Source organism: Dryobates pubescens, chromosome 26 (assembly GCF_014839835.1).
Source record: "Dryobates pubescens isolate bDryPub1 chromosome 26, bDryPub1.pri, whole genome shotgun sequence".
In the NCBI taxonomy this organism is placed as follows: domain Eukaryota; kingdom Metazoa; phylum Chordata; class Aves; order Piciformes; family Picidae; genus Dryobates; species Dryobates pubescens.
Window position 1 is genome coordinate 8,274,722 of NC_071637.1, and position 144,179 is coordinate 8,418,900.

Genomic DNA, 144,179 nt, shown 5'->3' on the forward strand with positions numbered 1-144,179 from the left:
AAGGCCTTTTTATTTAATTTTTTTCCTCTTTTTTTTTTTTTTGGGCTTCACTGTTGGGGCTTTTTCCTATGAAGTAGCCTTTTGTAAAGGGATTCTATTTGTGAACATTAACAATTATTTTTGTAAGTGAAGAGTGATTTCTTTTTTTAAAATTATTTTACTTTTTCCTCACAAAATCAACCAACCAACTGAACAAACAAAAAACCCCAAACCCCCCAACACCTCTCAGAAAACAAAACTTCAAATAAAAGAAGGGGTATTTCTCTCCCCTAGAAAATGTTCTGTGAAGGAAAAATAAAAAATAAACCCCCAATGTCTTTCAACTCACTCACAGAACAATAGTGCCCTGTTCTCACTGCCTTTAGTGAGGCAGCTCTTGAATTAGAATAGAATAGAATAGACCAGAATAGACCAGACCAGGTTGGAAAAGACCTTTGAGATCATCGAGTCCAACCTATCATCCAACACTATCTAATCAACTAGTTAGTATTTTCTAATGTGACCAGGAGTATGTAATTAGTTCATCTGTCTTGGGGCCTATTCCTGTGTCTGTCTCCTAGAAATCTGTAGGATTGCAGACAGTGAAGCACATTTGCAAAGCAGTCACACAAGATCATGACCACTTGACATGGAGATGTTCCATACCCTCATGTCAGGTTGCATGTGAAAGAATTACCAGATCTGCAGCCGTAGAAAAAACTGTTCAGAGCCTCAGCCTCTAGAAAAACTCGGCTTCAGGTTTTTTATCCAGGGAAAAGCGAAACGGCTCCGCGGCAGCTGCTTGGGTTCTGCCCGGCCTCGCAGCATCCTCTAGCCCCGACGACATCCCAAGGCATTCCTCAACAGGCTCGCGTCCCACCATAACTCTCACCTCGTTTCTGGAACCCAGATCACCACACAGTTCTACCCTGGTCCCACAAGTTTGCCAAGAGCTCGAACTGATTCCCGGGTAGGGAATTTTGGAGGCACGAAAATTCATCTGCAAGAGAGAGAGGAAACGACGCAGGACAGCCCGTTAGACACGACAGTCTTCCCGGGAAGTTTGTGTCGCGCCCAGGCAGAAAACAAACGCGAACATTCCTCTGATAATCCGAGAGTTTACAGTCGCTCCCATATCCCCATGGGGAACGGGACGGCTAAGGCTGCGTTCTGCCCGCAGTCCGGAGGAGCGCAGGGCTGCGCAGCGCCGGGGGAGCGGCCGCGGGAGGGGCTGGTGGGAAGGGGGATGCGGAGAAGAGGGGAACAACCGGGGACAGGGAAGGTGCAGGTGGAGAGTTTACCTTGAACAGCAGGATTCAGACGTGGCCCCTCGAAATCAAAGGGTTTATTTGGTTGTAAGTGGTGCTAGATCTGTCCCAGACCTGACATTCGCTCCGTGCACACTGATGTGGCAAACCTGTGCATGATCTGTGCCTCAAACAGCATCGAACATTGTTTTCAGGGAACACTTAAACCATCCAGCTTGGCACTGACTTACAAAATACTACAATGACTAAGTTAGCAACTCCAAGTGAATACATTGTGCAAATGAGCACGTAGGATAAAACTGAACTACACTTTTTTTCTTTTTTTTTTAAGCAAGCCTAATTAAACAAACAAGAACTCTGGATGAGGCTGCAGAGATGTTTATTTCTTCCAAAGATAGTTTCCCTTTAAGATTATAAAAGCATAGGTGGGCTTTTTGTTTCGTTTTCCAAGATTTTAAGCCAAGGTTCAGAAAATAAGAGACAAATAGGACAATTACTCCCTGGAATAATTAGGAAGAACTTCAGTCACACTAGGAGTTAGAGAGGTGCTTCTCTGTGTGGGCAAGGCAAGTAAATATGTCAGCATTTACCTGTTTCTTGCAGAGCTTAAGTCACTGTAACTGCAGTCACCAGGCCACGCTTTGGGAAGAGATCTACAGCAAACAGCCATGCACAACAAACACCAATTTTACTTCCTAACTCTGGATATTTAGTCCCATCAAAAGTTGCTGCCTGGTAAATTCTCTTTATTGGTCATACCGGGATTAGGACTGGTTTGTGAATCTCCTTCCCTTTGTATAGTGCAGGGGAAAAGGGAGGGGAGGACACTGCTTGTCCTGCTCAGGTCCAGGCAGTATAGATTTACAGGCACCTGCCAACTCAGCCCACCACAGCCCCTAAGCTGCTCCATCCAGTGCCCTGCTGTGGAGCAGAGGAGCACTGGGAATCCTTTCCTGTCTGCTCTTTTTGGTGAAGGTGGATCCAACAGAGATCCTGTCCCCTAAATTATGGCTGTTACAACAGTACAAGGAAGCAGCTGGTCACCCTTGCAAACTGCTTCCAGCTCACTGAAGGGCTTGTGGAAAGGGAAAGTCATCATGTATTAATCATTATTCCCACCTATTAATTTCATCTTCCTATTTCAAAGAAGGGGAGAACCAAGGTAGGAATTTGAAAACATCCTTGTGATCACAAAGCGATTATGAGCATTTTGCTCCAGCTGTTTCTATAAAGGAAGAGCGTTCAACATCTCCTTGGTACACGTGTCCACGCACCAGTGGCTTCAGAATTCTCAGCACAGACCTTTGTCCAAGTCCCACACAGCAGCAAGTACCTCTCTAGTAGGGCTGCCTGGGTGTTTGCCAAGCTTTTGGAAAGGGAAAGCATTCATGGGTGAAAGCTAGTTCAGGAAGGACTTAGCAAACCTAGACCAAGACGGCAACTATGAAACCGACCACAATCACAGACAACTTGGACTCCACTACCCACCTCTATCGATTGAGCATAGATAATGAGAATACAGCCACACTGGTGGGTGGCTCCAAAACACACCAAATGAAATCATAATGCTTTTCTAACAATATAAAGCGATTCTTTCATACAGGGTCAGAGTGAATTGTAGTTTAGTGTGATATTCTTACATCTAAAGACAGACTACCACCCTTTATGAGGGCTCTGGCAAAACACATGTATGAACAGCTAGCATTATTTTCAGTTACATTAGGACATAAGCTGGTTTACTGATAACAACAATGAACTAATCCAATTAGACACCTGTACAGTAGAGGGTGAAAACGCTGATGCAGTCATTCACTATACCATATGATGACTAAACTAAATAGTGATAATAAAGAAAGGTTATGACTGTTTTGAAAAGGTGGTTTTATCCCTTTAATCACCAGGGCAAAGGAATTTGATATTACATCCTGAACACAACTTATGATTCATTACCGAGGCCCTGGCCACACCCGGCAGCTAATCTAGAATTTCACACATTTAATGAACTTCATACTTGAAATATGTGGTCTGTAAAATCTGATTTACACTGTTGTTAAAATAGTTGGTGTTTGAAAGAAAATGTATTTTAAAGTATGTATTTGTGCACCAAGTTTGTTGTGTGTTGTTTTTTTTTTCACTCTTAACCCCCAAACCCAGTCATTAATTTACCCCAAAGCATATAAAATGTTCCCCACAGCATACTTTCTAGAGCAGTATTTCTTTCAGCACCTCAGATTTACTCACCATGTTTCTTCAGGAGCAACTGCATTCAGTTATACAAAGGAGTAGAAAGCCCCTGCAATGTAGTTGTAGGTACTTCAGGCGGTAAGTTAACTTGACAAGTCAGTTCATGATGGAGTCCAGGATCTGTAATTAGTCCTTACCTGCCACCATCATAAAACCACAGCATTAGGTCAGTCCTTGCTTGGGCTGTGCAAGAGGTACCTTGCAATCCCAGTTCATTCAAGCGTGTTAGCTTTTTATTGGATGTTAACACCTGATATTTCCTCCAGGCTCTGGTTTTACTGAAGGCTTTGTGGCATTATATTCCTTGGAGCTGGAATGGCAGAAAGAGCTGAAAGAAAGAAGAGTGGGAACCCATATAAATCACTGCCCTGCATGGTATCCTGTTGGTGAGAGATCACAAAAGACACCGGGCTGCTGAAGGAAATAGCTGTTACTCACTTGTGAAATACAAGATGTTTCTTTCAGTTGAAGGCTATTATGATGAACACTGCACCTGTAAAAATTAGCTCTGCACTTCAGTAATAAGGACTCACAAGAATTCAACTCAGACTTGAGCAAAACCCAAAGACTGTGTGAGGGTGTGGATGAGCATGACCCATTTGTTCACACCAGCCACGAGTCTTCCAACGAGACACCAACACAATGCCCTTTTCTTCTTATGGGTTACTGCTGCAAATAGCAATTTTGCTTACAACATTTGTTTTCTGGCTCATTCCTTGTTGTATACAGCAAAGATCAGGCGTCAAAATCTGATCAGCAGGGGGCTTGAGACGTTCTAGAAACAAAACTGGGAAGCTTTGACTCAAACTTCAGTCTATAGACTGTTGCCTGAGAAATTCTGGCGCTAGCTTCAGCCTGAAATGTAAACTGTCATTTTTGCCTCATTTATCTGGATGCAGCTAAAAGGCAGAAATACATCTTGACAAATAAATAAAAAGATACCAAGGATTGGAAAGTGGCATATCTGGAGAAAGCAAGATAGATGAGGGGTTGGTAACATCTAGCCTCGGTCTTTTGTAACAGCCCAGCTGTCAAGCTGGAGAAGGTCCAAGTGCCTGTGCCACAGTGCAAGTAACAGTTGATAAATGCTTCTTTGGAGCAGCTCACAGCAGGCAATGATAGCGTAGATCCTGTTTAAAATTGGTTGGTCCCTTCTCCAGGTATTTTACTTACCTTGGACATAGAGGTAAGAGTGAGAACCAGTCAGTGTTAGTTTCCAGCTCACGCTTTAGGCACAAACCCCCTCTTAACTCTTGTTTTATTGTCTTTCAATATTAATTTTTTTTTTCTGTTTGTCATTGGGCTTAACATAATTGTTCCAGGCTAGAATGAAGCACACTGAATAATTGTGCTACATTAATAAACACTGAGATGTAACTGCTGCAGTTGTGTTTGAAAATTAAATGAAGAAAAGGATCTTACGTGCAAGCCAAATGATTTGTAACTACATCTCCATGCAAAAGCACATGGAAATCAAGCACAAGCACTGTGAGGGCTGACACCAGGATGCCACCCAGAGGGAATATAGAGGTGAGCTTCAGCTGGGCAGGGTAATCACCAGCACAGCTCCAACAGCAAGAACTCTCCTTGCTTGCATTGCAGGCTCATGCCAGGGAAGCCTTGGCAACAGAGTGGTTAAAATGCTGGCTGCTGTTCAGCAGGGCTCTGAAATTTTACAGCTCATGGTGTGCTGGTTGTCAAACATAAGGAGAACAAGATGGAGCCTAATAGAGTTGCAGCTGGAGAGCAATAAACATTTCCAGCAACATCTCCAGGGCAAAATAAGATCCTACCTCGTAGGGGCAGAGAGGAGTGCTGGCAGTGCCCCTGCCATTGCAGCAAGATAATGAGCTGCCTACCATCTGCTGCAGTCCGGAGGGCTCTCCTCAGAGGTCCTATCCTTTAATTTTTGGAACATGGTCAAAGCCAAAAGTAATAAAACATGGTAAGTGTGAGCCATTCAAGCTCCCAGTTCCAAATCAGCACCCTGGCTGGCCCAGGAGAGCAAATTCACACATAGGACCTTCCAGACCAGAGTGACAGCAATGGCACTGCCTGTGGTGGTCCAGAACAGCAATCACAAACAGCAGATGCAGGAAACAGCAATTCACTGGAAACCACTGGGTTAGACCAGAGATGTTGCCAATCCTTACAAAAGTGTCTTTTATTCAAAACTTTAATCTGAGACTGACACAGGGTGCAGAGGCTTTGCAGAATTCTGCCTCTGTGGGCAGCATCCCCTTCTCTGTTCTGTTGGCTCAACACCAAGCAGCGTTTCTTTCCATGGCAGTTACACCATTGCTGCTGGAGCAGGTAACGTGCTCCCTTGGGACCATTACACAGCATTTTAAACAATGGCCTCACTGAGAAATGGTTTGTTCTCCTTTTAAGTAGGAATCCTGATCAACAGCAATTCCTATCACTTTCTGACAAGCCACACGTTGCTGAAATCTGCCACTGCAGGAAACAAACCCAAAGTGACATGTCTTAAAAAACAGAGGAGCCAGCACAAGGCAGATCCTTGCCTAATGGCAGAGAAATAGAACGCCTACAGCAGAGCTACGACACAGCTTTTTTCAGAGCAGATGTGCAACAGCTGAGTAAATCCACTGTCTGATGAAATCTCAAGCACAGGAGACACTCACTTCCCAAGTGTCCCCCAAGGTGTGTGCTTCAGGAGTCCTTCTGAGCTGACTAAGCAGAATCTCAACACACAAATCAATTCACCTCTACTCATGCTCTTAATTTATGTTGCGGGTAATTCTACTTTTACCCTGGTAAGGAAGTTTCTGGATATGGTTAAGCTACCCAGAGTGTACATTTAGAATAAAATCTGTTTCACATAAAAGGACAAATGAGAATGACTATTACCCCCATCTTTAATGCGCTAAATTCTTTTGCACAGATTGTTCTTGTTACTACTTCTTTCTGTGAGAGAATCTGAACAGCACACAATATTCCTCCTTACGTGCACAGTTGCAGCAAGCCAAGAGAGGAAGGCTTTAAAGTGGGAATGCATTGGTTTTAAAGCCCTTTTTGTAACCCACTCACTTAATACTAGCTAGGTCTTAGGCCACAAAGGGAAGGAAGAGCAACAGAGGGAAGGGCATTCTTCTGAGGGCCAGACCCTGCAAGTTACTGATACTGAACTTCAATTACAAGCACCAAGTAATCTAGAGAGCCCCACACCACCCAGAGAGTTTTAGGGCCAGGAAATGCCAGTTTGTGGCCCAGGAAAACCAGAACATCAGGTTAGATACTGACGGGTGCTGGACCAGGATTAATTCCTGCTGGTAACTACTGTCACACTCAGTTTTTCCTTGCATTACCTTTTTGCAGTTGAAGCAAAGGTATTCCTGCAGCCAGTGGCTACTCACTCTCTGAAACTCACCTTTTCTCGCATGCAATTGCAAAACTTTTATCACAGATGTAATTTGCAGCTGCAGCTGTAGGTTTAAGAGAGAAGAACCTGGCAAAATGGTTTGATTTGGTTTAACCAATTCTCCATATAATAAGGACAGTATCTTTGAAGCCTGAAATCACACTCCTAATATTAAAAAAAAAAATAAATCTGAATACTCTGTGGAATAAGTAACTTTCCTATAGGATTGTGGTGCAAGAAAGTTCAAAAGTCAAACCAAGAACATTGTTCTGCACTCCATGCTCTGCCCTGGACTTGCAGCCTCAGGAGCGCAAGTTCTGCCTCCATCTCCTAGCTGTGAAATCCTCTAATGAGGATTCATCATAGTTAATGCCATGGAGTAGAGGTTGAGTGGGTGCCATGATGGGGGAGTTTGAAGGCAGATCCTCCCTTGCCTCCCACTGGGAGAGAAAAAAACCCCCGAGACTCATACAAATAGATTGCAGAAGTGATGGAAAGTTTAAAGGGAAAAGTGTTTTACAGAGAAACTACAAGCATAGTGACAAAAGAGATCCCAAAGCATACCCAGAAGCCTCCCAGCACTCCCCTCTTCCCACCTGAAGGTACACCCAAAACCCCCAGGGCTCCTTCTTTCCCCCCTCCACTGTTAGGCTAATCTCAGCTGGCCAGATCTGAGATTGCTCTTCCCCCTTCTCCTCCTGGCATTAGAACTAAGAGGCTTAAGAGGCCTTGAGATAACTCCCCCTCCATTACCAGATAGGGAACATCTCCGATGGGGGCAGCAAAGGAAGAAAGTGTAAGACCTTGCAGATGGATTTATAGGGAGCAGGACATTATGGGTATGAAATCTGCAGCTTCCTGTGTCCACCCGCTGGGCTTGACACTTGGGGCACCAGAGGTACACCCTGTATGGCAACAGCAGGAGGCACCCAGCCTAAACTGCCACACATGACTTGAGCCATCAAAAGGTAAAGACAGAGAGGATGCTGGCAAGGCTTTCTCCTCTCCAAATGGTTTAAGGTAGAGAAGATTCTGTACATCTTCATACAACACCTAAGGCTCAGGGCCACAGTAAGATACCAAATCACCAGCCAGCATCTAGTCTTTTTTTTTCCAGTATCATAGTATCAGTCAGGGTTGGAAGGGACCACAAGGATCATCTAGTTCTAACCCCCCGCCTTGGGCAGGGACACCCCACACTAGATCAGGCTGGCCAGAGCCTCATCCAGCCTGGTCTTAAACACCTCCAGGGACGGTGCCCCAACCACCTCCCTGGACAACCCATTCCAGGGCTTCACCACTCCCATGGTGAAGAACTTCCTCCTCATATCCAGCCTGAATCTCCCCACCTCCAGCTTCATTCCATTCCCCCTAGTCCTATCACTACCTGATATCCTGAGAAGTCCTTCCCCAGCCTTCCTGTAGGCTCCCTTCAGATACTGGAAGGCCACAATTAGGTCACCTCGGAGCCTTCTCTTCTCCAGACTGAACAGCCCCAACTCCTTCAGTCTGTCCTCACAGGAGAGGTGCTCCAGCCCTCTGATCATCCTCGTTTTTTTTCAGAAGAAAGGAGACACTAGTATATAATACAACCACAATTTAGAAAATAAGGCCACTGGCATTTTTTGGTAAAGCCAAGGCTGAAAACTTATCCCAGGATGCACGATCTTCCAAAAATCTGCCAACCCCTGCAGTGTTCAAACTTGTGTGACCACAGCCACATGAAGAATGACATTAAACCCCATGGAAATCTTTGACATTTCTACTATTATGCAATGTTTGGGTGAAAAAAAAAAATAATTGCAGAAATTCTCCTTTCCTTTTCAGTGTGAGTTCAGGAAAAAAAAACCCCAATTTCTAGCTTTTTTTTTTTTTTAATTACACATCTCACCATTAAAAAGAAACCATCCATAAATTAAAAGAACCACTAACGAAGGCTTATGTAACCCATTTGGAGTGGGAGATTGGTAACACTTGGGAGTGAAATCTGGTGCTGTAATTTCTGGAGCCTACAGCATTCATTTGATGTGTGCAAACATCACAAAAATTGGTTTATTCAATATATGCATTCACTATTTTATATTAATAAAAAAAGTAGTGTAAAACGTTAAGATGTTGGCATCTGGATCCTACTGAAGCTAAAAGCAAGCCTTTAATAAATATTTAATAATCTGGGGGTTAGTTTATCACTGCTGTAGTTAAATATTGTCTTCTAAGTTATGGATCTACTTTATCCAATTATATTATATTGGGGGGGGGGGGTGGTGTTGGGGTTTTTTTCCCCAGTGTTTATGGCCCTATTACACTTTTTTGGGAGGTAGAAATCTGTCATACTCTGTTCTTAATTACTGTTATTGAAGTTTCCCCCTGTGGAGAACATTCAGTGTTAATCTTCTGCCTCTCCCTCCCATTTCTGACCCAGAAATGGGGCAGCCAGCCCCAGCCCTGGGACTGCTGATGTGCAAAGCCAGTTACTTAATCTAACGTGCAAGTGATGAGCACATTGCAGAAACAGCTATTCCTAAAGCTGTTGCATCATTGCTCTTCCAGAAGCAGCATACATATATTTTAAACAAAAAGCTTTCTCCTAATTGACAGCAGTGAGTACCAGGAGGAGTGACCATCTTCTCCTTAGCTGGTGTTGCCCTACAATTTGCAGTGCTGGTTTGGCCAGAACCTGCCCAAATGAGCCAAATCTCTTTAAAGTGAATTTACAAATTGCAGGGCTTTTTAAAAATCCTCGGGACAGTTGGGTACTCTGGGACTACCTGGTTGTAAAGCAGGCAGCAGGCAAGTGGAAGCCTGGGGCTGAAGTTCCACCTGGTGGTCACAGCAGCCGGGTCCTCTCACTGGTGTGGGTAGCAGGACAGCAGTGGGACCAGCAGCCTGACTATAGCCAGCAGAAGCTTCTCTCTGTGCTCCACAAAGACTGAAGCCACACCATCAGACTACAATGAGGACTTGCAGAAAGCAGTCTTGAAGGAAGTCAGTAATGAAGGGCAGCAAAAGCTCTCACCAATACTTAAAAATAGTACTTAAAAAAAATATATAATTAACCATCCCACCACCCTTAAACCCCTTCCTGTTAAAACTGTTAGGAAACTGCTGAAAACAAAGAAATTCATGAAGCAGATCTACATGGATCAGCAGAAAGCACTGACCATTTCTCAGGTGTATGTTTCCCACACAGACAACTTAAGAGGGCCACAGTGTAACTTACAGCTCTGTCTAAACACACCTTGGACTGATCATGCCAGGACTAACTCAGGTGCATCATACAAGGTGTATGTGGATGGAGTAAAGAACTTGCATAAAATTTATTTTTTCCACCTTGTTTTACAACATTCCCTTTTAAGGTTTTACACATCTGCAACATGGAACTTCACAGAACAATAAATAGTTGGCATTCATATTTCTCTTGAACCAAGAGTATTTACACTTTTTTTTTTTTTTTAAACTAGATGACAAGTACAAAACATCGGCATCACAGTAAATATCACTTTGACACCAGAATCCATTTCCCCAAATAAAAACTGAATTAACTGAACATTTCTTTTTTAAACAATTTAAACAATTAAAAATGTTATCAAAGGCATAGAAGTACACAAGTTGTAGTAGGCAGTAGTAATGGACCATATTGGCAAAGCTGTAGAACCCAGGATTTCATGCAAATCAAAGAGTTCATTAAATATATGAAGTAACTAATAGTAAATAAAAATAAGAGCCCACCCAGCTCACACTGAGGATTTTAGTGGGCACTGGGCCGGAGATGAGTCAAACCTCATCTGAACAGTTGTGTTTAAAGATCTTGCAACAGCAAGCTGCATGCAGTAGTTGTTCACATATCTGTTTTAGAGCACTGCTTGTGCAAACCAAGGATTTATGATGCATCATATGGTGCAGCAGCTTCCTTCAAAGGACAAAGCCAAAAGATGAGCTTTAGGGATTCAAACATCTGACTCTGTGACTCCCTGACCACCTTAGCTCGACTACAGCAAAACTTTCCTCAGCAGTTGCAGAGGATCAGGAGGGGTTTTCACAGTGTCTAACTGTGACAGCTCAGACTACAGACAAACACCTTTGGTGCTCAGTTTGGTCCAGCTGCAGCTGTAGCTCTCAGCACATAGCTGTCAACACCAAGTGGACACCAAGGATGTCACTCATCACTCCTCAAGCCAATTCTGATAACACCCTGCCCAGATTTAAGCTGCTGCTGATGAATAAAGAATGTTGCATTTCAATTGCACTGTGAGCTGAGCAAAGCAAATGTTGGCAAAGATAAATGGGACAAGCTCTATGGAGAAAATAAAGCCAGAGGTAAAGAAAATGAAAACAGAAGACCAAACAGAAGACACACCTGGAATTACTGCAGAGATGCAAGAAGAGAACAGTGCAGGTCACAAAACTTCCACGTTAACTAACCACCACAGCAGCACGGCACAGAGTGTTGGCTTCCCCGAAGCAGCCACGGGAAGCAGGAGCACGCTGTGGGACGTACACCGCTCCCCTACGGCTTGCAGCACAGTCCCAAAGCACACAAGTTAGAGGAACTGCTACAGTACATAAACCAGAACAACAACAACAATTTAAAAAAAAAAAAAAAAAAGGAAGAGGGAGACCACTAAGGCTACAGGCAATATATTACATACAAGAAAACAATGCTTCACTCCCAAGCAGCACAAACTATGAACATACTACAGGAAAAGGATTAAATTAAACTTCCCTTTATTCAAATGTACAGTAAGTATGAGAATGGGTATTCAACTTTGCTTGTAAAAACCATTTTTAAAATAACTTAAGAGAAACTGATTGCAGACATAAAGTGCTAAACTTGCAAAATACAACCACCACTCCTCTTCTCCTGCTGTTGGTTAGATGGCAGTTTGAATTTTCTGATTGCTTGGAGAAAAAAAAAAAAATGCAGGGTATACCCAGACAGAAATTGCTTCCTGGATTTACAGCCTTGTGCAAAAACACTAGCTGCAAAGGAACATAATTCACCCCCCAAAACACAGCTAATGGATGACTACCAATTCCACTCAATATGGGTTCCTTAATAAAGTTATGAATCAATAAATATAACCCAAATGGTGAGTCACTCCCTTTCTTGGTGTAAGCTAATATTTTGCAAATATGGTCCACGCAGTGTAAACTGTATTGACTTGAGGAAACAGTGAATTCTACCCTATGTACGTCTCAAATATTTACATCCAGTAGCATGGCACTGTTATTCTTGCAGGACATTTGACTACTAATACACACGAGCCAGGGACAGGGCTTTACAAAGGTGGGTTCTGCGATGCGGTTGCCAACGGACAGGAGGGACCTGACTTCTCAGTCACGTAAAGTGGCCAAAAGACATTCTTGATTCTTCTAGTTACATCTACTTAAATCAAATGCTGGCCGGGGACTCCAGAACACCTGCATGGCAGACACTATCCAGGAGCTGCAGCGAGTCATGATAAAGATGCCGTTAAGTATCTTTTTGGCAAAGTGGCATCATTCGCACAAGGCTGTTAGGCCAGCTCCCCCCCACATGGGCAGTTCAGACACTGCTTTTCTTCTGCATGACAAATCACTAAGAAGGCTGGACTTCTAAGGCCTTTCCCAACAGGAACATACATGTCAAATAAGTAGGAATGTCCATTATTGTTCCTTTTAGCAAAAAAATTAAAAGGATGAAGGCAAATGTTTGAAGTAATATGAAAAGTTCAATCCTAAGAACTAGCTTTGCTTAGCCAGTTGGTTGTTTCTGAAGGTGGTTGCTATGTATCAGGACTTCAGACAAGAGCCTGATCAGAAGACTGGCACAAAAGAAAAAGCAGTGAGCTAGATTGAAGTGTTTGCTGTTCTTATTCCTGAAGGATTTTCTAAATTAAGAGGGTTTTCCCCCACATGAAATAACAAGGTCACAGGGGCTTGTATCTTCCTCTCTGAGCCACACGCATTATGAAGCGCATCCAATTTTACTCTAAATCTCCTGGAACTTGCTTCCCCTCCCCTTTGATATTTACTCTCAGTTCCTGAGAGCAAGGAAGGAAGGCAGGTCAGGTTGTGCAAAACATTCCCCAAGCAATTACCACACATCAACCACACAAGCCACTGCTATCCTAGATCTGAAAATTCAAGATGTACCACTATGTGTCAACACAGACTCCCAGTTCTTTGAAAACAGCGCTCACATTTTCTCCTGATTTTCACGCCAGATCTTTCAATGCAGCATTGTGCTGCTTGCAACAGTGGAACGCCTGTAGCAATGGCAACTGGAGATCACAGTCCATTAAAGTGGTTCAGCATGGCACAGAAACAACCAGGGAGCTTCTGCTCCTCACATCAGTGTGGCTACCCTGCCTTGAGACAGAAGGGAGCTCAGTGTCTGGGCTCTGCCATTCCTGGTCCCTCCGAGCAGCTGACCAATAACAGCACCAAGCAGTGCCAGCTCTAACTGTGGTTTTTATGATGTGGGAATGAGACAGCAAGCAACTGATTTAGCAAAGACTAAACAGTCATTAGATGAGGATAGCTGCCACTAAAAGCTCATCCATGGCTGATGCAGGGACCAAACCATAAAAGGTTCCTGTAACTCTCTGTCCTTCTGAGCAGCTTAAGCATATGCTGCTCTCCTGACAGTATTATAATGTCTAAGAAGAAAGAACTAATTGAGTTTAATTTTTGAAAATTCAAAATAAATGCATACAATTGGTTCTGCATGTGAGTCTAATGCCTTCATATGAACCCCACTCCTCTGATTCAAGTTTGGGTTTTAGAGCAAACCAAGTGCAAGGTTCTCAAAACATGCCTCTCCGCAGGGAGTGTGTCATGAACAACATCCACCTAGGAGTGCCTCAGCTTATTTGCAGCTCATCCTCACAGTTTCACCCTAACAGGAAACAGATTTTGTGTAGCTGTGAGGAGTAGCAGCTCTGTGACCTCTCCTTTCGGTCCCCAAGGACTAAAGACACGTCTGCCACATTTTGTACAGAACAGTACGAGTCTCTTCTCACGTTGTCAACACATTTCAAGTTTGATCAATTGCAAATTTCTTTTCCAAAGAGGATTTGCTTTACTTTCAATAACTTTCTCCTATACAAATAAATACAGAGTAAAGCCATTACATCACCAGTTCCTTTTGACAGGATGCACAAAAGCTAACCAAAACCAAATCTCTTCATTTTGGATTATTTCTCTCTATTTATCAATGACTGGATACCTCCAAATTCACTAGGGTGAGCACATTGCAACTGGAGGAAAATCTCAAACACGCTCAGATTCTCCAGTGTGTGTGGATCCGACAAGCTGGAGCCCCATTATGGAAACAGCATGCTATAAATCAGGAATCAGCTGTCAGCAGTATAGTGCATCACCTACATTAAGGGATTTCCAAGATGTAAAAATAATGTAACTACTTGAATCAAAAAGATAAATAACATAAACCAACATAACAATGCAAAGAACAGCACAGAGACTTTAAAAAGCAACTTAAATTTGTCACATGTAAATTCCAAGGTCAGTTAGCAGCTTTCAGATACTTTTAAGCATCGCAGTTGGGTGCATTTGACCCAAGTTGGGCAAAAATGACAGGAACTTGATGAAGTAACAAGTGCCTCCACCCACCAAAAAACTCCCTTTTATCATGAGGTTTCCATTCACGGCAGTTGTGAAGTCTTGTTCAATAAAGCAGCATGTAACAGAGATTACCACATGATCCCTATGCAAATATTGGACGTATTTGTTATAGTAACAACTACATGATTCTGTCTCTCGGCCACGTGCAATGTTTGTCACTGGTGTGCAAGGAGAGCAGCCCTACGATGTCAGCTTCGAATAGCTTGGGGGAGAAAACCTTCGTCTCAGGTACTTCAGGACGTAGAGGGGAAGGCAGCTCACCAGGGTGATGACGGTGACTTTCCACAAGAATGACAGAGTTGCGATGAAGTAAACATCTGTTACAAAGGAAAGAGAACAAAGTCAGTGAACATGGGAATTACCTTCTGGGAAAAGGTGCAGAAAAGCAAACTGATCTACCAACGCTTCTTAAACTGCCACACCACCTCCACCTTCAAGTTCAAAGCTCGTATGATACCTAGTTCCTCACTCTTCTGCCCTTCCTCTGAAGACGCAGCTTTCTGCACAGCACAGTAAGGCATGCAACACCCCAGAGGCAAGTGCCCATACAAATGCCATCAGAAACAGGGCAACACTAAGCTTTCTTTAAATGGACTCCATGTCCTCTGAATCTGGGAACCACCCTTGCTACTTTGCTGGCAGTCCAGCAAACACATCTCTTGACTGAGATATACTACTTCAAAATCTTTGCAAAAATAGTTGAAGCATGGTTCAAAATGGAGCTCATATGCCCATATGCAAAAGATACAGGTGTAGCCCATTGGGAAATATCCTCATTGTCTTCAGAGTTAGCAAAGAGCTTTACGGAAGAAGTAGTGACACCTTGTGGTTCCCGAACAAACCCTATGGATCTGATATTTACAACTAGACAGCTACTGAGGAAAAATCTGAGATTCCTCACCCTTTTTCCTTTATTCAGGAAAAAGGAATAGTTCTGCTTCAGACAACTGAAAAAAAACCCAACCAAATCAAACCCACACAGGAAGAACTCCAATGAAGCAGATAAAATAACCCAAGTTTTAGGAGGCAACTTCTTTACCCAGTTAAAAGATTAAATCTTTCAAACCAACAACAGGCTGAAATCTGTAGACTTAAGTTCAGTTCAGTTTCCATAAGGACATAAAGACCATTGTTACAGATCACAGTTGATATGGGGAGCTCTGAAAGTATGGATGAGACTCAGTGGGCAGCACACAGTCTGCTTACCATCTTTACCTCCTCTACTATTTTGTCATTGGAATGAACCACAAATATAATTCAAGTGCTTTCAAATCAAATGCAGCTTAATTTGGCCACTGTAATTATTCCTGGCTTCATCACCAGCCTTTCAGCTTAATTCAGCTTTTTAGAGTTCTGCTGCTATTCAGGTCATAAACTAACTAATTGGAGAACAGGTATTTAACCTTACCAATAAACTCATGTAAGAAGACCAGAGAAGCTATGTAGCAGGAGAGACTGAGCAGCTCAGCCACTATCATGAGCCAGTGCCACGTCTGGATCGTCAATGCCACCATCAGTAACTCGGTGAGAATCAAGGAGGTGAAGGAAATTGCAACAATGTGGACAAATTCAGATTCAAAGAGGAGGAGTGCTCCATACATGATGATACTACCTGCAAGGGAATGCAACATTTGGGTATTTTGTTCAAACACCAGTCTAAGCTCTATAACCCACTGCTAGGACTGGGAAAGGCTGAAACAGCCATGTCTTGAGACTTTTTTTCATGGAACCTGATGAATGTAGTGACAATGAATCAGTTACTATTTAGGAGACATAATTGATGAGAAGACAGGGAAAAGTTACAGCATAGATGCCCAGACTTTTATAACAGTCTATCATATTCACAGACACATGGAGATAGGAAATTAACACACACTGTTTTGGCAACTGGAGATTTATAACATCACAAAACATCCTCCCAGAAAAGCAGCTGGTCACTACTCAGAAGCTAGAAGACACCAAATACTTCTAAAACCTACTGTGTTGCCTCAGCACCCAGATGGAAGCAAGGTGCTGAAAAGCTCAGTGGATACAAGTTAACCTCTCTTTGATTATTTGGGCCATTCTACATCTTCCCCTAAAAGGAGTACCCATGAAAGCTCTGTTACTGATGCATTGTTTCGTGCTGCTATTGGGGCTGGCCAGAGAACGCTCACAACGCCCTGCACAGCCACCTGCACAAATAACTCATGTTAGCAGCATGACTAATCTGCCCCAACATCCATCACACTAGGCTAGCTTCAGAAGAGAAAACCTGCAAGTGGCTAGAGCTTGAGCCACAAGGTTCAAATCCAGCTGTGAACTTTCCAAAATTTAGGACTGCTCAAGTTTTCAGTCAGGCTCATCTCTGCTAGCAACTAGCCCCATTGTTTGGCCTGCTGTTTTCTAGTTATCTAGCACATAAGGAGTGAAGTCACTTTAACCAAATACTGTAACCAGATAACGGTCTTAGCTCAAGAAATCTTTCCCTCAATGCATCACTCTCTGGCTTTGGCTTTCCACCACTTGTGAGTTTTCTGCAAATGCCTTGGTTTTGCCATCATAGTTATCCAGCAGCAGACGACCATCATTTCTGTCACAGGGTTTTACCATGTTAGATTTCAGAAGATAATGCTAAGAGAGTTTTTAAATTCTTGCATTTACTTCCTTTAAAATTGGTTAGATCAGTAAGGTTTATCTGCTTCTTTTGGCACATTTATCCTGGCTCTTGTTGATAAAGGAAAATAACAAATTCTGTCACAGACTCATTTTGCCACTTTCGCTTTATAGCTTCTATGTCATTTTCATGTTTCCATGATTCCCTGATCAACACTTACAGGAGGTATTTGAGTTTGAGGTTACTTGGTAAAAAAGGGCAAAATGAAACAAAAGACCTTCTTAGACTTACACCCCAATTACTATATCCACTCTTGAGAAATAGCTGCACTGCAATTAAGGCATTTGCTTAACTGTTTTAGCAGCCTCATTAAAGTGGATGGGATATGATCAAGAACCTCAGCCCTACTCTAGTCCTTCGTTACAGATGGCTATGAAGTAACCAGAATTATTGGCACATCTAATAGGGTTTAGATAAAACACACAGAGGTATAAAGTCTATATTTTGCATGACAACTCAACCTGTATAATCTATAGGTTTGAGAACCTTTATCAAAAGAAAGGAAGGTCTGTTCTTCAGATGGAGCAATTAAACATCAAAATGAACTTGCACACAGTTACAGTTGCTGTCTACAACTACCTGAAGGGAGGTTGTAGCCAGGTGGGGGTTGGTCTCTTCTCCTGGGCAGTCAGCACCAGAACAAGAGGACACAGTCTCAAGCTGCACCAGGGGAGATTTAGGCTGGATGTTAGGAAGAAGTTCTTCACAGAAAGAGAGACTGGCCATTGGAATGGGCTGCCCAGGGAGGTGGTGGAGTCACCATCACTGGAGGTGTTTAGGAAGAGACTTGATGGGGCACTTGGTGCCATGGTTTAGTTGATTAGATGGTGGATGATAGGTTGGACTCTATGATCTCAAAGGTCTTTTCCAACCTGGTCTGGTCTAGTCTAGTGTGGTCTAGTCTAGTCTTCTACAAAGGATGGACCCAACAGGAAGAGGCATGATGCTCTGAAATTCTACATTGCTGCCCATGACAGGGTTGACCAGTGGCTGCCAATGGTTTGCTTTAGGTAATTTGTTCCACACATTTTCTGTGACAAAAAAAACCCATAAAAAATAATTCTCCATTATCCCAAGGAGGCATTGCTAAATTCCCTTCACACCATCCTTAACTTCCTGCAATACAAGAATTTAGCTGTTCTTCCTTCATTCAAACATCTAGAGGCACGAGCAGAAGCTGATTTCTTACCTTGATAGATGCTTATTAAGACCCATATTAAAAATGTTTTGTATGACAATGGTCGTCCCTAGGAGGGGGAAAAGAAAACGAAAAGATAAAATTCCACTGGGATATTCTTTCACGAACATTCACTTACAGATCAAGCCATCAATTAATAAAAGAGAGTCTGAGGGTGATTTGGAAAGAAAACAAAACAAATCAAGTAACCCTGAGGCACTGTCTCTTTATTCTCATTTTTCATGATCCATGAAGGAGGCTTGGGACTGTGGAAGCTCACTGCTTGCACAGCACCATATAGCCTCGTCCTTACTGCACACACAATTAATTCAGTGCGAAGATGTCTCCTGAGTTTACTCGTCATATGGTGAAATATAAGATGTGTGTATACACATACATTTGAATATATTAAGATTATATTTCTAGACACACACAAATCACCATCATATTGAAGGCAAATAGGTTTTTTTAAAAAAGCATCTCCAGCCAACACAGCTATACCAGTACAACCCCCCCACTATGTTTAGACCAGGCCTAAGGATGGTTGGAGAATTAGTGGTTTATGACATAAGAGACAACATACAAGTGAAACCAGATGGAGACTTATTCAGGCTGCTGGAAAAACAGGCTTTGCTTTTGAGAGTATCTGTTTAACAGAAATCCTTGAGGGAAAGGATCTGTTGAATAGTCAGTCCACCCTTTCCTTCAATTAAGAAAGATGTTCCCAGTCTGCACACACCAGTTATTCAAAAAATTATCCAGGGAAGAAAGAAAAAAAACCCAAACAACCAAAAAAAACCCACCCCAAGATGGAGACAAGATTTATCTTCCTGATATTTCTTTTTTTTCATAAAGAGAAGGACCTGACCTTCATGCTAAAGCTACAAAAACAGCATAGCAAGCAAATCTTTAGGTTCCTTTAGACCATCCTCAAGGCAAACTTCTATTCAAGAAACTATGCGATAACCTCCTCCCTCCATCAGAGGAGCACATTCCTCTTTCCCATCCCCTTTTTCTGGCTTCAAGGTAGTGCCAAATCCCCAACAATGTCTCCCTTTCCCCTCTCTTTCCCCTTTATTTTGGAACAGATCAGTAATATTAAATCCTTAGAATTTCCCACAGAATGGAACTTCTCTTTCCCCAGCCGTTTTTAATAAATTGCATCTCATGTAGCATTCAATAACAATCTGCCAGGAAATCTGCTTATATCTGTTACTTCAAATCTGCCTTTAAAACAATTTTGCTTGATAAAGTTCTGTATCTACTGATCATACATTGTATTTTATGCATGTAGAGAGTCTCACAGCGAGACAATGATCTTGCTTTTAAACCAAACCAGACAAACAAGAGTCTCCCACACCTTAAGAAGATCTTTGTAGAGCTCTGGGTATAACATTGCAACTTCAGATTTAACATCCTTGTCCAGGACTAGAGAAAACACGGGAAACATTGTGTAAATTGTGGAGTACCTAGAAGAAGGCAGAAGACCAATACATTATCTAAGGTGTAGATGAGAACACTAGTCTTCAAGAAGGAAATGCAGTATTCTTGAAGTACACATAACATACATATAGAACACAAATGGAACACAACAGTTTTGCATGTAAAAAAACCCCTGCAGAATCTGCTTTCTGAATGGCTTTTGATTAGAAATACTCATAAAAAGGTGTTCAAGTATTGCAGCTGGTGTTACAGGGTTATTAATGCAGCCAAGGACAGACCTGCCTCCTCTGCAAAGTTTGCTCTACAGTTCAGCTTTGATCCTGTTTGCTTCCGAAGGCAATGGAGATGAATTTGCTGTTCCTTTTGTTAATAGTGTATTAGAAAGTCTATAAAGTCACAGGATTGCAGGTGTAATTCCAGTATATTTCAGACAGGAACTGTCTGGGGGTTCCAGTTCCAAGCAGGGCTTGAAACTAGATAATCTTTAAGGTCCCTTCCAACCCAAACCATCCTATGATTCCTCCTAGAGAAGAGGTTTGGCTTGTCCTGCCTCCCTTGTCAGAAACTGGGCAGTAGCTCTCACTGCTGCACAGACACCAGAGCGTAACGACAGCTTTTTAATAGGGACACAGGAGCAGTTCCTGAAGGATGGCTTGCTTCTCATGCTCTAAAAGTGACAAACTGCCCTTTGGAAAGGTTTCTGGAAGTGTTGACACTGCCTCAGTGGCTTTGCTCAGTGCAAAGGAGCAGAAAGGGGACAAGGACAACATCCATCTTCTGAAGCAGTGTTGTAAAACACAGAGTTAAGACGACCATGCCTTGCATTTTAATTAGCCTACATCTATCCATTATGCACAGGCTTTACACACTGTTAGTAAAAAGTGAACTCTTACCCAATGATGAGGAAGCCTTGGTAGAGAGGAACTGAAGCAAAGTAAAATACTGATGAGAAAACAGCCTAGAAAAGGGGAGAAATAAGCTTTTCAGGCATTAAGATACTGCAGCAAAAGCAACACCTTAAAAATATACTCTGTTCAAACTGGAATGTACTTGTGGTGGGTTCACCAAATTCCTGAAATGAAGACAGAAGAATGTAATATCAATTCTTTTTATTCCTATGCAAACCTTGGATGAAAATTATATTTAATGGCAAACACTGGAGAGCTGGACTTGGAAAATTTCTTGTAATCCAATTCCACAGAAAATAACATAAATGGTTTCCTCCAAAGCCCACTGGTTTAATCAAAGCCATCCAGATATTGTGAAGGACAGGTGCATATTTATTTATGCCTGGATGATGCCCTCACAATGTAAAAAGAGTTAAGACTCACTAATGCAAACTTCAAAGAGTTCAAGATGAATTTTGGTGGGGATGTTTTGGTTCAAGGTTACAGGTTTGTTTTCTATTCTTGTTTTTAGCTGCAGAGTAAGACAGACTGTCCCCTCAGTTTGAACCTTTTGTCTCTACATAACCCTTCTGAAAAACATCAAGTATCTTACTCAAAAAATACTTAGTATTTTTTTGGGAATCTATGGCACAGAAATGCAGCTCCCAAAGAGCAACCTCTGTCCTTGACTGCAAATTTCACTCAAGTCACCTCTGCTAAGAAGGAAATTTGGCTTATGAACTAAAAAAAAAAATCACTTTCAACGCTCCGTGCCAACTGGCAGTTGCATTTTTGTTACACTGAGGCTCTGCACATGAGCAATGTAAATCCTGTGAATACCAAACCTGTTTCTAAGGTTCCCTTCGAAATGGAGAGGCACAAACCACCTCAACATTGCTGCAGCAAGTTGCTGAGTCAATACAGCACAGCTTCTGTGAACACTCCACAGCATGCCACACTGAGCTTTTGGTAACCCCACCAAGGTCTCAGCCAGGTCCTCTTCGGCTGATTAAGTGAGGCCTTCAAACAGCAAGACCAAAATTAAAACACATTTGAAAATTAGGGCACTTATTCAGCTGAAGCAATTTTCTCTGCTTCAGATTTTCAGTATTTCCTAACATTACTAAATGACAGCTATGACATGCTGCATGCCAGCAGTATTTTCTAGGGTAGAATACTGTTTGTCCATTTTGGAAGAAATTGCTGATGTTTGCTCAATAGCAGGAACTTCCTTATGTGTTTTCATCAAAGTAACAACCTCAAATTCCAACTCATGAACATTTTCAGGAGATGAAACAGCTGCATCTAATGGAACATAGAACCTTTACTTTTTGATTTGGCTTTTTCACCTCCCTCTCCACTGGATAAACCCTCTTGACAGTCCTTTTACCTGCATTGTACTGATGCACAGGCTCCGGTGGATCACGAACTGACTGAGGGCTGCAGACCTTTTGTAACTGTTCCTTCCATGCACCATTAGTAAACGACCCAGGTGCTTAAACTGAGTGATAGAGAAATCGGCTGCAAGTGATGCCTGTTTTCCTTCCTGTGTAAACAGCAAGTAAAAGCACAGTGAGATCACCTCACAATTGGAAACAAAGAAATATCCTGTTACTATGATTATTACTTAGTGATCACTGACAGAATTACCAAGAAAATTTACAGTGGCTTAGGTGGGGGAGAGGATTGCCTCAGCACTTTTGCCATCCACCATGGCTTTTAAGCAAAGAGCACAAATATGAGGAGAATTCCCGTTTGAACCCTGGCCTCCAGTACTAAGCAATCCTCTAGATTATGATTCACAACACACATGTTAACGTGACACTCCTATCAAGTCAGTTTTGAACACAAGTTTTCAGTCTCAAAAGTTCACTCAGTTTTAATGTTTTGGCTCACTGCAAGTGCGGTCTTCCCACTGCCGCCAAATCCACTCTTGCTGCTCCAAGCAGCTCCACATGCAGGAACCAGAGTTCCAACCCAGAATTTGCTTTCTAAACTAACATTAACAGTATTTCATTGAATGTGCAGGTATATATTATCAATTAAAACCCCAACATTTGGAGCACCTGCACATGATTAAAAACCCCCAAACTAACCACGATGATCCCAATTCTCAGTCCAGAACCAAATAATGAACCTTCACTCTGCTTCGCGGTAGTCCTTTCACAGCCAAATTACTTTTCATGACAAGGCAACTGCTCTGACAGTTATTCTTGTGAAAGCTTCCCTATTCCTTGAGAGAATCCTTCTTCTGAGGATTTACTTAAGAGTTACTTGCAAACTAGCTTTTGAATTACCATAGGAAGTCTCATTAAACATGAGGTAATCTCACCTTTCCTTCAACTCCAACACCACAGTCAGACTCCTGAATCATGCTAACATCATTCCCTCCATCACCTGCAGGTCAGAGCACAGATAAAATGACATTGGTAGATAAACAACCAAGACAAACCCACCAAAGATCTACACCAGACTAATGCTAGAGAAAACATTTAAGACTATCAATAAAAGCAGGGTTTTAAATAGAAACCATCAATTTAACATCTTAAGAAGTTTCCTTTTGTTTTTCATAGAATCATAGAACACTAAGGGTTGGAAAGGAGATCCAGAGATCACCAAGTCCAATCCCCTGTAAAGTAGTTTTTAGTAGACCCACGGGTCACTGACCACTTTATCTGACATGTAGATGGTGTACCTACAATGCTGAAATAAAGTTCACAGATTAACAAGGGCACCTCACCTGATGAAGATACCATCCCAAATATTTATGAGTAATTTGTCATTGAAGCTTCCACATGCAAAATGTCATCTCCTCTATCATCCCACAAAACCACTGTTCTCTAAACTCAGTATTCCAGCTGTTATGAGATAACATGGGAATGTTCACTTAGAAGAAGCAGTGGAGACACCACCCTACATGGTCACTAACTAGTCCCTTACCTACTGCACAGGTAAGTTTGCCAGTCCTCTCCTGGAGCAATCGCACGATCTGAGCTTTTTGGGTCGGAGCACATCTGCAGCACACGACAGCAGGGCACTGGCAAGCCAGCTCCATGAACTCATACTCATAGTATTTGAGACACACCTAATTCACAGAGATCAGAAGCGTCACCAATGTTTGTGCTATGAAAGTTTCTTTTACAAGAATCCAAATCTGGCCACAGCGTTCCTGAACAGCCCAAGGCATTTGGAGCCTACCTCCAGCGAGTCGCCAGAAATAACAAGAGCACAGTCGTGCTTCCGGCGGAAGGCGTTCAGCTCTAGATGAGCTTCTCCACGGTTAGTCACCTGGGGGAAAGATAGCAACTGAGGAAGGGTTTGCTTTTTGGGGGTGAGAAAAAAAAAAAACAAAAAAAAGAACCACCTCAGAGGGAGCAGAAGTCATACAGACAGGCAGCACACTGAGTTATTACGTACAGAACACAGTCAGAAAAACACAAACTCATGGGATAGAAAGCTGGGTCAAAAGAATACAAATATTCTGGGTGTGCTGATGGAAAGCAGTTGTGATCTCAGCAACTCTCCTTTCCCAGAATTTGGGGTCCCAAGCAAGTTTTGAGAGAGGGGTATGAGAGTGTTACTCACTAGTCTGAATATGTGGATGTCCTGTGTCCGTGTCACCAAATGTGCATTCTTGGCTGTACACGTGGCTGTCTCTAACTTATCCCCTGTCAGCATCCACACCTAAAATCCAAATACGTAATGTATCAAATGCAAAACTTAACAACCATGTCTGCAGGACATCCAGAAGTACCACCTGCCAGTTCAGGCATATAAAAGCACTGTTAGGAAAAAAAAAAAATTATATACACACACACAAATTAGGTGCGTGTTTTTTAAAGCCCTATTTTAAAATGCACAGGAATATTCTCACAGATGAAAGAAAGCAAAGCTTTTAAAGAGGCTGAGAAGTTAGAAACTATGTATAATATTTTTCCCCCACCTGCATTATTTCAAGAGTCTGCTGCTAAACCCACAAAAAGCAAGCTAAAGAATGCACATGCATGTGTTAATGTGTCCCACCCCAGCTATTTCTTGTATGCTGAAATAAGCGGGCCCTGCCACAGAAAGATCCCTCATGGCCCTGCCTGAAATGTGGATGATGCAACTGGGGTTAGCTCACTGCTGATGTGTGCGTCTGGAACAGACTAACTTGGTTGGACTTTTTTTTTTAGATTTAAAAAAAAAAAAACACAACACACTGCTCCTTTTATTTTGTGCTGGTGAGAGGGGGAGTTAGAAAGCAATGTCAGCAGCAATACCCTGTTACAATCTGGCAGGGAATTCCCTCAATACTCTAAATATATTGGAGTTTGTTGTTGGTTGGTTGGTGTTTTTTTTCTCCCACTGGTGATTTTATTCTTTCAAGATAGATACTGCCCAAGAATATTTAACTAAACTAAAAAAAACCCACCCCAGCACCAAAAAAAAACCCAACTCCAAACCAACCAACCAACCCCTCCCAAAAATATAAAACCCACCCCTGAACCAACCAAAAACTAAACCAAATCCCCAAACCACACAAAGACTCACTTATTTGTTTAATAATCTGAGACTGGGAACAGATTTGATCTTAACAAGATGGTCCCTGCAATGAATTACAAGACTGCCTTCACTCTTAATTTATGCCTTGCATGCAGCACCCTAAGGAACATACCATTGCAGGGAGTGCTCAGCAGTGCTGCACTCGCTCTGTGAGGACATGCTCCACACCCTGACACTGACTCCAGCCAAGGTGAAGAGAGAAAAAAAGAAACCACTCTGGAATAACTGGCAAGGACTACGTGGTATGGGGAGAAAGCCACAATGCTGCTAAGAAGCTCTGTCTGATTCTGCTGGCCTCACTTCTCAGCCGAAGTCCTTTCTCCAAACAAGGATGGCTCTGAGCAGAAAGCATTTTTGGAAGCTTGTCCCAAGCCTTGAATTCTAGTTCCTACCCAAATCCCAAAAACATATCCCCTCTTTAGATTCACAACATGGCTCAAGAATTTTTGTTCACTTGGCTATTTGAAGCAGAGAAACTACAATCAGAACCTCCTACATACTTTTCTTGCCTAAATCTGAATATTAATGTCTTCTCTTCCTCCTTTTCCAAGTTCAGGACCTGACTGACAAGTTTTCAGATAGAAAAACTAAGCAGGCATTACAGTGGTTCCCTCACCGCTGAGCACAGCTCAGGCTGTAGTCTCAGATGTCAGCTGGAAAAGTCCAGTCCGTGATTCTCTTGGCTCAGGCCCCCTCTAGTGGCCACTGGACACAGGGATGTGCACAACCTCAGCCCCAGCCCTGGAGTTCACTCACTGGAGACCAAACACATCCAAGCCAGTCTTGTTTCATGCAACTATCTGAAAGAAACAATTGCCCAGAAGTCTCCTGTAGCTACCCTCCTGCCTATGCACTCGGTTTCCCTCCAGAAGGAGCCAGAACACATCAGGGAAAGAAAAGCACCAAAGATGACATGATTTCATGCATTAACATTTACTACTTCCAGCATGTTCTGTTCCCGATGAGATGTTTAAAAATCACCAGCCACTCACAAAGAGCACCTGGTGAAACATTTCCCATGACAGGGCCCCCAGACTCTCTTAATTTACTGTCTGTAGGACATTGTCACATAGTCCAAAGGGTCTAAGTGTTCCTGCTAGGAGTAACAAGAGCTTAGGCAGACCTTAATACCAGCATTTCTCAGTGTCTCCAGAGTGGGTCTGACATCTGTCTGCAGCTGATCCTCCACGCCAGTGAGACACAGCAGCTCCATCTCCATCTCCAGGCTCTCAATGACTGTGGCTACCTTCAGGGAGCGGTCGTGCACACTCAGCTTTGCCTGGACATAGCGTGCCTGGGGACAGAGCAGACACAGCCACAGTCACTGGGGCAGCCAGCCCACATTTTTGTGGCATGCATGGTTGACCAGCACAACAGTGATCCAGTTAGCCTCCTTCTCTTGACTACCTTTCAGGGATGCCCCCAGTAACAGCTGGCAAACATGAGGCAAACATAGAATAAGGTGGAAAACATTTCAAGAAGTTGTTGCTGTTTTGTCCCTGTCCTGGTCCAGCAGGCAGCAGGATGCACAGCACCTCCTTGTGCACACAACTGCACAGCAGCTGCTGAAGTGACACTTGCAGAGTCTCCCTCGCACTGCAGGTCTGACCAAGGTTTCTGCAACTAACACATCTACAAACAATGGCAACAGAGAATCCCAAGTGTTTCCACTGTCTCATCTCTGTATTTAACTAAAGAGTTCTCCTTCACAGCTTGCCTGCCTGGGGTAAGCAAATGAGTGCTGTGTGTAGAGACCTGTCTAACAAACCCCAGGCATGAAGCCTGTGTTTCCATGGAGCCTGACTGGGTTATATTCTGGTTGTTTGTAGTTTCTCTGGGTGTCGGAATGCAACAATAAAAAAATTAAAGGCCAGCACACTTCCCCACACAAACACAACTTATCTAACAAATGATGAATATTTGCAGAATTTAAAACCACAAAAGATTGTGAGGCAGGATTCAGGAACTGGTTTTGGAGTGTCCTGGCTGAGATCCAGTTTCAGACATACCACTTAAAAAAGCAGCTCTGATTAAAAGAACAGCAAGACGTTGAAGAGCGACAATTCCAGCAGGCAGAGCAGGGAGATGAGAGGCAACATTATCATGAGAGTTCTGTGAGAATCACTTCAGCAACTGTTTGTTTAAAAACAAAGAGGGGGAAAAAAAAAACAAATAAGAACTTACTTCAAAGTCTTGATACTGCTCTTCTGTCAGAGACTTCTTGGCTACAACAAGAACCCTCAGGCCTTCGCGAGCCATGTTACCACACTGGAAAGAAGTATCACATTGTAAACCATAAACTGCATCTCAAGTAAGATGATTTATGCACAGCATTCAGAGATGGCAATGTAAGATAGCAGGTTAAGAAAATAACCGTCCCATTTGAGCAACCCCTGTGAGTCTCTAACATCTGATAAAGTGCATGATAAACCCAAGGTGGGGGGAGGGGGAAGATCTGCAATGGTTTGTAATCTATCCCAGTGATCAAAACCAAAAATGTCCCCTCTGTTAGACCAGTGTGGCAAAAACAACCCCAGTGACCTTATTTTCTCTGCCTCTAAAAGGACACAAGCCTTTGATTTGTAGGCATCCCATCTTCAGCCATCGACTCTTTAAAATAAGATCAAGGTAGAAACTAAAACCCCTTATACTATTAAACAGGCACAAGGAGAATTCATTCCTCAATCTTTATCATTGTGTTTCTTCAATAATACCAAAAATCAACATATTCTTTGGAACCTGTTACTAAAAATGTTGCAACTGAATACAGAATTAAGATGTACCAGAACAAGAGGACAGTCTCAGGCTGCGCCAGGGGAGGTTCAGGCTGGATGTTAGGAAAAAGTTCTATACAGAAAGAGTGATTGCCCATTGGAATGGGCTGCCTGGGGAGGTGGTGGAGTCGCCATCACTGGAGGTTTTCAGGAGAAGACTTGATGGGGTGGTTGGTGCCGTGGGTTAGTTGTTTGGGCGGTGTTGGATTGGTTGATGGGTTGGACGCGATGATCTTGAAGGTCTCTTCCAACCTGGTTTATTCTATGTATTCTATGTATTCTATGTATTCATTTGAACACCACGGTTTTGGGGTGGGGAGAGTCAGTTAACTGAAGCCACTGCTATGAACTCTGTTGACATTACTACTAGCCTGATGAACATGCTCTAGCACAAAGATGCTAAATGTAGCTTTGAAATTAGACCTTTCAGTCTAAAAAACACAGGATAAAGCCCAGGAGAAATTTGGTGATCTTGTGTGGCAATCAGTTTTGAGCAAAATCCATTTTATTGAGATGACTTATTCTGCAGGAAGTACGTTGAATTCTTCCTCTGACTTCCCTGTTTCTGCATATGTTTGGCTGAAGGCTAATCCAGTGAATTACCAAGATCAGTGACCTTCTGGCTCTCATATGTTTTAGCAGTTATGTCCACCCTGCCACACAGACAAGATTGGTCACGTGTTGCCCTATAAGAAGAAAAGCATCTGCATGAGGAACCCTCTGTATGTAGGAGAGATGGCCCCATACCTCTTCTTCTAGCCAGTCATTGTACTGCACGATCCCAGCCATCACCACATCAGCCCCCTTCATGTAGAAAGTGATCTCTCCTGTCGATTCATCCTGCAGATAAGAAACAGAAGAGTCTAAGCTGAGGCAGGAGCTTCAGAGTTGGGGTGGCCTCAGCAAGTTTAAGTGATGAATTTTCTGCACATCAGTCACAAAAATGTCTGCACTAGGTCAGGCTGAAGGTTCATCTGGCTTAGCATCATGAGGCCAAAAGGAGATGCTTACTCAGTTGCAATTTGGTAACTTCTAGCATGAGTTAATGCTTTAGAAAAGGATGATCAGCTTTTAAATCAGCAACATGTGAGTCCCATGCAGACACCTCTCAATCTTGACTGCATGTGCCTTTAGAATAACTTTTAGCCCTCACCTTGAACATTTATTTCACGCTTACCCAAAACAATAAAACAGATGCACTAATCTTAAGAGAGTAAAAATCACTCTACTTTAGCCTCTCTGTTACATTATATGCCATAAGAATAATTAAAGATTAGGCTTGCTGCAGAAAGGTTAGATTGCTACCTGCCTTATCTGATCGGAGTAATTTGTAGGCTGCAAGCAAAGCATATTTACATTACCACAAATTTAAAAATCCCTTCTAACCAGGCAGATACCTAAGGAGGTCACAGTTATTAGTATCACAAGCTAATGGAAGCCCTGGCAATTTCCTCAAAGGAGACAAAACAATGAGTAAGGAACAAACTGCTCTGTAAACCAAGATAGCCACCAGGGATAGGAAGAAAATAAACTTAACACGCAAAACCAAAAAGCCAAGGAAGGTCTGGAAATAGACAGCTGTGAATGAAGAGGGAAAAGAACCTAAGGGGGAAAAGAGAAATTAAAGATGAATACAGTGGATACTTTTTCATTCTCACACTATTTGATATATGTCAGTCTGTTCTGCCATGACAGAAACCAGTGGTGAAGGTTCCCACACAGAGTTTGAGTTGGAAAGTGAAAGATTAGTATCTGGTGGCACTGGCAAAAGAGTTTACATCTACAGAAAAAAAAAACAAAACCCACCAACCAACCAACCAAATAACCCCCCAAAACCTAATAAACAACAAAAAAACCCAACACCACCAAACCCAGCACCTGATGAGGATATTAAAAATGCAAAGAAGTAAGAGCATTTGCTAGAAAAATGAAGTAGCAGCCAAGGGTAACAAATCTCCTTTACTGAGCATTTTTGCTAAGCTTTTGGAGCTGCTCACAAAAAAGATTTTCATAATTAAGCTTAAGCATGGTTTCATGGTTTCAATGTCCTGAAATATCCAGCCTTTATACACTGATATCCACACATCCCATAACCCCAAAGCAAAAAACTTGTCACTTTACCAAAACAACTACAATCTGCTTAAATAAAACACAACACTTTCGATAGTAGCCAAAAGGTAAAGGTTTATCTATTAAATTATTTGATTTAAAAGTGTCTAACAACATCTCTGTAGGAAACTGAATAAAGACTCCACTTCCCGTGCTACAGAGCTGGCTTAAGATAGTTTAGACTTTTTGTCCAATATAAATACTGTATCAGCTATCTCCTTGCATTAGTCATTTCCTCTCACCGAGTTCAGTAGGAGGTTAGTGCGTTCTCATATTATGGTAAGATCACACTATAAATCTACACAGAGATTTGCCAGCTACATTGTTTTGGAGAGGCATCTTTTTCCACCGTGGTCTGAGCCTCTGGCCACAGTTCAAAGGCTTCTTTCAATTCCAGATATGACAATAGCACTATCTTTGCTTTACAACAAAGATCATTCCACATGGGTAAGGGGAAAAAAAAAACAAAAAACCAAAAAAAAAAACAAAAAACGGCGGGGGGGGGGGGAAAGAAGAATGGAAAATATTGTGGTCAAGCAAACAGGTCTTCTTTCAAGGAGAAGATAAGACAGTAAACAGTATGCTGATGAGTGGCTGCTTTGGTGGAAGAAGGCTTCTTAGAACTGAAATAATCAGCTACAGAAATGACAATTGGTCACCAGTAAACAAGTAGCTATTGCAAAAATAACCCAAACGAGGCAACATCTGCTACTTGTTTCCAATATTAACTACTACATTAGTTACTAAAAGTTGTGCGTTGAAGGAGATCTTTTTACAGGAGCCAGGACCAGCAGGGGACACGGGTGCCTCTGCCAAGGACTTCAGTAACAGCGTTACTGGGCTGGACACATGAATCACTTGCTGAAACTCAATACCCTGATTCTACAGGATGCATGGCAAGATGATCACAATGGCTCCTGCTAGCTGAAAAAAAATGCATTTATAAGAATGGGCAATAACTGTACAGTTAAGTTGAAAATACTACCATTTGAATTCTACTCACTGTAATCCTGAGTGCAGCTTCATTCTGCAGTTTCTCCCTCTCTCTCCACCCCATTCCTCCCCAAATGCTGTTATCTGTTGTCTTCTGAATACTTCAGGCTACTTTCTCACTCTTTATTGTTTTATTTTAAAACAAATAGCAGCACAGTTTTAGAAGATATACTGAAGAGGTCAACACCTTGCAAGTCGTGGATCAAACCCATATGGAGTGCCCACACATGCATACATATACGTTGAATAAAATAAAATGTTACTTGACAACTGCCTATTTATAAACTTTAAAAAACCAAACCAAACCAAAATTCCTGCTTGAAGATATTATTTTGGAGTACACAGGGACATGGTCTATTGATATCCAGGCAGCCAGCACCTGCTACTCAAACCCTACTTCTGCACAGGGTACAGAAGGAGCTGATTTCAGTGGCTGAGCAGCATCTCAGTGGCTGCAAAATAGAGACACTCAATTAACAAGCATAACAGAGAGGGGGACAATGCTTCTGTTAACATCATTTAGTCAGGATCTGGGCCTGATGTTGCTCCCACTGACCACAAGTGGGAGTGTTGCTGATTTTGGCAGCAGAAATGTTCTACGCACAGAAGTCTAAAATAGAAATCTTCTTCTTCCTTGATACGGGAGAATGTAGAAAATAGATAATCCAAAAGGAATAAGCTTCAAATCAAAGATGGGGAGTGGGGGTAGGGGGGAAGAACAACTCTTTTTCCAATTAGAGGAGAATATTTGAGGGCATCCACTTCTCTGCTGAGCACATAAACACAATTTAATGAAACATATCCTGGCTTCAATGCTTAGCCCCCTTCTTATACCTAATAAAACAGCATCATCAAAAGTCTGCACTTACAGTAAGGAATGGGGAGGGAAGTAATTCAGTCTTCCCTCTTTTATTGGCAATGTTTTTATTATCAAAGAATCATAGAATTGGTAGGGTTGGAAGGGACCTCAAGGATCATCTACTTCCAACCCCCCTGCCATGGGCAGGGACCTCTCACACTAGGATTAGGTTGCTCAGAGCCAGTATTCTAGGTCATGAAAAGGTTGCCTGAAGTCTCCACATCATTTTCACTGTAAATATACCTACTCTGAAGAATTCACACTTGCCTTGTTTACACAAACATGCACTATACTTGTTGCAGCTATCCCATGCACCCTGAGACATTTGTGGGACTGCACAACTGTGTGCTTCAATGGTATTGGGTCAGACCTCTAGATTCACAGAATTGACACTGACTTTGTATAAGCTCAGCCTAATTCAACAAACATTCCTGCCCCCAGGAATATTTTTTAATATCCCAAAGCCTGGAACAACTTGAAATGCAAATTTGTCTCCCCCTACACTTTACTGTGACATGTGATCCAGGACTTAAAAATAGTTCCTTGAGCAACAGGAGATCCAGGTCCAAAATACTCAGCTAGGATACAACAAATAGAGCCATTTTCATGAGCTTTGATGATTTTCAATCTGCATTAAACACAGCTTTTCCTTCTTGGGTTTGTAAAAATTATCTGCACATAATACAAATCCATCTTTATCACCAAATCTCTTGTTAACAGGAATACTGAAGTTCTTCAGGATATTTTTTTGCTGCTCATTATAGCCACTTCATTGCTCCATTTTACATTATCCTTTCAAGGTGCTGTTTCTGACAGGGGCTGTGCTCTTCCAGTGGTCCAGAGAAACTGAGAGTAGTGAAGTTACCAAATTAATCTGTTGTCAATGATGCCCACGTGTGCAATACTGATCCTGACTGCTTCTGACTCAAAACAAAGGCTGCTCCTCCTACTGTTGCAATTTAAAATACATAAGGCTGAAGATAGTTTTACACCCTATTTCCAGATACCCCAAAATAAGGATGCAGCAACCCAGTTTTACCACAAACAGAAGGTAAAAAAGAAGGAAAAAGTAAAAAGCAAGAGGAAACCCCCCCCCCCAGTCTTACTTATTCTCCCCCACCCTAAATTTCCAAGGCTGCAGATCCCATGGAATGACAAAACAGATCATATCTTGCACTGGATTGCATTACAAAATACTAATATTTTAGATTCCTGGTACCAAGTATCTGTCTCAGTAAAAAATAACAAGAATGTTTTAATTATCTCCCAAAGAAATATTCAGCCTGCTTCACAGGCAAATGGAAGCAACTTCCTATAGCTGGATTTGTTTATCATACTAACATTGATTTTTTTTTTTTAGCACTGTCTTGAAAACTAAGGGCAACAACTGCTCTCAACTGTTTTTAACAACCACACTTTTATCTCTCTCTTTTTTTTTTTTTTTTTTTTTTTTTTTGGGTGGGTTTGCTGTTGTTGTTTTTTTTTTTTCCTGAGAGTTCAATCTTATATTGTATTCATAGATAAACCCACAACATCATGGGTGCAATTTCAGCTTGGCACGTATTTAGCGTACGCAGTGCCTGCTGCTGCTGATAAAGGTACTTGCACAAATGCAGCCTTTCACCTTAACTCAGCTATTTTTAAAACCCTGCTCATGACACTGTTCTCAGCATGGCTGTGGGCTCTGTCAAAAAGGCTAAAAGAAGCACCAAACCAAACCAACTAACAAACCAACCTCCACAGTTCCAGGTAGCTACAAGTGCTGTAGGGCTGTCCATGGGGTCTGAGAAGACTTTCAAAGCCTGGCAGGCAGCTGGGAAGCACTTCCACAAAACCACTAACAACATCCTAAAGTTACTTGTTGTGGCAATTGGTCCAGGAGCCCCTTCCTCCTCTCCACTTGCTGCCATCTCAATTAGCCCCTGTTATACCACCACAACTACTTTGGAGATGCAGTGTAAGCTGAATCTGGGAATCTGCTCAGGTTCCTGCTCCTGGCAGACCACAAGGTAGGGAAAGCACTTGTGAGCTAGGTCAAGTCATAGCCTCAGTCAGTGACACAACCCCTCCAGCTCTGCCAGTATGACCATGGCATGGACATGACAGGAAGGACAGGACCTTTGGTCAGATGAAAATGCAACAGCAGCTTGGCTTCCCCAGGACACTGATGGTGTCTGCTGCCCTGAAGAGAGGAGTCCCAGGACTCCTGCCCTACCAAGCTCCTCTTCCTCCTTATGGTCAGCCACTGGGAAAAGGGACACAGAAAATGAGTCCATAGAAAATGTATCTGTTTCTTTTGCTGGCAGTGCTGGCTTTGAGACTTCCTGAAAGACAACACAACATCTGTGCTGATTATCAAAGCTGCTGAGCTTTGTTTCCACACACACATCCAAAGCACTCAAATTTTAGCTCTCAAATGTCTCACCAGTCACTCCTGTGTCTCCTTCCACCTGGCACACTCATAGCAAAAATCCTCTCCCAATGTTCTGGAGATTCCCCAGTGCCATTGGTTTCACAGAGGGAAGTGCTTGAGTTGTCTTTTCCAGCACCATCCTGGACACCCTGGTATATTATTGAGGAGTTACTTCACAGCTGGTGGCAGTGTTGGCTGATGGCCTGGCTGGACACTCATCCCAAACCTGACACAGTCCCCAGCGATGTGTGCACAACCTACACAGGGAGCTGCATGACAGAAACACAGCCCAGAGTACCGGGAGAATTGAAAATGTGAGCGGGAAGGAACAGCTGGAAGAAACTGAAGCTGCAGAGGACACACACATACCAACTGCTTGAAGCTTAGGCTCCATTATTTTGAGCAAGGAACCAACATCAATAAACTGACAATGTCTCAGGGCACTTACAGCCAAATATGGCCAAGAAAAAGGAAGTATCAGTAAACCAATGTGGCAGTGAGATGCTCTTAGCTCAAAACAGAACTAGCACATAGCCTGAGCTAGCAGAGTCTGCAGAACTGCGCTGGGAAGAGCAGCAGAACTGAGCAAGTGTTCTCTGTGATTCACGGTGCATTAGCAGGAGATTCCCAAAGACAGGACAGCTCACCCGAAGCAGCTTACCCGAACGATGATCCCCATGCGCTTGCTCTCGTAAGTGAAGGGGAAGATCTGCAGGATGGTGAAGTTCAGGATGTGGCCACCCGGTGTCCTCAGCTGCACGGAGGACTGGTCTCTGCCCACCAGCGTCAAGCCCACACTCTCGGTCCACTGCACCAGGGCCACCTGAGAGGAGAAAGCTATGATGAGGGCAGCCAGCCCACGCCACACCTGCCCTGAGGAAAAGCAGCAAGGAAGGGGCAGCGGGTGGGCCGCAAAGTAGTATTTAGTTGTTAATGATGCTATAGAATGGATCTGTTCATACATGCAGGTGCTCCTCTACGGCTCTTTCTAGTGAGCATTTCCTGAAGTCAGAAGCTCATGAACAGTATTTGCAGGGTTTGGGCAGACCTGCCAGGCTGTCCTGGACTCTCAGCAGGAGGAGGCTGGCTCCCTGCCTTCCACTGCCACACGCTTCTTCAACAAGGGCAGGCACAAGCACCTTCTGACCCAGCCTGCAGCGCCCAAACCTCCCTTGGGCACATCAGGTAAAACCCTTTACAAGCACTTTTTGAATGTGCTATTCCCCAGCTTCCTGTTTATGAAAACAAGAACTGAAAATGATGCATCCAGCCTGGATTTATAGTATCAGAGCCAGGAACACTGATGCAGAGCACATTAAAAATTCATATTGAAAAAAACCAAGAAAACAAAAGGAGCTTTCTGTTGTACTAACAGTTCATCACCAACTTCCAGCCTCTACTGATCAGCAAGACAGCTGAAGGCTGGCTCACAGACACCTCTTACCAGAGAACCTGTTATCATCAAACATTAAAAAACCAAACAAACCAACCAAAAATCCCCAACAAACTCAAGGTACACACTGGAACTCATTTAACTGAGCTTACACAGGTATCATTTTGATTGCAGCTTCTAGTATTTAAGGACCTGCAACACTCAATTCTTTATAAGCTTTCACTAGATCATAACCAGTCATGACAGAAGACCAAAGTCTTCATTTTGCTTCCCTGACAATCCCTCCACAATTCCCACCTCAGCTGACACATCCATCTAAGAATGAGCCTGCTGAGATATGGGAGTTTAATTCTAGAAACTGTCTTGGCAGTAATGGATGGGAGCAGCAGCTGACATGAGCCCATATATCACTGGCCTCCAGAAAGGATCAAGGGATACTTTCTCCAAACAGACATGAAATACTGGAAGTATTTTACAGTGACATTTTCAAAGGCACGAGAGTGCTGGGCACATGGTGGCTGCTGACTTGAAGGTTATTTATTTCTTGTGCCTTCCAGCTTTGCCTTTACTGCCTTAAGTGATCAAATACCTTAAACAAAAACAGACTATATTTTGAGAAATCACATACACAAGATACAGATAAAAAAAATGAAACCTATAAATACTTACATTGAGTCAAGATTTTACTAGATGATACAATAGGGTCTAACTGGAAGATCTTTTGTAAACCTGGCTCCCTTCCATCACAATGAGGCTTAAAAAACAGCTTAAAATAGAGTTTTCCTTTCATAAAGTAGTCTTAAGTCACCAGGTTAAAAAAAAAAAAGAAACACCAAACAAAACTTAGTGGAGTTGGCTTTACCTTGAAAGACCTTTATATCAATTGTATCAATATTTGGTTTAATATCAGCAAGTTTTTGCAGGCATAGTCACAGAGATTAGAGCAAATCAAAGGCTCTTTCAAGCTTATCTTTTTCAAAAGTTTCTTCAAGCCATCCTTGGTGCATTAAAGTGTGTGGTTAGATAATCCTCCTAACAGTCTCCCAGAGCAGAGACAGAGCTTGGGTTTCTAGTATTTGGTTAATCAATAATTCTTGAGACTTTTTCACAGAATGATGTTACATGATGGTCAGCCTGCGTAGCGCTGGCTGTTGATTTGCCCACATTGGAAAGCTGCAAATGTCAGAACATACAAATCTCTGCTCCCAGCTCAGCCCATTAAAGCGTCTCCTTCACTACTGTCCTTCTCAGACACCTCCTCCCTCCTTCCCTGTCAGCGTCTCATTTAAATCCAACGTCAGGAATCAGCTTCCCTAAAGAAAAGCCCTGGGCAGAGGAACAAATGGATGAGCAGCATGTCAGAGGTGCTACGTCAGGTACCTGACACGTTTCAGACCAACTGCATTGCACTGCACCACGCCAGTCATTTTGGATGGCCCCAAGACCAGAGAAAGGTACCTCAATGCAAAGGGAAGAATAATGAAAGAAATCCCCTTTTGCCACGCTGCTGCAAGCAGGCGTGGGTCCTGTCAGCCCTTAATGGCTCTCCAGGTGAACCACATTCAGCACCAGAGGGAAGTGCTGCTGACCCCTTTGAACATGCCACTTCCCAGCCTCTATAGTACTGAATGAATAATTACTGAGAGGGAAAGTGATATCATTTTGAAGGGTTCCTATCAGATGTACTAAAAGCATTGAAATGTCCATACCCATTCAGCAAGCAAGACATTGTCCCTGGCCTCTGGGAAGTGCTGTGGCACTAGTGGACAACACTGACGGCAATGAAAGCCTTGATGGCTCTTCTGGCAGGGTCTGGGCACCCCAGGACTGGGAGCACATTTTCAGCTCAGTGTGAGGCAGAAGAGGTTTAATCTGTGCTGTGCAAACAGGTAACTAGAGGTGCACCCAGTCACAGTGAAAAGATGAGAAACATTCAAGATACCCAGATACACTTACAGCTTAAACTGAGGAGATCTAAAAGCTAACTTGAAATCCTTCCAACACCTTCAAGACTGCCCACGCTCAGTGATAAGGGGAAATCAATAAAGTCCCTGACCACACTCCAGGAGTTTGCAGCTTTGTCCAGACCAAGTCAGATATGGATCTGAGCACTACAAAGCAGAGCAGCTACTGCAGCTCAGCACACTATCCCCCAAACTTTGCTCTTTCCAACAATTGAATTATTCAAGCCACAACTGAAGTGGATATCGACTAATAAATTTCATTCTAAAGAGACAAATTGATCCTTCTGTGCCATGAGTTGCTCTACAAATGTCCCATTTAGAGTTGCCTAGGCAGACAGACAAGAGGCAGAAGCCAATTGATCCGTGCACCCTTTCATGTCCTGGCAGCTGCAGAGGGTTGTCAGGGTTAAAGACTATTTGCCCAGGAATCCCAGGCACTCTTATCTCTGATCAGATTATATCTATTTCATTTCCCCTGTTAGTTACTGTATGGCTACAACTGACAACTGGCTTGCAGAGCCCCAAGGCTGTAACTGATATCTGAATAAAGATACTTCAAGACTTCTAAATGGCAGTGTGCACAGGAAACAAATTTAGGAAATCCTGCTTTCTGTTACAGGAAATGAATCCTATGCCAACTGGTAGAAATTACCCTTGCTGTTAAAGTAAAGAGAATACAAGTTTTTGTACTCATTTCATAAACTGACCTTCCCTGCCATGGCAATATTTTATTGATATAGGATTTCAAAGGCTAGCTTTAACAGGAGTCCAAAGCCATTCCCCTACAGGGAATGTTATTTAACAGCATCTCTCCCTTCTCAATGACTCAATTTATGCTGATCCTGCATTTTGTACCATCTAGTATGACATGCACAGAGCATGTCTAAATAATATTTGTACATCTAAGATTTACAGACAAGATTTCCTCAGTGCAGCAAAGCATATCTGATTTCTGAGCCTGCTGTAATTCTCTAGTTGAGACACCACAAGAAAGGAAAAAATAATTTAAACAATAATCTCAGAAAGATTACTTCTCATGCTATAGTAAAACAAACAAACAATAATCCCCTGGGTGTTTGAGACAAATTGTTGCATAAATATTTTAAAGACAAAACAGTATAGGGAGAAAAAGGAAAATCAGTGCCTTCACAAAACACCACAGAATCATGTAAATAAACAGAGGATCTGTGCAAACATAGCCCAGAAATGCTTTAGGAACAACCCAATAAAACATCTAGAAATTTTTCAGAATTAATTTCAATCCAAGACTTTCTGTAAGCTGTCTTTACAGGAGAGAGCAACACGTTAGAGGAGAAAAGCAGATAAGTAAAACATTGGCCTAGATTGTGCGGTAGAGAGGACACACATGCACACTGCTCACCAGCTCCAAAGCCAGGGAGGACTAAGTGTTGTCACTGTAGGCACATGAGTGGAGGCAAAGATGAAACTATTGTAAAGCAAAGACAAAAATACATGATATGAAATGAACGAATTGCCTACTTTGGCAGAAAACCGTGACAGGGAATATTTTGAATGTACAAGAAATGAGGAAGCTGACTCTGTGTGTCAATCAGTCACACGTGCACCACTCTCAAAATCCTCACATAGCTGCGCTTTTAATGAATACATTTATTGCTATGCAAGCAATTCCTCACCTCTAACCATAAGGAAATCCAGCTTCTCTTCTGATGTCAAAGCTGAAAAGGTTATTATCAGATGCAAATGGGTGCTAGGATTCCATACTGTTAGTAAGATCCTTATGGGTACTTTCGAACTTCAGTCTCTGTCCATGTCCCAGAGCAAGTGTACAAATTAATAGAAAACATTGGTTTGCCTTAGTTGCACTAAAGATGTACTCAAATGGCACAACCAATACATGGAACCATATTTTATTCCTCCTGTCTTCATCACAGAAGGGAACAAAACTCTAATTACAGATTTTTTCAAATTTTGCAGTGTGGCAAAGAGCACTTTAATTGTAAGCCCTGGACTGAACCCAATCTCTGGAGTGTCCAGCAAAAGTCTCCAGTAAGTCCCTGCAAACCTGTGAAGTTTCCCTCTGCTGAAGCACCTTGTGTAGCCCTGGCTGGACTGGGTGCCAGAAGAGAAGTGGCAGGGCACAGCTCTACTCAGAGACAAAGTCTAACGTGCTTCACTCGGCAAAATTAACTTGGGCTCCAGGTCTGTCTCATGCACATGGAGCAGGTGTCTGTCACCACTGATCACGATGGAGCTCTGTGGCCTCAGGCAGAGAGGCAGAAGTACATCAGCTGAGAGGGCACTTATGGTCTATTCTTGAGTTATTGGTGCAATAAAAGCATTACAATATTATCCCCTTCACTAGACTGGAATACTTTCAGCAAACAATTTTTTTCCAGCAAGAAGCAAGGGAGTTTCTGTCTGTTTGGTTTTGGGTGGTTTGTTGTGTTTTGGTTTTGCCTTTTGTCTGGTTGGGTTTTTTGGTGGTGGTGGATTTTTTGTTTGTTTGTTCAGGGAGTTTTTGGTGGGGGTTTTTGGTTGGTTGGTTGGTTTTGTTGTTTGTTTTTTTTACACAGAAATGGATACTGACCTCATCAGGACTGGAGGCCTGGTACACCCTGCAGGAGTCCTCATAGTGTCTCTCAGCTTCAGCCTGGTCTGTCACCCCGTTGGACTCGTACACTGGTGTCACGTTGTGGCAGAGCGCGATTGCCTTCACCGCCTCGTGCACGCGGCTGCTCATGGTTTTACGCACCTTGGTGGCTAAAGTAAGGCCCTTCACAGCAGGTGGGTCCTGAGATTGCTTATAAAAAAGGACAGCAGAGTAAAGTCTTATTGCAGGGGGGAAAAAAATATACTTCCGTTTTTACTTCAGTGAAGACCTTGTATGTAACAGCTGTGCTGTACAGCCTCTTACATCCCCAGGAATGAGATACACCCTAACTCAGACCACCACCAGGAACATACCCCAGTGTAATGCAACTTCTTGATCGTTGTTACAGGTGGGCTGAAGTGCCCCAAAAGATTAACCTAACTTTTTGGAACAGTACACTGAGAGAAAAGACTCTGTTCCAGATCCACCAAACAACAACTGGTGAAAGACCAAAGTCAGAGGACTTGTTGAAACCACTTTTTCCTTCATAGAAGTCACCAGCAACTCCAAAAATTTCGAGTCAATCTGGTTTCACGTGCAAGAGAATATAATTGCTGAAAACAGAAAACAGATGACTCATATGAACCTAGAAAATCTTAATTACATTCATTTAATTTTTAATACTATTTTTAGTATCAAAATGGGAGTCTTCAGATAATTGCACAATTACTAAATTATAGTGGTTGAAGAAGGGACACACAGTGATCTAGTTTCCTGCTCTGTTAACCTTTAGTGTCAAGAGGACAAAAGTTTCACTTCCAGGTCAAAGGCCACAACATGGTAAAAATAAAAGCAAGGAATAAGAACTACAGTTCAAAATGAATCACTGCCAGCAAATGCTTCTCATTATAAGGCATCTCACTTGGTAATTATAAACGTTTTATGAGACAACCTTTACCAGCATAATCCCACTTGCTATTTTCCACACTAATGATTAGGAAACATAAGACCTGCAAAATTTACTATTGCTGCTCATCAGCTCTGTAACGAGCTTTAACTAGCCACACACTGGACTTGCCAGTCACCCTCTTGACAGATATTGAATACTTTGGCAAATAATTAACCACTAGTCAAGTTTTCTCTGGAGATTGAGTACAAAATGAGGGCAAATAAATCTGAAATCTGATGGTTGTTTTAAGGGGGGGGGGGGGGAGGCGGAGTTTTGTGGTGTGTGAGAGATGTGTTTTCTTTGATTGTTGTTTTGGTTTGGGTTTTTTGGGGTTGTGGTGGGGCTTTTTGTTTGTTTTGGTTTGGTTTAAGTACAGTTGACTCGTTTAAGAGTCTCAACATCAAGAGAAGAACCAGGTGCTAAGAAGGCTGCAAAAGCAAAGGAGGGAAAGAGAGATGGCCAGATGAGATGCAAGGTACTTGGGACACATGCCAGTAAAAATGATAATTACTCAAAATATCAGGTATTTAACTATCACATGCTTAGTTAAAAATGCATTGTAGCCTGAGAGTCTGCCAAGGTAAGGGCTATGCCACCAAACAGATCTTTGAGGTCAAGCTGTGCATCTTTACTGCCATGAACAAAGTCCAGAAATAAAAATCCCATTGACAGCACATGGTGCCTTTTTCCAAGCAAGAATGCTGGCTTCGTTTATCACTTTGTGGGGGGATATGTAAGGTGCAGTTTAAAATTTCTAGAGCAAAGCAAAACCAATGTGATGTAAAAACCCCAGTTCACTGCATTGCATGTGCATGCTCCAGGGAAAACAGAGGCCCTTCGAAAATTACTTCTGTAGGAATGAAGCAATTCAACAGCTACTGAGAAATGAGAATGCTTGACATGAGACATGGGAGCAGTAGCCCATCACTAATGTTTGCAGACTGCATCTCTGGAATCACATTTTACAAATGAAAAAGAATCTATTTGTCAGTAAGTAACAACAAATTTTATTTCTAGCTGAGGGAATGGTCATTAAGAGAAAATGACACAAAATGCTTCTAAGATCACATAATTAATAGTGATTCCTACAATTTTTAAGTACCACTCACTGAGGTAGCTGGAACAATCAGCCACTGACAGCTGATTATTTTTTCCCCTAAAGGTAGCAATATTTTTCAGTAAAACCTCATCCCTTGTTTTACAAATTAAGTGAATGTATCTATAGGACGTTTCAATTCACTAGCATCTTGTCCAATGCAACATGCTAAGGAACACAGCTTGCTCACCCAGACAAGTCCCATGGCATTACCTGGTTATCTTAAAAAAACTGAAATAGAAGTGTAAGAAGTCTAGTTAGTCTAAGTTTTTATATCCTGGCTCATCCTGTGATACTGAAAGAGGAATGCAAAGTAGGGACTTCCTGAAACAGGATTTTCCTGTTCTATACTTGACATGTTGACTTAGCTGCCTTCTTTAGGTGTAGATAGCTCTCAAAGCAGACACCACACTGGTGCATTAGTGAAAGAATCCCACTTTTACCATTTTTCTTTTTAAACCACCAGGTTTAAAAGCAGTGATACTGGCAGATACTCTGTTACTGCTTACCAAATACTGATAGCTCTTCTCCCTTTATTATTGCCCTAGTACACAGCACTTCAAACAGCCACTTAATCCACTAAACATTACCCAGTGCCAATTTTTCAACAAAGCAAATGCTGTGGTTGCTGTAAGTGTTGAATATCTAAATGAAAGTAAGCTATTTTACAGCCAGCCCTCAGTAACTAGACACAGGCACCATACACTCACATTTGCAGATCTGTCTGTGTGCTGTGGCAGTTAAAGACTGGGGGATATGAAACAATCTATGAGTGCAATAAGCAATCATGATAATATTTATGTATTAAGCATTCAAAGACCTTCATATTTTTCTGAAAAGCATAAATTAACAAGCAGATCCCTGACGTAGTAATTCACCACTAGCCCAGTGACCTACAAAAATGTTTTGTGAACAGAGTTAAGTAATGCAATTTAATTCTACCTGTGTGTATATGCTGAATATGTGGCTTTGCACTTCATCCATGGAGTCCAGGCCGTAAGCTACTGTTCCCAGGTGAAGTCGCTTGAAGACCATCTCATTCTGTGTAAGAGTTCCTGTAACAGAAGCAGTACCAGAAACAGTGGGAACCAACACATCTATTCCTCAGCACACGTTTTTGTCCTTGTTGCACCCCAGTTCAAGAGAAACTGGGCCAGAAGCTGTCACTGCACAGGCTCAGGTCAGCAAAAAGACAGTATTAAACAAATCTGAGGGCTGATTCTCCTGGGAAGTAGTGGAGCATATCACTGCGCAACTAAGAAAGAATCAGATTTATCCCTAAGTCAATGCCAGCAAGAGCTGCGAGTGTAAGTCTGGTTCTTTTGGAACTAAAGAAAACTGGAAACAACTTCAATGGGAGCAGAATTTTATGTGAGATCATGCTCTTCATTACAGCTTAGATCTCCTGAAATCAAGTTTACACTGAAAGGTGTATGGACAACAGCAGACAGACCTATGCTACATGTGCAAGTCATCTTCACTTAGCTTTGAAAATCAGCCATAGGAAGTTGGGGTTTGTTTTGTTTTTACCCTCAGCTTTTGGTTTAAAAACACACTGTAAGTGCTCCTTGAAGTAGCATAACATTACTGTTCTATCTTACTGATAGTACATTCAGAACAAAAACACTGCAGGTTTTGTTACGGTTGGTTTGGGGTTTTTTTTACAACAACTGATGAAATCATATTATGCAAGTGACAGGAAATGCATATTTCTTCTCGTCCAAAGAAATCTTACATTAAACATTTTTGGGCAGCCAGAGAGTAACAAAATCCAAGCAACAACATACAGTGACTCAAATTTGTATTTTTTTTTTCTACCTAGATACCTGTTTTGTCTGTAAGCAAATAAGATATCCTCCCCAGCTGCTCAGGAATAGTGCTGGACCGAACCACAGTCCCAGGGATTTTGGAATCTCTGCGGATCACCCAGCTGTAGACAATTTTCCCCATGTCCAGATTCACACGTAAACTATGTGGGAGGAAGGGGAAAAAGATATTGTATCACCAGTTAAAACTCTTTTTTTTTCATTGTGAACTGCCAGAGTGCAACAAGAGGACATAGCTTTGGCAGCTAAATTTAAGCTGCCACAGAGGGTGATTCAGGACAAGTATATTCAAAGTAAGTGGTCAGGTGGCAAATAGGGAGGACTGTACAGTGCTGCACTGTAATTCACAGAGAAATGATCAAATTATGTTGAGAAGAACAGATATAAGTTGAGGGGGAGATGAACAAAGACAAGTAAGGACAGCAGGAGTGATAGACGGCAACAGGCTAAAAACAGAACTGAAACGAATCCCAGACCTGCACCAAAAGTAACAATCTTCTTACTAATAAAGTACAATTAAAGTTTCAGTCCCCTCTAAAAGGTAATTGGGTCCTGTTACTTTACATACTGTATAAATAACCTTCCTTTCCCACTTTTTCTTCTGCTCTTATCAAAGTAACTGAAGGCCAAACACTAAGAGAGGGGCCTAAAATAACTAGTCCACATCCTGAGTTAGAGTTTGTTAATGGGTGAATATGTTGACTAAATTCAGCAGAAACAATAAAGCAATCCTTCTGTCTGAAGAGTAATTTGATTTCTATTTGCTTGCTGTCAAATGAGGAAGAAGTAAGAGTTTAGATGCTTGTTTATACTAGAAACATGGAGGAGGACACAAAGCAAGCAATATTTCACTGGGAGAAATTAGCAGTTGCCTTACCTAATGGGAATGATGTTTGAGAACAGAAGGAGGAACCTTATGATCTGAAGATACCAGCGACCAGCAAAGTGCTGAAGGGCCACCATGACAAGTGAGACCACCACGAGAGCCCCAAACAGGATCTTGGTAAGACAGTTCACTTCCAAATCAAAAAGACCAATCTAAAGAAATGAGAGACACATTTCAAGCACACAAATGAAGATGTTAGCTCAACGCAATATTCACAAAGGGAATGAACTGCCACATCCAAACAGCCATGCTCCACTAGCCAACTTCTCCTCTTTAAAAACACTACAAACATATTTAAATTTATAAATAATACTGTTGCCAGCTTATTAAATAAAACTTTTATCATCTGGAAGCTATGTAATGCCTGAAGAGGTAAGAGAGGACTTATGCTGCCAAAAGCTGCAGACTATGTAAACATCCCTGCCTCTTGTCTTAGCTTTGCTACCACAGAAAAATGCAGCACAATAAGCTTTCCTGTTCTAACTGGAACTATCTCACTATAACCACACAAAACAATGGTTTTACCAGTCTTAAAAGTGAGAAGACACACGTACAATACAACCAAAAAATAAGGCAAATAGGTTCTGCTAGGGTAACTACCTTAAATCATTGGCTGGATGATCTGAATCATTATTCCTATGAAGCTGTTCCTATAGTGTGCACATAAAGCATTTGGAAGGATTTTCTTTTTTTAAAAATGATTAATTTCCAGCCCTTTTTATAAGGCTATTTCCTCACCATACCTTACTTCTTGGGTTTGAAGTATTCATCACACTGCGCAGCTCCCTTCCAGTGTAAAGAACAACTCCCACAACAGTACCTAAATAAAACAGAGAATAGATCTGCTGGAGAAAAACAACCTCCATTTGTTTTCTCCATTAAAATACTCATTGGATCCAAAGTACTGGCACTTGGGAAGGATTTTTAGCAGGTTAATTTCAGAAATAATGGCAATCAGAAATTAAAAAAGCCAGTACCTGAAATTTAAAACCTATGAGACAGGGTTTGTACAGAAGGCATCCTACAAAATGCTAGTACGTTTACAACCATACTGCCTGTATGCTTGGAGAGGGAATGGAACATCTTCCTTATGAGGAAAGGCTGAGGGAGCTGAATCTCTTTAGCTTGGAAAAGAGGAGATTGAGGGATGACCTCATTCATGTTTATAAAGATGTGAAAGGTGAGTGTCAGGAGGACGGAGCCAGGCTCTTTTCAGTGATGTCCAATGACAGGACAAGGGGCAATGGCTGCAAGCTGAAGCAGAGGAGGTTCCACATGAACTTTAGGAAAAACTTCTTCACTGTGAGGCTGACAGAACACTGGAACAAGCTGCCCAGAGAGGTTGTGGAGTCTCCTTCTCTGAAGACCTTCAAAACCTGCCTGGATCTGCTCCTGTGTGACCTACCCTAGGCGATCCCACTCTGGCAGGGGGGTTGGAATGGATACCTTTTGAGGTCACTTCCAACCACTAACATTCTGTAACCCTGTGATTCTGTGACTTGATGCAGCATCACAGACTGCATTAACTAATGTGCATAGAAAGAGAAGTCAACTCCTTTGTTCTCTTCACTTTTCATGACCTCCTTTTATTTGTAGTGAGGAGAGACAACAGATATTAAAAGTTGCTAAGGATGGAGGATTTCTTAGGTTTCCTCCCACCACTCTGGGTCCCAGTTATGTGTGTGTAAGTTTATCCTACACCAGATAGTGATCCTTCATTGTGTGCAAAAGCAGTGCTCTGGGCTACAGCTCTTTATTGGTGCAGGTTGCCACAACCAGAGTAAAACTCTAGTGGCTTCCAAAGCCAGAATTACCTTTAAAATCCACAATTTTGTTTTAAGTATTTAATTGCTGTGCCCACTAAATGGCAAATTATACCAACTCCTACCTTACTGCAACAGATGGAGCTGATCAGTGTATTTTAATGCCATGTCCCACAGTTGCTAAAAGAGTTGAGAGCAACAAAGTTCTTCCTTTTCTTCTTGCAGAAGCATAATGCATTTTAGCACCATATACTACTGGTTTTCTACAAGTTTCTCCTAAACACATTGCAAAAAGACATTAAAAAAAAAAGCTACCTCCTGTCAAGGGTTTAAAAGCTGCTATTGCCAAAGTCTAGTAGTTTTTTACTAGAAAATATTAAGGGTCTGTAAAAATGGAGAAAAACAACACTGGGAAAAAAAAACCCAAAACACTTCTGCAAATATATTGCCATTTTATACTCTGCTAGTCCCCTGCTCCCATTAACAATCAAAGTTTTAACAAGCTGCAAGTGAATTATTTTTAAGTAAGCCTGATTCAAAAGAGGCAGTTTCTAAAAATATGCTGGGAAACATTTCTTTAAAAAAAATAAAATAAAAGAAAAGAAAAAAACACCACCAAACCAAAAAAGCAGCTCAACCAACACAAACTAACAACAAATCACTGGAGCCAGATGGCAGGTGGTGTAAGATCATCACAATTCAGATCAGCAGATGGGCGCAGCTACTCCAAATGAACCACAAGCAGTCAGAGTCAGACCCATTCCTACTACAGCAGATGGAGAAAGCCACATAGCTCTGCTTCATCTTACAAGCAAAGGCTACCCCAGTGAGATGGCATCACCATAACCTGGCAGCTTTCACTTACAGTGGAAGGAAAATAATATCCCCATTTTTTCCTAACAGAAATAACCTATGACATGCTATTTACTATTGCCATAGGAGAAATAAAAAGAGTATTATATTGATCAACCCAGTCAAAATGAGAGGGAAAACCTGTCAGAGCTAGGAAACAGCTCAAAGACACACTGGTATGTACAAAAAGAGTGCTGCTTCTTGTTTTATGGCCATTCAAAACAGGATCCATTGCATGAACTGTTTGAAATGGTGAAGATATTTGCAAATGTTATTCCTACTAACTGAACTCACAAAGATGTCTATCTACAAATAACTTACTCAGAAGGGGACTGGATTCAAACAGTGAATTCATTTGGGCAGAGAGAAGGTTGTTGCATGCCTTAATACATATACCAAGAACACCCACGACTTCTAAACACAACTGAAGTAGTGACCAGGTGGAGCAGAGTGTGTGATGTGCCCTACTTTGGGGAAAATGCCTGCACCACCTGAATACAACACACAGCTGAGTGTACAGCAGGGGAAAGCTTTTATCCTCAGCAGGCACCGGTTGTGAGAGTGCTGAAGGCAGGAGAGCACTTCCCTCTGACTTCAGCAGCATTCTTTCCAGAATCACAGAATGCCAGGGGTTGGAAGGGACCTCTGGAAATCATCCAGATACAGACTCCACCACTTGTCTGGGTAGCCTGTTCCAGTGCTCTGTTATTGTTACCCTCCAGGTAAAGAAGGTTTTCCTTATGTGCAGATGAAACACCCATGTTCTAGTTTGTGCCTGTTAGCCCTTGTCCTGTCACTGGGCACCACTGAAAAGAGTCTGGTCCCATCCTCACACACTAAGTATTTATAAGCATTGGTAAGATTTGCTGTCAGTCTTCTCTTCTCCAGGCTAAAAAGCCACAAGACACAAAGGCTGAGAGAGATGATTTAGTCCCCTAATCATCTCTCTAGCCCTTTGCTGTACCCTTTCAAGCAGGAGGAAAGTAACTAGTCTATAATCATTTAATTGATTAAATTGAATTTGGACAACTATATTTTAACTATCCCTTGGTCACAGCACTGTGACAACACTGCAATACATTTTAAAGAAGAGTCAGAGCAAGATTAGATAGAAACAAAGCAATAAAATTTGTCCACTGGTTTTCCTTTAAAAGAGCAAATCAAAAGCTTTTCAATGCTTCAGAAAAAAACAAACAAACAAAAATCTTTCAAAGTTCATGTTCCTTCCCATTATTATTCCATGTACATCTAGGTAATGCACTGTGAAGAGAATTTCCCTCTCCCCAGATACTACCCTGCAAAACTTGCAAGCATGCTGGATGGGAGTAACAAGGCCTTTACTTTGACAAGCCTCTACAAGAGGGCATTGATTAATCTCAGGCCTTGGGAGCTTATCATATATATAAACTGAAATCTGTCAAAGAATTTCTTTTTTGACAGTATGTAAGATGAACTCAATGGAAGCACTTACCTGGAAATCTTTCATCTTAGCTTCTGTTACCAGAATCTATTCGACACCATTTCTGTTACAGATTAGGATGTCAATGCAGAGAGCAATTAAGTGCTATTCTGGTCCTAGATGCTAAAGAAGTGCCCAAAGGCCACTCCAATTCCTTCTCATCTAGAAATGTCCAAGAGGCAATTAGACGTCAGCTCAGCTCCCCAGAGGTGTCAGGACAAGTGGGAAACTTCATTCCAACTGCTAATTTCTCCAACTGATGGAGATTATTATTCCATTACAAGAAGACCTTTAAAAATTGTTAACATATTCTCTTTAAAAAAAAAAAACAAACCTGCACATGTCTCCATCTTACCTGATGCAATCACTGTGCTGGCCCACAGGGTGTTTTCGATGCTTAAACTCTCATTCACTGAAGGGTCACTGTCCTCCTACAACAGGGTGAAAGCAAACACACACATGGGACACTGGGAGCATTGGTAGAGGCTTCTTGAGAAGATGGAACATTTTCACAACCCCAGGTAAATCTCTGGTTGGATTAAGAACGTGAGCACTTTGTTTCAGTGGAGCAGAAGGGGCGGAGGGCGCAAAAATCATCTATTAAGACATCTCTGCCTGCTGAAGTCTCTCATTTATGACTCCTGAGGAAGAGGTTTGTCAGCAGCTCCCAAGGGACTACAGGAAAATGTTCCTTCACTTGGCTCATGCAGATTAATAACGTTTCTCCTGCTACTGTAAGATCTCACCGAGTATCTGTTTGCATTGCTCAGTGATGTCTGGGAAGTCATCTCATATGCACCGGAGGACAGTCACAAGAAAGCATGATTCCTCTCAGGCACCAAAAGATTAATTCTACACAAGTGTACCTTTGCATAAGGAAGCAAATCAATGTCTGTGCAGGTTTTATACAGGAAGTGCCTCCCTAAGACACTCAACACCTCTGCCATGCCAGCACTATTAACTAGGTTAAAATATGCCACATAAAGGTAAGAGAGCAAAACCTGCATTTTTGAACTAAAATACCAGCAGACAACTGCTGAAAAGCAGTGCCTGTCTCCTATTTGTTACAAACCCATTTATCCTCTGAAAACTCCCCAAAGGCATTAGATGAACCTCTCAAACTTTTCATAATCCCACTGAGATGAAAACAACCCAACCTTTTGACTAAAGCAGGCAATGCATCTTCCCAGCACATTAAAAACATATCTTTTCTAATGGTGACATTTCACAGTGGCTCTGAGACAGGGAGGAGATAGAACTGAGTTCACATGTGTTACATGCAAGTGAAGGCAAAAATTCAATGGATTCAGAACTAAGACTGCTATTGCCTGAACTAGGTAAGATCCCCTGCCTTGTCACAACTGAAAGATTTTAATCCCACAGAGTCCATGGTGGTCCAGATGTTCTTCTGAACAGGTACCATGAATATACAACTACAAATCTCCATCTGATTACTTAGATCTAATACCTTCAGAATAAGGTCCTTACCCACATAGCCTATAACATTGTCTCCAAGTCACAGCTCCAATAATTGTATTTTTGTTTCAGATTTCTTTAACAGATTTTACAAAGGAAACAAACAACACCACACCAAAAAAACACCAAACCAAGACAGACAAGGAATAGCAGACAGACTTCACTCCTCCTCCTGACAAACTATGACACTGGTAGCATTCAGCAGGTTTTCATGGCAAACACTATGTATTTCAGATTCACAGATTTCAGTGAGTTGGAATGGTCCCTCAAAAATCATCTTGTCCAACCCTCCTGCAGTGATCTCCAGGCAACGTGTTACAGTACTTCACCACGTTCATTGCACTGCTTCTTCCTTATGTTCATTTCAAGCTTATGTCAGCAAGACTTACCCTTGTGAAGGTCCCCACAAAGTTATGTATATCAATATTGGGTTCTTCTGCATATACATAGGAGCGGATTTGCAGTAGGTCCTACAAAACAGACATGTTTTGGCAATTAGACAAACAAATTTTAATAGCGTACAAATGTTTCTACCAAAATACTCTGAGCAGGAGTTATCAAGTTAAGACAATTACTAAATCATGTTATTTACTGGAGCCCAACTGTCTAAGAGAAAATACAGCTGGTGTTACAACTTCACTTAAGAGTGTTTCTTGAACTGATACCCGAGATACTCCTGGGACTGACTTACATGTCAGTCCCACATAAAAGACATTTCAGCCTGAACAATCAAGGCAGCCCAAGACACTTACTACTTAGTAGCAAAGAAAGCTTAGGTCTAGTCTTCCAAGGAACAATCACTCACTATTTAGTTCAAGATGCCAGTGTCACTAGGAACAGCTCAGTGGTGACAAGAAAATACAATTCTGCAGTGTTTTCACTGCTGGCTCTCAACAAGTGTACATATCTCTATGGAGGGAATGTCTTGCTTTGATTCAAAGCCTTTTTATAAAATAAACTTGGACTTTTTACAGGTAGAACACCAAAAAAGCAAATATTACAATTTCTCCTCCTTTTTTCTTGTTTTCTTTAAAATGAAATGTAAGTATGAGACACTCCTCCTTTCACAAAGGCAAGCAATGAAACCTTAATGGCCTCTGGAAAAAATACAAGGAAATGCAGGAATTGTGCTTCGGAACATATTGTAGTTCATGGAATGAAAGGGAGCATTTGAAAAGCACTACCAACAAGGGTACCTATCCTGCAACAAGACCTATCCTGTTATGGTCTCTGGATAGGAAAAAAGAAAATAGGAGCATCATACCATCAGCCACCTCCTGCTGCTGCAAGGTCATTCTCTAGCTGTGCCTATCTGCACAGCTTTGTGCAACAGCCATACAGAACAGAGACATCTAGCTTCACCTTAGCTGAAATCTTGCCTGGAGCGCTGGAGGTTTACCCTGATATCCTTTGTTGCCAAAGCTAATCTGTAGCATGCACTGAGCCCTGCAGAGAACAAGGCTGCATTAACTTCTTTCTCAAAATCTCCCATTCACTGGATCACCTGAATATTTTCCAGGTGTAACAGATACATGTGGTTACCAAGCACAGCCTTTTGTAGGAAGGGCAGCTTACAGAAGCAGTTGGCAGCCTCTGAGTACAGGTAACAGGCAGCCGCAATTTCCAGTCTGTTTCACCATCCAGCTGGTCAGTGCGAAGGAAACAAGACCCTGTGGATTTTCAACACCAGTCAGTGCTCTTTCCAGATCGCTCTTAGGTACATTTCATTAACTCACAAAATGGCTTCATATCTGGGATGCTCTTCCTTCTTTGGAAGCTATCTTGTTTCAAGTCACTTCTGTTAATAACACAAGGATGATACTCTTGCATCACAAGTTTATTTCCTTCCACTAGTGCAGAATAACCTGAGATGCCGCACTGTAGCTTTAAGACAAGTGAAATGTTCTCACTAGTCTTTACGTTTTCTAATCCTTCTGATCAAACATTTCCTTATGCCACACTTAAACAAACTTGAATAGCAAGTAAAATAATTTACATCTAAAATGCAAATTATTATGCAACCAGATTAATTTACCCTTGATTCAACCATCTACATTAGCAAGCCAAAAGAGCAGAAAGTCCTGAGAAGCGACACTCCCTAAAAGCCTTTCAGTCCTCTGAAAATTTATTATTATCTATTTCTTTCACGTTGGCAAAAGATAATTTTCTCTAAAACAACCAGTGAAAGGCTAATGGCTATTTTGACAATTGGTTCCAGATGTTTACCATTCTTCTCCGATGTCCTCAGGAAGATCATGTCAGCAGGGACCCGCTGGTTCTGTTAGGAGAAGAAAGGCCATTATTGTGCATACACCCCTGCGCGCGCGTGCAGCCGCCTTCCGTGGCCCCACCGTGACAAGCCAAGGGATACGGAGGAGGGAGAGGATTTTTGTCAGACCGAAGCTTGGTACTCATTTTGCTTTGAATCCTAAACTCACTTTCCTGAAGAATTTCAAGTGCAGGATAATAACTAGTACCATCTTCCACTGACCAGACTCACCAATGCCTAGGTTTACAAAAGGGCTAGTGAATAATTCTACAAGTATGGAGACAACTTAAACTAATGCTGGTTTTCTTTCAAGTCCCACACTAGAAGAAAACATGTATCTGGAATCTACAGCTAGCATTCTTCTCTTTCTTGTACTGAATATTTTCATACTAATAGCTTAAGAGGTCCTGGCTGCATGCACGGAGAGTGTGTAGAAAAAAAACAAAACAACCAAAAAACAGTGGATAATCCCACCCCACCCCCCCCCCCCCCAAAAAAAAAAAAAAAAAAACTTGTACAAAGGGGAAAATATACCTGGACATACCAGTGCCTGCAAATGGATCAGTGTGTCTAACAATATTTGTGTTGTTTACACCCAACATTTGTATGTGGCATTAGTGTCAGGTATTTAACCTGTGTCCACAAGTCAGAGAGATGAGCAGGGAGGTTTTTTTATCTTTCTGTACCATAAGTGGAAAGAAGAGGTTGGAGGTGCCTATCTGCAGATTTGCTCTCCTTTGTAAAGATGATGGTGCTATTTTGGTGAAGCAGGGGCAGGAGAACAGAATCACAGAATCACCAAGGTTGGAAGAGACCTCAAACATCATCAAGTCCAACCTGTCACCACAGACCTCATGACTAAACCATGGCACCAAGTGCCACATCCAATCCCCTCCTGAACACCTCCAGGGATGGTGATTCCACCGCCTCCCTGGGCAGCACATTCCAATGGCAAATGACTCTTTCAGTGAAGAACTTTCTCCTCACCTCAAGCCTAACCTTCCCCTGGCACAGCTTGAGACTGTGTCCTCTTGTTCTGGTGCTGGCTGCTTGGGAGAAAAGACCAACCCCCTCCTGGCTACAACCACCCTTCAGGTAGTTGTAGACAGCAATAAGGTCTCCCCTAGGACTTAATTAAGTATTGTAACTAGTGTTCAACATTTGACATTCTAAGACTATTGTAGAACAAATACAACTTCAAAAGATCTTATTTTCTACAGTCTTGCCAAAGGTACTTTCCACAGAAAAGATAAAGGGCTAACCTTTTCAACAATGATGAGGTCGCCTACTTGGATATTAGAGCTCTTCACCTTCACAGTCCCTGCAAAGGAAAGATACAAGTGCATTAGAACAACAGCAGGACCAGGTTTGTGGGTGCTGTGTTATGTGCCTTACTTCCCCTCCTTCCGCTTCACTATCCTGGAGAAAATGGGCAACGTTTGTATCCTAAGAATTAGGCAATGCTGCCCTGTAAAAATTCACCAAGCCCACTGCTCCCTCTGGGTAAATCAGTGGGTCTTGATCTGGAAAAGGGCTGAAAACCTCTTGTCTAACAGCTTCAGACCTCAGCCTTGAATGCAGAGACCCCTGTCTCTCCCTAGTGACAACTCTGAAACAAGCCCTTAAACTTTTTTCTTGTACTGCTTAACCTATGAATTTGGAAATACTCCAGTGTCAGGCAGACAGCAGAGCAAGAATACAAAAATTACAATAAGGAACCATGTTTTCCTGATTCCTTTTCCCTAGGTGGCTGAATATTTAAAGCTCAACTCTCAAGCCAAGACCCAGAAACCGTACATACAATGAGTCCATCTTACAATCCAGGCTCATTTCCTTCCATGCCACAGCTCTTGTATCTGGCTCAGCTCTACCACCTCTCCTCTGCCCCTCGACAAGCCCTGCAGAGTTCAGGTCCTAAAGAAAATGCTTAAATATTTATTTCTTTGCAGCTGTCAAACATTTCCCAGTTGCTTTAAACCAGGAGATTAATTTAACAATTGGCTAGTAATTTCAAATCATTAGCCAGCTCTAGATTTGGCTTCTCAAACTAAGTAGTGATTTATAATCAGTTAATTTGAACCCTGCCTCTACGTGTCTGTCTGTTATATTTCAACAAAAGCCTCTTTAATCTGCTGTGATTTGAGTGGAAGTGGGGGAGGCACATGGAGCTCACCCCAGCATGGACAACACTCCTACTGTACCTCGAAATTCATGGGCTAACTGGCCAGATAGCAGCTCAGGGGGAAAACGAGAAGGGGGAAGGGAGGGGGAATAGAAATTAGCACAAAGCACAAAGGTCACTAGGATTTTACTACTGGCAGTCCCTTCATTAGCATCCTTCTCAGGATATGCTTCAGTGTTTCTGCTCCAAATTAACAATGAAAGCCATTCTGGGCTCCTGGCAGCCTGCTGCTTTGGTGACACACTGTGTGCTTAACAACATGCTTCATCATTGCTGCTAATAAATGCAGACTTCCTTACATGCTGTAATTATTCCTACAAATTATAAGAGTCATGGCCCATTTCACAAATATCTCATAGGTCTTTCATGGATTCTGGGTTTTTGCCTTGTGAAATTTGCAGTTAAATAAAAGGGTAAACAAAATGAATGCTGGGCTAAAGACATCTCTGCCGGGGCAGGAAGCATACCGGGGATTAAGAGTCCATTACGCAGAGGCTTGAAAAGAAAAGCCGCACTCCAAGAGAACCCAAAAAAGCATCCCTGGCAGTCTTCTGTATGGGCTATACAAAGTTAGGTACTATGACACTAAAAGGGTCTGACAGATAACATCTCTTCCTCTCCTTTTAATACGGTTATTCACAAAACAACAAAAAGTGCTTTTGAATATTCTCCTGTGTAAAGGGTACAAAAAAAAGAACCCAACCCAAAAAACGACCCACCCCATGTGCTCTCCCCACACAGGCACAGCAATTCCTAAAGCACTGTGCAAAAAAAGCTCTTGGAAGAAGTGGATTTGTTTAACCATGGCTTCTGTATTTCTCCTAAAGATCACAAGGATTTATTTGGTGACTGGCAGTATAGGAAGCACTATCTGCAGGGCTTGGGAATGGAAACTTGGTTTTGTGGTGCTTTCCTTAATGACGTAAATTCATGCTGGAAAAAGAAAAGATAATGCTTGGACAAAGCACATAAAAGGCTTTTTAGATCGTTAGTCTGAAAACAGTATCATCTGCTTTAAAATTTTTCCAATATGAGGAAAAATGAAAGCAGCTGGAGCAGATTTGCCTTGTTCAATAACCCTCCCAACCTCAGCTGTTTTAAGGTAAAAAAAGCGAGAACCTCTCAAACCAATACACATTTTTCTAACTCCTGTATAAATGAGATGCCCTTTTTAGGTAGCAGAGCTAATTCTGCTTTTTCCAGCCATACTCCCAGCCTCTCATGGATGACATCTCTGCAGTATGTACACATGTCCTGCTAAGAAGGCGCGGGACCAGATGTTTCCTTCGACTCAGGACTCCCATAAAGCAACTTACTTGAATTAGTTTTATTTTGATCTTGGGAATTCTGTAATTCCTCTTTCTTTCTGTGGGGAAACTACCTCCTAAACATTGAATTTTTTTCTCATGCATGTTTAAGAATCTAGCTAATAACACAACAGCTTAACGACTGCTCTGCTACTAAAGCATTAAAGTAATGACTGCTTTTATTAATACACCAAGAAATGCCTCCTCTAAATACACATAAGATTTATTTAGCATTTCTAATGCTTCCATTTGTATTCTCATTAACTTCAGAAAATATGTTGGTGATCAACACAATTTTCATCTTTGATTAAAAAACACCAAAATATGTATCTACGGTCTTAAAAGTTGATTAGCATCTGTTTCATCCTTTGCTGTATCCTGATTTATGTTTTAAAGAAAAGAAAAAGGGGGGCAGGGGGGGAAGCAAACAGTTTGTTTCAACTTTAGGTATGGACTTTATAATTATGACCAATCTGCAGCATGATGAATGTACCATAAAATAGATTGTTTAAAGCATTAAATATATTAGCCAGATGAGAGGCCTTTTTCTACCATGCTAGAACTTAAGTCAAGATTTCAAGCTCTGCAGAATTTCATTAAAGTACAGATCAAATCACCTAACCTCAGATTTAGAGATGAAACCAGCGGTTTATTAAAACAGGTCAAATGCATTTGGAAAAAAAGGGTTGTTTGGATGTGCTGCACCAAACTTTTGGCATTTGGAGCCTTATGCCATGTAAGCTGTGAAGCAGGACTCAGAGGGTTTGGGAAAATATTGTTTTTATATGGCTGGTAAATGCCAATGATCTGTATCTTAAGTAGCACCCCTCAGTAGGAGGTCTCTTCCCATTTCATTCTGTGGAGTTTCCCTATTATGCAGTGTTACCCGGGGCCGAGGGGATTGGGGCGGGGGGGCAGGGGAGGCTTGCAAGAGAAGAAAAACAAACCAAGAATTTTCAAGCGCAGTTCTAGCTTTCTATCAAGCAGAAAGTCAGCACACAGACTTCTGAACACAAGGAGGCTTGTAAGTTTATGAATAGGGGATTGAAATTTGATTATTTTTTATTACAACCCAAACAGTTGTCCTTTAAATGGGAAGCTTTCGAGTAAAGAAGCTTTCCAAAAGTCTGCTGGTTTCACCATGTTTAACATAAATAGATCATATTGGGAGAAAAGAGGTTCGGGGTAGAGTTTATTTGATGTATGCAAAATAAAGAAACACAAAAAATACACTACTGTCTGCTCTGTCTCATGCCACCTCCAAAAAGATTAGTCCCTGGAATTCACCAATTCTATTCAAAATAAAATGTGTTCCAAAGAGGATTCTTCCTTTTTTTTTTTTTAAATACAAAGAAAGCAGTTGAGCAAATCTCAAAAAGCTTAACAAGAAGAGTGCATGAAAAAAAGTTTCATGGACAGGAGCAAAGCTGCAAATTCAAAATACTCTCCCCCCCTGCCCCAATGAGTGGGGGACCAGACCGATGGGAGTGCTGGAGCTGGAGAGCTCCTGGCTGGCATCAGGAGCTGTGCCCACAGCCGTGGCTCTGCAAAGGGTGTGAGACACTGCACACAAAGGGGACAAGAGGATCCCAATACGGGAAAGCACTTAAATCTCTGCTTACTTCTGTCCCTATTCAAAACCGCATATAAGCATGTGCTCAGCTCTCCCTGACTTCATTCAGTCCTAAGTATGTATGGGGTTCCAGTGGAAGGCCAAAGTTGGTGATGGGAAAACCTATTCTTCCAGCCAACTCAGCTGCAGCTTCATGCAAATAAAAATAAAATGGAACTAAAATCAGCTTGGAGAAAGCTACAGTGCTCCATTAGATCCATTGTAGCAAATCTCCAGACTGCAGTGCTCAAGTGTCGAGCCTCATCTAATCCCCCTCCCCCAGAACAGTGGCTTTAGAGGTGAAACTATTGTGAGGATTTAAAAAAATTACACAGCATCACTTCAGAGGGGTTTTGTGCATCAGTACCCTGGGAATGTGTCAGCTACGTTGAAAACTAATGGTTACGATCTCTGTTCCCAATTTATTTTGTTATTTGCTGCTTCTCCTTCTGACCTGATGAAGGGCTTCCTTGAATGCCTGACTACCTTTCCTAACTGTACAAATAGATGCAATAAAACAAACCCAACACTCTTCCGTCCCCCAGCTACGGCAGCTTCACAAGGTTCTTCCCTGCTCCTAGGTGATTCTCAGAGGTGCTATGGTTTTAACTTGTGGAAAAGTAGATGTTCAGGTCTCCTGAAAAGCTTGAGTACTGAGATTCATCAAGAGACAGAAAATTACTTTTCCCCAAACCACAAAAGAATCAAATAATTTTCTGTACTTTTCCTACTGCAAGCTCCACTGCTAGAGAGTCTCATTTCTGTTTCTGCACCAAATTCGTGTTAAATAAAGTGGCTTAAGATTTTTGGCTAGTGCCCAGCTGCCAATCCTCCTTGCTTTCTTTCACAAAATTAGAAAAGTTAAAGGACTGGGGGGAGGGAAATCATTCATGGGAAACGTAATAGCAATATGAAAAGAACTAAAGGAGAGGTCAGGCCCCTTACAGATCATTGAATAGAATCCAGAAGGCAACTCTTTTATATCTTTAAATAGATGTAGTACAACCCTCTTGGATGAGGCTTTTGTTGGTTGCCAAGCATTTTAAGTGTTGTACTAAGAACACGTTATTAAAAGGGGATTTAATATTCAGAAACTCAAACTCCCTGGCTTGGAGTTGCCTCATAATTCCCAGCATGTGAAATATATACAGCCTTAGCAATTACATTTTAAAAGCAGCCTTATTCTTAAAAGTGCAAGTGTTGAGAGCAGCATACTTCTACTACACCTAGTTCACTGCATCTTAATTCAGGGATAAAAACTATGACAAAGAAATTGGAAATGAAAAAAAGAAGTTGCATACATTCAGTTCATTCCCTTTTTAAAAATAAACCCCTGGACTCACCATCATTGTCATGGTATTAGGAGAAACTCCAAAGTGAGGCAGCATTCATTTTTTTCAAGCAAGAATTTAAATGTCTTTGTTAGGTACCGCACAGCTGTAAACAATGGCCCGGAGCCAGGGATCAGACCCAGCTGAGCTGCAGCCCGGGCTTGCTCACAAATGAGGTCTCCAAACTCCTCACAGTTAGAGGATGGGACTAAAGATGATATACACAATAAAGTACAAGAGAGGATACTGCCAGTATGGATGAACTACATCAGTTATTGCTAACAGAAGCACACAAACGGCATGGCAACATATCACACAATCTGTTCAGCAACGGACTTGCCTGACACAAGTCCCTGTCTGGTACAACGCAGGAGGATAAAAAAAAATGAAATCAAACTCAACTGCTACTGCATGTTCAACAAGTGATGGAACATGTCAGTATGTCAAGAAAGCCACCTTAACTTTACCACATGCACCCACAAGCTCCTTCAGTACACACAAGTACTGGTACTTAACTATGATTTGTGGCACCAAACTGCTTTTGCAAATTATCTGCCTGTGTGGATCCTCCTCTCTTTAAGCACATTTGTTGCTGCCATTGAAGAACATGAATTGGTAGCTTACAGGAACACTTCTTACATCTCTCTTACTGGCAGAACAAACAAGCAAAAAAATATGTGTGAAAGGAAGACAGATGCACTACTACCAAAACTGGGGGAAAACCAACCAACCCACCCCAAACAACACATCATATCTACTATAGTTCCATTCTCATTCTCTTCCTACTATGCTGTTTGCTATATTTGCCTCTCCTTCCCTTTGTCCATGCAACATCAGGAACACTTCTCTCATGTCACAGCTTTGCAGGAAGGAAAATGCATTTCCCTTCTGGAAACATCCACCTCCACAACCTAGAGCATTTCAGATCCAATTTCATTTTCTTCAGTGACTCCAGTACATCAAGAAAGGACAATAACTGAGAACGAAGTTTTGGCCCACACTGGAGTTAGGAGCAAGCAGGATTTCAAAATAATCACAGCAGCTGCTTGGAAGTTCACCCTGCCTGGTGCTGGTTATAGGGAACTCCCAGCCCACCAAGCAGGCTCCTGCATTCGTAAATGCGCTGGCTGCCTGCTCCCCATGCCTCCAATCCCCAAGATGATGCTCTGAAGCTATCTGAAGCAATTAGCGCACACACCCCTCGCATTAGCTGTGCATCCCCTTAAGAAACCTTCCGCAAAGCCCTGCATCCACCACAGCCCAGCAAGGAGCCATCTACGAGAAGCCACCAAGACCCCCGAGGCCTCCGCAACGGCAAGAGCAGTGGTGTGGCCGCGAAGCCACGTGCCTACGAGCCCATAACCCCCTCCCCATTCCTTGAACTCTGCTTCTCCGACTGTCAGCAGCATTTGATTGAGTTGCAACCCCCGGCGCTGCCGCAGCCGCGCCAGGATGCAGCGGGCAGGCTGGAGCCACCGAGCCGACCTCTCGCTGTGAGCTTGCTGTAGATCTGCGAGTTCACTTCCTTGTCGCGCATGTAACATCTGATCTCCTCCGCGGCCTCTCGGATGACAGTAACAGCAAGCACAAATCCCTAAAAGGGGCATGGGGTGTGGGGGGGAACAGAATGGATGAAAAGGTCAGGGAAAAATCACATCTGCCTCTAATAAGAACAATATTTATCAGTAGCAATGCCAACAATCTGCATTTCCTTACTCTATCTTCTCTCACTAAATCATTATAGTGATGTTACCTGCTGCTGTGCAGAACTCCCAGCAGCAAACTGACAAGAGACTTGCTCCTTACAAAACGTGGTTGTTTCTCAGCTTTACTGTGATGCTCTGCAAGTAATTCCCCAAGCAATTCTTTGTAAAGTTTATCTGAAGAGTGTAAATAACATTTAAGCTCACTTCACAAGTGAGTAACCAAAACTGGGAGAGGTTACACAAGTGAGCAGAGAAGACCACTCACATCTCTGTACTCCCTCCACCCCTTCCAAGTTAGCTCACCTCACCTGGGAGTTCTTTATACAGAAACTTATGCCCTTCTGTTTATTTACGTTTAATTAGCATTATTTATTTAATGTGTGTATATGAACCACAACCTACACAGCCATTCTAATATATTCATGTGAACTACTCATAGTATAATTGCATATTTGTCTGATGAGGGTTTCAGTCCTACTTTTCTGTGGATATGAGCAGTCATTTTATTTCCTCTTGTCATGACAAAAATGCCCACATCACATCCTTCACTATATATATATATATATATATATATATATATAAAAAAAAATAACTAAGTTAATGCAAAACAATTCGCTATGGGCCTAGTACCAGCAAGTAATTTCTTTGTTAGGGACTATTTGCTTGGACTCACTAAGCAGTTGAAACACTCCTTACCTGCTACAGAAGAAAAAGTAATTTTTTACTAAGTGTGTTCTTGAAAACTGCAACCATGCACTGATTATCTCTGCCACTTTGAAACATTTTTTATTTAAGGAGGCAAGGCGATGTTAGGAACTGAGGGTTGCATGAAAAATGCAGGAAAACACCTGCACATACCCACCTAATCAAACTGCAGACTTTGCCAAGGCACTGCAATTTCCAACTTTAAGAAACTTCATTTTCAGGTGCCCAAACCTCCAAAAACTCTGTAGCAGTTGTTAAGCAGGGCACAAGGGACTTGGGAACCTAACCTCCACAGCCACCTCAGGATGGTCTTGCTATGGAGCACTGCTAGCATTACCCAACACAACAATTCACATTCTTTTTTAGACAAGGAATATTATGAACCTAAGAGCCACTAAGACTGAAGAAGTGTACTGAGGTACACTTTACCTGTCAGTTCTTACAATCCTACAATAAAACCGAATAGTCCCTAATTCCAGCACACACATACGTGTCTGAATGCAGTATCTAGATTAATTAATACCAGTTTTGAAATGCAACCCAGTATGTTTCTGCAGTATTTAAAAATGCAGACACATGAAGAGAGCCAAGGATGGGCTATTATTTTCTTTTAAATGCCTGTATTCAATCCTGTATTTACAAATACTGAGATTAAGGAGCTGTTAATACAATATTTTCAGAGAAATGTTTCACTCCTCAGTGTTCAGGACCACAACCATCTGTTTTGCAGCACCCTGGAAGAGCTCTCATTCCCAAAACCAACAAATCAAGAAAAGAATAAACACTTCTCTTCCATTTACAAATTGCATTTGTGTGTTTAGCTAGAAAGTCCTATCTGCTTTCCAAAATGAAATAAAAAAGCATCAGTTATTTTCAACTTATGTTTCAGCTGTTTGAAGAGCCTTCAAATAATTGCCCCAAAATATTCCCACATGTGCCAACTCCCTGTGTCATCTCATATGTCATTCCATCCCCAACACTTGTATTAGCAGCCAGTAATGAACAAAGACCTTTCTTATCCTGCTTTCTGGCAGCTCATATGCCAAATTGTAATTGCTCACCTGGCACAGACAAGTCACAACTGCCTACACAAAATCCAGAAAGAGAGACCCTGTATGTGCTTGTATACTTTATTTATAGGAGAGGGTCTTAAGAAACTAGTATTAAAATCACACAGCAAATGCAATACAGCACACACTGGAAAGAGAATTCAGTGAGATCCAAGCCTTAATACAAACAGAATTTTAACAGCAACGTCCCAAAGCTGCCACTTTCACTTCTTTATAGCTTTCACCAGGGATTTCACTGTACTGAAAGCCTAAAAGGCAGGAAAAAAAATTCCTTTGCTCCTCCTCAGCTCCCTCAATAGAGCCACGAATTTTTACCACCAGCATGTCTCAAACCAGTGCACAAGTAGTGCCTTAGAAACAGCTCTGTGCTTTTTAAAACAACTCTCAGTTGGTTTTGTGTCACTTCTTTTAAAAAGACATCTATCCTTGGAGGTTTTCAAAATGCAGGTAGATGAGGTAAGCCAACCTAAATTTAAAGACAGCCCTGCTTTCAGCAGATGTCTCTCTGAAACAAAATTAGCCTACAATACTATGAGCTAGGTGCAACAGAGAAGTTATTCACACAGAATCAGAAATCATTGTTTTACTGGGATAAAAGAAAAAAGTACATAGATACTGATGCTTAAGCAGCCATAACTGGCTCACACAGTGCACTTCAGAGATTCAAGACGCTCATCCTATGCAACTATTCCTCTTTCTGGGGTTTCTGCTTTCCAAGTGATTATTATTGACTTCCTTTGATGGCAGGTGAGACATATGGCTATCAAAAGAAAAGGGCAACATCATTTACAGGAATAAAATAGTATCTGCACCTTGAGAAAGCATGAATGAGTGTGTGTATGTCTCTATATATTTCTTTTGGTACATGGGAGGTTTGTGAGGGGGTGTTTCTCATTTTTTTAATTTCTTTTTTTACAATGTGGTTAAACTATGAAGCAGTCTGTTGACCTATCTCAGGGCCACAGGTCAAACTGTTTGGCAGGGGAGCACAATTTGCCATCACTGCACATATGGCCGCTCGTTAAGGTCACTTTTGAAAGGTGCCCTTCGGTCCTTCACTGAAGTTACCAGGCTGGTCTGGGCTCCTGCAAGCACTGGCCCTTGCATAATCACCCCAAGAGGGTGAAACACCCCTTACAGACCCTCCATGAGCACCCGCTACATTCAGATACAGCTGTGAGCAGCACACATGTTGCTCCAGTCTCCATTTATTTCTCATGTTATTCACAAAGCCTTGCTGCCCTTGCAGTCACCATGGCAAGAGCTCTGTGCCTGTTAACATCCCACAGATGAACTTGAGGGCAGAATCCTCTGACATCCCTGTCAAACCTCTACAAAACAAAGCTTAAGGCCAGAACAGGCATCTACACTATGACATCTACAGAGTTGGCCTGAAGAAATAAGTTAACAGAATGATTTAAAGTACAAACTTATGTCCTAGAGAAAAGACAGCAAAAGAAATTTAATAAAAATTAAACCTTCTTGAATAAATAAACTTTAAATTACCTACCAGAGGAACCCAGTATGTGTAAAGCGCACCAAGCCTCATTTCAACGACAAATTGAGAGCAGGCCAAAAGCAAGAAATAAAGGTTGAAGAAGTATTTGAACTGGTTAAACAATACCTGGGGAAAAAAAAGGGGGGTTGGGGGGGAGGGAAGAGGAAGGAAGATATTAATGGAGTTCAGAAGTTATGCATATTGAACTAACCACCAGAAACATTTTTGCCTGCACCTGTTGTGCCTAAATGCTAACTTAGCACTTAGCACCTAAAGCAGTCCTGGACTCTCAGGACAGATCTGTGTCTGGTTTGCTGCTGCTACCTTTGCAGGTGGTCTACCAAATGCAACTCAAACTTAAGTTATTTCCTCTGGCTCTAGGTTCTGTACCTGTTTAATGTAAAACCACATAAACTGGGGAAAGCATTGGTGAAGGGTCATGAAAAGCAACTTTATTCATACTTACCCCAGGGAGAAAAGTAAAAAAGTTGTATTTCTGATTGTTGATCACATTGCGAGGGTATCTCTGGTCTCTCTTCTCTGGATGGCCAAGCCATACAGTACGAGGCCTTGGGTCTCTCCTGCCACAGCATCTTAAGCAATCACAACACCTATAGAAGGAACATTAATTCATGACTTAATTTTTAACATGTTTCTCTTGACTCACACACACGCACCCCGGATCCTCTCCACCAGCCAGGCAGAACAGCTGAGTATCACTTCTTGACCTGTCACTCACCATCTATCTACTGATTTATGAGCATCTTAAAACCCTGACCTGACCTACCAAACATAGACACTCTGCCTGCTACAGCCAGTGCAGACCTGACTCACAGTCCGCTGAGCTATGAGCAAACATCTTGTATGGTGTTGGAGCTGTTACTAAAACACCACACAATGACTTGCTCGAAGCTGGGCAGCCCAGCCCCTGCTGGATGCAAATGAACAGCAAAAGGTGTTACCAGTTAAGTCATTTCCTTCAGTGTATAGGAGGAATTAAGAAAAATCTACTTTTCTTCCAGAAGTAAAGGTGATTCAGTGCTGCATGAGCAGGCATAGACATTAACTGCACAAGGCTGACTTGCAAGGTAATTTCTCACAAGCTTTTAAAACTAGACAAAAGACATCCTGCATAATCAAATTACTTTGACATTGTTGTATTTCACAAAGAATGGCAGATGAGCCCTGGAAAAGTGGGTTTTCTTTAGTCTGTACTCTATTACAACTGAAGCCATAAGTATACGGGTCCCACCCAAACACAGGAGAGGTTTTCTTGCTCAAAGCAGCTTTCAGACTGAAATGCAGATGAGCTAGAAGAGCACTACACAGCACCCACACAGTACATGAAATCACAAGTTTTAGATGGTGCCAAACATTTCTTACAAACCACGTAAGTCAAACCTCCAATTCCAAAATCAGAGTACTTTCAGGTCCCCTGATTTCAGTCACAATCCCACTGCTTTCACCTACACATATTCATCACTGACCATGTAGAGGTCAGCTGTGACTTGCAAATTGTACATTAACTGAAGAGAAAATCAGGGGAATGCAGGAAAACCTGATAGAAATTGACAGTTCAAAACCCTGATAGCAGTGAACACATAGATCAAATTACTGGGGGAAAAAAATATTGGAGATGGCTCCTGTTTGGGCATATACGAGAGACATCTGACTTCCTACAGCCTTACAGCACCACTAGTGCCATCTCTGACTCCCTTTAGACAGGGACATCACCTGCTATTCTGCATTTGTAACATTTCTAAGACAATGGACTTCCATCTTTGACTATTCCTTAGGTAGTCCAATAAAACCATAGACAATGTAAGCACCCTAAATGTAGCCCACTTTGAAAAGCTACAACTATTATTTTTTGTCAAATCTACAAACTTCTTTCTTGTTAAGAAAACCGAGCCAGCAGAGCTTTCTTCTTCACATGGCTGTGCATAATATCCACATCTGAAAAGCTATTACCAACATGAGACAAACAGTAAAGCTAAACACTGGAATTCACAAGTATATGAATTCACAAACTCTACTTCAGAAGTATATTCTACTGGCTTGATACTATTTAACTGTACTTTGCCTTTGCAGATGAAGGCCTAAAACAAATAGTCACTTGTATACCAAATATTTATTTTTAACGGTGGTATAGATATGCTCTATGGGGGGAAGAGAGGAAGTATTTTCCTTTCTTTCATGGCAGAGAAAACCACACAAGATTAGCCTTGATTCCATGTTTTAATGACTGTGAATTCAGAATGACCTCTATAATAATGCTCCAAGTAAGAGGCTTTGCCCAAGGGAGCAAATCTGGTGTCCACACAGCCCATTTCATCACAACATGCTTCCCAGTCACAGAAAGAGTCAGCCAGTCCTTGTAATCACACATCTGAAACCAGTTACTTTTGTTTATTTTTTAGGCTAGGCCTCTTCCAGGGATCGTACTCAAAAGCAAAAATACCTAGGCACCTATATCATAATATTTACTACAGGATAAGGCTTAAAGAGAGGCTACTACTATAGTTTACAAATTTATTTCGTTGTTTTACTTTTAATAATTTAATATACTACTTTAGTATATTAACTTGTAGTAACTTAATATACTACTATAGATTAACTTTTTGTTGTTGTTTTTTACTTGTGGTGGTTTGGGGTTTTTTTGTGGGTTTGGTTTGAGTTTTGCTCGGGCAGGCTATTTTGTTTGGTTTGTTTTTTTACAAGGTGAAATTCCCTGACATGCTCGAGAAACTGACAAATGAATCCCACAAACAAATCAGAACGTTTTACCTTAAGACAAGTGCACTCTGCCCACCTGTTTGCATACAGTTGTATTGCTTTTAGTCTTTCAAATTACTTTAAATTCATTGGACTGACTCCTAATAACTAGCACAGCATAACTGCTTACATTTGTGCTTTTCTAAACGAGACAGCAGCCCCCAGTACTGACAGCACCTACAACAGCAGGGAAGTGGAAGGCAGTATCACAAAAACTAAATTACCCAAAACGTAGCAAACATTCTACAGTCGAAGCCTTGACCTCTCCTAACATCCCTACTACAAAGATACTTGTTGCTGTAAGAATTTCAATTAACAAATGCTTACTGTAAGGTTTGAGAATCAGTCTAAGAATTGTGCAAGTCCAAGCAAGAAAGGGCATGGGAGAGAATCTGCTGTGTATAAAAAATAAAGACAGTTTTGTGACACTGCTGCCTGCCTAGAGTCATAGTTTTCACAACCCCCTGAATTGCAGGGAAAGCAAACTGAAAACCTAATCAGACAAACAAAAGAAAAGCTTCCTGCCTGGCCAGTTTTTGAGGGTGATTATCAGTAGTATCTATACTCAGGTAAAGAATATCCAGCATTTCTACTGAGAGGTCTCTCACACAGCCTTTTTTGCACAAGGTTACTATGTGATGCAAAGGAGTTTCTGGGGAAAAGAAGTCCAACACAATACTACAACCAGCAATAACAGTCATATGTTGCAACACTTTAACTGAGGAAGTTTATCAGCGCTCAGGAATCCTATTACGTCACTGTCTTGTAGCCTCCTCCAGAGCTGTAGTGCTGAGCAGGGAACTCGTGCAGCCTTACTGACAATCCTCAAAAATCCAAATGCTGATCTTTATCCCCCACACACTTTGATAGTTTTTGTTATGAAGACATCTAGTTAACCCCAGTGCTGGCATTTAACTCTTATTTATTCTGTGACCTTGCTCTTTTCCCTTGTCCCACAAACCACTCCGTAAACTGCCTGCACTCTGCCAGGCAGGCACAGAGCAGAAAGCCACAATCCAAACCCAGGGTAGTGGGGAATGTTAAGCAGTGACAATTACCTCTGTACACCAATTGCACAAGTGCCAGTACACAGACATTTCTCAAGCACAGAACGGGCACACATTCTCGTAGGCAGATGTTTATCACTTGTCCAAAGGTATTCCATTGCCATAATTATTAAAAAAAAAATCCACAAAACCAAAAAACTTTTGAATGATGTCTTAAACTTCACCAAGGAAGAACACATTACTAAGCTCATTAATTCTTTAAAATCCTGTAAATGACATCTGTGACCCTCAGAAAGCACTTCACTCACACAGGAGTAGCTGCAATGGCAGATCATGTTTTAGTGGACTAATGGCAGGTTTCATTAACCTGCCCAGGATCACATGCAGACAAGCCAGTTTCACTACCCAAACCCTTTCTGCCTTACATGTGCCAGTGTTGCAAGGTGAGTAAACACAGCTCTCCACAGCCACTGTCACTACTGCACCAGGTTGTGGTGGCACAACACATTGTGTGGCATCGGTAAGAGCCTGGTGCTAGCTGGCACTGCATGGCTGCTGTGCACTCACAGGAAACAAAGCAAAAGCCCCCGGAGCTGCCAAGGACTTGTACTGCAGGGAGAGACAGCAATGCTTAGGGTGCAGAGTCCTGGGCTATGCTGCTAAATATCCAGCTTGGGATACCCACACACTGGGATGACAAAACACAACTTGTACTGAAAGCAAAAGGGAAATATGACATAGGTGGTGAACCTCACAATGAACATTTCAGATATGGTCCTCTTCCCTTTCTACTCTGGAAACTGAATAATCTTAAACTCAAAAACAAACAAACAAACAAAAATGATGAACAACCAAAACCCAGCCCCAAACCAAACAATCTGACAAATCCATTCAGTTGGGCACTCTGAGCACATACAAATGAGTATAGAGATGTGTTTGCAGATCATCCTGGTGCTCAGTCAATAGATCCTGCTGAATGGGGCTATCAGCTTTTTCCACCTTACTAAGATGTTACCCCAAAGTTTTCTGCTCAGGGCAAGGTCAGTGTTACTGGAAGTTATCTATTTCTGACAGAAGAGAAGTACTGGCTCTTACTACAAATAGAAAAATAGTTTCCATTAGGAAATCAGAAGACTACATACTTGAAAGGGAAAGACAGATTGTCTACAATAAGAGCTGAAAGTTTACATTGCTGATAAGAGATGCTGATAAAATTAGCACAGACTTTCCAGGAATGAGAATCAAAGTTACAAAAATGTGACTGGTTTTATAGGAAAGTTTAAGAATACACAGTCCTAAACATTTCTCCTTCTCCCCTTTGCAACTGAAGCACTGAAGAACAGTACTGCAATAGCCCCTGATGTATAGTAAATTAGCAAGTCACAGTACACCATGAACTTTTAATAATTCTCACCTTATAGAAAGAACATGGAAAAATATATGAAGACAGCTTGCATGAGGAAGCTTATATAGCACTGTGTTATTCACAGTCTAAATCATAACTAGGCAATAATAATAATAATAAAACCCAAACACACAAATCCCCAAATAAAACCATGACCACTCAAAAGCATCTCTCTCAATGTGAACTGTATCTGAAACTTTTGAGTCTTGCCAGCAATGCAGCCCTTAACCTGCACAGGGATGTAAGTGAACAGAAGGTGCTGAAGAACAGGCCTTCTGTGTACTTCACTTGGGATTATATTTACAAAACCTGCATTCTTAGTGATGTTGTAAGAAGCAACAGTATGACAGATTGACAGTCAGATGCTGGATTAACAGCCATTACCAAGAGGCAGGTTTATTTATAAATGCAGCATGTTTGAAGAAATATTTCAGAGACCAAATAAAAATACTTTCTTAAGCATTTTTTTGCATTAAATAAAGCTAATGGAAACATGTGCCACACTTGTCTATTACTGGGGCAGTATTTGTCAAGTTAGTGCTAAGTTCAAAGTGTTTAATCACTTCTGCAACAACAACATACCTTGGGTGATGTTTCTGTGTTTCTCATGGCCTGTGCTGGCATCTTTTATATGCAACCCAACCTTCCATATTTCATTATTTTAAAAGCATACAAAGAATTTTCCCATTGACAAAAACCAGAAGCATGACACCCACACAGCCTTTATTTTGCACCTCCACATGATTCAGATATGCCCCTGTTTCAGCCTGTACGAAGTGCAGCTGGGGTGGCCCAGGAAGGGGTCAGGAGAGTTGCTATTCCTGCACCCCAGCCCTGCCCACCTGTCAAGCGTTGTGGTGCAAACCAGCTTGGCTGTGGGAAACCAGCCCAGCTCCGCACGCACCATGGCACACCCACACACAGGCAGATGGAGGGCAGGAGCTCCCATCACTCTGTTGACTTAGAAATGGAATTTGCCATTTTAAATAGAGCCTGAGTACACAGGCACATACAATGGAATGGTTGCATGAAATGCTGCTGTAAAACTCCTCCTTCTGTGTTTCATTCCCTGTTCTTCCCCCAACATTTCTTGATTGAGGTCTTTTTAAACTGCAGACACAACATGGGAACGGCAGTTTGATGGTTCAAGAAATGCCTTGCAGGACTGTGGACTGAGACCATAAGCTATTTAGGGAACAACTTGTGTCATGCACTGGAGTATCTAGGGTGCTTCAGGAACTTGCAGCTCCCTTTCCAGCACAGCTCAGCTTCTGGGAAGCTCAGACTCGCTTGTCATCCCACCAACAGTCCTGCTGCAGTTAATGCCTCCTAATTGGCACATAGCTCATAGTGGTTTTCAGAGTGCTGCAAAACATTTGGAAGAATATGGCTGAATTCAAGGCAGACAGATGCAGAATTTAGTGCTTAGCCTTTGACTGCAGCAAGAAAATCCACATTAAAGTTACACTCAGGAACAAATAACCACTTCTTTATCAAGCACATGGTTTCTCCAACACAGATCTCAGCTGTCTGTACCATCATTCATCTCTGCTAGTCTACTGTGCAAGTTCCTCTCTGGCTTCCCTTCAAAGGACACTAGAGGCTGAGGCTATAATGAAAGCCTCACTTGTGTGACACCTACCCTACATGAGAGCCAGGCATTCCTTACTTTTTTAACAGACAAGAAGATTTCTATGAAGTCATTCAGCACCCAAACAGCAATCTGTTCCCCACTGCAGAAGATCACACTGAAAAAAACCTCTGAGAACTTTTTCCCAGTGGTGAGGGGTAAAAACTCACAGTTGAAACTGCAGTCAGGCATAGGGTGAAGCCTTTCAAAACTTGCCTATGCCTGTGCTTTCATACGTATCAAAGAACCTAACTTGGAACTCTTTTGTCTGGGTTCTTCTCAGTAGGAACATAAGAAAGAAGGTCTTTATTATGGTTTAGGATTCACAGGACTCCATCCTAGATGTCACATCAGGGACCCTTCCTGACTTCATGGCAAATTTCCTCTTTGCGTTATAATACTGGCTTGGACTTGCTTGACTAATGTTTTGCTATCCATGCTATTGTTTGATCAAATTGCTAATATATCACAAGCTACTTATCAAAACATGAGTTCCTAATATATGGTAAGTCCCACCCCCCAAGAGAGTAATCACATCAAATGGAAACACTAAATCCAAGTCATTCAGACTACTATTAAGAAAACTCCTAAGCAATCTTCCTTCACAACTTCACATTGCCAGAATTTCTTGCTAACACTGAAAACATTATCTCTGTGACTGCTAATCAGGTAGAGTCCACAAACAATGAACCATAGCTTAGGCTAGATGAGGCCAATTTCTGTTAGATACTACTAACCACATCATAATACCCAAGAGCGTCTTGGTGGAGATTAGAGGGCTTTAGGAAATCATTCAAGAAGCTTTGAGAAAATATTCAAGCCTGGACCTCTCCCTGTTCCCTTTCAATCACATCACCAAATGTAATACCATGATGGCTGCACCTCGTGGAACTTGCCTAGTGATGCATGTGACAGACGCTGGGGAATGACTTGCATCACACACACCTCCCAGCTCAGCATCAGCTGGCATGGCTGCTGCTCCATCAATTATTAGAAACAATGTTGATAATAAATAATAATTCTAATAATTAATAAACTATAAGAATAAGTCTAATAACGAACAAACTATGTAGAACAGTCTCAGTTAGAGGACTCCAAACCAAAAAACTATCAAACAAAAACATAATAAACAAGGGAAAAAACATCAACTTCCTGTTATTCTAACAGTTGGGATTTCTTTTGATATTTTGGTTTATTTTGCTAATATCACTCACCACACTTTAAAAAATAAATGATCCAATGACAACTGAAGCACTGTCATAACTAACAGCCAAGTAACTTGGGTACCCTGAACATCACATTAGGCACAAACCAACCTGGCTGGACCAGTGCTGCAATTTCCTAATGAAACAGTATTAAGGGATCCTTTTTCTTACTGATCTTCCTGCATAGGAACACCCGTATTTTTACTGGTATATGCATACAACTCCTTAAGGAACACATTCCGCGCCAAGGATATTGTAACACCCCACCCCAAGGACATTGTATTGCTTTAACTGATACAGTTAGCCAGAGCCTTCTGCGCTTAGCCCTTTGCTGCAGAGCTACAAGCACGCACCACCTTCTATTCCTCAGCGAAGGCCGAGCGCTCGCCCAGACGCCAGCCTGTGATTCCCCAGTCCAACGCCCAGCGCAGCAGCGAGGATGACAAACAGGGCCGGCAGCAGGGCTGGTGCCAGGCAGGCGGTGACACAACCGCCCCTAGCCCGGGCCAGCCCGGCCAGTCCCGAGGCGCTCCGGGCGTTTGCTGCCCCACTTCGCCGGGCCGGCCTCGGCGACCATCGGCCGCGCTCGCTGCTGCCCAAGCATCGCTTTGTCTGCAGGGCTGTATGGAGAAGGCGAGGAGGATAGGGACCGGCAGGCATGATTTCCTCCTCCGCGAAAGGGGCTGACGGCTGGCCCCGCTCTCACCAACCCCGGCGCCCCCGGCCGCAGCGCAGCACTGCCCGGCAGTATCCTGCCCTCCGCCCGGGCGTGCCACGGCAATGGCGTCAGGAACAACCTGTCAGCGCCTGCCTCCCCCTCCTCTTCTTCCTCCTCCCCCCAAGCTCGGACCGCGGCCGCGTAGCGCAGGGAGACGCGGCTCCCTCTTGTCCTCCGCTGCCTTTCCGCGCCCTGCCTGATCCCGGCAACCCACAAAGGTGCCCAAGCGGGGGCACCGCCGCTGACCCGAGGCGGGGGGCCTGTGGGTCGCCTCACACTCCCCCGCAACACAGGCGGCGGCCAGACGAGAAGCGGAGCCCCCGGCCCGCCAAGCGGCTCACCCGCTGCGGTGTTTGCTGTCCATCCGCTTCTTCTGCCGGACCGGCTGCAGTGGGATGTTGTCGGTCATGGCCGCGGCTGCCGGGGCGGAGCGGGGCGGGATGCGCTTCCCAGCAGCGCCTCGGCTCGGCCCGGCCCGCCGCCGTCTGGCAGCGCCGCCGAGGGGGCCGGGCTCGGCGCCGCCGGGCTCCCAGCACGCAGGTGCCGCAGCCGCCTCACCCGTCCCGGTGCGCTCCGCTCCGCCCTCCCGGCCCGGTCTGCTTCTCGCCTCCTGCGCCGCTTCGCACCCCTCTGCGCCGCATGCGTGCACCTGAGCGTCCGGCCCGGTTCTGCACCGGACTGCCCAGCCCTGCCACCTGCTCCTCGGCTGCCAGGCACCTGCTCTGCCCTCAACCTCGCACCTGAGGCGCCGGGCCTAGTCCTGCCGGGCTGCCAACGCGAGCTGCCCTCCCCCTGCGCCATCCTGCTCCTTCTCCGGGTCGGAGACTCAACAGTGCCGTGCCGGCATCGTTGGCCTTTTAACTCATCACCTCCTCAGCTGTGGTCTCCTGAATCCCATCCCAAGTGAAGGACCCATGCCACATCCATCCCCCAGTCCTCAGTCTTTTGCAGGCAGTGCAGAGGTGGCAAATAGTCTCTTTTATGCCATTCCATCATGCACATTGCAGGGCTGTTCTTTATGGTGTTGCTGCTCACACGCTTGTTGCTTGGTGACCTTCAACATCAAGGAATGCTTGGATTTGGATTCTAATTCAAATTTCTTCTGCAAATTTATACACAAATTGCACAAGCATTTCTGTTCATGACTTCAAGCTTTTCTTGACAGTGTAGTGATTAAATCTTCATTAAACCCAAATATACAAATCAGATTTAAAAAACAAAAAACACTGAGCTAAAGAAGCTGAGATACATGCTTGGTCTCATAAACCTTGTATTTTATCAGACAGCACTCCTCGGTGCTACCACGGTCCTTCCTACAAGTTACATCGTATTCCTGTTCCAGCTAAACTCTGCCCCAAGTGTCTTTGACACCTGTTAAGTCCTCTCCATCCATTCATTTTGCTTCACTCCAGCTCCTCCACCATGGCATACTGTTCCTGCCAGCTCCATATCTTCATGTTCTTCTATGCTGTAAACAAAAAAGCAAAGGAATGGTTTAAGAACTGCACACTCTGCTCACTTACAGCCCATATACCTGTCATGCTGTTGACCTTATTCTTCATCCAAACATGAAATGCAAAATTCCTAGTGGCAATGATATATTTCATGAGGAGGGTTAGAGTCTGATACTGCAATAGTCCTATCCAAATGAAGTACGTTTTCCTAGTGATATTATGGGGAAAAATACCTGTCAAGACAATCATGCAACATATCCTTCTTAAAATGTGGAATGTTAAATTACATCTAGAAAACCACAAATAGGGAAGTTCACAGGGTTAATGGTATTTGAACTGCCTTGACAGCCTGGTGGAAGCTTGGTTAAAACCAGTGGAGAAAACCACCAAGTAACTGAAAAAAAATCAGTAACAAAGACAAAATTGCTTCAGGTTGTATAACTACATAGTCAATGATCCAGTGTTGCAGCTGCTCAATGGAGATCCAGCCTCCATCCCTTTTAAATAACTGCCTCCTGGTTTCCCATTCCCCTCAAACACTTTCCTCTGCATGGCTGTACTCTAAATCAGCTCTGCTAAAGGACAGGTCTTACAGAAACCATCTGTCTGGGAAAGTTCCTTCACTTATTTACTCCAATCAATTCCCATTAGGAGCTGGATGCTGAGCACAGCCTGCTAACAGCCAAGCAGCATCTGCAAGAGTGCTGTATCCTCAGAAGGGTGTGGGCTTGGACCAGGGCCTTCTTCAGCTTGGATTGCCTCAAGGGGAATCATAGTATGGTTGTTAGACATTGTCTGTAATCAAAGCCTTACCTCCACTGAGCTGTAGCTGCATCCATGGCTGTTGCAGGCAGATGCCCATAGGTGCTGCCAAAGTTACTTTTTTTTGAGTAAGAGTGCTCTAGCTGCCGTTGGCATCGTCCCTCTGTTTGCTCCCACCACCTGTGTAGGCACACTGAAGAGGGCAGCAAATGTGGTGCAGGCTGCCATTTGTGCCACCATAGCTCCTTCCTGTTTGAAACCACCAAGATTTACACTAGGGCATCTCTACCAATGGAGGAAATGCCCAGTGCAGATAAAGAATGTATGAAATAGATCTATGCATCCATCTCAGCAACTTACACTGCAGTCTGGATCACCACAAAACCTGCACCGCTTTCTAGTGCATGGCCAGCTTATTTGTCATCCCTTTGCAAACAGTCTGCAAAATCTTTAATTTAACAAATAACCTGCTTGAAAACATTCACTAGACAAAGACTCACTGTGCCTACTTAGGTACATAGCTGTGTTTAGACCACTTACCATGTTGTCGTCCTATTTAGTTGTTGCAGCTGGTTGTTACAGCTGCCTGCAACCCCAGGTTGCCAAATATTGTCTGCACAGACAATCTAAACTGCTTATGGTCCTGCAGAACTGAAGTATGACAATCACAGTGACTAAGAGCAGAGAATTAGTGGATAAGCCTGAATGCAAGTTTAGAATCACCATTTTTACATACTAAAAAGCAGAATATGCTGAACTGACTAGGGGTTTGAAGATGAGGTATATTTGTGTGTTTCTTAAAATGAGCTCCAAATAATCTTAAATAAGTTAGTACTTTCCCAGTGAAGACTACTGAAAAAAAGAAAACCAAAGACTATATGGAAAAAAGATAAAAGAAGTGCAAAGAAGAACAAGTCACATCAGAGTTTCTGGGTAGCTTTCCTCTCTCCTGCCCTTACTGTGCTTCAGCTTGGGTTACACTATGGATTACACCAACATGAAAACTGCAACTGTCATTAATTTCCGCCCCCCACCCCAGTTAAAGCAGAGTCATCCTGACATTTTGTAACGAGGACATTTCAGCAATGTAATTAATGGTTACACCAGTTTCAGGTACCAGTACTGAGAACGTTTAGGCAGATATTTTCAATGCCATTCTAACTAGGGCAGTCTTATGACAAATGCTCTTTGTGGAACTGACTTTTAGACTGCATTTCAGTTTAGTAATACTATGGTTTAATTTCTTACTTCTCAATCTACCATTCTTACCCACTCATGGGGACTATTGAAGTAGAAATAGAAATCCCTTCTCCTCCCACAAACATTTCATGAAACATATTTGCTCTATTTTTTCTCATATTCAACTGCAGAATATATTTTTTTTAATGACAGAAAAAAATATGATGATAGCATTAGCTTCAAATGATATTTAATAAAAAGGCCAACTGAAGAACCTAAACAGGATGTTGTACTTGACCCAAAGTGTCACACTATTACCACAAAACCAGTGTTCTAATGCTGTAACTGTCTGAAATGGCAATCCCAGCCTCCAGCCTTAAGGCTCAGTGTCAAACTTCAGACTGAAATTAAAATTTCACTTTTAATGTTATTAAAACATTAAAACATGTTAGAGGACACAGTCTCAAGCTATGCCAGGGGAAGTTTAGGCTCGAGGTGAGGAGAAAGTTCTTCACTGAGAGGGTCGTTAGCCATTGGAATGGGCTGCCCAAGGAGGTGGTGGAGTCACCATCCCCGGAGGTGTTCAAGAGGGGACTGGGCATGGCACTTGGTGCCATGGTTTAGTCATGACGTCTGTGGTGACAGGTTGGACTTGATTTGAGGTCTCTTCCAACCTGTGTAAAACAAACCTTATCAAATGTCACTGTTAGTTGTTTTGAGGAGAAAGCAGCCCTAAAGTTTAAAACAGCAAACATTATTTTAAGCACCACATTTTGGCCCTCTTTGTGTTTCAGACAGAAATGAATGACACTCCTCCTTTATATGGAGCAGCTAAATTTCTTTCACATCAATTCTACACACTGCCAATTCTTCCATCCAAGAACATGGGAGGAGAAACAAATGGTCATCATACAGCAGCTCTTAAATCCACGAGGAGCACGGGGATGCACACCCAGGTTAACGTATCTGTAGAATCAGGGGAAATTAATTTGGCAAACAGTGACAGAAATCAAGCAACAGTGATACAACAGTTTGTAGACTTACTTCTGCAACATCTGGGGATTTAAACAAACTTTCAAAGCCTCCCTTAGGGACACTCTAATTTTCTGTCTCATTGCAAGGCTTTTGATACTTCAGTTAGAAAATGACAGTGAAAGTTCTGGACTTGGCTGTAGCCCAATAGGCTAAACCCTTTCCTTGACATATTTCTTGCACAGCATTAGCTTTGCTATAGATTTTCCATGTGATCTCACCATTCACAGCAAGTATGCTCTCTTCTGATTCCCAAGCCTTTGATTTTCCTTTGCCTGTTGAGAAGGAATGCCTAAGGGAAAACCTCCAACCTCAGACTGAGAAGTTAGGATTTGTTAAATCAAGTGAAGTAAAACTTATTTTCAATTTTTTTGATGCCACTGGCTTGTTCTTCTGATGCTCAGTGTTTGTAAGCACAGAACTTGGGGCACACAAAGGAGCCCCGTAAGCTGTTGAATTCATACTACACAATTGTTAATTAAAATGAGCGGATTTATTTTTCATAATTTTAAATCATTAGCTATGTTTTGTCTCCTAGGACTTCTTTTTTTTCCCAGATGATTAAATTAACATACAGCAAGCAGCATTTTATTCCCCTCCTTGATCTCCCCCAACTCAAATGATTTGTTGCAGAACCAATTCTGGACCACTTGGCCTCCTCTGAGGCTCTCTTGTAGGGAGACTTTCCCAAATACTGTCAGTGTTTTCATCACTGTGCAGTATAGATCTCATTTAAAACCAGAAATTGTTTACTGTTAGGTCCAAGGCAGAGCCCACACTTTTAAAGCAAAGGGGAGTACACAATTACCAGGTTGCTGATTGGAATGATTTAATATCTTTTCCCAGAGCAGGTAGTACAAGCACACTTGTTTTGCAAGTCGGATTATGTTTTATGGTATGGGTAGTCATGAGTCTCTTGTGATCTGCCATCCAAGTTTGCAAAGACAAATGAAGTTCAACCTGGCAAAACACAAACTGTGGACAAAACTGGCTAGCAGAGTATGCCTAATTCAAACCAGAAATCTCTATGTCCATGAGCCTTTACTACAGTGGTTCCCAGTGTTTTGGAAGTGAGTCTTCCTGCCTTACTTTTTTGCCTTTCTCACCCACAGGTGATGCCTTCCAACATGCTTCACTGATCCTCAAATGCATCGAGGTCTCTAAGCTCCACTGATTAAAGAACATGTAAACAAATTGTATTTTGGGGTTGTGCCTATATTCCTCCAAGGAGCAAGTCCTGGTTCCAGTTTCCCACTCAAACAATGGATGGTGGTTTTGACAATGCACTTGCAAATTGTAGCCATTACCTATTTAGCACAATATGCTATAAATTTTCTTCCATTTTAATTGTGCTACTAAATGAATGAGTTGTTTATGCATAGGACCTCAGTGTTTTTACCTGATGAAGACTGTAGGTAATATTTCATTTCTTTATAAGCTGGAAGATTAATTCAGCTTTGCAGTTTTTAGTTTCTTTTCCCTGAACATGAATATCAAATTATAGATAATTCTTACACTATAGATGGAAAACTGGTTGCACAAAACGTTTATGATTCCACAGGCAATTCAAGTTTTGACATTAATCTTTGTACTACTTATTATCTGATTTCTGAAGTGCATGTTTTACAAACACCAGGGTGCACCTTCTTTGTCTGGGAACATAGCCCATTGCACACAGCACTTGAGCTTTGTTTCAGAGCAGTGTTGGCAGCTGCACTGTTTGTAAGGCAGACAGCAGGCAGAAGTAGGAATTTGGTTGCTAAGGGCTTGAAAACTTGCAGTCATAGAGTAGCTGTGTAGCAGACAGCCTTGTGCACCACATTATTTGCCCATGCTACTGACTCACTCCCACAAACGAAAAGGGAAGAGGTGAGTTTGGTGAGGTGAAACAACAATTCTTTCTCAAGGCAGTACTGGAACAGGCTTGGACTATGATATTCAATCCCTTAAAATAAGAGCAAACATGCAAAAGCTACCTGTTCCTGGGGCTCAGCAGCACATACTCAAGAGTCCTTCCTGGGAAGGAACACAAAGACGAACAGGGATGCCGAGGCAAGAATCATTAGCAGTACGGTGTCAGTGTTCACGTGCCCTAAGCCTACACAAGATGCATTCATCTTTTAAATTTATCTTTTAAATGTCTGAGCTCAGACAAGTCTACTGCAATTAATTGGCAAGTTAAATGCTACCAGATTATAATGCACTGTTAACACCTGCATCTCTGATCTGCACGGATGGCTTTGATATTATTTTTCCTTTTGACAAGTGGGCAATAGCGGATATCCTTTAAGCCTATATTTAATGAAGCCCTCCATAAATCCATCAACACTTGCTAAGGGAAAATACAATAAAGCTCATACTGCCATAGGCTCTGTTATCAAGAGAATGTTTGCCACTCTTATAATGAAGTTTCCAAGCAGATACTTCTCATGCTGATTTGAGGAAGTGTAGCATTTGTATGAGAACTTTTTCTTCCCCTGACAATTACACATTGTAGGCCAAGAAGATGACCTTTCAGTGGCTAATTTTCAAAACAATAACAGTCAAACTGTCATTTATCTAGGATAGCTGTCAAGACATAAGAAATTAAGAAAGAAAAGGGTGCAGCTTTCAAGACATAAACTCACATTTGTTAGATCTTGAAATTATTTTGCTATTAGCTGTAGCTGTTTTGTGAATCCTCCCCATACTGATTTCTGTGGTATGCATCCTGTGGGTGGGATAACAAATGTAAAGCTATAAACTGAGAATAAATTTGATTTGCTACACATACCTGCAAATTTGATCACCCCTCCCCTTTACATAAAATGGTTATTTTGTCAGTTAAGACTGCAAGAATAGCTGGAGGAACAGAGGCATAAGTAATGAGGAAATATTCCCCCCCCCCCAAATCTGGACACCATGAATTGGGAGGGATGAAGTATTTTCAATACATACAGAGACTTAGGTAGCCCAAAGCAGCAAATCACCTGAATGTGTGCTGGACCTAAGCAACCAAACTGGCTGGGGGGGGGGGGGGGGGGGAAAGCAACCAAAAAACCACCAAAAACCCTCTATGCTTGGTATTTTGAACATCTAGGCAGCGTGGAGGCAAATTTTCTGTAACAAGCTTTGCAAAGCGTATCGTAGATGACTGCATGGAGCAGTTAAGCCAATGCAGTTAACCTGACTCAAAAGCATCCTCTGTCATCAGGTACCGCAAAGCAATTGAGGATCTAGGAAGTTAATATATGTCAAAGGTTTCAGGACAGATTCTGCGTTACTACACTAAGAATATGGTCAAGTATTTGTCAAGTTATTTGCTCCATACATTCCTCCTACAACCCCCTTCTGTTCATAATACACCAAGTTTTGTGCATCTGGCCTTCACATTCTCATGGTTTCATATAGTGGGTGCTTTGACATTTAGCCAGCTCATGTTTTGGTTTGGGGTTGTTTGTTTTTTGTGGGGTGTGGTGGTGAGTTTGTTTTCTTGTGTCTTTTTGTTTGAGGTTTGTTTTGTGTGAGGTTTGTTTTGTGTGTGTGTGTGTTGTTTTGCTGGGTTTTGCTTTTTTATACTTGAATGAGCTGAATGAAATTTGGCCAAGATCATTAGTAACAATTGCCTGAACGTAAAATAATGAAAAATTGATTGTTTGATCTAAATATGCTCTGAATCACATTTGCCCCTAAACCTAAGTAAGCAAAAGCATAGCAACGTATCTGCACAACAATTCTCAAGCTTGCTTTGTTCTGTTCAATCTGTCCTGTTTAACTAGGCTGAGAAAGATACAGAGGTATCCTGGCCTACCACGAGTGCTCAGGTGTGTTGTCTGCCAACCAAAGCCAGCCTCTGGCATTAGAGAGGAGCCAGGGAACACCTACCCAGAAGCAGTCAGGCTTCAGCTTCTCCAGCTTTCCCTCTTGCTTCAGCAGTCCCTTAGCGACCATCACTGACAGCATGTTTTCAACAGAGATGGCTTTCATGCTTCCAAGCCTACAGAAGCTGTGACTGCACTCCACTGCTGAAAAGCCTCCAACATTTCAGGAGTGGATTTGTACTCCTGACCTTGCACTGATGCCCACAGCTGCTTGGGGTTGTGGTTTTTCCTTTTGCTCTATAGGTATTGTGTTGATAATACGGACTTTTTCCTTCATATATGTAGATTTCATAGTTAACTAAATAGATATATATATACACACACACACACATAGAAAACAGTGCTAGGTACTGTGAATTTTGTTTTGTTTTCTTTACAGAGACACTTTTACACATAGCTTCAATAATTCCTGGATTTTGCCTAAACTAAGCATGGAAAAATAAGGCACATGATGAGATCCACCTGAATCAAGAGCCATTCTGAATCAAGTAATTTGTTTGAAGCAACTGAATCAGAGAAGTTAATCTTTGGACTGCAAGAAGTGACAACCAGAGGCTAATAAAGAAGGTTGGAAGGAGAGGGATGCCGCTTTGTAGTGGCTGGAATGTCCAGCACATGAGTCATCTATAAAAAGCATTAAAAAGCATGTTTTCCAGTAAGCCAGACAGCTTCACATATCAGTGGTATAAACAGCAATCAAAATGTTGCAAAAACCACTGCGCTTTCTAAGTAATTAACTTGAAGTGCAGAAAGGGGAAGATACAATGAAATAGATAATATGGCAGTAGCAGGAGTGGCTAACTGCCAGGTTTCTCTGCTTTTGAGTTGTTTCCTGTCCTGCTGTGGCTGTGCAATGACAGATGCTTTTCTAGGTCAGTGATGAACGTGAGCTCAAGTCAAACACACACAGGTCCAGTGCTTGCCCTCACAACTCTAATGTGCAGCATTCACCTGCGAAGGTGAGCAGGGAGCCTGCAGGACCTGCATGCAGAGCATTCTCATCTAAGCATACAACACAGAGACCCAGAGCCTCAGCACTGTAGTAGTACCTTCATGGGTCACACAGACTAAGAAGGCTTTCTGCCTCAGCTGTTTTCTCTGCAAACAGAAGCCATCATTTTTCCTGATTCCAAACACACTGCCAACCCTGCAGTAAGCACAATGACTTTCAAACAGAATTATTTTTTTTTTTTTAAATGCAATACTCATCCATTTTCCTTTGGTTTAGCTTCTCTGTGCCATGCAATCTCCTCAAGCACCTCATCCAGGTCCTTTTCCCTCAGCAGCTCCAAACTCAATGTTCATTTACACTTTGTTTCATGTTGTATTTATCAGCAGCCCCAGGAAAGCTCCCACCCCCTCTCTGCCAGCTGTGGGAAACACAATCAGTCCCATTGAGCTCAACCTAGAGAGCTGATTATCTACCTGCTTTTCAGACAAACTCACTCCTCCAAGTTCCCATTGACTTTTTTTCCAAAGTTTTGAACAGAAAAGGTACATCAAGAGAAATGTTTCTTTAGAGGAATAAAGCTAATAAACTTAATGCATTTTTTTAAATTAAAAAAAAAGAATGCAAGTTTTAAGTTCAAATGTAACACTTAAAAGAACCCAGCCTTTACTTTAGTTCATGCAAGTAAATATGCTGCTTTACACAAAAGCAATGGCCTGGGCAAATCCTCTATGCAATAAACCAAGTAAGCAATAACAAGTATGAACAGGAGAGTCCTTTAGGCAAGGAGAGAGGCTAATGAGCAGTGACAGCACACATACCGTGCTCACTTCTGCTCTCACACCAACGGTGCTGTATTAGCTTTGGTAAACTTGTTCCTGACTTACATCAGCACAGGAAAAAAGAGAATCAACTACCTGTTTTAATTGTTAAAATGCAACGTTACTGTAAACTGCACATGCTGTGCTGACCTTCAGAAGGTGTTGGTTCAGCTCCTGTGCACAGGACAGCAGCTTATCCTGCTTACTTCAGATACAGCCTCTCCCTCAGATACCTCCAACAGAAATTTCCTCGTGCCACAGCCTGCTTTCTGCTGTGGAGACAGTGGCCAGATAGGTCCCACTGATTCATCCAATTCAAGATCCACAACTTGCCCACAGCAAGTTACCAAGGGATCCTACTACACTCCAGCCTGGAGCTGCCTTATCACAGCAAGCTGCAAGAAACGGCTTTGGGCACAGAGAGTGCTTGACACCAAGGCCTGGAGAGTAAAGCCTTGCAGTGACTTGCTGGAAAGTCACGGTTTCATTTTCACCACTATTCACCTGGCCAAGGCCAGAGCTCATACTTACATAAACTCCTCCTCATCTCCTCTTCATCTCCAACCTGGTGGCCAACACAAGACAAAACAGAAGTTTAACAGGGAAGTTCTGAACTCTTAGAGATGGTCATGAAAAGGCATTCACAGCCCCACAGCTTAGCATCTTCTGAGATAAAGCTGTAAATGTGAGCTCAGCTCATGGGACAGGTTTAGAGTCAATATTTAAGAGAGAAAGATGCTCCAAACCTTAGGTATTTGAAGGAGGAGACACCAACAGATGCCCCAGGAAAGCAGGTTTTGTTGGCTTCCTGCTAATAAAACTGTTAATTTCCTCCTGCTGCTGACATGTTTTCATGATACTACTCGCTATCAAGCCATCAGTGGAGAGCAGGCTGGTTACCATGGGTTCTTGTCAAGTCTGGCCACTTCTTCACAATACTCACATTTGGCCCATGCTGGAGAGCAGATTTCCCAGTCAGAGCAGAAGTAAACCAAACAACTCCTAATTCATTGCTTGTAATGCTGCTGCAGCTAGTCCTGCACAGGCAACATATCCACCACCAGCACCAAACCTGCCAGAAATCCAGCCCAGAACTGGAATGGACAAAGCAACAGCAAGCCCAGTCAAGCACTACTCTCAAAGCAGGATATAAACTCACTGGCTGAGAACAGTACCCACGGTACCCATGCTAACATGAGCATAGTTTTTATTCTTACTGATCACCACTGAGAGACATCTTGTTACACTCCTCAGCCACTGTGGGTCTGATTATAAACCCTTGGTTTCCCTAAGCAGAGAAGGCCCATGACTTCTCTTGCACCAAATATTTTGCCTTCTGGAACTATGCTGCTGCTTTTGAAGACTGACAAGCTCTGTGTAAACTAGTTAAGTGCTGTATGCTTCCTACCTTCCTGCACATCCACCACTTGTCACCTTTCCTTTTGCTCCTCTTTGCTCTGCCCACTTTCCTGGACCATCTTTTATCTGGATCCTGCCCTCCCCACCCCTTTTTTTTTGTTCATTCCTCCAGAGCTTGTGGTAGAACCTAGAGAGCAAGTGTTTCCTGTCTGCCTTTTTCTCAACCCAAGTATGAGCCTTGTGTGCAAGGGGCACCAAGATTGGGCAGCAAAGGTCACATACCTTAAGGACACACTGATTCTACACAATTTTACTCTACATTTGCTAGTTTAGGTCGCAACTATCAAAGTCTCAACCATTTTCCATCACATCAGGGCTGTTCCCAGAACATTGTTTTCCTTTGCTCTTTAGGAGAGGTTGTGTCATTTTTCTATGCGACATCTTCAGGCACTGGCAATCTGACAACATAGCATTTTGCTTCCTAGGGTGATTACAGTACCAGAATTGCTGCACATCTCATCTTCATTCTATTTTAGTATGTGAATCAACATCCCTGGCAAGTCCCAACCCCTGTATCAAACTCCAACTGCTCAAGAAATTGATCTAGAGACTCCTCCACTGCCACCTACTTACTTCATTTTAAGTAGCAAACTAAAGGCCTGGACCATCGATTTAAAAAGTCACTGGTGTGAGGCAGCATGCTGCCTGTTCAACCTGCTCTTCAAGAGACAAATACTTTGCCACAAAAATTTAAGCACCAAGTGTGAAAAAGCCATCCCAAAATTTATTCTCAAAATGTCAACAGAAATGCATCAGTAGATATTCAAAACTACAGAGTTCTTAAAAATCATACATTCACAATGCAGAAACTTGACAACTGGGATGCCTTTTGCATGGTCTATGTAACAATATCCATCTTACAGTGTAAACAGGTACTGGTATGTTCTTACTTACAAGTCCAGCAGGAAAGGCACAACTCGGCATACAGAGATCATAAGCAAAAATCAGGTGCAACAACATTACACAAACTTTTGGTAATCTGCATTTTTCAGGCCTTCCACAAGGGAGACTGGACTTGAAGATTTCCTGCAGTCAACCACCACTAGACTTCTTTCCATGGTTCAGTCCTTCCATACCAAATGCTCACTTTCCAGTCTGGTTTAGATCCCATTACACATACAGTTCCAGCAGACATTAAAGGAATAGTGAAAGGTCAGTCCAGTAAGTCTTCAGGTGCTTCCACTAATACATCAGGTTTTGGTTTCAGATAGTGCATGGAAGCATCTGCTTGAATCTCAGTTCATTACAGTGGTCATTAATAGAAAAATAGACACTACAACTACAAAAGGAAAAATGAGGTAGATAACTTAGAATCCAGATGACTATCCCAGCAACCTTCATACAATACGCATGGATCATTAATAACCATTTTGGTAGAATGCAACGTCACAGACCACCAAGAAACTTAATGACCAGAGTAGGAATGCCATCCAAAACCCCACAAAACATTTAACCTAAGCATGAATACTTCATATTTAAATACAGGCTTACACAGGCTGATCTTCTAAATTACCCAAATGGGGGAAAAAAACCCAACAAAACAACCCAACCAAAACCAAAGGTCTCTCTCTTGCTAAGGAAACCAGTTCCTATGCCTAATTGCAACAGTCACCCGAGATTCCTTGCAGAGCTTTTAGACCTGACTTCCCAAGGCAAGTCTTCCCTTTCAAGAGAGAAGGAAAAAAAAAAAAGTATATACATACCCACCCATGCTCTTTTGGGGCTCTTGGTATTGAAATAAAACAGCTAGGAAAAACTGCACATCTTTGGAAGTAGGAGTTTTGGCACTATACTTGAAGGACTGTCCTAATAGTAGTATTAAATAAGCAGCAGTCAACAACACAGAGAATTAATTCCTTAGGAGCAGTAATTAAAAGAAAAAAAAAAACAGCAATGTTCTTTTCACAGAACTTCCAAGGCAAAAAAAAAAAAAAAGGAATTTAAAAAAATTGTAGTTTTTATACCCATTATAGTAAAAAGTACATTCAGAAACCACACAGAGCCAAAAATCCAAACAGAAAAACTATGCCTAAGAGGGTGGCAGACATTCTAGGATATTTACCCGCATTAATAGTTTTAATTTCTCAACAGTAAATAGAAGCTTTTCCATCAACAGTAGGTTGTTTCCACTCTATTCAAAACCTCCAAGTATTTCACTCTAAACAAAGAGGTAAATATTCTAACCTTTGGAATTTCAAGTTGCAGAAACTTCTGTAAGGCTGTACACATTAAAGTCACACTTAAGAACTACTTTGCAAGACCCGCATCTTTCCAAATAGAAGGAAATCCTATTCTTTATTATTCACTATTTGCAAAGCAATATCATGATTGTACTCTGGGCAACTCTTACAAAGACAACCATAAAATCATTTGCACGTCAATAGGAAAATAGGAGGCTGAAGTGGAATCTCTTAAAAATATATGTTTGTGTATATATATATTTGTTCTTTCTGTGTGTCAATTTCACTCGAGTTTTTAACTAACAGCAATTTTGTTCTCCTCGATGAAGTGAGGGAACTGGTGTTTTGGCACATTGTCTGCAGCAGCACCACTGGCCTTCTCCGTATCAGAACCAGTCCCAGACTGGGTCCCGTCAATTTTGGAGACTGTAGCAGTATTTATTGCTGAACCACCCCCAATGGTGACTGGCAGGGTAGGTAAGCCACCGCTCTGGATCACCGAGATCTCGTTAGTCTTCATTGCTATGCCATTGCTGAGTACTGCTGCATACTGATTCCATACCGTGGGGTCAATGCTCACTGAAGAAGGCATTATATCCTTTGGAAACATTTCAGATACCTTCTTGGGATCATTCCCCAGCAGAGCCATGGGGTTGTCAATAGAAAGCCTTCTTCCCCGCCTGGCAGAGTTATTCCACATGTGAGTTCCTACATGAACCTTCAGAAAGGAAAAAAAGTAAAGAGTATCATTAATACTGCAGCTTTTTTGTGACATACCCAAGTTCTACTTTACCAACAGCCAAGCTGCTTGAAAGAAACCACATAAGCATTTAAGCTGGCTAGTTCTTATCTTTGTTCTCTTCCTGGTATGTGTAAGATACATTCATTCTACTGCCTGACACCACCATGGCTTTCTAGAGTCTACAGCTGAAGTGCTTAGACTGCATTTTTACACTTCTTAAGTGGTGTTGGCAAAGATGCCAACACAGCAAAGATTTGCTGTGAACAGACTACATCAAATAACACCACTATATGCAAAAAAAACCTCACCAAGGAACTTAGAAAAAAAGATGTATTACACCTAAGCCAAAATCTTCAACATCACCAACGTACACTGCTCGTATTTCCAGTGACTGTTCAAACTGCGGAGTATTTGCCCTCCCCATTAGCATTTATGCAAGAGGACTGAAGAGCTTCCCATAGAAAGTGAGAAGCTCCTGTGCAAGTGAGGAAGCTGTGAGTCCCTTACAAGGCAATTGGATTAATCTGACAGTAAGGATAGACTTGCAGCAATTCTTCAGCAAGCGCTTAGACACAATCCCCGAGTGTTTTGTCCCATCTCAGGATTATCCTCTCTGTTTTATCCCTCCTCATACTGCATGATGCTTCAAGCACTACAGTGTAATGCAAGTATTCTGTAGGCATAATTTTGTAGCATTCAAGTCCATGAAATGCCTGTCCTGACACTCAAATCCAAATGAAAATAAAGCAATCTGCTTAGCAAGAACTAAGTCTTCCATCCTAAAATGAAGATCAAGGACAGTGCCAAAGACTACTGCAGGTGGTCTCAACACACTGTTTAGCAAGTTGTGTGAAGAAACCTGGGAAAGTGACAAGTCAGACAACCACTTGAGGAACTGCAAGGGAATCCAAGTTGTCTCCAAAGGCAGGACAAATATTAGCAATAATCTTTCCCTCTCTGGTACAACTTTCCCCTACAAAATGGGTCACATATGAGATGGCTTACCTTCAGGTTTCCTTTTGTTGTAAAGGCTCTCCCACAGATGGTGCAGGCAAATGGCTTTTCACCAGTATGGGTCCGTTCATGGATCTGAAGGGCACTGGCAGAGGAGAAGTTTTTCCCACACGTAGTGCAGATGTGCTGTTTGGCAGGACGGCAGAATTTTGGCCGTGGCACGAGGAGAGGGGCAACACCAGGGGAGAGAGCTGGTGGGCCAATGAAATGGCTAGTGCTAATGGGACGCTCACCATGCATCTCCATTTTTATGAGGGCTGGTGGGGCTCTAACAAAAGCAGCTGGAATGCTACTTCGACCTGAAAAGAAAGCAAAGATAATATGCACCCTGATCTCCTCCTGCTTCCAAGTCTTGCCTCACTTTTGGAACTACAAATGCCTGAAAAGAGTGCCTGCAAAACCCTCCAAAGACACATGGCAGGGCTGGTATTAGACTTGCTAGAATGCTCTGAAAGAAATCAGTTCACCTCTATTCTTGTTGGTGAGCTTAGGAGTTAGATAGTCTCAGTTTCAGGTCAAATTTATATCAACATTAGGTTCAATACTAATGTAATAAAAAAATCCCACAAGGTTAAATGGTTTTCCATAAAACACAAGCATGTACCTTTAGAGAGTTACAAAGAGAGAGCTCATCTTTAGGGGAGACTACAAAAGATACCAAGTGCACCACCCATTTAAGGACATCCATGCAACCCCTTGCAGGAGATGACAGCATGTAAGTCTTTGAATTTTGTTGCATTTTTAGTCTGACAAAGTCAGGAGAACATTACAGAACATGTGCCTCTAAAGTAATAGAGGGAGGAGGGGAAAGCTCAGGAGGACCAACAGCGGTCAAAACCTTCTCAAGATGGATTTCCTTCAGTGCTACCACCCCACTCACCCCAAATACTGGCAGCATTTCACATTACTCACCATATTCTCCATTTGCAAACTGTAACCCAGGCTCTTCTTTAATGAGCTTTCGACCAATATTGCCATAAGTTAAATCCAAAGCACCAACAACCCCTTCCATTTCTGCAGAAGCATTCTCAGGACCCTCTGATTTATTCCCCGTGCCTGTATCTTCTGGATTGTTGACGCTAGGTGACTTTGACCTTATGCTCTCAGCTTGGCTGTTGGCTGGGGATACAGCCTGGAGTGATGCAGACTCAGAGGCAGCAGGACTCCTGCCATTCTGGTAATCTGGATCTCCTGCCACGGAAGATGAATCATTTGTCATGCCATCACTTTCTGCTGAGCCATTGTCACTAGACTTCAAGCTACTCTGCCGCTGCAAATTTAAAGTAGAGTTGACAATCTTCATTTGATTCTCCAGTGCTGCAATACCAGAGAAGGTGGCTGCCGTGGCTGTCAATTCTGATTGTGCATCATAGGGAGTAGGAGGTTTTGAAGAACTCCTAGGGACATCCTGAGAGTCCAGATCCTCTTCCATCTCTATGCTTTCCACAGTGTCATCTGGGCGACTGACATCTCCATTCTTCTCAGCCACAGCAGGGTCCCCATCAGTATTGTCACAGGTGTTCTCCGGCATTGGTGTATTGGGGATTTGTCCTCCCATGTGCATGCGGATGTGCTGCTGCAACACAACTGCATTCGTAAACTTCTTCTGGCAAATAGGACACGAATGTTGCATCTTTAAAGGAGTATTGGCCCGGTGGACACCGTAATGAGTTTTAAGATTCCCTTTAGTGGAGAAGGCACGGCCACAGATTTTACACTTGAACGGCCTCTCTCCAGTGTGAGTACGATAATGCATTTTGAGTGAACTCTGGCAGCTCAGCACTCTGTGACAGATCAGGCACTCGTTGGGGTCAGCAGTGGATTTATCAATGTTTTCAACCAGTTGCTGAAGCTTTGATGTTTCAGATCCTTGCTCATTTGGGCCACCTACATGGAAGATGCTCATGCTGCAGGTAGCTTGTGGTGAACTTAAGCTCTGTTCTGTTCCCGATTCATGACCAACTGCCCCTGATGAGGAAGAGCCTGCCTCGCTTTCTGGAGAAGGCCTTGACTGCAGGTCACTTGAGAACGTACCAGGCAGAGATTCCTTAATGCCTGCTAGACTGGTGATGCTCTGAGGTGCACTGGTGACTGCAGAGGTAGGCAGAGTTGTTAGGAGAGGTTTGCTATCCACAATTAAGTTAGACTCATCCAGTGGCACAGACATCCCATATGGGATTCCAGTGCTAGTGGGAACATTGTCCAGGTGCTCAGGAACCGGGCAAGGATTCATCTTTATGTGGGGGTATTTGTCTTTGTGACGCTGAAAATGCACTTTAAGGTTTCCTTTGGTCGTAAAGCGGTTCCCACAAATGTTACACTTGTAGGGTCTCTCACCAGTGTGGGAACGCAGGTGAATCTGCAGGGCGCTGTCATTGCCGAAGACCTTGCCACAGAATTTACACTTGTGTTTGAAGAAGGGCTCCTCTACGTTTGGTTTGCTTTCAGACACGCTAATGTTGGGAGGTTTTCCCTTCCCCTTCTTTGAGGAATCTATCACAGCAGAAACAGCTGTAAGAGGATTTTGGAAGATGACAGAGTTGGAGGACTGAGGTAGCAAAGGATTCGGGAACCGAGAAATAGAGCCTGGGAGGCCTCTGCTTGCCTCCGGCTTCAAGGGGAAGGAGGAAGAAAGCCCGGCAGCCAGCGAGCTGGCAGCTGCAATGCCAGTGTTAGAATGAGGTAGTTTTCCTTGCTTCAAGGATTCCAGTGATAGGCTCTGGCTTCCAGCTTTTTGTCCAATTAAAGCAACAGCAGCCGACAACTGCTGAGACATGTGAGCACCCAGAGCTTTGAGTGGATCAGTAGCAGCTGCTATAGAAGGATGCAGCGCGTGGGGAGCCATCATGGCAATCTGAATGCGAATCTGCTCCGTCAACTGAATCTGCTGAAGTTGCTGCTGCTGCAAACACACAAGCTGCTCCAGGATCATGGGAATAGCATTAAAACTGGCTGCTGAAGAAGAGATGGCATCAGAGGTCCGCTGGTTCACAGCCACTTTAGTGCCACGTATCGTCTGCAAAGTCACATTAGTGTTTGGTACTTTGGATTTTGGTAGATAGCTTAGCCCAGGAGCCACAGGCGTGATGGGAGGTTCTATTTTAAGGTACATTCCTCCTACTGATTCAGCATCCATTTTTCCTTCTCTCTTTTCCATAGAGCCAGTGCAGCCCTTTGCCTGAATGTCCTTGCGTGTCCTGCTATCCATTCGATCACTCGGAAAGCTCCCGAGAGAAGCTTCAGAGAAGCTTTCAGGGGGTACTGTTCCCTCACTGTCATTCATGATTAGAACAGGTGGATTTTTAGTGCAATTTTTCTTATGCTCAAGGAATTCAGAGAGATCAAAGAATTCTGCACAGCATTTCTCACAAATCTTGGTTTCCTCCATGCGACACCTTTTGGAACTCATTTCACCATCTCTGTCACCTGGGACGTCTTGTGGACTCCCTTAAAAAACAAAAAGAAGTCGTATTATTAACAACTAGATTTAAATTGAGCGTTCCTTACTCTTAAAATCACCAACTTCACCTGAATTGCAGCTTAAAAGATACAAGACACTGGAAACAAGTTTGCAGATCGATCTGAAGTCGTAGTTTTGATGCTAATTCATTTGCAGCGCCACAGAAATCTGCACCTTAGTTCAGCTTTCACTAAAACCAGTAATATAAAAGGAATCTCACAGGACTTGGTGGGAAGGAATTTATTGCAAATCCCTTTATGCAGGTAGAGGGACAGTGCAGGAAGGCAGCTAGCACCTGCAAAACAGCTTTAAAAGACACACAACTCAAGAAGACAGAGAAGGTGTCATAACATTGAGCAAAACTCCACAAAACTTGGTTAACCAGGAATTATAAGCTCAAGTATAAATGTGAGATGTTTCATGGAGATTCACAGAATCATAGAATCAATAAGGTTAAAAGACACCTCAAGGATTATCCAGTCCAACCTGTCACCCACGACCTCATGCCTACTAAACCATGGCACCAAGTGCCATGTCCAATCCCCTCTTGAACACCTCCAGGGATAGTGACTCCACCACTTCCCAGGGCAGCCCATTCCAATGGCTAACAACTCTCTCTGGGAAGAACTTTCTCCTCACATCGAGACTAAACTTCCCCTGGTGCAGCTTGAGACTGTAAGACTTCATGTAACACTTAAGAACTTTGGAGCAGTTCTTGGCTGTACACTGATCTATTAGATAACATTAACTCTGTCATTATGGAAGTAATTAGCACTGAAAAGGACTGACAACAGCAAAAGTCCAATATTAGCTTTTTAAATACTTTGAAAGTACTTGCATAAAAAACTCTAAAAAACCACAACAGAAAACAAAAGATAACTAACTTACAGAACCCCACATGTAGGTATGAGGCTGCATTGATACCCATGATGATTAGAGAGGGATGTAAACAAGTCCTGCTTGTAAAACACACACAGTGGTTTCAGACCTGCTCAGGACACCCTGTTTAGCTGCACCTTTCACTCACCTGCTTTTAAGGAGGGAGAGAAAGCAAAGCTGGTCTGCAAGTTCACTCCTGCCCTTCCTCCTTCAGTGCCCCACAAATCAGACCCAGCATAATTTGCACGCAGACAAAACTAAGTATCATTCAAGGAAATATCAGAAAGGGAAGAGAAGTAGAGAAATTCTACACCAAAACAGGATGTTTTTGCTCAGTGTAGCCATCCTTCATACAACAAACTTGCACCCAGCTCCAGGCAAGCAAGCACTCAGGGCACGGGAGGCAGGAGGTTCAGGAGGCAAAATTGAGGGAAGCAGAAAGGACTACAGATGCATTACATCAAGTCAAATGTCCTGCAACTCACATTAATTGGCTCAACTTTGATGGGTGCCAAGGGTGCAGTAACCAGTGCATGTACTTCACCTCCGCACTCAGTGGGACACAACTGTTTCTCAACCACAACTGAGAATTTGTATTATGAAACCTCTTCTGTTCAAGTCTTACATCTCCAGTAATTAATTTTGGGTCTCAGCTCTAGTTCCATGTTACTAGCCCAACTGAAGACTCTGCAAGCACCAGAGCTATCTGCGGCTTTCATTTTAAAGGTGTAGCGGAACCACACATCTGATACATGTGTATATCCTGTACATGGCAGGGTGGAGGGGAAACATGTCCAAGCAACACCTCAAGCATGCTGGTTTACTGTTTTGGGGTAGTGTAAAAGCTCTGTAAGGGAGGATATTGCAAACTTGGACAATTTTAGGTTAACAAGGATATTGTATGTACGTTCAACAAATCAAACTTCAACACTGAGTAACAAAGTGTACATGAAAGCTTTTTCTTAAAAACTAACAACTCAATCAATTAAAAACCTCCAAGTTCCAAAGGCCTGTTGTGCTATAGCCTGCAGAGTGATAAATCCCAATCTATATGACTGCAATAATGTTAATCACATACACTGCAGGGTTGTAAGTCTTTGAATAGGGAGGAAAGGTGCTCTCAGCACAGCTATGACCAAAACTGTTAGGATCCTTCAGATCTCAAGAGAGAATTAAATACTTTCCACTTCGACCCAAACTTCCACAAGCGAAACAAACAAGAGCTGAAGCTTATGTATGTGTTAACATACATTTCCTACCCCAAATATCATTAAATTGATGCCACTGAAATCAGTAACTCCATGGGGAAAAAACAGCAATCCAGTTGACAGACAAGAACAAGTCATACATGATTCAGAACTTGGTCAATTGTAAGTAGAGTCAACCAAGGTCAAGAATACGTGTTTTTAAACTCAGCAAGAGTCTAATCAGACATAATGGGAAAGCAAGCACTGGTGTTGAAAAATTACAAGAACCTTCTGTGACTACTCTGTCCTTTGACTCAAGGTCTTTACTTGACTATTTTCCTAACTATTTCCATCCAACAAGTGTTTCACAGAACAGGCTAAACCATCAAAACCTCGTTTTCAAATCCTTTAGCATTAAGGGATTTAACAGTCCAACCTTCCACACCTAGTTTTACAGTTTTCCTGTGTTGCAAAACAACCTTAGGCTTCACTTTAGAAAATACAAAAGCTCTTCCTTCTACAGTTTGTCATGCACATGCATTTTACACTGCAGTTTACACCTCTGCAGAGGCCATACAAAATGTTTCAAGTGGAGTAGAAACGTCAGCATGAAAGACTGCTGCCCACCTCCGAGGAGATATTCCAGGATAACTACGTCTAGACAAATCCTCAAACTTTAACTGCTTCAAAGCATCTCATCATTTATCTCCCTTTCCTTGATAGTACTTTCTTGTTCATCCACTTTTCAACTGATAAGACCACACTTAATTCAAAGCTCCCTTTTCCCATCTCCAGCACAGCCCATACTCCTAATTTTCATAATTCTGAGAAGCTTCAGGTGTAACTTTTCAGATCCTAAGCACCACTTGCTGCCCCAGAGAAACATACTCCAGTAAACTGAAGGCACCTGTGTTGGGCAGCAGGCAGGTTAGCAGCCCCGCCCCTGCCCTCTCTTGCTGCCACTTTTGTTTCCAGTTCCTCTGACAGTAAGGCACTAGGCTCCAGATTCCAAATAAATGCCATTCCTAAGCTTGTTGTTACTCGCTGCATGACAAATAGGTTAGAGTTACGCCTGATTTTTCTTTCTACCGCAGGATAAAGGGAATATAATACCCTCCTCTACCTCAAAAAGGGTTATTTTTGAAATATACAGTCTGTAGAAGCATGACACTTGCTTGTGCAATAGCTGGGATAACAAAGGAGCACTTTATTGTTTCTTAAAAAAAACCCAACAGCTTCGGTGAAGCTCTTCAAGTTGATTTCCAGCTACATCCTTTCCCCACTATGGAAGGAGCAAACGCCTGCAATCAGCACCTCATTTACCCTGCCCTCTCCTGCTATCACTGACATGAACTTAATGCTCTGAACTGGTAGGGCTTCTCTGCAGAGAAATCTCCCCGAGCAGCCAGCTCTGCCCACCTACTGTACAAGGATTCACCGAAGAGCAGAGCAACAACTGCTTGCAGGCTTCACTTAACCCTCTCCAAAGGCTTCCCAGGGATTCGACTTCTACTGGGTGCCTCTTTTTTTTTTTTTTTTTTTTAAACATTTCCCCACCCCCGAATTTCAGGAATGTTATCTCTCAGCATCTAGTTATCCAATAAGTTAGAAGAATGCAGTAAACCCAGCAGGGGGGTTAGATTGAATCACCGGCAAATGGATGGAAAAAATCCACTATTGTGTAGGACAAGGCGGTCATCGACAAGGAAGGCTGATAAAATCCAAACAGCTCGAATTATTTTTTTTTTCCCCTAAGGGAAAAAGTGAAAAAGAAGTGAAATAAATCTGGCTGATGTGATTTCAAATAGTGTGCTGCTGGTCTACCACTAATCTCAGCTATTAGTGACATTTCCCCCCACTCTTACCAGTTGTGATAAAATTATATTTCACTTGAATTGGAAGGAAATGGTCAAAGCTTAAGCTTCCCCCAGTTTGCTGCCTTTGATGACCTTACTTCTTCCACAGACATTTGAACAACTGTTTTTACTTTCACTTAAACTTTACTTGTTACTAACACAACCACACACTTCCCCAGTTAAAATTAACCCATGGAGGATTAGCAAGCATCCATTCCAGTCCTAGATGTGAAAACCTCTGCCATCAGCTCCCTGTTGCTCTCTGGCATCATGCTTCCTCAGTTTTATTTTCCTTTTCCTAGCCAAAAAGCGGGGGCTTCCAAGAACTGTAAACTATGTAAATTCTTGCCTTCTCCAACTATAAAACACCAGTTAATGCATTTTTATTTAGCTGTGACTATGACAAAATCACCTCCTTGCTTAGGGACAATACACAAAAATCATTGATTACATAAATATATCCAAAGACCTTGATGTTTTCTACACTGAACTAAATCAGCAGCATTTCTCTGCCCCAAGAACAGGCCAGAAACGTGTTTCACACAACAACCTGGGCTTCACGTGCTTTCAGGCTCTTTCCCAGGCTTTATTATCTACTGATTCATCCTTTTGCCTGATCACCTATCCAAGAGAAATATTCAGCCAAGGCCGAAATAAACTATTGTCAATAAGAGGCTTTGAGGAGCAAAAATGTGCCCAACCACGCAGGAAAAGTCCGGCCCTGAGCGCGAAGCTTCCAAAGGAGGACACGGCGCTGCCTGCAGCCCTGGCCAGGGCCAGCCCCGCTCTCCGCCAACACCAGCCACTTCCCGCAGCCAGCTGAAAAGGTTCGACCCCCACCCAGTGTTTCTGACCACCCCTCTCTCCAAGATGTCGGCGCGTTACCTGCAGAGGCGCGGCCGCAGCCCCGCAGCTGCGGTCCAGGCGGCGCTCGGTCGGTGGAGGGCACTCACGCCCCGCGCTGCCGCCCGACCCCCGGGCGGTGCTGCCTGGCGGAGCCGCCCCGGGGAGCGCGGCCAGGCAGCCCCGGCGCTGCCATCCCCCACCAGCATCCACCTGAGCTCGGCAGCAAAGACACTGCCCATTAATTTTAAGCAGAAAGTGGCCGAGCCTGCCTCGGGATAAAGCAATGACAATAAAAAGAGCGGCGTTTTAAAGCGGCAGCAGAGGCCACCCGCCCTCGGCCCTACCTGCTCGGCGGCCGCCGGTCCTCCCGCCGGCGCGGCCCCGGACCACACTTAACACTAGTACAGTGTTTAAGACCGAGCTAAACGGCACAAACCCCGCTGCCAAGGTCAATTGCATGAGAGTCCTAATTGTAAGCCTGACATCAACTTACCACCCACAGCAAGCGGGAGGAGGCAAAGGTTAGAGCAGCAGCTCTGTCAAAACGTCACATGCTGCCGAGCCCAGCAAAAGGGCTTCATCACTGCAACCAATATAATGTTTCACTTACGTAAAAGGAAAAACAAGCCCAGCATTGCCCCCCTCCCCCCCCCCAATCCCCCGCCCCGGGGGCTCCTAGGCACCCTCACACCGCTCCAGCATCGCAGCTCAATGCACAGCCTAGGGAACTGCTCCAGGCCGGGTTTACCCCACCCACGGGAGCTTCGGGCCACCTGAAATACATATAAAATAAAACCACCACAAAACTTTGCTTCCGTCGTTAAAACAGACCCCTCTCCACTTCCGCAGAGCTCAAAGCACGAACTAGAGTTTGAAACTAAGAACATCTCCCAATTTTACTCTCAGAAAGCGTTTATTACTGTATTTAACGCAAAATTTGGGGTTTTTTTTTAATGGCAGCAATCCAGCACAATTGGCATTTTCAATCTCTTTGTGAAAATGCTAATTTTCAATATGTCCTACTATTCTCCAGTGACCACCTGCTGATTTTTTGACCTGTTAATTGATCACCAGGTTAGCAGAACCGTTTCTTACCGCGCTACATTGTTCATGGAAGTGGGTCCCAAAATTGCTTTGGGGAAAAAACAAAAACACTTACAAAATATTAGGGCTTAATTTTATTATCGAGTACATACGTAATCGTAATAATGCCGCAGGCATTATTAATCCCTGAGGTATTTCGACTTTGCTATGCACCTTCATCACTCGTCATTTACGGGCACACCTGGAGCGGGGAGTATCAAGCCCCTTTTGGCGATTTGCGGCCGGTAAGAGCCACGGCAGCCGCGATTTGTATTTCTGAGAGCAGTACCGGAGTTTCAGTGCAGGGACCGGCCTCTCCGCTGGCCCAGGGCCACGGCGGAGGGTCCCGGCGGACCGGCCGCGGGGCGGCGCACGCCAGCACGGGCCCCTCCAGTCACCCCCGGCCACGCCAGAGCCCCACAAAAGACACCCTCCCAATCCGAGACGGCAGGAGAATCCCCCCGCCCCATGAAGAACTAGAGTTTTTCCAGGTCCCCCTGGCCTGTGCATTCGCTGTCCCAGCTCCCGGAGGAATTTCCATCCAGGGTTTTGTTGTTGAAAGAGGTGGGGTGGGGAAGGGGAAAAAGCCCCAACAAGAAGCATCAAGCAGCTGGGCACTACCCCGGAGAGCACGGTGTGTAGCGATCCTCCCCCCCTGCACACCTCCCCCCGCCCAAGCGGGCCGCATCAGGAGTTATTAACCCTTTTGTTTCAGCGCAGACCCGGAGGTGGCTTTCCAGCAGTGGGCAGCGATTTACATGTGGAAACATCACCTCCATCCCCCAACCTAACCATATGCACAAAGGAAAACAGTCATGCATTAAACATGGGATTTATTGCCTTCTGGCCAGCTTGCTGTTTCTTAAGTCACCATTAACCGGACCCAACAATTGCACATTTCGACTCAAAGAAGAGAAGGGGGAGGAGGGGAAAAAAAAATTAACAGCCTTAACCTCCTGGGGGCTGGGAATAAGCAGCTCCTGTAACGTGCATTGGTATCGATCAGTTCTAGGGATGGGGGAAAAAAAAAAAAAAAACCAAACAAAAACAAACAAAAAAAAAACACCAACCACAAAACCAGTCCCTTGCGAAGGCAAGAGAACCCCAAAAAAAGTTCTTGGGGGACATAGATACGTGTTTTGGTTCAACAACCACAACTCTTTTAAGAAATGCAGCCCAGGTCAGCTCACCGCGTCTCCCCTTACCCGCCCAGGACGTGCCCTCCCTCCCGGCTCCACTCGCTCCGGAGCAGGACGGGCACCGCGGGACCTTCCCCAGCTCCGAGGCACCAAGGGCAGGAATAGCGGGGATAGAGCCCGCACCGGAGCTCGGGGAGCCGCCACCCCCGCGCAGCGCGGATGCGGGAAGATGCTGCTCCGTCCAGGAAAACCGGGCACGCTCTGGCTGCCCCGACTCTTCCCCGCTCCCGGGAGAAACCACTGGTAAGAGGCTGCAGCTGCACGCCCACCCGCGCCAGCAGCTCAGGGCTCACTTGAACCCAAATGTGTACTTTTCTCTGAGGCGCACGGCTGCGAGCTCCCCTAAAAGGAGGGACAGCGATTTGCGGTAGCGAAATCCCCCACGGCGCCCAAATACAAAGCGCTCACGCACACCCCACATTAGCTCACCGGAGTTATTTTAGGAAGTCGGAAATCAAAGATGGCTGGAGGTCAAGCTACAAAAGGTCCAGGGCGATTGTGATCTCCAACAAAAATAGTCCAAGCGGATTATTTTTCTTTTGAAACTCTACAAAAATCCTCATCTAAGTACGTAGAAAGTGTTAAACAGTCCGGGGAAACCAAACTCGAGCCATTTCCTATCTCTACGAAGATTGCCTGCAATTTCCACCCCCTCCGTTACCCCCCCACCGCCCCCCCCCCCGACCCGACCTCTCCGCCTTGGGAGGCTTTGGGGGTCACCTCCCATGAGGCTGCACCCCCAGCGCAGTTGCATCGGGGCCGGTGGAGCCCCGCGCACCGCACGCGGGAACCGGCGCAGGCTCCGCGAGACCGAGGGTTGGGGGGTGCACAGGGGGAACCGGTAGCCGGGCAGGGTCAGGGACCCTTCGGGCAGCAGCTCGCTCTGCGAAAGGCTGCGCCTCAGAACGGCCCAAAGCAGAGCCCCCTTGCTCTTGGAGGAAAAATAAGAAGGGGCCAGTGCCTCCGCTCAGCTCCGCGGTATACCGCGCTGGAGCCCCGTGGGCAAGTAACTTTCCTAAAAAACCTTCAGAGACTAGGGCTCCGCTTCGGGCAGACCCGGGGAAGGGGGGGTGGGGGGGTGGGGGGGGTGGTGAACCACGAGGATAGAAGAAGCCCCCCGGCAAGAGCCCCTCGCCGCCCCGACCGCCTCCTCCGCGCATCAGGAAAGTTGGGACCCGCCGCGGCTCCGCGCCCTCCTCTGCGCCTCTTACCACTTGCAGCATCTGGGGGCTGCTCCTCGGAGTTGATGTGCTGGGGCTTCGCCTGCTTCCGTCGTGACATGGTGCACCAGCATCGGGAGCAAAATAGTAGCAATTATTTTCCTCTTCACAACAAATTCCTAGAGTTGGGAAATTACCCCCATTGGGCGGAATGCGCATGTCAGAGTAATTATGATTATCAATAATGCATTGCGATTTATCATGGGTCCCTGACAGCTGATTGGCCTGAGTCCAAGGGCTCACAGATTATTCAAATAAGGTCCATTGATCAGGGCGCAGCGGGGCACGATGGGCGATGTAGTCCTGGCCCGGCCCGGCCCGGCCGATCGACAAAGGCGTGAGCCCCGCCGGGACCGGGGCCGCCCCCCAGCAGCCCCCCGGGCTGGGTGGGGGCAAGATGCAGCCTTGAGAGTAAACAAACAAGCCGGCAGCCCGACTTTGCAGGCTGGCGAGGGATAATACGCTTGTTATCTCACCTGCGCTTTTTATATTGTACTTGAAAGACTTTTCGCCCCCCCTTGTTCACCCCCACCCCCCCCCACCCCACCCCCACCCCTTCCCCTAAAGCCGCAGAAGGCCAAGACAAAGCTAATTCTTCCCTTTGTCGTTAGATAAGGTGGAAAAGGAAAGAGTTGTGATTGTCCGAATGGCCGAGCCCGGGGTCTCCTGGTAGTGTGGGCAAGTTAAGGGGCTTCAAAAGACGCTCCAGACGGCGCGTAATTGCGCTTGGCGTTGGTGCCTTTGCTTAAAGAGTTCTTTTAAAGTCTCACTTACTGGGAAGATGAAAAAAACTCAGTGATTAGTATTTTCAACAGCAAGTAAAAACGTTAGACGTGTAAAATGTTCACGTGAAAAACTTAATGCAAGTGAAAAAACCCAGCACTTTCAAAGTGCTTTCCTGTAGTAAGCTGACAGCGCAAGTACGCAGTGCAATCATTTTCAGTTTTACTCCCCACTTACGCTGTTGGGTTCCGTATGAAATTCTGTCACTTTTAAATCCTGCTCCACAAGCCCCAGCTAGGTTTGGTGGCACAGTGGAGGTAGAGCCGATGTGGCTAAATGTGATCAGGACCCAGCTCAGCCAAGGTTCAGATTCACTTTGCAGTAAAGCTCCCGAGTGTTAGTCACCTCTACGCCATCCATCTCCATGGAAGCCATCTGGAGCTTGCAAAAGAACAATGTGAGGGTCCTTGATTATATGGAGGTGTGGATTGCAAAATCCTCATGGGAGACGTGATGGCTTTCTGTTTTCACATAGAACACCCCCCCTCTCCCAGATCTGTATGAAATCAGTTGTGAGAAGATACTGGAGAGATTGATTTGGTGAAGAGATTATTTTCTTACTTTGGAGGATCAGGGCACTGGGTAAGGGTTCAGAAGTTCTAGGTTCACCCAAAGTCAGACTCAATATGGACATTGCACATCAGCAAACAATTTCCCAGAGTCCATGCCTCAGTTTCCCACATGTGAAGTGAGAATTGTATTTCCCTAGCCACAAAGCTGCTGTGAAGATAAATATCCATCAGTGGTGGATCCACCAGGAGGGTGATGCAGAGTGGAAACCCCAAACCTTTCTAGACAGCAGGAAGGGGAGGGAGGAAGCAATAGTAACTAACAAGGCCACGCAATTGCCGCAGAAAATTGCACAACACCACAGTCTCATTTTATTTAATGGCATTTTTACCTTGCAGAAATCCTGGGCTTTAAAAAAACTCTTATTGTGTTCTGAAGTTTGTTCCTGTGCATACAGTTGTGTCCGTGGTACTCCTCAGGATTATGTTGTTAGGGTTTTTTATACTTGAGGAGTGGGAAACTGTAGTTTGCTTGGGACAGGCATGAAGACATTTTAACATTGCAAACCAAGGTAAACAGTGCATCCTGATTTAATAAGTTATGTATCTTCTTGAGGTTTTGTTTTTATAGTGTTTCATAAGTGGCTTTACTTTGCTAAGGATAATACAAAACTCAGAAAAAAGCCTTGCAGAGTTATCTCTGTCCTCTTTGGACAATTATTGAACATGGAGGTCAGGGGACAGATTTTGTTTTTCAGGCCACTTTCCTTGCACTTTCCTCTGCACACAAATAATGGTTTTATAACCCCCTCCCCCCTTGATGCTCTTTAATGGATAGATTACATCAAAAGAAACTCTGTATTTACTAACATAAAATAGATGAGATGAGCAGGTATTTAACATCACTGACCATTTTTATCTAGTGATTAGTCCATCCCCATGTTGCCCAAGGAGCTTCTATATATTTGTTTGTTTAACCAGCAGTTAGAAATGCTCTTTGTTTCCAAAGTATGTCCTGAGGAAATAGACTGTTAAACAAGATTGATACCAATTGATCCACAGATAGATAGTTACATTGATTAATTTTCTCCTTTATACTTGATATGCTCAGTATAACCAACAGATTTTCATTTATTACACATAATGCTACCAGTCCACAGCAGAGAATTTATTAAACTCACTGTTTTATGTCTCAAGCTGAGAGACAGACAGCCCTGTACAGTATAGCCATATTTAAAATAGATAACTCATATGGAGCATTTGTGCTGAATTTAAAAGAATATATTATATGAAATCAATGGAAGTTTTGGTATTGATTTCAGAGGACTGGAATTTCACTCGGTATGGCTCTAACACACTGAAAGAACAGAAGATGTGGAAAGCATTAGTTTAAAATGAAAATAAATAAAAATGCTGGGGATGTTGCTGTATTTAAGGCTGGGAACACAGCAAAGGTAGACTGAAGAGCCGAACTGATTGAATGATGTAAAGAGGAAGAGGAGGAATGTGACCAAGGAAAAGCTCTTCTGATTTTGTTTTTCTGGGAAGGTGTTCTCAGCCAGAGGTGGTTATAAATAGGTTATGCTGAATGATTACATCATATGCAAAAGGCATGTTGCTTGGCTTTAGCACGATCATGTGGATTAGCATGATTACAGCTTCTGGACTTGAAAAATAGCAGGCTTCCTTTTCTGCCTTGACATTTATTTATTTTTTTAAGAAAAGTCCAGGGGAACAATCTTCTACCACCAACAGAGCTGAAGCATCATTCTTGATAGGCGTAGTTCCAGCAGCAGCCCAGCCCCACCCTTGAGGATGATAAAAAGGAACTTTTTTAACGCCCTGCGTTATGAGCACGTGGGACTCATTGCTGCGAGAAACTGTTGCCAGAGGCAGGAGCCACAGCACTGCCCAGCCGGAAAATTCCTTCTTCAAGAATGTCACTGCAAAATGATCAGGACTATGGAAAATCTGATAAGCATATTTGTGGGAAGATATATATACATTTTTCATACATACGTGTATATGTACATATAGATATCTCCATATGCATGCTTACTAACTCCCACTAAGGTAAAGAATATTGTCTTCATTCCTGTCCTGTCCTGCTCTGATCAGTTCATTTTATTGCTGGGAAGAACACACAAATTTCAACCTTTGTTATTATTTTCTTCTACATTCTAAATGTAAATAAAAATGCATTTTCCTAAGTTGCACTATGTATTACTACATCTTTATAGCTTGGAGAGGTGGAAAAAAAACCCAAGTCTTCATCTATTTTGAGGCACATCAGTTCACTTTCCTCCTGTATTCTTTCCTCTGTTCTTTACTGCAGCTCATTGCTGGATAAATCTCCCACCGTAGTCTCTCAGGGCTTATCTTCACTACATGGAAGACAACTTGAATGTTACCGTGTTAGAACATGTTTAGGAAGCCTCAAGCTTGTTGATATGAAGCTGACCATAGCTCTGTAGGCAATGTAAATCAGGGTAATTAAGGTTCATTGTTGGGCCAGTTAATCAAGATTGTAGATGCAGAGGCCCAGACATTCAAATTCAGAAGTGGTTAATAAGTATGTTAAATTGTGTGCTGGTAAGTGCTTATGACTCCTCCCGACTAGACTCTAACTGAATGCAAAATCAGGAGACACTCTCTAAACAGCTTTTATACTATTATAAGTATGGTAATTAAGGGATTTTTTCCCCCCCTGTTTTATAAGAAAATACGAGTTATGTTTTCTCTTCATCCACCCATCCATCTATCCATCCATCTTCCATTTTGAACCTGCTGACCACTTCAGACAAACCTGATAGTCGGGGAGCAGTTTCAAAGACATGAGTTCATGCAAATTGTGTAACAATCAGCACCTGGGTAAGGAAGAAAGCTCCAAATTAATGTCCTTATTGAGAGGATGAGTTACCAGCCTTACCCACGTGGCAGACAGCCACAGACACACTGCTGATCCATTAAGCCAAGCTGTTGCTCCAGAACTGCACATGCATGTGCTGGCACCAGCCACCCAAAGGAGTTGTAGATATTGGACTGATGATGTAAGACACTGAGGAGTGTAAGAATGTGAAAGAACAAACCTCTGAAACAGGCATTCAGGGAACAATTTGCTGCTTGACCTAGTGATGCTTTTCAGTACAGCTGCAGTGGCTATAGTGACAATATTGCTTAAGTGCAGGGCAATGGCCCTGCTTTATATGTGTTTGCAGGCCAGTATAATTAGGGGGTACACCTGTTCAGGAACAGACTTCAGATTAAATTGAGGAACTCTCTTGAATTTGTGTCCAAGCTGGTTTTTGTTTAATTCCCTGCAATGAAAGCTTCAGTGCCAATTCTTTTGAACATCTCGAAGGGCACTAAATTCCCTTGGACACTCAATCCTCCATACTTAAGAGCCGAAATACTAAGTAAACAGTAATGAAGAGCTACAGGAAAGGTAATAACAGAGCTTCATATTTCCCTCCCATCACTAAACAAACACAGTGTCCATGTAATGGCATCACAGAACTATTATTAATTAATAACTTCTTGTTAAGTGTGAGAAGCCATTTACAGTGCTCTGAAGCTCCCTGAGAGCAGTCAGCCCTCTTGTTTCAGCGGCTGTGACTCAGCATAGTTATCTGATTGCCCCACGGCACACTGTCCACTCAGTCTCAGCTGGGATTGCTGTGAAGAGATTTAATAATTTTGCATTATTGTGTTTTAGGAATAATATTTAGACATTGCTGGTGAGACTGAAGGCAGGGTTCAGACCTCTATTACAGTATGGAAAGGTGAAGGAGGAAAAAGACAACATGGGGGTGTAAAAAGTGAAAAATTATAGTTACCCTCCCTCTTGTACTTAGGCTGCCAATTCTAAGATTTTATAAACACCATGGAAATACCACCACCCAAACTGTATTTTAATGCAGCCAATGCCTGGCTAATTCCCATGGGTTCCAGGCTGTTACACCTAAAATGTACTTTACCAAAATTGCATCTGACTGAAGATGCAGGAACAAGTTAATCAAACCTTTTCAAAACTTTTTGAAAGAGCCACCAACTGGCTCCCCAGCCAGGAGGAATGAGAGGCATGTGGGCTAGGCAGGTAAACAAACAAATCTCTGGGTGTTTGTTAAAATGCCCAAGCGTTTCATCTATACAAGAGTAAACATAATCAGCTCTATTTCTCACAGCATGAAGTGTCCTCATATAATATCTTGATGCAATCTGGAGAATGAGAGACCCATATTTGCCCAAGAATACAAGCAAACATTTTAAAGAATGGATTGTGTGGTAAGTGAATATAATTTCCCCTGCTTTGCAATATCTGTTAATTTTCAAACACTTACTTGCCTCTGAATAAATGTAAGAGCAGAGATAAGTGTAAGTTGTCTTTGTGGTGCTGCCTTCACTGATTTTCATCCCCCACTGATACATCATGAGTAGTAACAGGAATTCTGTGATACCATTTCCTTCCAGACAAGGTACACAAACTTTTTTTAGCACTAAGCTGTAATGGAGCCTTTGGAGATGTTTAGTTATTATCCCTTTTTGCAGGGGGGTTGCAGGGCCATCAGTGGTGTAAGGGTCTCCTGATAAGTGCTGTGAGCTAGCAGCCCTTGTGTCCAGTGCACCAGGGCTGCTGTTTGCCCATGGTAAATCCCCTTCATAATTAGGATCTAGGCTAATGAGTTTTGATTACCAGATAATTTATTTTTAGTGAATACCAAAGCGTATCTAATAGAGAGATAGAGCTAGATAATGGTTGGACTTGGTGATCTTAAAGGTCTTTTCCAACTGAAATGGTTCTATGATTCCAGGATTCTATGAATGTGATAGTAAAATATTTAAACAGATGGTAATACTAAATACAACTTAGTAGGTAACAAACTAGGACAACCTCCCCATATCCTTGTCATCTCAGAATACTTGATTGCACTGCATGTATTCTGCATGCACCATCAATGTATTGATACTTTGTGCAGCTACCTTATCCTAAAAAGCAGCCTGCAAAAGGCCCATAGAACATGTTGCCCCTCCTAGCAAAGGACTGAGCTTGCTTCCAAAAGATCTCTTCCCAGGTCTGTGTTGAAAGGAAAATCTGATAGCTGGGCTTAAGCTGTTTGTAGTCATCTGTGAGGAGATAACTTGGAACAACAGCTGTGAGAATTATGAATTTCCTTGTTCATGTCAGTGAAGTACAAGATTGAAATAGAATTATTTTCAGATGTCAAAATACCACTTAGAAGGGGTCTGAGTAAAATTCACTCTCATTTTCTGCCTTTACAACTATAATTAATAAGAATTTTTTTTACCATTAATTCCATTTCTTCTGCTACTGCATTTCTTTCCAATTACTTTTATCAGTTATATCCCAGTCCTAAATCTGCCTGTTTTCCCTGTGGGTGAATTTGGTTCATGCCATACCTAATGAAGGACTGACAACCATTTGTTACTGGAGATTCAGAGCATTAGCAGGTTTTGGAGGTGCCATCTGGTCTTTGATAGCTCAATTTTAGTTAAAAAAATAACAAAATTTAACAACAACTGAAAAATCCCCAAGCCCCCTGTCTTCAGCTGTTAGGGGTGGAAGGCAACAGGGTAAAAACCCAAACCAAAATATGAAGACTTAAAACCATGACTAGAATAAAGCCAACACAAAATTTTCCAAAGGACATCCTGACAGAAATGAAAAAAAAAAAAAAACAAAGGCCCAAAAGCTATGAAATGCACTTCATTTTTTTAAAGTATTAGCTTAGTTGCAGAGTGATACTTAAATATCTAAAATGATCAATTTTAGTACTCTTTATGCCAAGAATGAGGATGGAAATGGAGGAGATACAACAGCATGATCACTTCTGAACCTCTGCACACTTTACTATGAGTAGGACCCTGATTTTCACAATTTATAGATCTTGTCCAGAGAGTCAAGTTTGTGAGAAAGTCTTCCCTTCCTTCTCCTCATTACAGCTTTCATACAGATCATTTCTTGACCAAGACTCACAGATGGTAGTATGTTCTGTCTGCCATAAGTCATATTATTTCAAGAAACTCTGATTTAAATGCATATCTCCAGTTCTGATGAGGTTTCCCAAACCGTTCCTTTAAATGAATGACTAAAGGAATTCTGTCTGGCTTTCACAGAGATGTTGAAGTGCCTACTGAAGCTAACACTTCACACACTTTTGATATTATTCAGTATCTCTACTTACACTGGGTAGCTGAAAAATTGCATTCAAATTTCTTTACAGAAGAAGAATCATCACCAAAAATTCAAACTACAGGCAAAATGCTATAAATCCCACAGTCTCTATTCAGCCTGGATGGTGTGTAGCCATGTAGCTTTATTACAGTATTTAAGGGAATGCAGATGCCTTTCTAAACAAGTCTTAGATCAGAAAGTTCAAGGCCATAGTGGAGAGAACTGACATTTTCTGCAAGATGTTCCTGCTGTCAGACGCCACTTTCATAAAGAAATTGCTGCTCATTTTTCTCTTCAAACAAAGTAAATGAATTTTTTATGTGTGTGTTAGTTCACACATTATGTCCCAAGATGGTTGAAATAGACTTTTGTCTTCATCAAGGTGGCTTAAGTACAGCCCTTAAAACTAAAAGAGTCTGGAATTAGTGGGTAAATACACTGAAACTGGGCAACTAGCAGTTGAGACTGAGCTAATTAAACTTAATAGCTGCCCCCAAGTATGATTAAAGACAAAAGAACATCTTTGCTGTTTTGTTGGCCAAGGTTATTTCAGCTAGCCAGTTCTGGTATCAATTAAAAATACCCCAAACAACCAAAACAAACCCCCACAATCCTAAAGCATTCCTGCCTGTGAGACAAAGTTATTTCACTGTAGCCCCATCAACCCTGGCTGATCATTGTTTCAGGACCTGCTGGTTTTTACAGTGGTCACTTAACTAGTGAGGTGTTTCTAAAGTCATATTGATGCAGCACCACTGACTAGCAGGGCCATCCCAGTCTGCAAGAACTCCCCTGGCAGCTCTTCTACGGTCTGTCCACATTTATAACTACAAGATTCTTACTCTGTATGATTATTCCCTGATACAGTGTAAATGATACCAAACCCATGCTGCATCTCCAGTGTCTGTCAGGTCATCTACCAGCTGTATGGAAACTCTTTGAGCAAGGCTTTTTTTTTTGTACAGGTGAAGGTAGACTTGAGCAAGACCTGGGTGTCTGCCTGGTTGTTCCAGATATGCCTTGGCCACAGTGAGCAGGGAAGATGCCACTCGCTCCAAAAAACTGCAAGGTGATACTTGTGCAAGTGGCACTGCATTAGCACTCCTGAGCCCTCTGCTGCGGGAGCTGGGATGAAGTGCTTGAGAGGAAGAAAACAACCCAAGAAAGCTAAAGTAGTGGTATTTCTGTCAGCCCAAATGTACTTTTTAGAAGGCACTTTATAATTAGAAGCTTGTCAGAGAGTTAGCTGCAAGGAGAACTGATGCAGGGTTTGGACATTAAATGAGGATCAGCCCATTTCCCCTGTAAATCTCCCACTTTTCAGCTAGTTCTACTTGTAACTTAGTTATCCCTGATTACAAGTGTTCAACAGTTTGAATTTTAATTTAGTTATGTTAGCTAAAGCTCAGTCTACTCTACACACTTTAACTAGATTAAGAGACAAATCAGCTATAATTAGAGTCCCTGATTGAATTAGATTGGGATTACAAATATAATTGGATACTACCCTATTTGAAACACTTCAAAGGAAATATATCTTTAGAGCATGAAAGCTGAAAAATCAACAGACCTTTGGAAATCCTTGATGCTGCTTCCTGTGTGGATGTAGCTGGTCCTGTGTAGTTCCAGTGAATTCTACAGAAAGGTATTTTTTAAAAGACAGTTGCATTAGTGGAAACTACAAACCAGACTTCTAACAAACATTGGCAAGTCAAAGGCAACATAACCTTGCAGTTTTGCTGGTGCTAGTGATACAACCAGATCAGGCTAAAAAATGTGCCTGAAAGGAGCTTTAAAACCTAGTAACAAGTCTTCAGTAATAGGCCTCAGGTTTTATTGTAGGATATAAGCTAGGAGCCACAGTTTAAGCAAAGAATTCCTTTTGCTGAGATGGTTTTTGCAGACATTTCCATTTGAAAAGAGCAGTTGGTTGAACAATGGTCTCTGCGCTGGTTCAGTGCTTGACACCTTGCAGCATGTAAAGGACAAAAGCCTGAAAACTTTTTTTTTTTTTTTTTTTTTTTTTCTTCTCTCTTCATATGATATCTTTTCCTGTTTGTGGCCTTTAGTCTTTGCACTACTGCGAGCCTCCAGTCACCAGAGCTCTGGTTAAGTAGGTCACACCATAAACAGGCTTATCAGAATAACAGGGGGCTCATAACTCAAGTAGGAAAAACAGAGAGAGAACACATTTTGTGGAAGAGAAACAAAAATCGAGAAGTGTCTCTTGGCTGACTGGCCATGTGACAAAAATAAACTAAAATTCCACCCTCAAAATCCCTAGTCCTGTTTCAGTAAAGCCTCCAGAAAGATATTAACATTATTGAGAGGGCGCTCCATTCTGGGCCAGGTATGAAATTACTTAAGATCACCAGCTTTCTGCAGCATAGCCTCATTTGATCTCCTTATGCAGGCTCCTCAAAAGCCCCAAACATTCAGTTTTATATAGAGATAAACTGTTAGATGAGAAGTATTTTCAGGAGAAGCTCTTAATTTGGGTGGTGGTTTTGGTTTGCTGTTGTTGTTTGTTTTGGGTTTTTTTGGGTGTCTTTTAAAAATATATTATCTTTTTTTTTACCTTCTTCTTTGGACTTCATCAATAACTTGCTGCTCACATCAAGAATGATGGTCCAGCTGCATACTGCTCACCCATGGAGTCTCAAAATGCCTTCCACACAAAATATTGTTTAGAAGGTAAAAATAGCCTCAGCAAATCTATAACCCTTTGCCCTGTTCCTTGTAATACTCAGTCCTGGCTCCCTCCACACAAACAAGAGCAGCAAAGCACCTTCACAAGACACTCAAACAAGCTGGAATTACAGTTAATAAATTGCAACCTACATGCTTGTGTTTCCTCACACACTTTTTGCTGATTAATTGTTAACAGCATCTCTGTTTAACAGTACTCTGGGACAAATTGGATCCTGATTTATTTATTTTTTTGACATCCCACGGTTAGGTATTTTCAGGGAAGAAGACAAATGCGTTAAAGTAATTTTGTGTCCCAAAGTGAGACCTATAACCATGAAAAAAAAAAAAAAAGAAAGAAAAAAACCACCCAGAGATATGGGACTCTTGGCTCCTTTGTGTAACACATCACGGCTTTCTAGAAGAGGTTTTATTTATATGTCATTTGTATACACAAAATTTATGCTTGCAATTAAGTTTCAGTGTAAATTAGCCCAGCCTGTGTGTCTGTTTAATTGCAGGTGCAAATCAAGTTGGTAAAACATCTTTTTGTGCCCTCTTGGATTTGCAAGCAGCTCACATCTGCGCTTCAAAACTCCATCTATATATTTTGCAGATGACAGTTGTGCCTTGAAAGAGAGAAACGCAGGTCCTAGCACTCCCAAAGCTTCGGCTAGTGAATGGTCTCTCATTTTAATTAAAGGGGTTATTCGACAAGAAGCCCTTCTTGTTAGGTTTAGGTGCATGAATTCACTCAATTTTGCACATCAAGAGAGTAAATCGTAGCCAAATATTGATATATGTTGAAACTATTGATACAGCCGAACAGGTACCTGTCTTTCATTTGAGATTTTCCAATTTCTAAGCCGGGTGTTATGTGACGACTTTAGCATGAGCAATCTTTATCTCTGTGCTAGTTAATTGAGAGGGGTCAGATTACTCTAGGAGCCAATCACTGCGGGGTGGGGATGGCTGTAATTTAGGACATCAGGAATTTTGACTCCGAGAACAATTCTTTTGAAACTTCTCTTTTCCCCTCCGAGATTAACTTTTAAATTTTGGGGGAGGAGGGGGAGGATAGATGGGGTGGGGGAAGCAAGCCAGAAGCGGGGAGGAGATTGGCAGTCACCTTGAGTGTGCTAAAGGGTGACCAAAGAGAGGAGGGGGGGGGGGGGGGGAAATTGCAATTTCCTTTATTTACTAAGCTTACTCCATTCTCGATTGTGTATTACTTGGCAACAATATATCGATTTATTTTTTTTCCAGGAGTTTCTTTTTACAATTACAAAAGAAAACGAAATTACTGATTGGGAAGGAAAAACTCCTTTGTTCTGGTTTGTAAAAGAAACAGGGTTTTGTGTATTTGGAAGAAATAGAAATGCATTAAAAAAAAAAAAAGAAATAAAAAAAAAAAAGGAAGGAAGAAGATAATGCCACAGAAATCAATACAGAGAATTAGGTGAAATAGAACATCTTGTATGTTTTTTTTAGAAAATCATTTTTCATACACTAAATATGTTTACAGAGCTGTGTCCTACAAGCCTTTTCAAGTTGCAATTTGAGTCTGAAGCTATAGGCCTCCTGAAAGTTGTTGGTTTTTTTTTTGATGGCTGAGAAATCTTTGTGTATTATTTTGGAAAAAGCAAACTGTTAGGGAAGAACTACCAAAGGTAATCTTTAGAAACACATGGTATATTTATCATCCCCTACAGCCATGTCAAAGAAGGTATAAAGTTATTGCCTGAGGGCTGCAAGTCCTGATTGTGTCACCAAGGTGCAGGGTGTTACCGCCACATGACATAATGAAAGAAGGACTTGGAGCCAAGGTGGCACATCCTCAACCACCACATGCAAAATGCTGAATGCCAGTTCTCCCAGGCAGGCTTTTGGTGGTTGCCTGAACTCAGCGTAACAATGAAACCAAGGCTAAATAGCTCAAAATTTGACAGCTAATGCTGCTCTCAGAAATGTTATCATCACCCACAAGAATCAGGGAGCATCACCTATGCTCCCCCCTGTTACTTATTTTGGGCAGTCATTGCTCTCAGGTCTGCTTGAACACAGAAGATGACAAACCCCAAGTGGCTTACAGTCAGGAAACCTGGTATTTTCTCTGAGTGAAGTTACAGTTTGGATGAGCCAAAAGACCTGCTTGCTGTCATAGAATCATAGAATTGTTAGGGTTTGAAGGGACCTCAAGGATCATCTAGTTCCACCCCGCCTGCCATCGCTGTTTCCAGCCAGACATGGGAAGAGGAAGGATGGCAGCAGCAAGTCATTACACACGGTTTTCCATGTTCACAGAGTCAAAGCCTCCCAGTTCAGCTTGATGACACTTGAGTATCAGTATTAAACAACATCATGGCTAAATTGGTCTTTGTTCCCACCTCTCCTTTGTTCTTATTATGCTATACTAGCTGAAAAGTTTGAAAAAAAAAGTTGCTAGCTTACCTGGATAATTTCTTCAGATCACAGTTACAACAAATGTTTGTGTGTCCATCCAGTGAAGAGGGGAAGATGTATGAGGCTGGACCACACCAGCCTTGGGCTGCAGCCTCCTGCCATCCACAAAACCTGCACCACTCATGTCTCTCCCTTTTATTAGGCTCTCACCAGTATAGCCCTGGACAGGGCAGGATGAAGTCTGATATACACAGAAGCATTTCTGTTTCTGAGAGGCTGTGCAGGGTATTTTTGCCACCTTTTTTTTTTTTTCCCCCCAACTCCTCCACTAAGAAAGGGGAAATTAGTCTACAATTATGTAATTATAAGCCACCCTGAAGCTCAATTAGTGACTTCTGTAACTCTTCCAGAAAAGGGGGAGGTCTGTGGCATGCATGGTGCGAGTACAAACGCTGGGCAGCTGTCCCTTCAGCTTTGTTTCCCTACATTTTTAATAGCATTAGTAGGGTGATGTAAAGAGAACCGAATTCAGATGGGTTGGGTTTACATCTACAGCCTCTGGCTGCTGAGCTATGCGTTACTCCAGTCCCTGCCAATATGAATGGAGTTGCTTCAGTGCAAGGAATTTTGCTGCAATAGCCTAGGGCAGCCATACACAAACAGCCTCTTGGAAGAAATACTCTGAATGAGTAACCCAGGATACAGTTTCCTGGGCTAGGCTGGATTGACCTCGAGTCATGGAGTTGTATAGTGTGGGCATAACTTTTTTTTTCTCCTCAAAATACCACGCTCCCCCTCCACCTTGCCCTTTCCAGTGAAGGACTGGGGGTGTTCCCCAAGGTTAAGCAGCTTTTCAAATATTTAAGTAGCTACAGAGAATTAATCAGGAGCAGTGATTCCAAAATAAGGCTTCATGTAGATAAAGCCTTAAAAAGGACTTGAAGTTTCATGAAACAAGGAAAGGCTTGAATCTGTCACAGTACAAACACCAGATTTACTTGTCCCAGGGTGGGTGTTGCAGCTCCCCCCTCCAGTCTCTGCCATGGCTCTGCAATAAGTTTGCACCAGTGAAAAATCCTGAAGGTGCTGATTTACTGGCTCACTAGCACTCAGTCTAGCCAAAGCATGCTACTGTAATAGGAGAGGGGAAGGATCAAGTAATACATAAATTCATCTCTTTAGTCTTCATAGATTCTAAAGACTGGAATGTCCAGCTCTTGCTGTTATTCCATAGCCAGAGAACAGCACCTTCTCCCACATGCATTCTATGCCTTTATCTTGTTCTTCATGAAGAACCAGGAGCTCTTGTGTGGTGGGGTGTGTGAGCTCTGATAGGAGCAGTATAAGGGGTAACATTCGAGGCTCTGGACCCAGAATTCTGGTGGTCCACCAGCTTCTCTTCTCTTCTACCTTTACCCCCTGCTTTCAACATATATTCAAGAAAACCTGATTTTGTTTAATCAAACCTTATCCACAATTCTGTGTGATCTGTGAAATATGATGCAGGGTCCATCCATGCATTCATCAAAAAAAGGGGGGGTGGGGGGGGAAAATTAATTCACTAGTGCTGTTTGTAGAGATATTTATGCAAACTACCATATTTTTGGGAACCTACTATTACATGGCCAGCTGATGGCTTGTCTGAAAATGAATGAGTACTATTCAGAGCACTCCGTGTTCATATCAAGCAATTTCTTGATACAAACTGTGGGGTTTTAGGTTACTAACTCCCACGATACTTGATGTTTCATTTAGAACTGCAGTTCCTAGAGAAACAAATGGTTCTAAGAGAAGCCTTTCTTCTGTGGATCTGTAAAGTAATCTTTAAACATGTGATAATAAAGAAAAGCTTGAAAACGTAAGGTCTCTGTGGGGTTCACCCTAAGGTCACAAGCTCCCAGAAAGTAAACAGCACATTTCCATCATACATACATATATATATATATATTCCCCCCCCCCCCAGCATATATCTATTTCCAGTATTTTTATATATCCTGTGTGTGTGTATATCTATTTTAAAATATATTAAAATCTCAGATAACTTGAAGGTAATTTTGGAGCTTTTGGGCTAATTGAAGCCAGTGTCTGTATTTTTGTGTGTTTTGTATTTGTTTGTTTGTTTTCTCCCCCCTCCAAATACCTGTGAAACATAATGGCATGTTTCTCTCACTCTTCAGTGACATTTATTACTCTAAAGTCAGTGCATATTCAGTTTTCCAGATACTATCAATTATGTGTGAATAAAACAGGCAGAGGAGCTCAACATTCAGCTTGCTGGAAATATGAGCTTCAGTCTCTTTCTGGTTTTAGGCTGATGTGCACAGTGGGTAAATAGATTGTGGAGATGCACTTTGGAAAAGGTATCAAAAATAAGGAGAAAAAAAAAGAAATATCAAGAGAGATAAAAGGCAGGAAGTGAAGGAATGGGCAAATAAAAAGAAACAAGCATTCTAGTTCTGGGGAAGGATGAAACGTCGTTGTGATGGATTGGCTACAAGTGTCAGATTATTTGGAGGTAGAAAGATGCCTCAGCAAAATTTGGTTTAACTAAGTGGACAGATCCACAGTGGGCCTCTAGCCATGAAGCAGATTTGCCAAATTGCCTTTGATTCATTATATTTATGAGTTTAAAAAGCATGTAAAATATTTTCATCCTCCCCCCCCCCTTTTTTTTTTTTTTCCAGGAAAGAAGCATAAATAATGCAGAAGTTCAGTGGTGTGAAAGTGGCACCCACCTGAATCCTGATGAATCTGAGATTAGGGCGCATGGAACTGGGTCAGCCTGGAGTGAAACTCTGGGAACAAATCGTAGCATCCAGGGAAGAAAACTTTTATCTAAGTTGCAGGTTACTGTTGTGCTTGTGGAGCTCATCATATCTATCTTCTGGAGACAGAATCTCTCTGCAGGCCATTTGCACAGTGCCTTTCCTGCAGTGTCTGAACACCAAAATTTGATTTTAGGACAACAGAAATGACTATGTGGGACTAAAGCCAGGGGAGGGGAAAGTGCCCCTCTCATTTGAAAACCACATTTGATATCGGACAACATTTGATGCCCAGGGAAGATGGTGTAGAAAACCATGCAAGATAATCAGGCACCACATTAAGTTTCTACTTGACCTGAAAATCAGAGTATAGATTAGATCCTGAAGCCTGAGGTTAAACAACCCTTGCAGAAATGCCATTAGCTATAACAGTTAAACAAAGATAGTTCTGTCATCCAGTCTGTGCACGACACTTTTAAAATCCTTGTCTCAGTGGCCATGAGTCCCATAGTGCAATAAATCACTTCGGTGGAAAAGCATTTCCTATGAATTTGCTGTCTAAAATAATAAAATATGTTGTGAATGTCATGTCCCCTTTTTATGTGTCTCTCTTCAAATTTTAAATTATTTTACTTCCTGCTGGAGCTGGGCTATTGTTTAATCTTTAAAAGCTTCTTGCCTGATTTCAGAAGTGCTGAGCATCCGCAAATGGAGGCAGTGAGCTCTGTAAACGTTCAAGATCTTTTTAAGATCAAGGCATGGTTTTGATGCTTTGCCTGTTCAATGATGCCATTGATTGGAGCCCATTTCCCAATTAGCAGACGGTGGAGGATCATACCTTGGGAATATATGCTTCATAAAGGGCTACACTATCTTCTCTGGAGAAGCATTTAAAGAATTAAACTCCAAAATGAGTCCAAACCCCAGTTGCTGTTTCTCCAGCTAAAAACTTACCTTCTGCAGCAATAAGTAGTATTTAATCTTCTGAAGAATAACCACAGCTTGCAAACGTGCTAGCAAAACAATATATCCCTGCACAATATTGGCTGAGAATCCATATGTTACAATTATTGGATCTTGCTGTGGTAATGTGGGTGGGCTGAAGCTGAATTTTTAAATAAAAGATGCACAGGGAGGGAGCAAGAGTGCAGTTGAACCAACCCCTGGTGCTGAGGCTGTTCTGTATCTGAACTTACTCAGTGGAAGTAAAATATTTTGCTTATAAAGAATTTTCATAAACATGTCTTAGGATGTGTATTAGAGGTACCTCGTAGGATGTGCATTAGGAGTAAGCTAAACAAGATGGTATAAACACAGGAATGGCTCTGTAATAGGAGAATAAATGGCCTGCCTCTGCTTCCTGCAGCAGCCGCGGCGGAGGCTGTGTGCCCGGTGGAGCCCTGGCTTGAGCCAGGAACCGCAGATCAATCCCCCCCGACCAGGCTTTCTGTCTGCAAAGCTGGGAGTTGCCTAAATATAGACGTGCATAGTAATTCCAGCATCCCACCCATTTTCAAACTGTCTTGAAACTGCAACCACATCTAACTTATCTTCAGCTAAAATTAAAAAGGGCAGATCTACCTCAAGGGATGTTTTGGTGCCAAAAATATCTAAAGTTTCTCGGGCAGTGGAAAGAGCAAATCAAAGGGAACAAGGAGATATTATTTGGTTTACTGTTAAACATTTATCCAAAGCATCCTGCCAGATTTTGAAACATATTGAAGCATTGAAAGGAACAGATAGGCATGTAAGAGGGCTTTCAAAAGAGTCTGAGCAGGTCAGGTGCCCAGTTCCCATTGAAATTCAGAAATACCTCAGAATTAGTTTCCCTGTAGTTTCTTCATCTATTCTTGATTCCCATTAAGCCTTAGCTTAGGCAAACCTCAGCTAAAAAAAAAAAAAACAATCAGATGTTCAGCATTTAAAATCTGGTAGATGAGTAAATATAGCTGCAAATGCTTAATTTGAGACTTCCACTAAACTTCTGTTTAAAACTACTACCACATCTACCCTATGTCAAGGCACACTGAATAATAATAACAGAATTCAAATGCTTTCATCCAAATAAAGTGCAGCAATTTAATTAAAATCTGCAAGGCTTATTGGAGCCTTTGTGGACAGTTCATAGTATAAAGTACTAATTATATGTCTGTGGTATTCATCAGACTAAAATGTTTCCTGTGTGATGTAGAAGAAATATGGTAAAGATTAATTTAATTATGTATTTTATAGATGAAACTATGTTTCTAATATTTTGTAACTAACAATAACTTTAAAGGGCAACTGTAAATATGCAGTATTTTGGAACCTTAAGGAATAACATATGGGCCAAAGTAACTTGTGAGGCCTGGATCACAGTTTTGCTAACATCACTTTTGGAAGTACAATATTTTGCTGACAAATAAGGCCAAGCAAAAAGGCCAGCTTAACATAAACTTGGTCATATTGGCCAGAAAAGGACTTTTGACCAGTGAAAGTGGGAAGTTGTTTAAGCTAAATTGACACAAAGCCAAAGCTTTTTGTGCTGGTTTGCTTTCTGGCTTTGCTGTATTAGCAAACCTGTGAGGAATAAATAACTGTGTGTTTCTCAGCTGTCAGCACTATCCATTGAAAGGCTGCAAAATAAATTAAAATTGCCACCTATTTTATCTAAAACTCTCATCTCTCTGCTTGCAGCTCTGCCATGATACTTTGGAAGAAGGCACACAACTGACTCTGCCTTGGCAGAGTTGTAGCATCCTCTTCCCATGGCAAGATTAACTCTGTGCCCCTGGAGCCAGTGCTAAGATGAACTTCAGTGAAGCTACAGCCAAGACAAACATCACTCTTACTCTTTCTCTGCCTCATCTTCAGATGGGAATTAATGTTGTTTCTTCATCACAAGTGGCTCCTGGGTGACATATGACAAACACATTAGAGGAGGGGCCGTGCTAACAAAACAACAAAAAGTTTGCTTTCTTGACGGAGTAATTAATTTTGGTGATTATTGTTTGAATTGGAGGCTCTGCTCTGTTCCCTGCCTGTGGATAGGTGCTAAATTATGCCTGTGAGAAAAGAGGCTCAGGGTAACAGCAGCAGCAGCTGTGGAAACCATTCGTGCTCTAATAGCACTGCTGTGGTGTCCCTGATGAAAGCCCCACCGTGTAATGAGCAGAGGCAACTTCCACGTGACAGTAAACAAAGAATATCTATGTGAAGATAGTCTATGTGAAGTCACTTTTGTCCAACCTTCTTTTTTTTCCCCCCCCCCCCCCCCCCCCCATTGCCTTGTTTATTTTGTGGCCTCAGCCTGATTAAGGTCCCCTTTTTGTGTTTCTGCTTGGTCTCGTAGGCTGCACTGCTAACAACTTGGTGCTATTTCGTTTTATTTGCTCTTAAAATGAACAAGGCATTCTTAGGATGTGTTATGTGATACTACTGTTTTGTTACTTCCCCTGGATAATAAACAGTCTGGAAATTAATGATTTATAAAGGGTTAGTGTTTGTGTGACAGAAACTAGGACAAGTGGCTTGACTCAGCTCCTGCTTGTGCCTGTAACTCCAAATATTTTAGATATCTCTGATTTGCATTTGTTCAGAATCCTGCCCATGGACTTCTTTTAACACATGTAAGTCAAGTGAGCATTTAGCACTAATGTAACGTGATGAAGGAACCTAGTAGAAGTCATAGCTGTATTTTCTTTGCAATGAAATACATACACAGCTGAATTATATTAGGGAGGCACAATTCTGCATGGTAAACTCCAACCGGGCCTTGTTTGTTGTACAAATAAGCTTCAGCCCTTCAGGATTTAGGAAGACAGAGTATCAGCCCCTTGCACAATGCTGCTGGGAAGCAATTCTCCCATGGGGTCAGTCATCAGCTCACGTCGCAGGCTCTGACTAACCTTATCTGCAGATTCATGTTACTGCGAGTTTCGAGGCAGTTGTGGTTTCCAGCGATCCAGGACTCCCTCTGCATTGCTTCTTCCATGCTTCTTCCTGTGCTGGCTCATCTAGCTGTGAAATGAGTCCATCATCCAGTTCAGGGAACCTATCCAGCTTAAAAACACGCACACAGAAAGGGGAGGATGGAGAACCAGCTTTGGATAGGACATGGGAAAGGTGCAGTGGGGCAAGAACTCTCTAAGCCCCTTCTGTTACCAAGCCTTTTCCGCCATGAAGCCGTGGCCACAGGTGCCAGAGTTTGGTTCACAGATTTTAGAAGTTTTTGAGTAGTTACCAGTCATAAGTCAGAGTGCCTGACATATAAGGCTTGATCCTGCAATAAAACTCAGTCATTTATTAACTGAAGGCAGCATTTATGCTGAGAAGATGAGCTTAATATCTGCACACATCCTCAAGTGCAACTGCCTTGGACTTGATTTAGCTGTCACTAAACAGGCCCCCTTCTCATATACCCTGTTTAGTGGAAAGATACTCAAACACACTGTTAATAAATAAAACTGAGCAATACTAGGTAATGTGACACAAGATTCTGAGATGTCTGTTAAAAACAAGGCAGTCCTGGGAGGGGCTGTTGCTCCAGCTGAATTTTGGAACAACTCCATAGCCTCAGAAAAAGCCCTTTTTAAAGCTGTGCACCTGCACAAAAGGCATTAACAATCCAAACAGAAATACTAGAAAACAGTTCTCATGTGAATCACCAACACTTTCATGATACAAGTACAAGTCCTGGGCAGAGCACGTGGGATATATAACACCCCCAAACAATGGGCTTTTGTTAATGAGCTCAGGAGAGGCTCCAATATCATTTACCATACAATGGTGCAGTGTGAGGGATGTGTAAATCTGTAAACACCCCCCTCAGTGTTTTGTGGGTTTGAAACAGCACAGTAAGACCACATAACCTAAACTACAGATGTAGGGACAGAATGGACCTATCAGCCACCTCCAGCTCAATTACTGAGACTCTGGGTCAATGTCTTTAAAATGCTTCCAGTGTCATGGATCAGTGGCTATGGGAAAAGCAATAACATAGAGTTATGTGTGGGGGTTTGCTCACATGTGCTTCTAAGTGCTAGATAAGGCTTGGTGCCTTTCATGGACTTTCTGAGAATTGCATATGGACAGGAGTCCCTTGACTCATTGCTTTTTTTCTGCAGAGGACCTGCTTTGGGAAGGGCACCTTACCAATCTTAGAGGTTTTGGTAGCCAAGTGTATCAGCAGCTTGTGAATGGAAAGATTTGAAGGTGCTGTGAACATTACAGATCATTACTGTATTTCTCTCCAAGATTAATGTCAGCTCCTCAAGAAGAGGGCATGTCTACAGGCTGCTAATTTATTACCAGTAAAGCTTGGTTTAATAAACTTGTGGTAAATATTTTCTGCTTTTAAGACTCTTTAAGGCTTCAAAGGCTCCCATTTGCTTTAGGGTCCCTAGGGATGCTGGTGCCAATGAGACATGTTGCATTAATTATGTTGCACAAATAAGCCAAATATTGCACAAATGTGTGTAGCAACATTGTGAGGAATGCAGCAAGGACTCTTCCTAACTTCACACAGAGCAAAGCCACCCAGCTGGGTGCTCTTCTGGAGGAGCGTTGGAGCCTGAAGCACACACTTGGGTCCTGTCCACACCTCAACATTTTATCCTTACTGTTTAGGTCAGCACAAAATTGCCAATAATTTTCTCTCTGGAATTCACAAACATTTGGCTGACTTTCTCAGAGAACAGCCCTGTTAAAATACAACTAGAAGGGAAAAAGCACCCTGCAGAGATATCATAGATCCCTCCTGTCTCATTGGGTTAGAAATTATGCAAATAATTGTAAGACATGAGAGAATAATGAAGACTAAGATTGTATTCCCATAAGTCTTTGCCTGGCTGAAGCTGAAAGTGGGGCATCTTGCTGCAAGGGTGATGAGATATTCCTGGGTCAGGTTCAGAGTGAGGGTCCTTTGGTGCTGGAAAATGAAAATATCAGTGCTGTCAGCAGGGATGCTGTGAGCAGGTATGATGCAGTAAACCCAAATATACCGGGGAAAGGGCATAGCCAGAGATATTTCACAGCCATTAGTAAAAGGTCACTGAAGCCACACAATGATTGCACCTTTCAGAAGAAAGACTGTTGGAAGAAGTACAAGCAAAGATGATTTTCCCAGAGTGGCACATTGGGATAGAAACCCTTATTTTGATTCTCACTTCACCTTTTTGCTTACCTAACTAACATACAGACTAGCAAAACGCTACATCTTGTCTAGGCAGGTGAAAGCTCCCTGTTAAACAGGCAGTTGATAAACTGAAAGGCTGGAGATAAACTCTTGAGCAGTCCCTCTCTAAACCAACTATCCTCACAAGCTGTCTGTTCCTGGTAGCTGAGAAGGAAAATTAGCAAAAACTCTATGATTACTGGAAAATGGAGAGATGCTGTTTGACTGGCTGGACACAAGGGCAATTACAAAAGCACACTGAAGTACTTCCAGCTGAGGGAGACCTTAAGAGCACACATTGACAGTGTGCCATATGTCAGGGCACGTGCTGCTTTATGTTACTTGGTGCAGCTTTGTGAAGGAACTGTACTCCACTTGTATATGAATTTTAAATGAATTGTTAACACATTTTATGAATCTGGTAAAGGGGTGCTGATGTGGGGGAGCACACATGTTTGTTCTGCAAGATGGAGTAAATAAATCATGACTTTCACGAGATAAAACTTTATTGAGTAGCAATAAACGACAGAAATACTTCTAACAGCATTTAAAGCCATGTAAAAGAAAGCATGAAGGGCTGATTGCCCCCGAGTCCCTGTGCTTGTAACAGCCTGCGTAGCACTGATGGGAGGGAAGGTGCTTTGCCAGAGGAGCAGCAGCTGTCACCTGCTGGCTGTCACCTGCTGGCTGTCACACCGTAACTCCCTAGGTCTTTGGTCCGTAATGCCTTTCAGCACCTACATTTGTTACTCTCAGTATAGCTATGAAATTTTTGTGCCTTTCCCTAGACATAATCCTTCTATCTCTTTGCCTTGCCCCACCATAAATTCCTCTGCTCTTCTGTCCTGAGGACAGTTTTGGACCAGAGAGGATGCATCATCTGTGCTGCCCTCCAGGCTGGGTTCCCCAAGCAGGTGAGGGAAGTGGTTCTCTAGAATAACATGCTCGAGGCTATCAGGGATCAATAAGATTAGGCTGAAAAGTGAGCAAAACAAATTCACATAATTTTCTCTTAAAGCTCTTCATAAGACTCTTGTCAGTGTATTTTGGCCATTTGTAGTGGGTTGGGAAAGAGCTGCCTTGTAGGTCCTCTGCAGTAAAGGGTGGACTCTAGAGCATCTTCAGCAACACATACAAGAGTGGTACCACAAATTTTGCTTAAGAAACTGGTTTCTGACATTGTGTAAACTGGAAGCACTGGAGATCCAGAGGGGAAAACTGTCTGGATTGATATCAAAAGCCCTGGTAGCTTGGAGCAGCACAGGCCTGTGTTCTAATGCACAGAACTAAGGGATCTTTTCTAGAAATAGTCAGATTTCAGAAATGCTTCCATAGAAGCTGGACTCTGAACAGAGCTTTTGCTGCTATTTCCACCAGCTAATTTAGTGCCAAATCCTCTCAGCCAACAGCAGAGTCTTTCTTTTGTTAGAAAGTAACCAAGTAATCTATCTGGACTTTCAAAATTGGAAAACTCTAGGTCTGCCTTATAGATTTACTTTACAATATTATTAATGAAAATCTCTAGGTGTAAATGATCAGTTCCTGGACTGCTTGCAAGATTACTGAATTCTGTTTACATCTCAGATATTCCTTTCAGCAGCTCTCTGTTCACAAGGCATTGATTTATCTAGCTGGAAGCCTGTTTGCCTGCTTTGCCCTGCCCTGTCATTGTGGCTTTTAGTATTTGCTTTTGTCTATTACTAATTTTTTTTCCCCTTTTTAAAATAAAACAGCTATTTAAAAAGGCATGTTCTTATTCTCTGCTTGTATCTGGTTCTCCATCATTTAGAGAATAAAGAACAGAGGTCTGTGGCAGTACTATTCTGGGGAACATAGAATCTACCTGAATGTCTTTCCTTTCTTCACTGGATGGTGTGTCTGAGTTTGTCAGGGCCTCCAAGAACCTGTGAGTCTCTTTCAAAAGTGCATCAGCTGAATCCCCAGCCCTCACCAGGCTCCTCATCTGAGCCTGCTCTGGAGACTCCTGCTTTCCAGAAACACAAAGCCCGTAGGATCAGCCACTATCTGGGTTGGTACCCAGAGTCCTACCTTTCCTCATGTTGCCTTCTTCATCCAGTGCTCTTCCTCTGCAACACATTTCAGCCTCTGCACTTCTCAGAGACCATGTCTCCTCTGCAAATTCAGCTCTTCATGTGCTAAGGACATTCAGGAAGGTTAGTTCTGCCATAAGTGGAAGCTGGAGGTCCAGATAGAGCTGGAAATGGAGCCACTTTGGTCATCCTGCGTAGCTTCAAGAAGAACTGCAAGGCAGACAGACAATGGAATACTTGGAGATTTTAGAGAGCCAGGAATGATTTCCATACACCAAGAAAATGGGCAGCAGGAGCAAGAATTTGTACCAGAGTATTTTCTGTCTGTGCAGTTTGTACCAGGAGGTCTACACAGCAGCTTTGTGGGTGGAACAGCTGATACTGACCTACTAGTCAGTATCTATTTTATAAGTGAGACCATGGGGATATCAACTTTTACTGTTGAAGCCAAGTGTGGATATATGTGAAGATACCTCCACTTCAGACACACTTTACCAGTCAGGCCTGGTAGGCTTGCCCTTTTAAAGAGCTTAACTTGAAATACAACTACAGAGACAGTATCCAAGTTAAAACATTACAAAGAGGCAGCAGAGATCTTCTTAATCAGGGGATTACTCTGCAGAAGGATTTTTACTTTCTCAATATTGAGTTAAAGATACTTATCTAAATTTACTCGAACAGTTTTACTTAAAAATCCTGTGTTAACAGGCATTTATAAAGTGAGAAATACCACCCTGCTTTACCTCAGCACTGTCACATTTGTCAAGAATCAGTTCACTGGATTTGTAGGTATGATGGTGATCCAGTGAAGTCAATGTGGACATTGTCTCTGTATTCCGTGGGACCAGGAGTCTGTAATTCATGAAATGAGGGTTAGGTCTCTCTTGATTTTGCTCCAGAACTACAGTTTGATCTGTTCTCTGTTCTTTGTGGACATTGGAATGATCCTAATTAGGAAAATTCGGAAATTAAAAGAATTAAAAGTTGTTTTACACAAAAACCACAAGCAACATAATTTTATGCTCCCAGGGAAAGCTGGTACTTTGCACAGACTCAGATTCATGCAACTATTCCCTTAGCCCAGCTCAGTGCTCAATGAAGACAAGAGGAATTTCCATTATCCCTAAGTTTCTCAGTTCCCAGAAGAACTCCTCTCAACCTCCCAGACACCCACATCAGCAGACAGAGGAATCTTTCTTCTCAGTTAAAAACCAAAACAAACCCCCAAAAGTTTTGTAGAGTAATAAAGTTGTGTTTTTTTTTAAAGAAGAGTCACTTGTCTGATTGATCCCTTTTGGCTGAATGTGAAGTGGAATGAAACCTCTTGCAATGGAACAAACTTACTTTCCCCCTAGTTCACTCACTGCAGTCCAATAAATCTGATCTTCAGGGTACCCACAGTACCATCAGCTGATCAAGGCTCAGGTGAAGGCTGTATGCACAGTGATGATACAAGAGACCTGGGATGAGTAACTTTACACACATATAACAGTAATCCCCTCTCCATCCAGACATTTTAAAGACATCTTGATATGGAATTGAAACAGAGAGATGTGAAAAGAGGTGAAATTATTCAGGATATACAATGGAGGAATTTTATTACCAAGCTGACTGTGTTATAAATCAAGTGCTCTGTAAATGCAATAAAACAATTGTTTAGTCTGCATGATTCATACCACAAACCTCAGTATTCTGTGTTTTGATCTTATTGCAGCAATAAACTGTCTAGACAGCAATTAACAAACTGTTTTTTCTTCAGATGTTTGGAGTGCCTTTGCTGCCTGATCAGCACTCAGAAATACAGGGCTTTTTCTCTATTCCTATTAATTATCAGGTTGATCAAGAAGCATGGTTAGCTGTTCCCTGTAATTGTACAACATTTGTCTTTAAGTGAATTGCTATAGGAAAAGTACCAATAATATTGTTTTTCATTAGTACTAAGTAGCTTAGATAAAGATTTATTTTATCGTGGTGCACTAGAATGAGCTTTAAAGTACAATTTATACTGAGCAATGATGTGCCATTTTAGGCCCTGATTCAACAAACTGCTCTTGTGTGTGCCCCACTGTCAGCATAGAGGCAATCCCAGGAGGATGTGTGCATTTAAATTTTGGTGCATGACTTCATGCTGTGCTGAATTACAGCAAAAAAAAAAAATTATCTTCTTATCTTTTCACACAACGTGTGGAACAGGTATATTTTTGGTCTTAATCTTAGTGGTTTCCCAGTGGGAGGTGAGATGGAAAGGGTCCTAAAACCTAGAAAAGCTTCAAGGGGAAAAAAGATGCTTGAGAAGAGCCTGCAAACAGAGACTAAGATCATTTCTTCAGACATTCATTTCACAGAGGTGATACAATGAGGCCTCTAAGAATGTCTAATATAATTATGCCAAGTTTTACAGCAAGGTAACCAGAACCATCCTACCCATGCTGGCCTGTGCAAGTGAACCCTGAATTTTCAGGTGAACCCTTCTTATTCTGAAACAATTTCAAGCATGAGAGGCACCCACAACCAAAGGTATCAGGGCCATCACTACTTTTGCCTTGGCAGAGACACTGAGGTTGTGTTGTTAGAGCAACTGGTATCTCATCACTTTTCCCTCACACAGCTTCTTGCGTTGGGAGCTTGGTGCAGCTCTGTAAAATTTACAGGAGATGAAAACAAGCAGCCCCCGATTTTCATCCAGTATAACCCAGCAGAGTGGCATTTCGCCAGATTTTGGAGCATCCCCGGCTTCTCCTTGCTGGTGCAGAAGCCGCTTGGTGCCGGCAGCAGCGGGCTGGGTCCTTGCTGGACAGCTCCCGCTGCCGGGGCTGCGGGGCCGGGGGCTGCGGGGCTATCACCCGAGCACATACGGGAGGAGAACCGGCGTGGTACCTTCTGATGGATCGAACTCGGGTCTTCCCGCAGCAGAGCTACAGACCGAAGTGTAGACGAGGCTGTAAGACGCATCAAGAGTCCATCTGGGGAGCTCTGCTACATTTCCTTCGCAGAAAGAATTCCATGGGATTTGGCTGTAAATTCTACGGCAACAGCTAAATCCGAGAGGCTGGAAAAGCAAAATAAAGAAATTAGTTTTAAAGGTGCTTTTTGGAAGTGATTTGAAAAATATCTTTAAATAATAACAACAACAACAAAAAGGTGATGTTTGTTTGCTTTTAAGCATTTTCTCCCACTGCCTATTGTATCAGTGAAAGGGAGAAAAGGAAAAAGAAAAAAACCAAAGGTGTGCAGAAAAGAGAGGGAGAAGCTACAATCAAATCTGGCTTGATTGCCCTTGAAAGTGGAAAAACAATAAATTAATTGAAATGGAACTTTTCAGTTACATTTACAGTGTTTCATAGTGTTTCATCCACAGTATTTCCATCAGCTTTGGAGTACTGTTTTGCATCTGTGAAGGAAAAATATTTTATCTCAGTGTGAGAGGAAATACTGTGGGTCTGGTCCTGATGAAGAGTATAACACATGGTTGCTATCCTAACAAGCAAGAGAAACACAAGTGGTGTTTTTTTAGGAGTCACAGGTTGCATACAAACAGATGAGAAATACGCTGAAACTTGGGGAGTTACTTCTTTATTTTGCTGAAACTTGGGGAGTTAGTTGGTTTTTGGTTTTGTTCTGTGTTGTTGTGCTTTTTTTCCAGTGGTTTGTGTGAAGTTCCACAAGACATTTGATTCTAGTGACAACCATACTCCCACAGCATTTTAACATACACACCTGATTCTCAGCAAGCTGGGATGACATGATCACTGGTTCTAGGGCACTTGCAGAAGGACTGTGTAAGTTTGATCTTCAGATGCTGAGGACTCCAGATGCCACAGTTATTCATTCATCTGTTGATGGTCACCCTCATGTTGCAAAGATTTGCATGTCTGTATTACAGCTTCCTTTGCTTTCCTGCCAGTATTTGCCTAAAATAAACACAGTCCTGTTGAAATGAAGAGCAGTTTTCAGGGTCCATATTTACATACTTTGTCTCTACAACTTAAGAATACAGACAAGCACAAGGCTTAACTGGCCTTGAAGCATGGGCAGGTGTCCTAGCTTTACTCCAGACAAAAAAACCCCAAAGCCTTACCATGTTCTGTTTCATTGAGCAGTGTCCCAGTAACAGGGGAAAATGTAAGATTCTGCAAACAGATACAGGATGACACACATCTTACAGGCTGTGGATTGAATAACTGGTAAGGCCAGCACACCATAATTACAGTACAGAATCTGGATGTCAGGATTTGTCAGTTGTATGTGGAGAGGCTGGAGGAGATGTGAGGAGAGACTATTTAAGCCTGATCCAGGGAAAGGTGGGAACCACTGTAGGAGTCAATAAGTGCCTCATAATCCACTGGCAAATATCTGCCATGTTTGTTTGTGTTTTAACTCTCAAAGAGTTTTGCTTGAGAAGCATTTATAAAACCCTCCTTTTACTTCAGATTCATATTTTTACTTCAAATAAAGTAATTCTTTTGGAAAGCTCAAAAAGGAAACTTGCTTCCTTTACAATTTGCTTTTCCTCTCTGGTGTAGGAGCAGAGTTAGCAGGATGGCCCATGAAGTCAGGCCTGCAGCTTTGATTTTTCCCTGGAGAAATAGCTTTGGCTTGAAGGGGGAAAAAAAAGGGAAAGCTAGATGTACAACTGCACTGACTTCCCCAAGCAGTTACTGGGAAACACCCACAGCCAGGCAAATGAAATTCTGAGCTCCCCAACCTGGATGGTGTCCCTTTATATAGTTTCTCATCCTGGAAACACCCATCAAAGTGCTTTAAAGCATTTATCTGAAGCAGCAGCTGAGATTTGCTGCACTGCTTGTCTGGAGAGCAAAATCCCAGAGGGCTCTGAGAACTCACCATGGGGGCACATGGCCTTTGCAGGAGCTCACTTTGGACCTACCTACATCCCCTAGCCTGGGCCAAGGAAGGAAGAAGAGGTCTGGCTGGAAAATTGTGATGATAGCTGGTTTACTTTAAGAGATTTGCCAGCAGTAGCAGTATGTGAAGCACAAACAGAGGCTCATTTGGCCATGCTGGCTGAGGTGGGGTCTCCTCCTATCACACTGGATAGGTAGACTGGTGGATGCTGCAGCTCAGCCAGCCACACACCCCCTCTCACAGCTCTAAAGCATCTGTCTGGCAGCCCAGAAAATCGCTCCTGATGTCAGGGAAAGTTGTCTTCACACTGGAGAGGATGAGGAGAGTGTATAGGAGGTCCCCTGGGGTGAAGGCTGCCGGGAGGGTCTGTCAGCAGGGAGATGAAGCAGCCTCCACTACCCCACAGCAACCACCATATCTTGGAAAAGATTCAGAGCACAGCCAGATCACCACTCATCCCCCCTCCTTTTCGAGAGTATGATTTCACTTGTGGATTTAATCTGCACCGACATGCTCCCAAAACATAAATCACATTTTGTTCTCTGCCTGTCCTCGGGATTTGAGCTCGTCTAACTCCTCCACCTAACCAGGCACCCTGTAAAATTCATGATGGCCTGTTAGCACTTTCAGAATATTTTAGAAAGGCAGTTCAGGGTGAGTTAAATCAATTTTTTTTCATGCAGGAAAAAAGATAATTAAAAATCTTATCATCCAGAGGAAAAAATATCATCACAAATTTTTCCTTGTTTTTCCTGTTCACTTGCAGATTTTCCTTTGGCTTAAAAAACAGCCCCCCAAAACAGAGTAAGGACTGTGGTGATGAGTCTTAGGAAAGTGGGTGGAAGGGGAAAAAAAAAAAGCCAATGAAGAAAGATGTGATGTGTCTTTTGCGCTGCTGCACAGAAACTGCTGCCTGTGATACTGCAGCCAGGAATGATCATTGTACAGCCAGGCAGCAAAATAGGATTGTTAAGCTAGATTGCTGAATTTCATTCATTTTAGGGTTGTTTTGTTTGCCTTTTTTTCCTCCCCTCTCCTTGTCTTTTACCTTTTACACAGATTTAAGCCCATGTTGTTACAGAATAGGGAAAAGCAGGCTGGCTTAACTAGCTTTCAACAATTATTATTATTTTCATACAAGCAGAAAACAGTTTCTAGAGGAAGATACTGCTGTAACTCTGCCAAACTAGCTGCAGCTGTTGCATGTTTACCTTTTCTTTCATATTATTTTTTGTTAATTACTGGATGCCTCAAACAACACACTCAAACGAGCACTCCTGGCACCCGTCTTGCAATGCAGAAAATCTTAAGGGAAGAAAAAAAGACAATTGTTGGGATTATGGAGGCTGTTCAAACCAGAAATACAGTGTCCCACAGGACTCACACACTTACAGTTTTATTCCAATCTCTGAATTCAGATCAGTTTCTTCACAATGCTCCTGTCCTTTTCCAAACCAAGCCTGAACTCACTGCAAAGCAGAAGTCTTATGGGAAGACAGTGCCCCTCTAGCTGAGAGTTTCATAGGCAAAGCAAGGAAAAAAAATAGTTTTACCTGGTTTTTGCCTCAAAAACAACAACAAAAAATCAGGTAATGTTCATCTGTTTCAGAGAACTATAACTTTGAGAATCAGCTTTCCTTTGATCTTTGGGGATTTAAGCTGTTAACCTCCCCATTCATCAGAACCTGGCAGAATATGTAAATAATGGTTTTATCTCTCAAAATCAAATTTTCTATAGCTCTCTATAGAGCCTTAAGGAAAGAAAAAAAAAACCCAAAACAAGCTAAAATTTTCAATATTCTAAATACATTTTGGAGCATTTCTCCCCCCCTCCCCCCCAGTGCAGTGCTGCTAAACAGTGAATCTAATTAACTGGACACAGGAGGGCCTTTATGAATGGAATGTAACATAACCATACAAAGTAATCTCGTTACATTGTAACAAGAGGTTAAATACCACTTCCTGCTATGTAGTAGCTGTTAAGTATAGTATTGATGAAAAATATGCTAATAACACCTTCTGAAAAGAATAGCTCAGTTCTTGTTAGCTAATCTCCGCAAGCTGTTTGGTAAGCTGCTTTTGTGGTATGGTTCTATCACATGCACATCAAGCAAAACTATTCTGTTATGTCTATCACCCCGGTTTAAACTGAGGGATTGTTTTGTGGTCTTTCTTTCCATGGGGAAGATTTACATATATATACATATAAATATATGCACAGACAAATAACCACTGTTTTGATCTGTTCCTCAGCACCCTTCCCACCCCCCAACCCTGCCCTCCTCTACAGGCTCGGGGTGTGAAAGGAGCTGCAGGGCCTGGGGTCCCCAGCTGTAACAACCCGCAATGGAGGCAGAGCTGGAAACAAGGGCCTGGGTTTGGAACCGAGTTTATGCTGAAAATCCTCAAAGTTTCAAAGAGGACTTTTTCTATTATCCAGAGAAATAAGAATTGAGCTAATTTTTTTTTTTCAGTTGTAAATCAACAGCAACCTGCTCGTAAATCATTGCTATTTGCATCTAGGGGATAATTATTAGTCAAAGCTCACAGCTAAAGCTGAAAGTTTAACTTAAGAATAACGTCCAAAATGTTAACTGTTTTAAATCGCAGCAGCTGGAATGGATTTTCACAGTCACTGAACTGATTTGCAGTTCTATTAGTCAATCAGCATCTCTCATTAGGTGTCTATAATGCAGCCGGGGACACCATGCTAAGCCCCTGTGTTTCTTCTGTGCATGGGCCCAACTTTATCTGGAGAGTAAGGTTCTGTTTTCTTTTCTCCTTCTTCATTTCCATAAACAATATGCACAGTTCTCTGAGCCATTCAGTCTGCAAATAAAGGCGGAGGGCTAAGTAAATTTGCTTCACACCAATTATTTTTGTGAGGTCACCGAGTTAAGCATTAAAGAATACTGCTGTGGATGAGCACTGGGGAACAGTATGATTTGTGCTATGCACTGGACAAAAGCACTCAGTGCAGAGCAGAATACGACATTTATTGGGAAGCTTTGTTCCGTGAGTTAACAGAAGAATAATCCTTTTCTTTTAACAGCTACGAATTACTCATTTTACCACATAACCCAGCTGCACTGTAAATCACTTTCCTCAGTTACAGCATCAGAAAGTGAGAGATGTGTGATTTCAGGGAAAAAGAAAATACGACGATTGCTCTGCTCAGTACTAAGCTGTTTTGCTTCTGTGCGCAGTGCAAGGGTGAGCAGTCATCAAATTATTGAGTCGTATTTTTATGCAAATAAAATTACAGAAGGAAAGAACACATTTAAATAATCAGACGGCAAGCGAGGAGCGAAGCATCCAGCTGTTGTGGATTTGTGTGGCTTTATTGTCACACTTCTCCCAGCCGCTTACACCAGCGAGAGGCTGGCCCCACATCTGACTGTTTACTATGTATGGCTGGCTTGTGAGCAGTAAGTAACTGTGACAAAACGCTCTGCACATGGGTAATTGCTGATGATTGCATTTCAGACAAAGGGCTCAGGCTTGAACAAAACAGCCAGGCGATATTTGCCCGATGGAAGACAAAAATTATACAGTGGTTATATTGCTAGTCATGGACGGGGGAGTAAGTCTTAAAGCCACTCGAGTGATTTCAGGATGTGAGGGCGGAATCAGCCCCTGATGTTTCAGGTGATTTCAAAAATCAAACTGAAAAAATTAGAGATCAGGAGGCACTGGCTAGAACTAATGGAAATCTGATCTGGAAAAAACAAGTACAATCACTGCAGGATATGATACTTTTTATTGTGCTTCCTAGGGCTAAAAAGTAGTACCTGCACTGGCATTTTTAGTAAGGCCAAGTGAGTTGCTGTATTTTGGACACTATTCTTTTACAGTCGAACATAAGTGACTGTTTCATGTGTCAATAAGAGGAGGGCAATCAAATCCCATTTTGATTATTTCATAAAAGAGTTTTAAATCATGCATCTAAATTCAAATAAAGCACATGGTGCACCCTTACAAACCAGATGCAAAGTGAATGTATCAGTGGCCTGGATTCTCACTGCTCAGGTCGGTTTGTGCCAGGGTGGTACTCGAAATCAGAGCTTCCTCCCTCCATCCCCACTGAGGATTCCCACCACCCTCAAAGGACTAAAGGAAGGGAAAGCACCTACACTGGGCTGGGGTGCAGTGCTGCACTCTGCAGAGCTCCAGTTCGCTGAGACTGTCCCTATCCTGCTCCCCATATAACAGTCCCAGTGAGTGCAGAGCCTCACAGCAAAATCAGGCAATGACCCATCTCCTGCTCAGATTAGGGGGCTTGGAGCTGACTACAAATCCTTTTTTTTCCCCAACAGCTTTGGGTTTCTTCTGCTCTTTTTAACTGGCACCCACTCAGCACCTTTGGGGTGACATGCAGGTGTCCTGGGATGATGGATTGTAGGGGAGTTTCTTATCAGAGGCACAACAGCATTTGGAGCCATTTGTTGGTTCTGTTGTGTTGGTTGGTTGGTGGATTTTTGTTGGTTTGTTGTGGGGTTTTTTTGGGGGGTGGGTTGTGTTGTGGGGTTTTTGGGTTTTTTTTGTTTATCTTTTTTTTCCCCCCTCAGCCATTTTATCAAGCTTCCCCAGCTCCTGTAATTAACCATTTGAATGACTTTTCCCTCCTCTTAAATATATTCAGTTGTGGGTGCTGGGTGACTGAACAGGATTCTCAGTGTACACCTGAGCAGAGCTAATATGGCCACGCATGTCATAGAAGGGTCACAATGGAGAACACTGGTTTTATTAAAAGATAGTATCTCCTATATAAAAACTGACTTCTTAAAGAAAGAGTTTTAATCTTACACTATTTTAATGCCTTCCTTGCTTTTATTAATAGCATAAGTGATTGTGACTCTATGACTCACTCAAAATAGGAACAATTGCCCTGGTGTAAGGCTTCATTGGTTCATCTCTTTGTCCAGACAGCAAGAGTATCACTTAATTACTGCCAAACAGACAAACCTATCCCTCATCCATTTGTAGTATTTAAGTTAGTAAGGGCTGGACCTGATCAATACACTTGAGCCTGGCAAAAGATGTCATTTTGTCATTTACAGTAAGAGACAATACAAGGAATGCCCTTTTCCTGAGACGTCTGGGTGTCAATGATAACATTCAAGGTCTTTGCCTTTGTCACAAATATTTGATTATCTCTTCAGCACCCTCAGTCACTAACAAACACCTCCGACACTTACTGGCTGCTGCCCATTTTCAAAGTGAAACCAATGCCAAGAAACACACATCCCTCTGCTGCAGAAACCTGTGAAACTCTCTTTCATTTTTCCTCACTGTGCTCAATAACCCTCTTGTCCTCTATGTCAATACAGTTGAGTTCCTTTACACTTTCCAGATCTGTGTGGACCAGGCTAGCGTGACTGGTGCTGACAAAAGGACTGCTGCCTCCAGATAGTAAACACAAATACTGCTTGGAATAAAATAAACTAAGAGTTTCATAAGTCGATTAGTGTCTGCTTGGAATTAGGTGCTATTTATACAGTCCTGGGAATGAGTGGGGAATTTTCCTTGAGTCATCTTCCTATTCTCCAGTGCTGCAGATTGGTATGAGCATGCAGCACAGGCATGACATTGCTGCTTTTAAGGGGAATGCAGAGAGCATAAACAGTTCTGAAATGAAAATAGCAAATTCCACAGTTATGACTCCAGTAAAAGCTACTCAGGCATTTAAATAATGGGACTTCCTACTCCCCAGATATCTTCCTTTCTGAAGAATTGTCTCAGGAAGGCATAGCATCAGGGATCATAAATTGTCTTTTGGCTTTTCAACACTTTACAGGCTCCCATGCATCGCCAACAATAGGACTGGGGAATGACTCTTAACAGCTCATTAAGGCTGTTTTTGCCAAATGCAAATAATAAAAAGGCCTCTTAAGAGGCTGTCTCATTTTTATTCAGTAAAGCCTACTACGGAATATAAAAAGATGCCATAAAATGGAAATGCAATAGAAGACCCAGTGCAGTTATCTTTGGTGTCCTTTGAAAGATTTCCAGGCTAACTTCAAATCTCATGGGCATTTCTGAGTGGATTACTGAATGATTCTGCTTTGCAAATACAATGGATAATTCAGAAGGGCACTTAAAAAATAATAAATCAGATACAGACACTGTGCTGGCAACATGCACGTATCTGAAGACTAAGGGAGCAGAAGTAAACAGAAATGAGATTTTGGTGGACTTGCATTACATTTGCCACAATTTTTTATATTAGTTCCCAATTCACTTCTGCTTTGGTCTCACTGTAGGTCTACTCTTTAGTGCTTTTGACCTTCCCACAAAGAAAATACACTTTGGCTATGCACAACACGCAATTTGGTGTCTCCAGACAGGAAACTCTCTTCCCATTTATATGCTAAGTGTTGGACTAGAATTTCCTAGATGAGTGCAGGCAATGGCAGGCGCACCACATCTGAGCATTTGCTGGAGTTTCACGGCTGTTGCCCCCTCTTACCTCCACACTCCTGTTGACTCAACTTGCTTGGGCACTCGTCCTCAGGTGACCCCCCCATGGCCCCCAGCATGTCTGGGCGGGTGGAACCCCAGCGCTCCTGTCTGAGTTTGGGCTGGTACCAAAATTGCCTGTAATAGAAATGTGTGCTGAGATCTCAAAGTTTTGGCAGATTTTTCTCCTTTTTCCTCCCCAGGAAGATGCAGGATTCTGGCTCGAGCGGCCTGTGATGCCAGCACCTCATTTTCAGAAGTGTTAAAAACATGTCCCTTTACTATTAAATCTCAGCCCACATATGTGCCAAAGACACTGGACATAGATGTCCACTGATTTAAATTGAATAAAACAATTAGTCCAGCACAGCTTAAGAATAACTCTATGAAAACTAGCAGAACAACAGTTTATATCAGCTGATGTACTAGTCCAATATGTTTACACAAGTGACCAATGTTAATGCATTTATAAGAGGTTTAGATTTATTTCTAGGAGGGAAAGGAAGTATTTCCTTATTATATTGGCAGAAAGAAAGGAAGAAAGGAAGAAAGGAAGAAAGGAAGGAAGAAAGGAAGGAAGGAAGGAAGGAAGAAAGGAAAGAAAGGAAAGAAAGGAAAGAAAGGAAAGAAAGGAAAGAAAGGAAAGAAAGGAAAGAAAGGAAAGAAAGGAAAGAAAGGAAAGAAAGGAAAGAAAGGAAAGAAAGGAAAGAAACGAAAGAAAGGAAAGAAACGAAAGAAAGGAAAGAAAGAAAGAAAAGAAAGGAACAACTGAAAGAAAGAAAAGAAAGAAAGAACTGAAAGGTGAACATTTGGTTAAATTAAAATGATATAAATACTGGTAGGTTTCCCTTATTTTTATTACAATCACTGTTATTTATTGTGTGGTAATGCTAGAAATCCCCCAGGGAGACTCAAGCTGTTGTGGGAAATGAGTCTGTTACCAGAATTCCCCAGAAGCTTGCTGAATGGCACTGTGTGGAGCCTGCAGGCTGCAGAATTGGAACTCTTCATAATTTGCTCTACTGTCTTAAATCAAGCTTAAGAATTAACGTGAAGATTGGACTTAGTAAGTTCTATTGAGCAGGGCTTGAAAAACAAAAGAAACAAAAGCGCATCCCACTCACCAGGTGAGGCTTGCAGAACTTGGGCCAGACATGATCCATCTCTGGGAATCCTAGGCAACTGCTGGCCCACATTAGCTGCTAGATTATTTTCCTCAGTTCTTTCCTTAGTACATCCTGAGCCAGTAGGGTCACATCTCTACATCTAGATGAGTTTTTCCTGAAAAAAAGAAATAAGGAAGAGAAAACAATAAGTAAAATAAAATAAATCTGGAAAAAAATAATAAGAAGAAAATAAACAATATCTTTGGTGTTGGGCTTTTCTCTGGTGTAAAACTCAAGGAGGCAGCTCTGGTTGTGTCCTGTACAGTTGCTGATGTTATGCTAGATACAAGCATACATTGTGATTTATTGCAGTTTTCACTACCTTGGCCTTTCAGGGTGGAAGGGACAGGCAGACTCGGCTTTTTAAAATGTAAATGACCCAGAACCTTGAGGCCCTTGGAATATTTTTGTGATTTCCTGAAAGCCCATAAAAATGGGACTCTAACATTGTGTTAGGATGGGAGACCCCCAGGAAGAAGCTTAATGAAAAAATGGCACCAAGTTCTTAATCACCTGAACCTATTCTATCTCCATGCTCTTGAGAAGCTGGCTGCTTGGTAAGCTAACTTCTCTTGAGTCTGCTCTCCATGTTCCCCACCCTCCCACATTTAAAGATTGCATCGATTTGATAGTGGTTCATTGGCACTATGCCCTCTGAGGATGAGGACAGTAGGGTTAAATCGTGAATAGCCCTCAGTTTTGAAAAACTGCTGAGCTCCACCATATGGACTGCTATATGGCATGGAATATGCTTTATTGGCATTGCTTGGAGGTTTACAAGCCATCTTCTTGAAGTTTTAATGGTTGCTTGGATGATTTATCCCATCTTGAGAGTCAGTGCTGTTAGGAGGCACCCAGTTCTTGAGCTCTTGCTTTCCTTTATTATGAAAACCTTTAATCTTTCCTACATGTACCATAAATAACCTCATTATGGCCACACAGAGAAAATGTAACAGTTCCCATGTAAGTTTTGACTTTTTACTTAACATTTTTATGAGCTGCTTTAACTTCACAAGGGGGCTGCTTAATATACAGCAGCAGAAATTTGAGGGGTGAGGAGTAAGACCAAGAATGAAAGTGTCACATACAATTTTGTGTCTCTGCAGCCATTGAGTCCAGCATTGTTTTTCTGACAGGACTGCTGGCATGAAGACAGGCACTCTTTGCTTCCTTGGAAATTCTTGAGGGTACCTTGTGCTGCTTCATCCAGAGAGTGCTTCAGAGCACTTGGTACTCCAGCATCTGGCAACCTCAACCAAATCTCTCTCTCTCTATGCAGTACTTTAATTGTGCTGCACTAAAGTATTTTCGTGGAAAGAAAGAAGGGATACCTCTGGATGAGAGGCATCAATAGAGTTAAAATGAAGACAGCAGCAGAAGTAATACTTACTTCAAGTTATCACCTGCATGTATTTAAGAAGAAATCCTTAAAAAAATGAAGCACATGCAGGAGAAAGGGAACTCATGATAACCATAGTGGCTGAGCTAGATCACCCTTTTATATCATCTTTTAAGAACAGGGCATAATGTCCACAAATACTCAAAACCTTGATGGCTCCCTGCCAGCTCTGTCTTTGTCCAAATCTATCAGATTTAACTCTCTGCTCTTTGCCTCAGTTTATGTACCTGTAAAATGCAGATGACATCGTTTACTTCACTTGTGAAGCTTTGTGAGATCTACAGAGAGAAAAAGGCTGTATTAATGGTCAGCCCTAATACTGCTATTTTTTCTTTAGCTTTAGTGATACTGCCTTAAGGGATTTTCTTTAACAAAACCTCATCCCAGGCAAACGAGTTAGCCTTTGGGACTATGTGGGATGTAGATCACCACACCCATGGGTGGAAAGCATGAAACAAATCTCAGATAAGGAGGGAACAATTAGAGAATTCAGACTGATGTTTCATGCAAAAGGTTTAAATTAGCATAAACCAGCAGAGCATATAGCTTGAAATGGAGTGATCTGTAATTGAAGCAAAACTCTAAGTAGATCTCTGGAGCTAATTGCCATCTCAAAGATTGTAAAAAAAGAGGGAAGGGAAAAAAACAAAAAAGGACTGGAGGGCAAATTACAACTTAGGAGCAGGGATGGACTGAAGTTAGAGGATGCATGTGAGAGCTATGCAGGGAATTTGCAGAGGGTTGGGCAGTGCTTTATGGAACATTTGCCCTTAAATTTGAAATATGTCCTTGGTTGTGTAAGGGGGGAGTGGGGAGCGCAGGGTGGGAAATCCCTCTCTTTTTTGATAGAGAGCATTTAGTTGGAAATGCGATAGAAGAAATATCTAGTGAATAATAATAATTATAATAGATTTAAATCTACTCTCACAGCAGTCCTTATGCCACAGTGTGAAGACTAAAGCTAAGTCCCCCAGTTGCCGTGTACAACATCACACCCTTACCTGGGAGATTTTCACTGCTGCCATTTCACAGATGTTGCTCCAAGCCAGAAGCAGGAACCCAGATGTGACAGACCAGTGGCAAACTGGCAAAGATGGCATCCTTGCATAAACACTTCAGGTAATCACAACTGGATTGATTAGCAGCAGCTCACATCTTTTGGAAATGCATTAGTACAGAATGTAGAGGGCAATATTTTATGAACGTGCCTAATAAGGTGTCCAGTTAAAACCCAATAATAAACGTATATTGCTGAAACTTCCAGAAGTTCAGACTATTAACCTGATCTGTTTACTTGTCACACTTTGTTATCTTTTCTCACATAGAGACTGTAACCATTTGGAAAAGGAAGCACCTCTTTTTCTGCTAGAATTATTCCCAGTACCTAATGCAGTTGAAATCTGGGATGAGGGTGCCTATGTCCTCCTGCAGGGTGCAATAAACACTTCATATTAAACTAGGATTTTAGCTCTATATTACAGTTACTTTTAAGAAACTGTAGGTAACTCATTTCTCCCTTCGTGGAGTAAGGCCTGTGGATGTAAAAGGGATATGTGATTTCAGTGGTAATCTTATTATTTATTTCTTCTCATTCAGCTATTCTGGTAAAAGGAACTTTCATTAAAGAACATATGCAGTGACAAGACAGCAAGCCTGTGTGCATTTAGCAAATCTGAGAAGTTTGCTGTGGAAGAAGCATGAGTGTACCAAGTTATGGGAGCTAACACACAACCCCTCCCAATTAAGTTCAGAAACTCAGCACAAAAGAAACACAGCTGAGATTGCTTCCTTGCCTCAAGCCTGGCTCTCTCTGTATCTGCAGGGGGAAGGAGCAATGACCCATCCTGCAATGTGGTGCAGCAAAAAATTTGCGCTCAGGAAGAAATAGCCTCTTCTGGGGAAAGGCAAATCAAAACAAACAAACAAAAAGCCCCAACCCTGATCTTCATTGCAGAAGTTCATTCAAAGGGCTGCTTTAAACATGTGGTCTCATCCCATCTATATGCTGTGCTGATGAGAGCTCTGATCCTCTTGGCACATGCTAAACTTACTGTAAACAGTGAGCCTCTTCCCTATTCAGTGACTTAGTCTTCAGAGGTAATGTGATAGAATTATATGACAGATTATACAAATGAGTAATACATTATCAGATAGTTTCAGATACAATTGTTATCAGTTATCAACTAACAAGATGATCCAACAGACAAATGTGCTACAATCTCTCCAAAAGTTAGTTTTCCCTGGCTGGGTCCCGCCATCGGGTCCACCTGTGGCTGAGGCCACACAGTCTCAGAGAACTGTTTACTTTAACTCAGCAGCATGTTCCCATAAGTCTGGGGCTATTTCCCAATTTTGAAGATGGTGTGGGGAGGGGATTGGGAGCTGATGATAACGGGATGGAGGAGATTAGGCAGCTAAGCCATCTATTTTAGTTCCAGTGATTAAATTTCACAGTCTTTATCTGAAGCACTGACTAGCTAACTTTTTGAGTGAGGGTAAAATGAAGGAGTGCAGCTATAACCAACAAATTAATGCATGTTGATCACCACTACAAAATTGCTATCTATCCAAAGGTGCTGGTGTATTTGTGCTGGTATCTGTGCTTGAGTTGGAGAGTTTGATCTTATAAATGCTTATTGTTATCTGTAGAATTACTTATAGCAGAAAGCTTTGCTCCCAGTTGTGATTGCAATCACAGCACTCACAGTAAGTATCACAGCAGAGAGATGAGGTTGGTAAAGATCAGCACAGATACCAGGCACCAGATTTCGCTCTTAGGCAAACAAAGTGTTTAAGGATTGAATAGCAAATGCTGTACTGAACCATTAGGTAGAAGTTACTTATCAAGAGGAGGGGAAAAACACAAAAACACCACCAAAAAACCCCCACAACTCAGGAGAATTAAAAGTCAGTGCTGCCCAGACATTTTACAAGGAACTGTAAATGCTTAATACCATAGGTGCCAAATGCTATGAAATACAATTAAATGTTATTAAGCTTTTGTGTTGTAAGAGAGAACCTTTTCTTATAAATACTTTTAAACTAGCAGCTTTACTTGTTTATCCTAAAAAAAAAAATATTTTTTTTTACATGCTTTATTTAAAACTAAAAATGCAGTGTTATACATATTAGCATTCTTTGAAAGCTCCCAAGAGTTTTCCAGACCTCCCATAGGTACCCTGAGGGGAAAATCAGAACCACATATGGGGAAGTGTGGGGGTGAGAAGAGAAAGAAAAGTTAGTTCCATGTGGATTTTAATGCATCTGATCTCAGGAGGCAAGAAAAAGGGGAGGAAAAAAAAAACCCACCAAAAAACCCCAAAAACCAAAAAACACCAGAAAAAAGGAAAAAAGTGAACATGGTATTGATTTGAGATCTTCATATCAGAAGGAGCTCAATTAATCTGATTTCAGTTGTCTGATACTAGATCCTTACCTTTCAAAACCAGAAACAGCTACCATAGCAACAAAACACAAATAAATGTACACAGCAAACCCCACCATAACAAAAGATGTTGTTAAATATGGAAAATACTGTAGCTTAGGTCCCCAAAACATCAGAAGTGTTCACAGTGGTATATCTGTTATGGGAAAGACTTGAGGTCAGTTTTAAGCACAGATGGTGATTGAGCTGTTTGGGGTTTTGTTGTTATTTTATTCTAATGGTTACATGGTCTATAAACAGAACTACACAAGTCACATTTCTTGTGAACTGATGAAGTAATAAATGTGTTATTTGAACTAACCCCGTAGGACTGGCTGTGTGAATGAGGTAAAGTGAAAAGGTAGGGAGGAAAGGTGAGACTTTGGTAACAAACACACAAAAATTACAAGTCCCTCTGACTTTGTGCTATGGGAGCAGAAGTTCACGTCTACAGGCACAGTCTGTGAGCTCACAGAAGTAACTCTACTGGTGTTTCTCCAAGGATTTGCGTGGACACTGTCACGGTGTCTGCCTGGCAGAGACACTTCCAGTGTTGCCATTGGTATCTGTAACCTGGAAACCTCTTTTTGTTTTCTCATGGTGTAATATATGCATGTGTTCTGGAGTCCTTTTGGCTAGTTTGACACCAGAAGATAAATGATTCAGAACCATATTAGAGTCAGCTGTCACCCCATAATGAACCAAGATAGTCAGAGTGTATTGCAACAGGCTAAAACTTGGTGCAACAGATAGATAAAATATAATAAAACTGGCTTCATTCATCTGTGGGTAAAATCACAACAAAGGGCCACCACTGAACCAGGACACAGTATGTGACCATTAATTTGCTCCAGCCCAGGCACCTGCTCACCAGAACATGACTGAGACCTTCCTTACTCTCTTCTCAAAAAAGGAATTTCAAGAGCCGGAATGTTTTCTTATCAAGAGCAGCAACTTTCAGACAGGCAGACTCATGACTGCTGGATCAGATAAAGTAGCTATGGAATTTATATGGTCCCCATTACAGAGCATCTGAATATGATATGTCACAACATCATGCTGACGTTGGGAAACATTTTGATCTGTGCATTTCCCAGTGTGAAGGGTGAAACTGAGGCAAGAGAGAGCAGCTAAGTTGCTCAAGATTGTCTAGGAAGTTTGCAGTCAAGGGAGGTCCTGAACGTGGGCTGTTAGGGTCCTTAGCCAACACACTGCCCTCTCACAGCTCTTCCTGTGTCTAGTGAGCTGTGTAAATTACATGGAGATGTTCTATTTGGTGGGCAAATTGTCAGAAGTCTATTAGAGGCCCCCATCTTGGCATACTGACCCCTTTCACACCCCACACAGAGCCAGTGCTGTCCAACTCCTGTGCCACAATGAGCAAATCATGCACAGCCAACAAACCACATATTTCAATGGCAGCTCATGTAGACTGGTAGCTAGATTGTATCTTCTTGACTAGCTCACAGTACTTGCCTATTTCTGTTTAATACAGCTGCAAAACTGAATCATGGACTGGATCTGCCTTGCATCATGCTGCATAGTGTCTGTCACACTGGAAGGTTCACAGCATGGGATTTCAAAAGTGTAAGTAGAGTGAGTAAAGACACAAGAGGCATGAGGTGGGGGGTAAAGGCAGCCAGACTGCTTTAGCTGATAGAAAACAATGCTTTGGGGAGCCACCCAGCCATTGACCATACCCAGTCTCACCTCCTACCTTTTGTTCCCGTTTTAACTTACCCCTCCACACCTTTCATACTAAACTTCATACTAAGCTTTTATACTATTGCTTGCTGTCTGGAAGTTGGGCATTTCAATCTTACATGCCTCCTTTGTAAAGCAGACAAATCTCTCTCAGGAAGTGATGTTACTCACAGACACAATCTGACATGCTCATGATGGAGACACATCCTGACCTAACTGAACTTCCTTGCTTTTGCTCACAAGATTTAGAAGGTTCCATTTGCTTTCCTTTGTACATGAGCCTTACCTGCACTGCTGTATCTGTGATTTGTTGGAGATAAGTTTCCACTAGTTCCTTTTTCAGGGTGAAGGAAACACTTTCTCTTTTTAGTTATTGCATGACCACAATAACGGTCTACGTTGTGTTGAGGAGCAGTTGAGCCTGAGAAGAGTGAGGAACACTTTGAGTTAAGCCCAGCACTTTGTGCTTAGAGAGAGATGTTATCTGTCGCTCAGCAAAAGTCATTTTTGTGCAAGGGGAAGAGATAAGAGAATATGAAAAACATTAGACATTTATTTCCATTTCTTATATTCATGCACAGGGTTTAAGGAAGCATACAGAACACCTTCCTAAGGTGTGTTACACAAGATATTTTGATATATTGCTGGTCTTATCAAAGTCTAAGAAAAGGCATGCTCAGGCAGCAAATTAGATGATAGACACTTCAAACTAAGTTGAAGTATTCTAGCAAAAAACCCTGCCAATAAGTACTTGCTTGTTTGTGGGCATGCTAAGAAATGGAGACTCACGAATAAATACACCTGCCATCTTCTAACAGTTGAAACAATAACTGTATAGAGTGAGGACACACATAATATGGGTTATATGATCACATGAGTTTTGTAAATCTAGAGATACATCTGGTCTCTACATCTATAACCTCCTGAACTGAGGTTGGAAGCTGATTGCAACCAGCCAGTCAAGCACAGGTTTCGTAAGCTTCCATAAAAAATGAGAAGACAATTAATCCCCATTTATTCTCTCTGTAAACTAACAAACAAATGAAAAAGTCTTTTAATTCAACAGGGTTGCTTCTGACACCAAGTCACATTCAGTGTGAGCATCAGAGCCCACCATGGAGCTGCTTCAATGCAGGTAGTCAGGATTGGTGGCTTTCAGTAAAGCCAAACCCTACTGTTGATACAGAATCCATGAGCTCATTGTCCATTTCCTCATTTTATCTGCACTTTCATTTACACTTCCAATGTACTTAGCCAAATTCCATGGGGGCCAAGCTGTATGCCTGGCCTGAAGTTCATGCACGGGCTGTTAAGTTACAAGCTGAGATCGAAATGATGTACAAGATAGAAGAGAAACTAAATACACATATTTCTGTGGCATTTTCCTCTCAGTATCACATGAGAAGACAGAGACATGAAGTTCAATGCTGCATGCAAAATGGATATAACTGTGCTAACTTCA

The 144,179-nt window shown here is 42.4% G+C and overlaps 2 protein-coding genes across 2 annotated transcripts; both read right to left on the bottom strand.

The window, feature by feature from the left end:
• Nucleotides 1-14,438: 14,438 nt before the first annotated feature.
• ATP9A (ATPase phospholipid transporting 9A (putative)) lies at nt 14,439-73,559 on the bottom strand. Its single transcript, XM_009903196.2, has 28 exons — nt 73,353-73,559; nt 64,738-64,882; nt 64,284-64,397; nt 60,778-60,886; nt 54,123-54,181; nt 52,818-52,869; nt 52,167-52,261; nt 50,981-51,061; nt 49,471-49,546; nt 45,785-45,861; nt 45,033-45,193; nt 44,156-44,298; nt 43,272-43,384; nt 40,282-40,494; nt 35,017-35,178; nt 28,729-28,821; nt 27,392-27,475; nt 26,331-26,501; nt 24,248-24,346; nt 23,861-23,950; nt 23,603-23,747; nt 22,995-23,059; nt 22,053-22,208; nt 20,669-20,733; nt 19,693-19,801; nt 18,345-18,402; nt 15,908-16,111; nt 14,439-14,816 (listed from the first exon to the last, which is right to left on the bottom strand). Exons 1-28 carry the CDS (start codon nt 73,418-73,420, stop codon nt 14,680-14,682), a joined length of 3,144 nt encoding a protein of 1,047 aa, XP_009901498.1. The 5' UTR covers nt 73,421-73,559; the 3' UTR covers nt 14,439-14,679.
• Nucleotides 73,560-86,449: 12,890 nt separating this feature from the next.
• Nucleotides 86,450-100,286, bottom strand: SALL4 (spalt like transcription factor 4). Its single transcript, XM_009903195.2, has 4 exons — nt 100,145-100,286; nt 89,336-91,870; nt 88,415-88,722; nt 86,450-87,385 (listed from the first exon to the last, which is right to left on the bottom strand). The coding sequence occupies exons 1-4, from the start codon at nt 100,212-100,214 to the stop codon at nt 86,963-86,965; spliced, it is 3,336 nt and encodes a 1,111-aa protein (XP_009901497.1). The 5' UTR covers nt 100,215-100,286; the 3' UTR covers nt 86,450-86,962.
• Between the last annotated feature and the right edge of the window lie 43,893 nt (nt 100,287-144,179).

Excerpts from the sequence above, each read along its gene's own strand:
- ATP9A (XM_009903196.2), bottom strand. The coding sequence starts at position 73,420 with ATGACCGACAACATCCCACTGCAGCCGGTCCGGCAGAAGAAGCGGATG. Across the intron at positions 52,870-54,122 it reads ACCTCATCATTGTTGAAAAG|AACCAGCGGGTCCCTGCTGA; the intron begins GTTAGCCCTTTA and ends TTCTCCTAACAG. Across the intron at positions 45,194-45,784 it reads CTTCAAACCCAAGAAGTAAG|ATTGGTCTTTTTGATTTGGA; the intron begins GTATGGTGAGGA and ends TCATTTCTTTAG.
- SALL4 (XM_009903195.2), bottom strand. The coding sequence starts at position 100,214 with ATGTCACGACGGAAGCAGGCGAAGCCCCAGCACATCAACTCCGAGGAG. Across the intron at positions 91,871-100,144 it reads GCCCCCAGATGCTGCAAGTG|GGAGTCCACAAGACGTCCCA; the intron begins GTAAGAGGCGCA and ends TTGTTTTTTAAG. Across the intron at positions 87,386-88,414 it reads CAACAAAAGGAAACCTGAAG|GTTCATGTAGGAACTCACAT; the intron begins GTAAGCCATCTC and ends TCCTTTCTGAAG.